The sequence below is a fragment of the Thalassophryne amazonica genome, chromosome 11 (genome assembly GCF_902500255.1).
Source record: "Thalassophryne amazonica chromosome 11, fThaAma1.1, whole genome shotgun sequence".
In the NCBI taxonomy this organism is placed as follows: domain Eukaryota; kingdom Metazoa; phylum Chordata; class Actinopteri; order Batrachoidiformes; family Batrachoididae; genus Thalassophryne; species Thalassophryne amazonica.
Genome location: NC_047113.1, coordinates 74440337 through 74584515, shown reverse-complemented (window position 1 = coordinate 74584515; position 144179 = coordinate 74440337). Strand labels below are relative to the sequence as shown.

At 42.1% G+C, this 144179-nt stretch overlaps 1 protein-coding gene across 2 annotated transcripts; it reads left to right on the top strand.

The window, feature by feature from the left end:
- Positions 1-25689: 25689 nt before the first annotated feature.
- Positions 25690-123993, top strand: ankrd50 (ankyrin repeat domain 50). 2 transcript variants are annotated; one of them, XM_034182182.1, is made up of 6 exons: positions 25690-25884; positions 45519-45786; positions 45919-46708; positions 77800-78032; positions 118476-122019; positions 123558-123993. In XM_034182182.1, exons 3-5 carry the CDS (start codon positions 46197-46199, stop codon positions 122012-122014), a joined length of 4284 nt encoding a protein of 1427 aa, XP_034038073.1. In that variant the 5' UTR covers positions 25690-25884; positions 45519-45786; positions 45919-46196; the 3' UTR covers positions 122015-122019; positions 123558-123993. The 2 variants fall into 2 exon arrangements, with proteins under 2 accessions (XP_034038073.1, XP_034038072.1); XM_034182181.1 differs by having other exon boundaries at positions 25690-26006.
- The last annotated feature ends 20186 nt before the right edge of the window (positions 123994-144179 follow it).

Genomic DNA, 144179 nt, shown 5'->3' with positions numbered 1-144179 from the left:
TTTCATGTGTTCATTTTGTGTTTGTGATCACCTTTGAATGTACCCACCAGCCTTGGTGGCGCTAAAACTCAAAACTGGCTTATCAGTTGCCCACAGTGTACAGACTCAATACTAAAAGTTAGCGGTAACTTCTGATAATTTTTTTAGCGGTCCGTTAGTTGTGCCCACCACTGCAAAATCATCACAGAAAGTCCAGCAAGCATCTCCAGCCCGGCCCCTATTGGAGAAAATTTGACAAATCTGTTTTATTAAACCTGTGCCTCTTAACCTTTGGGATTCCGTCCCTTCTGACCACCATTATCCAAATTAGACCAAGGCTGTGGAAGAAAGAAAGAGAACAAAATTAAGAGCCCTGGCCCAGAGTGCATTGGCCTTTGAACTCTTTGACTCGTGCACACTTGACTGAGTGTGTGTGTGAGAGACTGCATATGACAGCCAGAGGTTAAGCAAAGAATGCATGAAGTCTGCTGGTCAGCCAGATAATTGAGCCATTTGTTGCGAGGTCACAGCAGAGCAACTCACCCCCCCCCCCACCCCCCTCCAAAAAAAGACCCCTCACGTTATTGACAGCCCAGTTCAGAATGGCACAGTGAGGCTTTTGTCACATCGATAAATGTGCATGAAAGTGGAAAAATATGACCTGTGTGATGTGTGAATTCCTTTGCACCTGTCATCAACCCGCCATCTGCTCGGCCACCATTCGTTATCCCGTCTGACAACCCAGTGTCAGCTGATGTTTGATAAATGTTGAGTTTACTAAACTACATCAACTCCAACTGTGCTAACTCAAAATTTAAACTGCAAAAAACCTTTAGAAGTGAGACGTGTCTGAGGGCTGATGCATATTCTGCACACCCAGCACACCACAATATAAGTGTACACACTGCAAAAATTGTCGCTCTCAAAAAAGCCAAATAATCTGAAATCTAGTCAAATTATCTCGTATTAAGCAAAAAAAAAAAAAAAAAAAAAAAAAAAATCTGCCAATGGGGTAAGAAAAATTTACTTGGTTAAAATTCTCAAAACTAGCAAAATGTCTAGGCACTGTAAATAAATCCCTTCGGCAGCTCCCTTGTTTGCACTCAGGGTCACCACAGCAAATCCAAGGTGGATCTGCATGTTGAATTGGCACAAGTTTTACGCCGGATGCCCTTCCTGACACAGCTCCACATTACATGGAGAAATGTGGCAGGGGTGGGACTTGAACCGGGAACCTTCCGCACTGAAACCAAGTGTATTAACCACTTGGCCACTGAATAATCAAAATGTGCCTTAAAACTAGACAGAATTCTTATTTTAAGATTAGCCTCTGTCTTAAAATAAGGAAAACAATCTTGTTCCTATGCTTGGATGATTTGAAATGCATTGCCTTTCCCTGTTACTGGTTAAATACAGCAGCTGAAAAAAGTTAAGAAAAAGTGTGATGCACTTTCTCAAAATAAGACATTCTTTTCTCATGTAAACATGCTTGACAAGATTATTTTTCTATTTAGTCAAAAATAAGTCAAATTTTCTTTAAACAAGCTTTTTTTTTTTTAAACTTGCAAGTAACTACATGTTTGTTTGTTTTTTACATGTTTTTAACTATATATGACTTTGTTATTAAATCATTTATACTAATCAAATACTTGAATATCAATATAAGCTTTAGATCACCCATCTAGGCTTCTTAGTTGTTGAGATTTACAAAAAAAAAGATGTTTTTCAGATCATGTTTCCTTTACCTTTGACCAAACTACTCCAAAGTTTAGTCACCTCTAGATATCTTTCCAAGTAATATTTCCACCAAGTTGAAGGAAATCCATCCAGCTGTTTTTAATATACCTTGTATACACACACACACACACACACACACACACACACACACACACACACACACACACACACACACACACACACACACACACACACACACACACACACACACACCAGTGAAAACACCCTACTGTCTCCTCTTCACCCAAATACAGGGTGATGCGGACATATTTTCTAAAAACAAGCCAAATATTGCATGACATCATTACTATACTGTCACCATGGAGATTTAATGTACATTTGTTTGCAAGAACATGCAAACTAATATTTTCTACTTGTTTTGTTAAAAACATTCTGTGCAATTTGGAATAAATACTTGCAGTTTAATCATCATTTCAGCACAGACTCACACAAAGGGAACAATCCAGGAAATTGATCACAATCCAGCCTCGGGTGACCTGTGAGGGTTTGGGTGTAATTATTAATCTCTCCCAGAAAAAAAAAACCTTTGGTACCTCTGGTTAAGAGGTGTGTTTACGTTTCAGCAGGAATATTCAACTAGTACAAAACATTTTTTTAAACGTGGTGGAAGACTGGAGTCAGTAACTAGAGACATTCATCACGAAATGCCCCGTGCGCAGTACTACGAGGTCTGTCAATAAAGTATCATACCTTTTTATTTTTTTCAAAAACTGTATGGATTTCATTCATATGTTTTTACGTCAGACAAGCTTGAACCCTTGTGCGCATGCGTGAGTTTTTCCACGCCTGTCGGTGACGTCATTCGCCTGTGAGCACGCCTTGTGGAAGGAGTGGTCCCGTCCCCTCGTCGGATTTTCATTCTCAGCAAACAGCTGAGCTACTGCCGCTTTGTTCCATGAAATTTTTTTCAGGAGCTCTGCCAGACAACCAGCTGGAAACCATTTCGAAGATTCGGTTTTTCGGTTAAAATTTTACGGGCTTCACAGAGATTAAGGACTGTTACTACAGCTTTAAGGATGGCTTTAAGGACGCTCGGCGCGCCTCACTCCGAGCTGCGACGACGAGGCAGAAAACGCCAGATCATTTCTAAGCTGATGGCTCTGTGGATACGAGACCGTCGTGTGCACTTTCTCTGGTTATCACAAGAGCTGGACATCAGCCATTTTCCGGCAGATTTCACTTTTAACAAGAGATTTTGTCATGGAAAGCCGCGCGGAGGCTTCGTGCGTAACGACCGATTCGCTGTTTGAGCGAGACAAAGAACACCTCCGTTTCGGCATGTCATGGGACAATTTAGGACAAGCCAAGCTCTCCACAATTTCTCTGATACTTACTGGACTGGTAAGCATTGAAAGCCGAGATAGGCATGTCCCAACTTGTCCCATGACACGCCGAAATGGAGGTGTTCTTTGTCTCGCTCAAACAGCGAATCGGTCGTTACGCACGAAGCCTCCGCGCGGCTTTCCATGACAAAATCTCTTGTTAAAAGTGAAATCTGCCGGAAAATGGCTGATGTCCAGCTCTTGTGATAACCAGAGAAAGTGCACACGACGGTCTCGTATCCACAGAGCCATCAGCTTAGAAATGATCTGGCGTTTTCTGCCTCGTCGTCGCAGCTCGGAGTGAGGCGCGCCAAGCGTCCTTAAAGCCATCCTTAAAGTTGTAGTAACAGTCCTTATTCTCTGTGAAGCCCGTAAAATTTTCACCGAAAGCCAGATAAATTTTTCAAATGGTTTCCAGGTGCCAGTCTCTAACAGCTTCTGAAAAAATTCTGATGGAAAAAAAGTCCAAATCATTCCGCCATTTCCAGACAATGAAAATCCGACGAGGGGGCGGGACCACTCCTTCCACAAGGCGTGCTCACAGGTGAATGACGTCACCGACAGGCGTGGAAAAACTCACGCATGCGCATGAGGGTTCAAGCTTGTCTGATGTAAAAACATATGAATGAAATCCATACAGTTTTTGAAAAAAATAAAAAGGTACGATACTTTATTGACAGACCTCGTATTTTCCATGTAAAGTGCAGTAATATGTACATGTGTGGGGTAGGTATTTGTTTGAACCCTTATGTGTTTGATGTAAACTGGGATACACAGTGGAAAAATTGGAGATTGACATTTATTTAGAGGAAGTGGCCAACAGTGACCATAAAAAGTCGGTCGCCTTTGAACAAATGCAACTATTGGTAATTTTTTAAAAGTAGGTCAAGATCAATGGACTTTGAACCCATGTGAAGTACTCCTCCACGGCATGTACCCACCAAATATGAAGTTTCTGCGAGCAATAGGTGCCGAGGTACATTGCGGTGAACAAATTTCAGGTGAAGGATTTGACACTTGTGACCACTTGTGACCTTGAAAAGTAGGTCAAGGTCACCGGCCTTTGAACCCATGAGAAGTACTCCTCCAAGGCATGTACCCACCAAATATGAAGTTTCTGCGAGCAATAGGTGCCGAGGCACATGACGGCAAAATAAATTTCAGGTGAAGGATTTGACAGTCGTGACCACTGGTGACCTTGAAAAGTAGGTCAAGGTCACCGGCCTTCAAACCCATGTGAAGTACTCCTCCAAGGCAAATACCCACCCAATATGAGGTTTCTGTGAGCAAAAGGTGCCGATCTACATTGCAGCAAAGGATATGACAGTTGTGACCATTGGTGACCTTCAAAAGTAAGTCAAGATGCCGAGCTACGTTGCGGCGAACGAACTGCAGCTGGACAGACGGACGGACGGACAGACAGGCGGAAGGGCGGACGAATGGATGGACAACCCGGATGCTACATGCCCTGCCTCATAAAACTATTACAATTCCAACTTTATACAGTTATTTGTCTTGAAATTGTCATTTTGGGGTTAGAATTTTGGTGTTCTTGTTCTGAGCTCTGCACATGGTGAAGTATACTTGGAGAAGTCATCCTTGAGAAGGTTGATGTCTATTCTGGATGGTGTTTTGGAATGCAGTTCATTGGCAGACATTCTGAGACACATTCTGATTGGGTGATAATCTCACTTATGACCTCAATGACCTTGACCCTCACCCAAATGATTGACATTTGGCTGATCTTGCCAGGACAATGTTGTAATCTACTCACATACATGTGCAACATTTGGTCCAAATCTGGTTGAAAATCAAAGTCCTTGACTTTGCCCCCAATGACCTTGACTAAGGTAAACCCTTTAAGGTCAGACCTTCATCCACAAAGCAAACTTGGCAGAAATCAATCAAATGACCTGGGAGGACCCAGACATGACTTCTTCTCCACTCCTCAGCTGGGCAATTCCAGAACCAAATGTCATGTGTGCCAAGTGTGGTGTGAACTTTGACCCCTATGACCATGACCTTTAGCAAAAGGAGCGTTTTAAGGGCAATTCCAAGGCCAGCCTTCACAGAAACGTGGCTGACATGATAGTATGATGTATAAAGTATGACGTATAAACACGTCAGTATTTCCATTTCACTCACATGCTTGATGGGTCAAAGTTCAGAGCTACCAGGTCAGAAGCATTTCAAGCAAAAGCTGCTTCTAAAATGAAGCCTGACGATTGAGAAGAGAAATGAGTGTGAAATGACACCCGCAGCTCAGTCTGTGTGGGTTATATAAGAGAAACACAGCAGAGTGATATTTTTAAACTGTGCATAGGTAGACGAGCGCTCCACACCTGACTCACCTCTGTCATCTCCTTCAGCACACGTTTGTCATTACTCATGCACCAGCTGCAGGAACTCTTTCACAGTGCTCATGACTCCATGTCCCAGATTTCAGAGTTGAAGAGTATCTGGAAAGCCATTTTTTCCACCCCGTCGTTTCAAAAATTAATAATTCAGTCGGATTATAAATTTACAATGAGAATTTTATGTTGAATTGAAGAATTTAAAAAAAGAAGAAAGATATCAACCTCTGACAGATGTGATGTGAGTTTTTTTTTTTTTTTTTGTATGGATAGATGTGTGCTTTAATGCTGTTTATTTACAAGGTTTAATTTTTCTACACTCTATATGTATATGTGCATTTGTTAGCTGATGTGCACAGAAAACAAATCAAACCAAAGTCATTGGCATTTATTAGTTATTATTTCTAGTTTGTGACAGATTAGAGATTGGAGTTGTTTGGTGTCAAAAATGCAGGAACAAATCACACAGCAGGATACAGCAGTTAATTTATTTTTTCCTAACCAGATGAAATGTTGAATAATCCAAAACCTGGCAACTGATTGACAGTAATTGGGGGCGGGGCTAAAGATGACCGAAGAATGATATTTTCTGAGTGAAACTCAAGTCAGGTGTGTGATTGAAAACAAGACACAGGTGTGAAGTAAAACTAAATGGCTGCTCCCAGAGGAAGGGAAACCAAACAATGCTCACAACTGTAAAAAACAAACAGGTACATGAAACAAAACCAGAACTTTAACAGTGGCAAAAGTATACTACACTGAAGTAACATTTACATTCTCAGTGTTAAGACCCAGTCATGTCAGTAGCCATCATCGTGGTTACGCATCCGCCTTCTGATAATCACAGAGAAAGGGGTGTTTTTGGAGAGATTTTGCAGGTCCATGAAAACAGAATAAAGGAGTATTTTTCTCGACATGCCTTCAAGGAAATAAAAAGGAGTGTTATATTTAGGTCCAATATTTTTTGGCAGCTGTCTGCTGTGTGGACTGGTTGTTGTGCAGTCCAGGTGTTGTTCGGTCTGGGTGTTCAGAGGTCCGGGTGTTGTGCGGTCTGGGTGTTCAGAGGTCCGGGTATTGAGCGGCCCGGGTGTTGAGTGGTGCGGGTGTTGTGCTGTCCGGGTGTTGTGCAGTCCGGGTGTTGAGTGGTGCGGTTGTTGAGCGGTCTGGGCGTTGAGTGGTCCGGGTGTTGAGTGGTCTGGGTGTTGAGCAGTGTGGGTGTTGTGCTGTCCGGGTGTTGAGTGGTCTGTGTGTTGAGTGGGATGGGTGTTGAGCGGTGCGGGTGTTGAGTGGTGTAGGTGTTGTGCCGTCTGGGTGTTGAGTGGTGCGGGTGTTGTGCTGTCCGGGTGTTGTGCAGTCCGGGTGTTGAGTGGTGCGGTTGTTGAGCGGTCTGGGCGTTGAGTGGTCCGGGTGTTGAGTGGTCTGGGTGTTGAGCAGTGTGGGTGTTGTGCTGTCCGGGTGTTGAGTGGTCTGTGTGTTGAGTGGGATGGGTGTTGAGCGGTGCGGGTGTTGAGTGGTGTAGGTGTTGTGCCGTCTGGGTGTTGAGTGGTGCGGGTGTTAAACAGTCTGGCTGTTGAGTGATGCAGGTGTTGAGCAGTCCGGGTGTTGAATGATGCGGGTGTTGTGCTGTCTGGGTGTAGTGCAGTCCAGGTGTTGAGTGGTCCGGGTGTTGAGCGGTCCGGGTGTTGTGCCGTCTGGGTGTTGTGTGGTCTGGGTGTTGAGACATCTGGGTGTTGTGCTGTCCCGGTGTTGTGCAGTCCAGATGTTGAGCGGTCTGGGTGTTGTGCGGTCCAGGTGTTGAGTGGTCTGGGTGTTGTGCAGTCTGGATGTTGAGTGGTGCGGGTGTTGAGGGGTCTGGGTGTTGAGTGGTGCGGGTGTTGAGGGGTCCGGGTGTTGAGCGGTCTGGGTGTTGAGCGGTGGGGGTGTTGTGCTGTCCGAATGTTGAGTGGTATGTGTGTTGAGCGGTCTGGGTGTTGAGCGGTCCAGGTGTTGAGCGGTGCGGGTGTTGAGCGGTCTGGGTGTTGAGCGGTGCAGGTGTTGTGCCATCTGGGTGTTGAGTTGTCCGGGTGTTGTGCGGTCCGGGTGTTGAGCGGTCTGGGTGTTGAGCGGTGCAGGTGTTGTGCCATCTGGGTGTTGAGTTGTCTGGGTGTTGTGCGGTCCGGGTGTTGAGTGGTCTGGGTGTTGTGCAGTCTGGATGTTGAGTGGTGTGGGTGTTGAGTGGTCTGGGTGTTGTGCAGTCTGGATGTTGAGTGGTGTGGGTGTTGAGTGGTCTGGGTGTTGTGTGGTCCGGATGTTGAGTGGTGCGGGTGTTGAGTGGTCTGGGTGTTGTGCAGTCTGGATGTTGAGTGATGCGGGTGTTGAGTGGTCTGTGTGTTGTGCAGTCTGGATGTTGAGTGGTGCGGGTGTTGAGTGGTCTGGGTGTTGTGCAGTCTGGATGTTGAGTGGTGCGGGTGTTGAGTGGTCTGGGTGTTGTGCAGTCTGGATGTTGAGTGGTGCGGGTGTTGAGTGGTCTGGGTGTTGAGTGGTCTGGATGTTGTGCGGTCCGGGTGTTGAGCAGTTGGGCTTCTGAGTCCTAATACTGTGATATTTCGTACAATTAGAATCAAAAGTACAAAAGTAAATCAAAGTTCTTTTAAAGCAACATTTAGACTCACGTTTGTCATTTAAAAGTTCAGTTTTTGGAAAAAAAAAAAAAAAAGGGGGGGTGTTTTTAGGCCCCAAAATCTCACTGATGAGAGAAAGGGGGGGGGGGTGAAGGGGTAGTGTTATTTCAGGAAAATCTCCTTGAAAAATAGGTACTTTTCATTTACCAGAACAAACATGTGCTGCAACATGTCATGCCACTGACACAACCAGGAGTCAAGGTTTCATTAACACCGAAAGAGAAGAAAACAGCCGAAGGCACCGGGCGGAATCTGTCCTTTAAAACTCTACACACATCGTGTCGGATGTTGTGTCGTGTCACTTTCTGTACACACACACACACACACACACTAACCCAACACAGTCCCATAAGCACACACACACACACACACACACACACACACACACACACACACACACACACACACACACACACACACACACACACACACACACACTGTCTCTCCAGAGACATAAATATTTCAGAGACGTGTTGTTAGTTCCAGTCTGCTGGGTCAGACAAGCCCGTAGCAAAAGAGCAGACACCGGTGTCTAACACAGACAAGCACACAGACATGAAATTAAGTCAATGAGAATAATCGGCTCAAAAGATTTTTACAGTTTGTTGTGATGGTGCCTTTTGGGAAGAAATTTAAAAATATAAAATAAATTACTGTTATAAGCTCATATCTATTAGACTCCTTTATTTGTTTGTCGTAAAAAGCTGAGACGGGCCTCAGTGAACCCACTGATCTCCCTCAAATTAATTAGTTTCATTAACTTAATGAAGTCGTCTCGTCCCTGTTTTTTTTTTTTGTGGTGGTACTAAAAAGTTTGAGGCAAAGTCATAACAGCGGATAAAATTGAGTATCAAACTAAAAAGTAACCATGCTACGAGCTGTTTGAAAGTTCCTGACTACAGAGTCGGACACTAAAGTTGTCTACAAACAACTTTAGTGTCCAGAGAATTCAGTCTGTTTGCATGACAGCAAACAGACTGAATTCTCTGGTCCTTTCCTCAAGGAAGGTCTGTAGGACAGAAACTCATTATCTTTGCTGTGGTTTGGATTTTACATTCATCAGCACATATTCTGTGGATGTGGAATTTATGCTAAAAGCAAAAGACGTAAAAAAAAATGTAATGCCGAAAATAGTACACTCTGCTTGAGGAAATGTGACTTAAAAGAAACTTTAAAGTTCTGCTATTAACCGATAAAATTATTCACGGACTAGCGCCTCCCTACTTAGCTGACCTACTTAAACCCTATGTACTGACCCGGGCTCTGCGTTCTCAGGATGCAGGACTACTTTGTGTCCCGAGGGTGAATAAAAAGTCTACTGGTCACAGAGCTTTTGCTTATCGTGAACCTGTTCTGTGGAATGATCTCCCTGGTCTATAAAACAATCAGATTCTGCAGAAACATTCAAGTGTAGACTTATGCATTTTTTCTCCCTTTGTATGGCAAGCATACTGGCATAGTATGTTACTATGCTTTTTACCCTTTTAAATTCATTTTATTTGTGATGAACAGGTCTTGGCCTCAACTTTATCGAAATTCTGGGTCTGTTCGTGAAGCTTAAGGCTCGTGGTCAGCGATCACCTTAGTATTTTCCCTGCTTTCCTGTTGATTTAATGCTGATGAATTATACCTTAGGTGTGGTTTTTTGGCTGACTGATTCTGCTCTTTTTCTATCTGTCTGAGATGCGGAGGGGAATACGCAAGAGTGGCATCTGTGGACATTGGGATGCTGGACTGATGGCAGGATCCCATGCCTGAAATTGTTGCAGCAGATGTTTTGTTTTTTCCAAACTTTATAAACCCCTTTGAGTCTGGTCTGCTTGAGGTTTCTTCCTCAATATCATCAGAGGGAGTTTTTCCTTACCACTGTCACCTGTGTGCTTGCTCTGGGGGTTGGTAAGGTTAGATCTTACTTGTGTGAAGCGCCTTGAGGCAGCTTTGTTGTGGTTTGGCACTGTATAAATGTAATGAATTGAATTAAATTGAAGAGTAGGCTGCAATGGACTGGTGTCCCATCCAGTGGGACTCGTAGACTCTCGTCCACTTCTTCCATTGCTGTACATATAATTCATGTAGGATAATTCAGTTTGAATTGAAATTTTTCACAACTGTAAGTTGTGCTTACCAGGACAAATTTTGTCCTTCTGGCAAAAGTTTGTATTTTAAAACTCAAGAACTGTAAAATTCTCAAAATCAAAATTTTTACACACTAATACTAAGCGATCAAAGCTACGCATACCAAATAAATAAATAAATCATGCATTTCTGACATTTATGCTTTGTTACTGCATTTTTGGGTTTCAAGTAGGAAATATATCAGAAACCCCAAAATGGTTACATCACCCACTAGATGGAGCAAAAAACCACTCAAATGTGCAGCAACGTCAAAAATTAAGATGCGCTGACCTGTCAAAAATCAACTTACAGTTGTGTCACTGACCTGATCACAAAAGATGTACTGTGAAACAAAGCATCATTTTCTGCCTTGAAATGCTCACGTTCAGCCTTCAAACTGCCAAATGTGTTCCCTGATTTTCTGAGGGGTAATCTGTATCTTGCTGTTTGTCTGTCAGCCGGTTCTGTTTGGTCCTGAAGGTACTAAACCAAAGACAACTTGTCTTGTTTGATGAGGACAAAGACAATCTCTATGAATGAAAGCACTTCAGGCTGAACAGCAGCCTTAGCAAGGCAGCAGGTTGGAAAACTGACATGAACAAGCACAGTGTGGGGGGGGAGTGATCAATTCATACTTTCTCTCTGGGTCAAAGCCATTATATAAAAACACAATATTGTACTGATGTAATGAAAACAACTGAGCAGAGCAGCAACAATCCCCTGAACCATCTCAAACCTTTCATTTCATTTCATTCACTATCAACCTACACTAGTCTTTTTCTGCCATTTGGACATACAAAAGCCCGCAGAAGTTATTAAAGTAAAACAATGACGGTTATTTGTGTGTGACATTAAGTTGAGTCATAGGGGGGTGCAAACCGGTGGACATGATTTCCAGATTTACGTATGCTTGCTATCATGCTGTATCTCATTACTGCGTATATCACAAATCAAGTTTGCTTTTCAGGACAACCGGGTATCTCATATCAGCTGCATATAAATGAGCCTGGAAGGCCGTCTGGCATAAAATATTTGCTAAATCAACATGCAGATTTGTTGTGGTGACGCAACTGATACAGGGAAGGGCAGAAAGGACTGACTATGTTTAAAGTACTGCTAATCCTAAAACTATCCCTCGCCAGTGGCAGCTTATCCTCCTGAAAAGCAAAGATTTGTACATGTCCCACATATTTGCCAGCTGGACAGCTGGTGATGATATCAGGGATATCTAATTTGTAATTAATTGATATTTCTCATTCTTGCAGAGGTGGATTTTCAAGTTAGAGTGACTGCTGTACTTAAACTTCATGTAAGGTGAAGAAAAATACTCAGATTAAGACCATGTTTCTGACATTTTTTAAACTGCACTCAAAAAACTGATGCATTGGATGAACTCCGTTCAGTTATGTGCAGGATTTCCATTTAATGTAGCCCCAACTCAAATAAAGCACATCCATGCAAGATACACATACACACACTCATCTTCAACTGCTTAGTCCAATTAAGACTCGCGGGGCCATGGAAGATAATTTAATTTAACTTAGTTGGGACTACATATATTTATTAGATGGAAATCCTGCCCATAATTGAATTGAGTTTATCCAATGAGTCATGTGTTTCTGTGATCACTCAGAAAACTGACTCATTGGATTAGATTTCCATCTAATAAATATATGTAGCCTGAACTAAATTAAATTACATTATCTTGCATGGATGTGTTTTATTTGAGTTGGGGCTACATATATTTATTAGATGGAAATCCTGCACATAATTGAACTGAGTTCATCCAATGAGTCATTTGTTTGTGTGATCACTCAGAAAACTGACTCATTGGATTAGATTTCCATCTAATAAATATATGTAGCCTGAACTAAATTAAATTACATTACCTTGCATGAAAGTGGTTTATGTGAGTTGGGGCTACATATATTTATTAGATGGAAATCCTGCACATAATTGAATTGAGTTCATCCAATGAGCCATTTTTAAAGTGTTCATGTTTGATAAAAAATATGCCTGTCTGTTACCAGTTGAAAATGTAGCAATATCACATTGTATATTATTGTGTTGTACAGAGTAATGGAAGATATGGTTTACAATAAAAATTAATATTTTACTTTTTATGTTAGTATTCATAATGAAAAGAGTTGCTTGCTACTAGTATAAAAATTCTAATTGTTTTGAATATTATGGACTAAATGAATTAGACCACCACCACCACCACACACACACACACCAAAAGTTTCTGGATCCACTCCTGGCTACCATTCGACATACTGCAGCACAACACTGGTTGTTGCAGGAGCAGCTTTCAAAACGCACCTTGATGAAATATTATTTTGTAAATAAATGGACACACTAATCAGTTGTGAACGCTACCTAGGTCTGCACCAAGTCTCAATTCTTTTCACACAGCTTCTCATCATCCACAGTAAGAGAAATTGATCGTGCCCCTAAATTATGTCTGTACTTTTTAATGCTCACACACAAAACTGTTGGCGTGCACCATCCTGTGATTGCAAATTAGAGCTTACAGGCCTGTGGCTTTGGGTTTCATGATTGTCAATTATGTTATACTTAGCGTCTGTTCAGAGAATGAGTGAATTGCTGATGCTGGACTTATCAGGGTCAGCATCCTCATTGTTCATTATTACCACATTATCATTCCGGGCAGTGAAATATTGATTCTTCTTGCCATTGCACAAAAGTCATTGCCATAATATGATGCAGAATGTGGTCTGCAGAGACGTGCACAGATATATATATGTGTGTGTGTGTGTGTGTGTGTGTGTGTGTGTGTGTGTGTGTGTGTGTGTGTGTGTGTGTGTGTGTGTGTGTGTTCCTAGAAGTAGCTCAACTGCCAACCCATATATGGACAAAGAGGTGGAGCATGGGCACGACCCAGTGTGACCTGGTTGGGACAAACAACATAGGAGCTGACACTCAAAGCAACCACACCGCAAATTCAGCATAACTTTATGGCTTAAAATGTCAAACTAAAGGGTTAAGAAAAAGTTCACACCCCTGTACAGATGTCAAGGCGGAGGAAAACCTATTACACAGTTTATATATGAAGCAGGCTGTAAACATGTTTGTTTCTGCTCTAAAGTTGAACATTTTTACATGGGCTTCTAGGAGAACTTGCTCCCTTGTGGAATCAGACACTGTATATATATCTACTACTATAAGCAACAGGTTTTTCATGTCCCACAACAGTCTGTGCTCAAGGTTCTTGGAATTGAGCAATATTTCCATTTTCTCAGAGGGCCCAGAGTATCAGCCCACCCCCTTTTTTGAATTGAGCTGGTTAAATGCCAGCCGAAATTTGATTAAATTAAAAGGAACACATTTAATGAATGACTGACTGACTGACTGACTCACTCACTCATCTTCAACTGCTTACTCCAATTAAGGGTCACGGGGGCTGGAACCTATTCCGGCAGTCATAGGGCGTGAGGCGGGGTTCACCCTGGACAGGATGCCAGTTTATCACAGGGTCACAAACAATCACAGTCACACCTGCATGCACACCTACAGACATTTTAAAGTTTCCAGTCCACCTAACCTGCACATCTCTGGATGTGGGAGGAAGCCGGAGCACCCGGAGGGAATGCAGGAAAACAGAGGCAGAACATGCAAACTCCACACAGAAAGGCCGCAGGCGGGAATAGATCCTATGACCTTCTTGCTGTGAGGCAACAGTGCTAAAAACTGAGCCACCGTGCAAGAACACATTTAATGACTGAGAAAAGGACCAAAAAAGGACACAAACAGGTGAGTTATTTGTGATATATGTTTTATTTCTGATGAAATCAGACATTTTATGGAAATGGGTGTTCCAGCAAACATAGTATTAGCCATGCTCATGCATTGGCCCACCCCGTCTTCAGGCAGAATTTCATGTAATACCAAGGGCAATAAAGGGCACGCACACACACACAAGCATTTTCACTGCATCCATCTATTGTCATTAGTAATTATACCACAGTGGGGGATCAGTCAAACTAGAAAAGAAACCAGTCCAACGTAATTTCCAAAAAAAGCCAATTTTCTCAATCCAAACCCTCATCACCAGATGTGCGTCATAATTGCAGTTAATGTCAAGGCGGAGAACATTTCTAAAAATTCACGAAAGAAACAATCACGGGGCCTCATACGGATCCAGTCTCAGGAGGACTATAACTTGGCCCAAGTGTAGTTTAGGCAACACAACATCACAAACAGATTGCTGTAATTACCTGAATGTGGCAGATTGGTTGGTGTAGCTGGGACTGGATGCACACAATGAGCACGGTGTAAAAATGGAATGAATAGCACCATGTGGCAAAGCAGTTTTCTTGTGGGGGAGGAACGAGCTTGGAACTTGGCCCCTGCTGATAATGTAACGGCAGGCTGGCAGATTGGAGAGTAGTTGCATTTTTCTGAGTACTCTAAAAATTGCTACTAGAATGTGTGTTTGGAAATCCATTTCATGCAAAAAAAAAAAAAAAAAGTGGCTTTAATGTGCTGCTGGACTTGACTCATGCGTTTCTCAGCAAACATGGACTTCAAAAGTTGCTTGGAGGTCATGGTGTGGTTGCACTTGACAAAATGTGGTGTCCAAGGTCTGGCAACATTCTCCTGCAGTGTTCACCTGTTAGAATCCTTAACATTTGCAAGAAAAAAAAAGTTGTTCTGCTTCTTTGTGTTGAGAGAAGCCAACTGAGGTGGTTCAGGACCCTGGGCACCACCTTAGGGAGGTGATCCACGCACCTCCAGCTGGGAGGAGACTCTGGGGAAGACCCAGGACTAAGTACAGAGATTTTATCTCCACACTAGCCTGGGAACTGTTAGGTTATTTGATCACGGTGAGTGATCCCCAAAAGAACTGGACTGGAAATGGACTTCAAAGAGTTCTCATCTCAGTGCTGGGATCGCACCAGGTCACATGCAAACACCTGGGACAAAGACCCCCATTTCCTTTGTCCTCTAACTTTTATGGGGGATTTTCATACAACTACGGCTAACTGCAGCTAACAGAGTTTACTGTGCATCGAGACTTCCGGTCCAACGGCGAGTTGAAGCTCCATAGAAAGTTCACTCTTTTTACAGAATCTTTCAAGAGTGACGTTTCAAGATATGTACGGATTAACAGAGACACCCTCCCACAGCCCGCTCCAAAATGGATTAAGGATACAGTTTATTTTTGAGTGCTTCATCTACTACAGACCTGGGCAAACCACGGCCCGGGGGCCACATGCGGCCCTTTGCATGTCTCTGTCCAGCCCTCACGAGGTCTGTAATTATTATTACATATATTAAAAATGTCAAGCTTGTGTGTTGCAAATCATTAGAGAGGTTTATTTAGGTATATTTAAATATTTACATATTATTACAATAATAAAAATTACCTCTAAAAGCTATTAAATAGGTAATTTTTTGTAAAATTTGTAATGGGCGACAGCCACGTTATCGATGGTGTGGCCCTCGGACATAATTCAGGTTCCCTATGTGGCCCCTTGTAAAAATTAATTGCCCACCGCTGATCTACTACAATTATGAAAGTTAGTAACTTAGCCATCTTAGCATCAGCTCCGATATAAACACTGTCAATGTTATAATGTGTGCAGTCAAGGGTAACGTTAAACATAACTAAACCGTTTATCCGCGTTTTAAAAATAAGAATGAGTTGACTTATTTTGTAGCCTGTTCTGTAATGAACTACGTTAGCCAATGTTAGCAAGTTAGTGCTAGTTAGTGGCGAGTTAAGATGGTCTTGTTTACCTGAATAGACAATCCATAGTACATGACAAGTGTTTCTACAGTACATGCACATCTCTGTGTTTGATGCATTAATTACTCGTTTGTTTAGGTTTTTTTTTATCAGTATCCAACATCATTGACATGGAGGTTAAAAAATTCGCAAATTAATCAATAAATGCTTTATAATCAATTTGTGTGCAGGCCCAGGCAAATAAAATTAGACTTTGGGCTGTTAGATTTTTTTACAAACTTGATGTTGACTTCTTCCAATGAAGCAGGACACTATTCCACTCATGGCTGCTTGTTAATATCTTTCCCAGGTTCAGGACGTGGCTTTGAGGAGACCAAAGCCATCAGCCAGGAGTGTCTGCAAATCAACACTCCATCAAATGCACACAGGTGTTGATACTGTGAAACTGGTAGTCTATAATAATGTGGATTGCTTACTGTTCACATTGATGTAGCAAAATAAAACATTGAAGTCAGCAGTTTTCCTGAATGACTGTTGATGTCAGAATCGAAAATCAAAACAAGTTGCAAGAGATGTGTGGAAGATCAATGAATTTAACACTTATTAATTTATTTTGCTTAATTTATTTCAGGACCCCATCCTGACACCAGTGTCGGTGCAGAAGTGCAGAAAGCTACATGATGACTACAAACCAGAAAACATCGGTCTCCACTTCTCAGTTGTACATTTAGGAGCTTACCAATTGTAAATAATAATAATAATAATAATAATAATAAACCCTCAGACATGCTATCAAGTTATTAAATGTTTACTAAATGTTAGTGTCATTCACAAATATTAAATACAATTTTTACATCTCAAATGAGTGACTCTAATCGTATTCATTATGGACTAAAGCTATGTGATTCATGTACAGAGTTGTTGTGCAAGAGGACGGAGGTTTCATTCTGGGGTGAAATCACACTGTAATATTTGGATGAAGACAAAAAGTGAAGCTTTCAGCAGGAATAGAGCCTTTAAAATCAAGTCATGCCTGGAAGTCGTCATCACACAGCAGTTGGTCCAAAGCTGGTTGACTTTCCCAGACAAGATGAGGTCAGAGGAAGTGTGTTCCCAGACAAGATGAGGTCAGAGGAAGAGTGTGTTCCCAGACAAGATGAGGTCAGAGGAAGAGTGTGTTCCCAGACAAGACGAGGTCAGAGGAAGAGTGTGTTCCCGGACAAGACGAGGTCAGAGGACGAGTGTGTTCCCGGACAAGACGAGGTCAGAGGACGAGTGTGTTCCCGGACAAGACGAGGTCAGAGGACGAGTGTGTTCCCGGACAAGATGAGGTCAGAGGACGAGTGTGTTCCCAGACAAGACGAGGTCAGAAGAAGAGTGCGTTCCCGGACAAGACGAGGTCAGAGGAAGAGTGCATTCCCAAAGAAGACGAGGTCAGAGGAAGAGTGCGTTCCCGGACAAGACGAGGTCAGAGGAAGAGTGCGTTCCCAGACAAGACGAGGTCAGAAGAAGAGTGCGTTCCCAGACAAGATGAGGTCAGAGGAAGAGTGCGTTCCCAGACAAGACGAGGTCAGAAGAAGAGTGCGTTCCCAGACAAGACGAGGTCAGAGGAAGAGTGCATTCCCAGACAAGATGAGGTCAGAAGAAGAGTGTGTTCCCAGACAAGACGAGGTCAGAAGAAGAGTGCGTTCCCAGACAAGACGAGGTCAGAAGAAGAGTGCGTTCCCAGACAAGATGAGGTCAGAAGAAGAGTGCATTCCCAGACAAGATGAGGTCAGAAGAAGAGTGCGTTCCCAGACAAGATGAGGTCAGAAGAAGAGTGCGTTCCCAGACAAGACGAGGTCAGAGGAAGAGTGCGTTCCCAGACAAGATGAGGTCAGACGAAGAGTGTGTTCCCAGACAAGATGAGGTCAGAGGAAGAGTGCATTCCCAGACAAGATGAGGTCAGAAGAAGAGTGTGTTCCCAGACAAGACGAGGTCAGAAGAAGAGTGCGTTCCCAGACAAGACGAGGTCAGAAGAAGAGTGCGTTCCCAGACAAGATGAGGTCAGAAGAAGAGTGCATTCCCAGACAAGATGAGGTCAGAAGAAGAGTGCGTTCCCAGACAAGATGAGGTCAGAAGAAGAGTGCGTTCCCAGACAAGACGAGGTCAGAGGAAGAGTGCGTTCCCAGAGAAGACGAGGTCAGACGAAGAGTGTGTTCCCAGATGTGATAACTCCTTCAGTCTGTGAATGGATCCTTCCACAAGGATTCGAAGGCAGGCGATTGCTCGGGTTTTCAGAGCATCTTCTTTGCTGAGCTGTGCTATGGTTAGGAGTGAAATGAATTAATTTATATTATTTCAGTAACAATTGTCTGCTCATTTTAAAAACCTTAATATTAACAGTCACAATTTTTATTTGAAATGTTGGTATTGTGTTATGGCCACCTGTCATCTTGAAGGGTGGTTTAATCTTTGTCCAGCTCCTTTACTTCAGCCTCCAGCTGCAGCATCCAGTGCACCTGTACGAGACAAAAGAAAATCATGAAAATGAGAAAGCTTTGTAAACCTCAATATTTACCTTTACGTGCTATTGTTAAACTATTACTGTTAATATTACTTTTAATTGAGCAGATTTTACTATTTATTACTTCATAATTACTTTTTCTTATTACTACTATTCACTAATATTACTTTTCATTGAGCAGAATTTCACACTGTGGTCAAACTAACAAAGTTGGTCAAATGCTAAGACGTCAATTAAATTAAGTTTTGCTCATCAGATTCTAGATCTGAACTTAATATGGTGTTAATTTATATTAACTCCACACACTCAAAAAAGTACAGAATAGTCATGCATTTAACTGTTTTTATGATGGCATTTTAGTAACTGTACCTGTATTCCATGCTGGCTAGACGTTGTGATTTTTATTTTATTTATTGAAACGTGTGTATTTGTGTATACATATATTTACATTTTGTATATTTGTTGTGTAGGTTATGTGTCTGTGTTCATGTTCTGCTGCCTTCTTGAGCAGGTCACGCTTGAAAAATAGATTTTTAATCTCAATGCAGCTTTTACCTGGTTAAATAAAGGATATAATACATATATGTACATATATTTAAATATAACATACCGGGCTGAGTCGTCGAAAGGTAGCCATGTTGTGTCATCGCAGCTGAAGCTGCCGTGTTCTCCACTTCGTCCTCACACAGCAAGCTGCTCCACAGTCAGAGCAGAGCGATCGTCATGCTCTAAGCTCTCACCCATTTCTTTTGGAGACTTTTGTCACTCGGAAGGAGTGAAAGGTGAGGTACAGCTGTGTTTTTTTCATTGGAATTGCAAAGCGGCACGAAGCAGCAACATCGTGAAGGGGCTTCTGCCGTTGTTGACAATGGACCGGAAGTTCGGATGCACAGCTTTCTTTTACTTCCGCATTAGTAACCCAGAAACGTGAAAATCCCCTATGCCTGAGTCAAGGCTGGCCCCATATGGGTGAGGGTCCTTAGCCTGTCGTGATTCAGTGTCTATATGATTGGCTGCAAAAGTGAAGTAGGCGGGCATCTGTTCACGTTGCGTTCAAGGTTGTTATGTAAAAATCTTATAGTGTGTGTTTATGTCTGTAATATAGTGTAGTGTCAAGCAATAAAAACAGAGTGTTTCATCATGCTGATTGAGTTTATCAATTTGACAGCTGTAAAAGATCAGATAGTTTTACCAAATACAAGGACATTTTGTGAGTCAGCCATTTTGAAAAGCAGTTAGGTTTGGACATTTTGGATGTGCGTCAGCCATTTTGTGCCATGTTGTGTTATGCATCATGGAACACTTACAGAACGCCTCGGTATCTCCCAGTCAGAGGTGGTTATTGTGGCCTGGGAAAGGGAGGTTTGGGGTCCCCTGCTGGAGCCGTTGCCCCCACAAGCAGATCAAGTGGTTGAAGATATAAGTATGTATGTTTGCATGTATATACCTCTAATAATAAGATGCATGAAAATCCAGCATCCAGTCTAGTTCAGTCTGTGGTTTTTTCTTGTATAGAGTAACTTTAGTTCATCATAGGCCTGGATTATCACGTCTCTAGACTTTGACAACCTTTATTTCTTCATTACTTACTTTTGTCATATTCACTCACATTGTTTTTGTTTTGTTTTGTTTTTTGTTTGTTTTTTTGGTGTGGGGGAGTAACATTCAAATGGGATTATATGAGCATTACACAATGTCATCAAGCCTTCTTGGTCTATTGGTTGGCAACCCAGCAAACTTCTGGGAAGTCTACAAAGAAATGTTCCTACAAGATTGCGATGCCCGTCCCATTCATTTGCCTCATGTTTGGGCTTCATCACTGTCATGCATCAGTTGCCATCATCCAAAGACAAGACTGTCGGTAGTCTCTTGTTGCTCTTGCTGTCCTCAGATGGAAGGCGGCAGCAGAGTTACTCCAATGGAGTGTAGAAACCAGAGTTTTTCGTTGTGAGTGTTGTGCTTTGCAAAACATATTGTGGTGGCTGAACTGCTAATCCTGGCACCAACCTTCCAAAAGAGTAACCTATAGACTGGAGGACAACCTGTAATCACTGGCTGCAGAGCAACACCATGTCCAAGACATACATACATAAAATACAGAGCAAACAGAAAACTTTTAAATGAAAGAAAACTGTACATTTCAATAAATTCACATTTTGTTAGGGTCCTCAGCATTGCTGATGGAAGCATGCCACATGGCTGTAGTGTCTGATAGCTGATGTTCCTTCATAATGGAAGCACTGTATTTCCCAGAATATAAGATAGACTGGAGTACAACAGAGTTCTGTATATGGAATCCACTTTTGAACACAGTATTTCCCTGTGGCTGATCTTGGGAATGGACAGATGCACAGTGTAGCACATGTGCACACCACAGCATGTGCTGTTACTTAAAATAAGGACTTTTAAATTGCAAAAATAACCAAGATGGACAAATAAATGTGTGTGATTGACAACATATTACATGTAATTTGATGAAGTCTGGACTGCAGACCACATCAGATGGACAGGCGTGGAGAAATGAACAGTGGAAATGAATAGTGTGTTATATAAATATAACACACAGCAAACTTCTGTTACTTTGTTGTGTGTTATATTTATATTTATGCAGTGTGTTTACATTGGGTGTGTTTTTTATTGTTTTTATTGTGCATTTTATGCAGCACATGAGTCCAAGAGGAATTTCCCTTTGGGACAGTAAAGTATATTGTATCATATTGCATTTAACTGTATGCAGGAAGCCCTCAGTTTGTGGTGTGTGCCAAAAGGACTTCCAAAAATAAGCAATATGGACAAATATCCATGCATTGGCAAACATATTGGATGCTATTTTATGCAGATGAACATGGATTGCTGACCCAGAGCACTGGAAACACTGCAGTTAAAATATGAGTCCATTTGATTTAATTTTTCTATCAGCTCTTTAATTAATTTGGGATTTTTGTGTATTGTTTTAGTGTAGTTTTGCTGTTGTGATTTTTTTTTTTTTTTTAATTTCTCTTGTTTAGTCGATTGATTGCTGGGAAAGCCCTATAAAATAGTTATTATTATCATTATCAGCAATAATAACAAATGTGTCATTTCTTGGTGTATAAGTCACAGGACCACTGGAACTCATTAACAAAAAGAAAAAAAAACTGCAACTTATATACGATACAACAGTAACTGACTTGTTTAACCCTTTATACAGCAACAATAATTTCTGGTTCAATTTTCAAATGTGAAAATTTTCTGCTTTTTTTCATGTAAAATAAATCTTTTCAGTTTCACCATATTTTCAGGTAACACTACCCGGTTGATTGATCATAGTCAGACTGCTGATTGGTTGAATGTGGAGTGAGAGCTATGCAGTCTTCATATCTTATTTCTTTCTTATTTGGTGGGCAGCCGGCTTTATAGCATGTGAGCTCGATCAGTGCTTGTGATGACTCTGGAGGCCAATTCGATAAATTGATTTGTTTATCTCCTCAGCGATCACCTCCACACTCCACACTCAGACTGACAGCAGGTTAGGCCTCGGATGCAGCACAAACTGAATGACTGTCGACCTCCAGATATTCCGAATAAATGAAGATCAATAACTTCACTCCTCAGTGTAATCTTTACGCTTTTCAGCTCAGCAGGCAATCAAGTGTGATTTGTGATGGAACTGAGAGTCAACAGCTGGTGAGTATGAAGGGTTTTCTTCCAATCAGCCGGCTTCCTGAACTTATGTTTCTGCTCCCATGGAATATTTTTTCTTGTTTTATAAATGTTAAAGAAAAGAAAACCTCACTTTTCCAAAATGCATTTGTGGTGGGTGTGATTCTTTTGCTTGATCCCCTTTGCTCTCAGTGTCTAGTATGGAACCATGTGTTGATTTGGCACAAGTTTTACACTGCTTTGTCACAGAACTTGTGTGCAGAGAGTTCAAGGCAGGGCTGTGAACCTTTTTGCTGTAGAACCACAGCACTGCCAATGTGCTTGTGCTGCACAATAATAAAAATACAACAGATTCTATGAAATTTTCAATAATTTGCCATTTTGTTTTCAGAAGGTTAACTTTGAACTTATGTTAGTGTTGTGATATTAGTCTTTCTACACTACATCTTACTATCTCTCATAAATGGGTGATTCTTAGACTACGGGCACTTATTATGTCCTTTGATCATATTGTATGAAAAACAGAAAAAAGGGGAAATTTCACACTTTTATAGTTATCTTTACAATGAAAGTGTGTTAAGAAATTTGTTCTAGTAGTCTATGATGACTTTTTCACTTTTCAGCATCATTATATGCAAATATTGCCGTTTTGTGCTTGTCCCACACCCAGACTTTTGATCTTCAATGATAAAAATGAATGGTAAAGAAATGTTTTTTTCTAATGTTTTAAAATATCTCTGAATAAAATATCAGTAAAATAATCAAAACATAATTGGGGTATTCAATGTCATACAACTGTTGTGATTTTTTTTTTAAACAAAATGTAGTTGTCCCACACTATTGACGTAATTTCCACCACAACACTGTAATGTCCCTAAACAGTTTGTATGAAAGATTGTTTGGGTAGTTTCTATGGAGATAAACAGTGACATCAGAGCACATGTACATAGCGCCAAATCACAACAAACAGTTGCCCAAAGGCGCTTTATATTGTAAGGCAATGGTGTGGTGGAAATTACATTTAGAAGGCCAATAGTGCCCGTAGTTAAAGAATCACCCAAACACGAAATTAAATGAGCCAACATTTCAACTGCAATTTGTTTATCTTTTTTGAACATTATTATTATTTTTAATTTTTTTTTCATTTTTATATGTTTACTTAAAGGCTGTATTTTCAGGGTTTTTAATGTTAAAATTTTAAAAATTTATGTAAATGCAATGATTTTTATGATGTTAACATGCTTTGATATTTGTGACTGTGTTAACGTAAATAATTTCCTTTCATTATATTACCTTTTTTTAAAAACTGCATTTACTTAAACAGGGTAATGATGTCAACAGTTACAGTACCCAGGTACTGTGAGCACTGTGCAGAAAGGTGACTAAGCCTCCGACATCTTCATAGTGAATTCTGGCATTCATCAGGGAAGTGTTCTGGGTCATTTTTGGGGTTATTTTTGCTCAGACCCGTTTCGGAAAGCCAGTCTAGTCTGCTTTATTGTAACTGTACATCTGTACTTCAGTCACCTGTTTTTTGCACAGTCCCATTCCGTTATATTTAACAGTGAATATAGTTTTGCCTGTTTCACTCTTTTACTTCTTACAGAAGTGTTTTTCTTTATTCTTTTTGTTTATATACCAGTAAAGCCAGATCAAATTCCTTGTATGTGCGAGCTTACTTAGCAATAAATTTGATTGCGTTTCTCTCTTCTAGCCAGTGTTTTTAGTTTTAGTTTTTAATCATAATTTATTTTATTATTTTATTGTTTATTTTATTCTTTCATTGTTTATTTCTTGTAATCTATTTATAAATGGTAAATAGACTACATTTATATAGCGCTTGTCCATCTGCATCAGATGCCCAAAAGGCTTTACAACAATAATGCCTCACATTCACCCCAGTGTCAGGCTGCTGCCATGCAAAGTGCTCACTACACACCAGGAGCAACTAGGGGATTAAGGACCTTGACCAAGGACCCTTAGTGATTTTCCAATCAGGCTGGGATTTGAACCGAGGATCCTTTGGTCTCAAGCCCAACACTTAACCAGTAGACCATCACCTATTTAGATTTTTATCAATCTTTGCTGCCTATTCCTCAATTTCTCTTAGACAGTCTTCCCAAAGGATCAATAAAGTTCTATCTAATCTAATCTAGTCTAAGCTTGTATTTGTTTTAGGGCCCGGCCCCACTGGGGAAAGGATTAATTGCGCATGAATTATGGACATTCGTTGTCGTCCGCAACAAAATTGGCCAAAAATGACAAATGTCCCAGTATGAATTACGGATATATTAATAATATATGGCGTATATATGACGAACAATCATGGATTTATGATGCATGTATTGAGGAAACGGATTGGACGCATTGCGATTATCACGGCAGTACTACGAATGTATTGTGAATGCATCACGCACATGTTGCGCGTGCGCGGCATCTGCATTGCGGTCATAAAAGAAGTGCACTCGGGCCTTCGGCATCACGATTCACACCAACACCACCGCCTCTGGAGCAATTGCTGGACTCGGACAAGTTGATTGGTATTGTAATGATCATAGAGTTGATGCTCATGTTGTCATGCAAGGGTTAACTGTTCATGAGTTTGGGGAGCGGGAGGGGGGAAGCCGCTCCAGGTTCGGAGATGGTGTTTTTTTGAGAGTGTCATGAAAAGAGAGAGTTCAGAGTGAGTTGCGGCTGTAACAGCAACTCTTCCTTTTGTTGGAGTTAAATAAACATTCTGAAAGACAACCGAGGTCCACAGCTGACTTCTCTGCTGCTGGGGATTTACAGTATGTTGTTGGATGGCAGCAGCTATTACATCTTTGGGGATCCATAACTACATCTGTGCATCTCCACAGCTGGACTGTCACTGACTGGCATGTATGTCGATTTCTGCCACATAGAACTTTGGGTTTGCGTGACGTGTTTGTTATGCATTCGCAGATTGTCCGCAAATCAGATGCAAGGCAGACGTAATACAAACACTTTATTCGTGGCCAATATGTATGCATTCGCTACAACTTATTTTAGTCCGTGACGTGAACATGATAGGCATGCTATATATCCATTTTACACACTGTCCCAGTCCGCTGCCAAGCTGCAAATCCCTGTCACTTGCGGATAATGGCGGATATACAGCGCATAGCTTGAGTATGTATTGAGTATGTAAGGCGGATGTCATCCGCAACCAAAATTTTGTGCAGCTCAAAAATCCTGGCAACAGAAAAAAGAGAAGAAAAATTTCGGACGTCGGCCGACTCATACAAGCATGTTTCATGGATATTACGGATGTTTAATGAATATGAGCCAATTCTGTGGGCAATTCATACGCAAATCTTCCTAAATGCCAGTGGGACTGGGCCCTTATGTAAAGACCACAATGGAAATAAGTCAACTTTTTGTGTTATCCTTGAAATGCCATTATAAATGTATTAAATATGCATATGTTTTAACACATTTTATTTTATTGTGCATCTTATGTGGAATTTCTAAATCAATCAATCAAAAGTCCTACTTTGTAGCATCACTCGACCTGCCACAGTGCTATTGCTAGCCACTCATAGTGAGACTACAGCTCCCACTAGGCTTTGCGGCGCTGCTTGGTGTGCGCTGTGCATGCGGCGGAGCGGACTGTGGAGCGCTCGGAGGCGGAGAGTCAGTCGGCTCTCTGTTGAGCTGTTCGGGCAGCAGGAGGAGTCGACATCGACAGAAAAGAACGATCCACGGATGTCGTCCAGATCCACACATTTGTCTCGCGGGTCATCGGTCGGTTTGTGTGAGATATTTGGATTTTTGTGAGGACGGACCCGGACGCGGCGAAAGGAAGCGAAAAGAGGTGAGAAGAAGAAGAAGAAGAAGCAGCAGCAGAAGAAAAACCGTGAAAACGCTTCATATCTGGATTCATTGAAGTTGAAAGGCGAGTTGTGGATAAACACAGCGGCTCGTGTTCGAAGTTTGGTGAGAATTGTGTGTTTTTTTGTTTTTTTTTAGTAGTCCCGGTGTTTTTGTTGTTGGTGTTTAAAGATCTGAAATAGAGATGTGGATGGGTGAGGTTTGTGTGGCCATACGAAGACGGAGCTCCTCAATCTGCTGCTCCTGCTTCTTATTGTGGGCATTTATTGAGTCGGAACGCCTCTGAAAAGCAAGAAAAAAAAAAGATTTGAATGCAACCAGATCGAGTAGAATTGTGTCATCTGGCAGCGCAACAAAGTGTGTGTTTGATCGGCTGCAGAATATTAGTATTTACTCAGCAATAAATAAGAAGGTTCACCAACACTTGGAAATCAAAGTACTTCATCAGCATTTATTCAAACTCGGTTCGAGTGTTTGTGTCCGATAAGTCGTTTTTAGCTCACCAGCTTGTGATGGTTATCGTTATTTGTAATAGATTTATCAAGCTGAAACGATGATTTGTTGGTTAACAGAAACATCAACAAACGCTCAGAGGGCAGTCCTGGTCTGTGCAGGTGGGGGGCGCTGTTTCACCAAACTACCACTAACTGAAATTAATTAAACGCATTACATAACAAAATTATACATCCTGGATGAATCTGATCGGCCTCCAGATATGATCAGCTGTTCCTCAATCCAAGATACACTGAGCAGCCAGATTGAAATAAAATCCACCTGTGATTTTTTTTTTTTATTATTATTTTGTGCACACCAGATAATCAAACCGCGCCCAAGTCAAATACAGCTCCCTTCGTGGAGTCAACTAGTTTGAACCCAATCAGGTGATTTATCAAAGCAAATGCCAAATTGTGACCATCTCCATCTTCTCAAAAGTAATGTCCAACTTTATATATGTTTGAAAATAAAAGAAAACAAACCAGTTTTGTTTTTTTGTTTTTTTATAGAGAGTGGCTATTCGCCCAACCGTTGGGTCAATAAAGTAAATACGCGAGCAGATACGCTGTAAAGAATAAACACAAAACCTTTTATTCAGTTTGGTAAGTTTTAGCATTGTTAGCATGCAAAGCTAACAATGCTAAAACTTACCAAACTGAATAAAAGGTTTTGTGTTTATTATTTTCAAAAAGTAACAAATATTTAGAAGTATGTACACCATGCAGGTTTAAATGAACTAGATATTGTATAATTGTAAAGAATAAACACAAAACCTTTTATTCAGTTTGGTAAGTTTTAGCATTGTTAGCATGCAAAGCTAATTATGAGTAAAATAGCATATATTTTCATTTATTCATTCATTTACAACGCCCAACCACAACCGACCAGTGAGGGCACTTGTAAGCTTACTTCCAGTTTCAACGCGGGAGGGAAAAAATGCGGATATTTTCTCATCGGCTGTGGGAGGGTTTGCAGCTCGCGGAGGAGCTGTGATCTAAAGCGGTTCTGTTTGGGTCATCACACCCAGGGAACTGTGTCAAACTAACACCATCTTACAGCCAACAAGCAGCATTTAGTTCAAAAACTGTTTCGTCTTTGTTAACAGGCTTCCGTTCAAAATACTTATGAAAATTGTCTGTTTTCATTCATTGCGGTGTTTTCGTAGTAATTAAAGACGGCGCCGTTAAATGTGTCAAACATACGCCGCAATAGAGCCTTAAAAAGTGGTGTAAAAACCGTACTTTAGATGCACAAAACATGTCAAATACATGATCACGATTGGGCAAATAAGATAAGACATATTTATCTGCCCAACGGTTGTGCATGTAACATTCAATGTATGACTTATCTGCCCAACGGTTGGGCGAATAAGATAAGACATTATATTTATCTGCCCATCGGTTGTGCATGTAACATTCAATTTATGACTTATCTGCCCAACGGTTGGGCGAATAAGGTAAGACATTATATTTATTTGCCCAACGGTTGGGCGTATAGCCTTTGCCTTTATATATATATATATATATATATATATATATATATATATATATATATATATATATATATATATATATGCTTTCTTGAGCTGACATAAGGAATATAGATATGCAATATACACTGGAACATTGTTATTAATGAATGTATAGTAAATCATCACTTTTACAGCCAGCTTTTTTTTAATCAGAAAATGGACACATGAACATTTCCAACCATTTACAAATACTGTGATAGTCTTTGGTAAAGCTGTGTGGAGTAGGCAGTTCTTAAAAAGTAAGTGATTGTGGAAGAAGGAGATGAGTGAGGGAAGCCACCAAAACACCTTTGACAAAGAGTTATGGGCTTCTGTGGCTGTGATTGGAGAAACTGCAGTCTTTTGTCTGTTGCATCAGCAGTCATAACTTCATGTTGGAGTGGGACAGAGGAGGGTTTTCATACAAGAAACCAGATCAGGCTGAGGCTTCAGTTTCCCATGTGCCTTCTGGCAAACTGTAGTTGATATGTCCTATTTGCTACTCCACCACTGTAGGGGTGTCAGTCATTCTAAGCATGACTGCATCATAATTAAGTTACACACAAGTAAATGCATGCTTAAAATGTACACTTTTTTAATATATACTATACTATATAATCAGTGGAATCTAGTATTTTGACCATCAATTAATTGGCTAATATTTCAACGAAAAATACATGCTGGAACTGGTTACAATTCTCAGATATGAAAATTGCCAAATTTTCACTGGCTTTCACTGTAATTTAACTAAATTCACTGTCTGTGGGAAATATCAGTCCGCACATTTTTAATAAAAAAACTGATAGAGAAGACGTCCTGTGCAGGCCCTGAGGCCTAGCGGTGCCAGTGCTGATCTACAGAGTCCATAGATAACTGTGAAACTGACTGGATGGGATGCCAGTCCAACTCAGCTTACTTGTTACTTCCCCAGCAATATACTATTATAAACTAATAAAATGTTAGTGGAGTTAGGTATTTAATTGTAAATTAATTAAATAATCTGTGAAAGAAAATGCAAATTGCAATTGGTTGTGTCTTTTCAAATGTGAGAATTTTCAACTTTACATCAGTTCATTCATTCATTCAATCATTCATTTTCTAAGCCTGTTTACTCCAGTTAAGGGTCACATGGGGCTGGAGCCTATCCCAGCGTGAGGCGGGGTACACCCTGGACAGGACTCCAGGCTATCACAGGGCTTTTCACTGATTTATATCATCGTAGTTACAATACAAGTAAATTTTGTGGGATACTTTAAATATATATTATATTAAACTACTAAACTGTTACACCTTTACTGCTGAAATGTTACATCCTCAGTGGGAAGAAGTATCAAAGAAAAATGAAAATTTGAAGTGGTTCATCATCTCAAGTACATTCCAATGAAGTTGGGACGTTGTGTGAAATGTAAATAAAAACAAAAAGAGTGCGGGTACTAGACTGGCCTGCCTGCAGTCCAGACCTGTCGCCCATTGAAAATGTGTGGCACATTATGAAGTGGAAAATACGAAAATGGAGACCCCGGACTGTTGAACAACTGAAGTCGTACATCAAGCAAGAATGGGAAAGAATTCCACCTACAAAGCATCAACAACTAGTGTCCTCAGTTCCCAAACGCTTATTAAGTGTTGTTAGAAGGAAAGCTGATGTAACACAGTGGTAAACATACTACTGTCCCAGCTTTTTTGAAATGTGTTGCAGGCATCCATTTCAAAATGAGCAAATATTTGCACAAAAACAGTAAAGTTTATCAGTTTGAACATTAAATATATTCTTTGTGGTGTATTCAATTGAACATAGGTTGAAGAGGATTTGCAAATCATTGTATTGTGTTTTTATTCACATTTCACACAACATTCCAACTTCACTGGAATTGGGGTTGTATGAAAGTTTTCTCCTTTTCACTGATTTATGTCTTTGTAATTACTTATATTTTTACTGTACAAAATAAATAAATAAATTTGGGGTCTGCGGGAAAATGAACTGTATACATTTCATCCAGTATTTCTTTGACCATTTATAGACTAATCAATCAATCATTAATGACAATAACATTTAAAGCTGGTTGTAATTCATTGTTTCTTCTGTAAAATTTTAGATACAAATAAGTACCAGATGTCCCAGACACATCCTCAGATTTATTTGAAAAATTATAAAGAAAGTACTTGGATTGAAATACAAGTCAACAACAGGTTGTCAGATGTATCCAAAGATAGTGTAAACCTGTTTAATTGATTTATAGTTGCATTAAAACCAGGTAATAGCAGCCTGTTTGGGTTCATCTGGACTGCTTAAAAAAGCCTTCGACCCTTTATTTTCAATGTCAAACAGTTTTGAACAAGTGGAAAAAAATCTTTTGGTAGAAATCTAGCTAGAATAAATCCATTTTAAAATCATTTTACCTTTTATTTTGATGCTGTGTCAACCAAAATAACATCTTGTTTAAAGCGATTCAAAGCATGTTTTAGGCATTTTAAAACCAGTACCTCTGGTACATGACTGTTTAATGTGAATCAAAATCAGAAGGAGCAGATCCTCATCTTGTAGAAACCAGAAGTCCCAATCTTATTAAAAATGACAATTAATTGACAATAAAAATGGTGCCTTTTTTCTATCCATCACTTAGTTGCACGACAACTCAACATTTCAACTGTAGATTGAAGTTTTTGTCAGCTTGATTGGGGAGTTGACCAATTTTTTGCCTTGTTAAACTTTTGCTTGCATTGATGTACGTTTACGTGATGGAAGTGGGTTTACACATTTGGACTTTCCCTTCTCAGTTCAGGACAGATGTAAACTTTTGTCTGGATAGGAATAGGGATGGGTATTGATAAGATTTTATCGATATCAATGCCATTATCGATTCTGCTTATCGATCCCATTCCTTATCGATACCTCGTGAATTTTGTACTAAAAGTAGGCTTTACAGGTTTTCTATGTATTTCATTGAGTCTTAAAGTAAATAAATATGAAATTGGTCACTGTATCCTTGATCTCTGGACATAAATAAAAATAAACAAAACGGGGTTTCACTTTGAAGTTAATTCCGACTGGACATCATTCTAACTTGACTCGGCAGAGAACTGCGCAGCATTTGGAGCTATGTTTCTTTGTCGCAAGAAGACAGGAGTCCCAGTTAGTAACTTTAATCCACACAAAAGTGACTCATTCAGGGATGAAAGTGGTGAAAAACAAAAAAAAGCTGAAACCCAAAATTACCCCCCAACACCACCTGTATGAAAATGTTCTAGAAGCTGTGAAATGCAATCTGGGACTATTCCAGACGATAAACTGGAGTGAGTGCAGCATCCATTTAGGTGAGAAAAAAAAACAACTTTCCTTATTCAGATTCATTCCAGTAGTATTCTGCTCTTACTAGGATGCAGCAGTTTTCTAGCTTGGCAGATAGTTCTGGATGAAATCACTGAAGAAATTAACATGTTGAAAATATGGTTTGACCGAAACAAACTGTCATTAAATTTAAATAAGACCGGGATGAGGTGGAGACATATTCTCACAGACATATGCTTTTTAAGGTTTTAACGGGGGAAAATTAAGATAAAGCGAAAGAAAAAATGTATCAACGAAGCAGTAGATCGAAGCACTGCTTCAATCTGTGAATCGCCTTCGATTGGTTCAAGGTTCAAAGCAAAGCTGCGCTGTGGAAAAGTTGATTACAGACCCGCTGCAGGGTCTGTAATCAATGTAGTGAAATTATCATTTCCCTGACAAACACCCCCAAAAACAACAGCCACTCTGAAGGACCGATAAAGAAATCATTAAGCAAAAAGGTTATTGATGTCGGTGGATCGAATCATTTCTTAACGATACCCGAAAGGAACCGGTTCTCGATACCCATCCCTAGATAGGAAGGAAGGAGGATCCATGGATTGACTGGACAAAAACTGAAAAAAAATTAGTTGCAGATAATAGTGTGAATCCTACTTTCCAAAAATGACTATGCATCTGAAGGTAGTGCACAATTGTTGGTTTTTCTGTGAGGTACAAGTGAAATGAGTTATTTATTAATGGCAGTCTTTGGAATAATACAAAAAGTTATTGGGACAACTTTTCGTTTGATCATTTGATCCCTGTAACTTTTGTACAGGGGAGTAGTATTCACTGACAAAGCTGCTGCCCCCGCGACCCAACTCTGGATAAAGCGGAAGAAAATGGATGGATGGATGGATGGATGGATGGATACCTTGGTGTTTATGTTAACCTTTGAAGGAACCTGTGCTGTATAACCATCTAATCTGCTGTTCACCTGCAAAAATATTTTGGCTCAAGGGCAATACTGACTAAACTCACTTGCTGAGCCCAACCTGAAACTTGTGCAAGGTATCATCTATAGTAGCAAGTTTCATCTACAGTATCAGGTTTCTTTACCATCCATGAAATCCTTGTGACATTCTTGCATAGAGTATTTTTCAGCGTCTTGTCCCCCTAGTGGCCACATGTAAAATTGAAATGCTGCCAATGACAATCTTGTCTGAGGACTTTGTTGGTTAACATTAGGTGCTTTTCCACTTCACAAAAGTAGCACTACTCGGCTCGACTCTACTTGTTTTTTTTGCTTTTCCATTAGGGTAGTATCTGGTACCGGGTCCTTTTTTTTTAGTACCTGCTTGGGAGCGGTTCCAAGCGAGCTGAGCCGATACTAAAATGTGACGTCAACAGGCTGCCGGCCACTGATTGGTCAGAGAACGTCGTCACTGGACGAGTCATGAGTGCGCCGTCCGAGAGGAAAATCAAAACCCGCCATTTTTAAATAGTCAAAGCGGCGTTACAGCGACCGTTGTTGTCTTTCGTTTCACAGCGAGTTTTTGTTTTTTTTAACTCGCACAAAACCACACCGTGGTCTGTGGATGAGCTGCGGACGTTTATGTTTGGTGGTGGAGGAGAGAATACGGAGAGGTGGATGAAGCGATCCGAAATGAGGACGCACTCGGCTCACCGGACATTACAGCAACTCAGAGAACAGCTGAAAAAGCTTAAAAGTGATTAAAGGACCACAATGACCGGAGTAGGTGGGACCGCAAGGGCTGGAAACGGTTCGACCGCAGGAACGCTATTTACGGACACCGACTGACGAGCACCCGGAGGCAGGATGACCGCGACTGGGCCACGGCTTTGTTGGAAGTGACAGATGGTAAGTGTTTTTGTGACTGTAGTCTTCTTGAAAGCACCGTTTAACGTTCCTTATCCCATTGGTGGTGGGAAGCGCACTTTAACAAACTAAGATTGAGTCTAAACTTGTGTTAAAGTAACATCGTTGTCTCATGTACGCGGACACAGTGAGCTAGCTGACTGCTAACTAGCGAGCTAGCTAACTCCGTGCTCCGCTTTAAAGTATTAACTTCTGACAGAAAAACACCTCAAGTCAGCAAGACAACAAACGTGTACATTTGACTCATTTAGTGCCATTACGGTGATGTTTTTTTTTTTTTACATGTCGCCATTTTGTGTTTTTGTTGAAGAATCCAGTTCCATAAGCGAGGAGGGTTCGAACACCAGTTTCTGTATCAACGTCCAGCACCACACAGCAACGTGTCATCACAGGTAAGAATAACGTGTCTCACATCACCTTAACTTTCCCAAATACGATATATATACAGGGTGACCCCCCTCACCAAAAAACAAAAAAAATTAAAAATCCAGAACCCATAAATATTGTCATAAATCCCACAAAGGTCCTGCAAATTTTGCTGGACCTTCCCAAAGTTTCAGTTATCTTGATCGCTTTGCATAAAAGTCATGTTCTTTCAAAATGATGCTCCAAATGATCTGATTTGTTGGAGGATAATTTTGAAAGAACATAATTTTTATGTAAAGTGACCAAGATAACTGAAACTCTGGGGAATGATCATACAGAGACTAAAGGTTTTTTTTTAATTTTTTTTTTTATTTTAAACTTTCTTTCCCATTTCTATCTTCATTATTGTCCAGGCAAGAGATAAAGGGAGCCTGTTTCAGCAGGAGAATCTCACCATCTTGAGTGACGTTGAGGCTGAAGCTGAACTGGGTTCAGTGTGATCGACACATCCGGCTGATCCTTGAGGAAGCAACGGTGGTGGAAGCTGCATTTAATCAGGCATATCTTGGCGTGCTGGGTGACCTTGTGCACGCGATGCATGACCGAGGCATGTGACCTGTGCCCCCAACCCAGACTACAGACACATGAAACTTTTGTATAGTTTGTGTTGCTTTTTTTGTGTGTGTGTATTTGCTCTTTTTTGTTGCAGTAAACAATTTGACTCATGTGACTGTATCATAATTTGTCATTTCATTCTGAGTCAACAGCAAAAAACATTTTGGTTCATTTCTAAGAATTTTTAATTTGGGTTTTTGCCACTCCAGAAGACACTGCACACTACACCTGGCTGAATCTTTACACAGATGCTGGAATAATCATGTCTAAACTGAGATTTTACCAAATGGTATTTAACATAAACAAAAAGGTTTAGTCACTTCAGTGAAGGCACCATTACATCAAGGAATTTTGAACAACCAGTTTTACTGTCTGTCACATTTACATTTATGACCCCATTAAATGTAAAGCTTATTTTACTACTGGATTATGCTTAAACAGCTTTTCAAACTGTTAGCCTTTAAATCAGTAAACCTTGGTAACTTTTACAAATCAAAATGATGTTACACAAAAGTGGAGACATTTTAGCAAAAAGTACAAAAATTTATTAAAAATTCACAGTGAAACATAGCTGGTGTATAACATGATGATGACAAAGGTGTCCCATTCTGTGGCATGAACCTCTGCAGCGGTGACTCTGAGAAAACCATCTGAAACACACACAAACACAGCATACATATAATTAGTGCTGTCAGGTTATTAAAAAGTAATGTAAGTGATTACAGGGTTTGTGATTAGTTAATCTAAATGAATCATTTAATTGCAGGTATATTTAAAAAAAACTCAGATCTGTGTGTGTTTGGGGCACTTAATAATCAGGTAAAAAAGGATCAGGGTTATTTTTGTTACATATCAAGGAGGTATTAAGCTGTAAATTGGTGTTAAATTGGGAGAACTGTCTAAGTGTAATTTGGATGGGTTAAATGCAGACAAATTTCATTGTATTTATGTGTACAATGACAAAAGGATATAAAGAATGTCTATAAAAACAGAATTGTGGGAGTTTGGAGGCTGATTCTTTCTGCACAATATGACTCCTTTAATAATTATCTTATTAGATTTCATATTTTAAATTTGTCCATTGAACATTAAAATCCGGATGAAAATCAAACTTTGAATGTGTTTTAAGCCTGTTCGACTTCAGTGATGACGTTAATTAACGGTCATTAAAACCGAATCAACATTTTGTGCGTGAACGTCAGTAAATGCACAAACTCCCACATTTGAGATTTAACAATAAGTTATCCAAGCAAGTTACTTTGGTAAAAAAAAAAGACATTAACACGTTTATTGATCAGAAACGCGTCTTTATTTACAGACCAAGTCACTGACGTCAAAACAAAATGGAGCAAAGTGTGACTGAAGGCCTGATAGGTATTGTAATTAATCTAAATTAACGCTTTATTTTGACAGCCACAATTTTAATAGTTAATAGCGAGAGCCTGCAGTTATTAATTATTTACGAGCTTAGGAAGCTAACGATTAGCTCACCGTCATGCTTTGCCTCTTCATCTCTAGCAGCTTGTATCTTCTCGTCTTCATCTTCATATGAATTCCCAAAGTCTTCTGTACGTCTCAAGCGTGTTTTTCTCGCCGCCAGCAACTTTCTCTTAAAAACTCACAGCAGTAAACACACAGAGTTCGCCATTGTTTATGTTTGTGTCGCGTATAACACGACGTCTCTGCAGTTTGCTCTGCTGACCCTGCCCACGTTGAAGAGGTACTATTTGCAGTAGAAAAGCTCGCGCTTGGAACCAAACCGAGTAGAGCCGAGTAGAGTAGAGGCGAGTAGTGCTGGAGCTTTGTAGTGGAAAAGTGGCTATTGTGCGCCAAGTTTCACTTCCAAAGAGAAAACCCTTGTTGAGATATTTTTGGAATCCTTTTAACTATCACCAACCTGCCTTGTCATGGGGTGTGTAAGGCTTAAACCTTGCTCATGTGTAGCATCTTGGGTTGAGATAATGCACATATATTGATCACACAAACACACACTGAGTTAACACAGATTAGTAGAGTTAATCAATTTCTCAACATGTTCTGGCAAGTGTTTTTGTGAAAATATCATTAAATAAATGGTCCCTGTCATTGGGAGCTGGTGCTTGTGGCTTGCTATTGCAGGGGTTTCTAGGAAAATTTAGCAAGGGGGTGGCACCAGATGCCAGGAAGGGGAGTGGCCAAACTAGGGGGATGGTGCAGAAGTTCGGGAGCTTTTGAAAATTTGAGGTCAGACACCATCAGGTGTTTAAAGCTATTTTAAAAGGTGCTAGGTTAGAAATAGTGTGTAAGTCAGGAGATAACTTGTTCCACAGTCTGAGTTCAGCTACCACCAAAGCACAATTGCCCCAAAGTTTATATTGTAACCTCTGAACATCTAAGTAAAGTTTATCAGACGCCTGTAATGTCCTACTGTAAGTGTGGAGAATAAAATTTCAGACAAAACCTGTAGTGTGCTTACCCATCTGGAAGTTGATAACCTTAGGCAAAAATACCACGATACATGGTACTACATCACAATGATTCAGAATCATGACATATTTTGTTTAGCAGCTTGCTGACTTTGGCATTTTTGCTTTGAACTGCGATAAAAGCAAGTATTAGTGGAGAAAAAAATTCTGTTAGTTTGCCTATTAGCCACGTTAACTTTCTTGTTAGTTAGCTTAGAGTTCATTTCGCTAATGTAGAAGTTCCCTACACTACAGAGTTCTTAGTAAAAGTATGTCCCTTTGGCTGCTCCCTTTTTCACTCAGGGTCACCACAGCAGATCCAAGATGGATCTGCATGCTGATTTGGCACAAGTTTTACGACACCGGATGCCCTTCATGACGCAACTTTACATTACAGATACAGATCCTTTAATGTCGTAACCAGTACACCGAAAGGTAAAGTGCAAGCCTTTCAGTGCAAATACGAGGTCTGTTAGAAAAGTATCCAACCTTTTTATTTTTTGCAAAAACCTGATGGATTTGAATCACGTGTTCCTGCATGAGCCAACCTTGAACCGTTGCGCGCATGCGTGAATTTTTTCATGCCTGTCGATTGCGTCATTTGCTGGTAAGCAGCCTTTGTGTGCGAATGGGTGTAGTCTCTCATCGGATTTTCTTTGCAAGGAAAATGGCGGAAAGACTGGAGCAGCGCGACTGCATCAAATTTTGCCAGAAACTGGGCGACAGCCAGGTGGAAACTATTCGGATTATTCAGACGGCTTTCGGTGACGATCCTATGGGCATCACACAGATTAAGGAGCGGCCGGCCATCAGCATGCTGAAATGACCAGATCTTTTCCAAAGTGAATGCTGTGGTGATGCGGGACTGTCGTTTGACTATCCGAGAAATTGTGGAAGAGGTGGACATCAGCACTTTTTCTGCACATTCCACTGTGACAGAAGATTTGGCCATGAAAAGAATTTCAGCGAAATTCATGCCGATGGCTTCGCCACGAAGCTGCTGACGGAGCAAAAGCAACTCCGTGTTGAAGTCTCACAGGACATGCTGTGACATGCCCACCTCTTCCATCATTTCTCAGATAGTCACACGACTGAAAAGCCACTGAAAGCTGTCTGAATCTTCCAAATGGTGGAAGAGGTGGGCATCATTTTTCGGAGTCCAGTACGTCCTGTGAGACTTCAACACGGAGTTGCTTTTGCTCCGTCAGCAGCTTTGGCCGAAGCCATCGGCATGAATTTCGCTGAAACTCTTTTCATGGCCAAATCTTCTGTCACAGTGGAATGTGCCGAAAAAGTGCTGATGTCCACCTCTTCCGCAATTTCTCGGGCAGTCACACGGCGGTCCCACATCACCACAGTGTTCACTTTGGAAATGATCTGGTCATTTCAGCGTGTTGATGGCCGACGGGAGCGTGGCTTGCTCTCCACCATTGTGCGGACGTCTTTAAACCGGTTGTACCGCTCCTTAATCTGTGTGATGCCCATAGGATCGTCACCAAAAGCCGTCTGAATAATCCGAATGGTTTCCACCTGGCTGTCGCCCAGTTTCTGGCAAAATTTGATGCAGTCACGCTGCTCCAGTCGTTCCGCCATTTTCCTTGCAAAGAAAATCCGACGAGAGACTACACCACACAAGGATTCTCTTTATCTTATTTTTCTTGAGGAATCTCTGAAAGTGGAGTCGTGGGTGTGCCTTCTTTACCAAGTGTGTTCCAGGTCAGTTTCTCATCTACACTCAACAAAAATATAAACGCAACACTTTTGGTTTTGCTCCCATTTTGTATGAGATGAACTCAAAGATCTAAAACTTTTTCCACATACACAATATCACCATTTCCCTCAAATATTGTTCACAAACCAGTCTAAATCTGTGATAGTGAGCACTTCTCCTTTGCTGAGATAATCCATCCCACCTCACAGGTGTGCCATATCAAGATGCTGATTAGACACCATGATTAGTGCACAGGTGTGCCTTAGACTGTCCACAATAAAAGGCCACTCTGAAAGGTGCAGTTTTGTTATATTGGGGGGGGATACCAGTCAGTATCTGGTGTGACCACCATTTGCCTCATGCAGTGCAACACATCTCCTTCGCATAGAGTTGATCAGGTTGTCAATTGTGGCCTGTGGAAAGTTGGTCCACTCCTCTTCAATGGTTGTGCGAAGTTGCTGGATATTGGCAGGAACTGGTACACGCTGTCGTATACGCCGGTCCAGAGCATCCCAAACATGCTCAATGGGTGACATGTCCGGTGAGTATGCCGGCCATGCAAGAACTGGGACATTTTCAGCTTCCAAGAATTGTGTACAGATCCTTGCAACATGGGGCCGTGCATTATCCTGCTGCAACATGAGGTGATGTTCTTGGATGTATGGCACAACAATGGGCCTCAGGATCTCGTCACGGTATCTCTGTGCATTCAAAATGCCATCAATAAAATGCACCTGTGTTCTTCATCCATAACAGACGCCTGCCCATACCATAACCCCACCGCCACCATGGGCCACTCAATCCACAACATTAACATCAGAAAACCGCTCACCCACACGACGCCACACACGCTGTCTGCCATCTGCCCTGAACAGTGTGAACCGGGATTCATCCGTGAAGAGAACACCTCTCCAATGTGCCAAATGCCAGCGAATGTGAGCATTTTCCCACTCAAGTCGGTTACGACGACGAACTGGAGTCAGGTCGAGACCCCGATGAGGACGACGAGCATGCAGATGAGCTTCCCTGAGACGGTTTCTGACAGTTTGTGCAGAAATTCTTTGGTTATGCAAACCGATTGTTTCAGCAGCTGTCCGAGTGGCTGGTCTCAGACGATCTTGGAGGTGAACATGCTGGATGTGGAGGTCCTGGGCTGGTGTGGTTACACGTGGTCTGCGGTTGTGAAGCTGGTTGGATGTACTGCCAGATTCTCTGAAACGCCTTTGGAGACTGCTTATGGTAGAGAAATGAACATTCAATACACGAGCAACAGCTCTGGTTGACATTCCTACTGTCAGCATGCCAATTGCACGCTCTCTCAAATCTTGCGACATCTGTGGCATTGTGCTGTGTGATAAAACTGCACCTTTCAGAGTGGCCTTTTATTGTGGGCAGTCTAAGGCACACCTGTGCACTAATCATGGTGTCTAATCAGCATCTTGATATGGCACACCTGTGAGGTGGGATGGATTATCTCAGCAAAGGAGAAGTGCTCACTATCACAGATTTAGACTGGTTTGTGAACAATATTTGAGGGAAATGGTGATATTGTGTATGTGGAAAAAGTTTTAGATCTTTGAGTTCATCTCATACAAAATGGGAGCAAAACCAAAAGTGTTGCGTTTATATTTTTGTTGAGTGTATGTGGACTCCCAGAAAGCAGAAGTCCCTGACTGTTTCCACACAGGTAACCCCCCAATGATAATGGGCTGAATGTCTGTTTTGTATCTCCTGAAGTCTATGATTAGGAGCAGGTTATTTTGTCTACACCACACCGTCAGATGTTCCACCTCATCCCAGTAGATGGACTGATCTTCTCCAGTGATACAGCCTACCACTGTGGTGTCATCCGTATACTTAATGAAGGTGTTTCTGGTGTGGATAGTGGTACAGTCGAAGGGGTAGAGGGTGAAGAGCAGTGGGCTCAGCACGCAGCCTTGAGAGGAATTGGTGCTGAGTGTGAGAGCTGTGGCTATGTGGGGGGCCAATCCTGACTCTCTGTGAGCGATCTGACAGAAAGTCTGTAATCCAAAGACGTGGAATGAGGTAGACTGAGGTTCAGCAGTTTCCTCACAAGGCCATGGGGGAGGATGGTGTTGAATGCTGAACTATCCACGAAGAGAAGACAGGCGTAGGTACCCTGTTGCTCCAGGAGGGTCATCGTGGTGGAGGGCAGCGGTCACAGCATCCTCTGTTGATCTGTTGGCCTTGTAAGTGAATTGGTGTGGGTCTTGAGTGGGGGTTATGAAATACATAATGTGACTTCTAACCAGTCGCCCTGGCACCCTCCCTCCCGCCTTCCAGAAGGCGCCGGCCCCACCAGCCCCCCTCGTGGGTGGCTTCTCCTGCCATAGGGGGGAGGTTTGGACTGGGGACCTTCCACACTGACACCAAGTGCACCAACCACTTGGCCACCACCCTTTGATGAAGTTAATTTCAAAGTCATGGAAATCCCGCTGTTGCGAGGAAGATCATCTCTTGGTTGATTCCTGGACAGCATAGAAAATCTACCTCCAGGGACACCTGTTCGTGGGTTTGTTTAATGTGGGAATGCTGCTGAATATCAACAAACACATGGTCATTGACAGATCTTTAGCTTGGTCTGATGGCTGTGAAATCCCAGACAATCAGTGTCTGAGAAGCTGCTGCAGCCTTCATCTGCCTTCACAGCCGTTGGGTTAGAAGCCATCACCCCCTTCACTTGGTCCGCCATTGAGGACTTAAGATATAAGAAAAAATAAATTTCAGAGTAATGCTACCATAAATTCAAAGAATTGCGGGCAATGTGATGCTTTTCCTTTTTCACTCTTTAGAGACATGCTTTGCACATTAGTGGTCTTTTTGATGACTGAAATTTGATTATTTGTGTGTCAAGCTCCTTGCATCCCCTTCAGCTCAGCAAAGACGAAACAAAAACTTTAGTTCCTGCTGGCTGTTTTCCTTAAGTGGAATCACCCAGAGCTTTTGGGTAAATTAGGAGAAATGGCACGTAAGAAGTGCAAGTTTAACACTGCATCAACTTCTTACGACTGCAATAAGAACAATTCTACTATCTGAGGAACACCTGCAGCAGTGTGCACTTCAAAAAAGCACCTGGGGCCTCATGTACAAAGACTTGCCTGGACTTTGTGTACACCAAAACCCTGAATCAGGCGTAACCACAAATATATTCAGATGTATCAAAGTGTGTGTAGGCATGAATTCACGCATGTTCGGTTTCTACATCCCACTGAACGTGGAACTGAGCATGGAACCAAACTCCTCCCTGGCCACGCCCCATTTAAATATGCAATTTCATGTAAATAGGCTCTTTGAGCAGGGATTCCCCACGATGTCACATCAGACAACATGAACACAGGAAAGAAATTATACTATAGATGACTGGAAATGACGTGGAGACACACAGAGACAGTTTATTCAGTGTGCTGTTAAATGGATTAATCATGAAACTGGAAAAATGTTTGTGGGAGCGACGATGCGCGTGTGTGTGAGGCGGACACGCAAAACAGAGCACACACACTGACATTAAAAAGGTGAGGCGCACCTCCACTGCAGTGTGCCATTCCAAATTTACACACGTGTTTATTGACAAATATGGAACACAGGAAGCCTGCTAAGAAGCTCTGCAGCTCACCATCAAGCAAAAATGTAAAAAAAAAACCCTTAATAACAATAATAATCACTCACTCATCTTCAACCGCTTTTCCAGGTTCAGGTCACAGGGGCAACAGCTCCAGCAGGGGACCCCAGACTTCCCTTTCCCATGCCACATTGACCACCTCTGACTGGCGGATCCCGAGGCGTTCCCAGGCCAGTGTGGAGATATAATCTCTCCACCTAGTCCTGGGTCTTCCCCGGGGTCTCCAAGCAGATGGATGTCCCTGGAACACCTCCCTCGGGAGGCGCCCAGGAAGCATCCTTACCAGATGCCTGAACCACCTCATCTGGCTCCTTTCAACGCGAAGGAGCAGCGACTCTACTCCGAGCTCCCCACAGATGACCGAACTTCTCACCCTATCTTTAAGGGAGACACCAGCCACCGGCCAGTTGTACCCGCGATCTAGTTCTTTTGGTCATGACCCAGCACTCATGACCATAGGTGAGAGTAGGAACGAAGATTGACCAGTAGATCGAGAGCTTCGCCTTTTGGGTCAGCTCCCTTTTTGTCACAATAGTACAGTATAGCAAATGCAATACCAACCCTGCTGCGCCGATTCTCCAGCTAATCTCATGCTCCATCGTCCCCTCACTCGTGAACAAGACCCCGAGGTACTTGAACTCCTTCACTTGGAGCAAGGCCATATTCCCTACTCGGAGTAGGCAATCCATCATTTTCACAAAATGTGGCCACGCTGGTTTACGTTCAGATAAATTACACAAATACACTGTTTACATAGCAAGCAGCTACTTAATTGCCCCTTGTTGTTTGTTTGATTGATTGAGCAGCTGTCATCGTGCCAAACACCCGCCTGATGTGCATTTGCGCATCACATATGATGTGAACATGTGTGCAGTCAATAGCTCCGATTACATGGAAACTGGTTCTCGCTGCAAATGGTGCTTTAATATTGGAATGGGATGTATCTGGATGACTTTCAGATGATTTTGTTCCACACAGCTGGTGGGTGATCGGCCAGCTCACGCTGGAATGCCCCTGCTTCCAGGAAGTGCAGCATGGGCAGCACCTGTGTGGGCACAGACAGCCCCTGGCCCCTCGCCGTATTGTGCACTGGGCCTGCTGCAGTTCTGCGTGCAACTCCAGTATCAGTAGCCTTGGTAGTCAAAATCGGTTTATGAGCAAGTTATTGTCAATTGCAAGTAAATCCTTGCATTCCCTGAATACAGGCTAACGTTAGATTGCACCATTTGTAAGGTCCTCTGACGCTAACCCAGCAGCTATTGGTGCCATTTTACGCATCACTTTGTGCATGGTTTTATATCCATCCATATAATTGCAAACACGTGAGTGTGTTAATTGCTCATCACTGTGTCTCTGATGTGCACATCACTCTGATGACTTCATTTTTCACACTGTTAACGGTTCCCAGCATCACCTCTACATGTCCGCAGTGGAACAATAGCTGTAGAAATGTGCGTACCCCAGCCGGGATTTTTGCGTGACTCACCGCACATTTCCACGGTCATTACACCTTTGATACATCTGAACGTTGCCGTGGAGACGGACGTACGCCATGTTTTTCTGCATAAGCACTATTTGTAGATGAGGCCTCTGATTCAAAATCACTCCTGGTTCCTCGGGTGGAGATGTGCAGAGTTCCTCCAGAGATGAGGTGCCAGTTTCTCTGTACAGCACTGGTACCCATGGTAGGAAAGCCATCTGTTGGTTAGCAGAGTCGACTTCAGGGTGCAGATGTCAAAGTTCTCACTGCATCATGTGATATCATGAAGAAGATGATGATATCAAGAAGAATAGCACTTTTTATCATTTGTATCATTTAATGACAAAAGGTATAGATGCTCTACAGACATATTTTGACAAATCCGGCTTTGAAAACATATTTGACTTCAGTGTGGACAGCAGAGTGACAGCATGTGTAACTCACCGCAGGGGTTGTCTGAGATATTTCTATCTATTTAATTATTTCTGCTATGAAAAAAAATCTCACTGCAAAGACAATCAGCTGGAATAAAATGAATTACTTTTGTATTAATCTTTTTTAAATCAGGGACTCTTTTCATTTATAAAAATTTAAAATCAATTAATTGTGGACATATTTGGCATAATACAGCCCTGTTGTGTGTAGGGTTGGGTATCGAGAATCGGATCCTTTCAGGTATTGTTAAGAAATGATTCGATCCACTGACATCAATAGTCTTTTTGCTTAATGATTACCTTATCAGTCCTTCAGAGGAGCCGTTGTTTTTGAGGGTGTTTGTCGGGAAAATGATCATTTCTCCACGTTGTTTGCAGACCCTGCAGCGGCCCTGTAATCAGCCGCTTCTGCAGTGTGACTCCACTTCGAAGCGTGAACCAATCAAACAATGCTTCAATCCGCTGGCTTGTTGGTTCTTTGTTTTATTTTGCTTTGCCTTAATTTTTCCCTGCTAAAACCCTAAAGAGCACATGTCTGTGGGTAATATTTACCTTTTTTGTGTTAAACCAACCTGTTATGGTCTTCTGAAACAGTTGATTGATGTATTTTATGACTTAAAAACAGGACCGATGCTAACGCGTTAGCATGTCTATGGCGCTTTCAATGTTAAAGTTAGCGTTAGCTGTTCGCATCTCAGCACGTTTGTGTGCATTTGTTTTCTATGTAATAATTAATGGCTCAATGTTTGTTGTCATAAGAGTCAGATGTATTAAAACTTGTATTTTTTGTATTTATTTTTATTTATATATTAATAATGAAAGCAACAACAACAGCAATAATAGTAATAATAACTCTTCAGATGCGGTAAGTCTACTTCTTAACCCCTCTCAAAGCCATTAAAATATGTCAATTGTGAGTCACTTTTGTGTGGATTAAAGTCACTAACTGGGACTCTTGTCTCAAGAAATGAGAATCGTCCTCCGTTCCATTGGCACAGCTCCAAATTCTGCACAGAGTCCGGTGGGAATTAATAACTTCAAAACGAATTGCCGCTTTAAAAAAATGACACCTCTTTTTAAACGCTGTAGTACAGACAATAAACTACAATCGACTAAAATGTTTTTTTCCTCCCAAAATGAGATGTCCTGCATTCTTTATGAATTACATCCTCATGTGCAGCGCAGCCAGCTGCAAGAGCTCAGCTCAGATGTATGAAAAGACATTCATGCCAATAACGTCTGAAAGGAAATGCTTTTGACAAAAACTACAAATTTTGTTTATTTCTATTTATGTTCAGAGATCAAGGATCCACCATGTAGAGTTTATTTATGTCCAGAGTTTAAGGATCCAGTGACCAATTTCATATTTATTTACTTTAAGACTCAATAAAATGTTGTTGACATAGAAAACCTGTAAAGCCTACTTTTAGTACACAGAAAATTTACAAGGGGTATCACTAACGGAATCGATAAGGAATTGTATCAATAACGATAAAATCTTATCAGTACCCATCCCTAAATTATGTGTAGATGTTTTTAAAGTAAGACGTATCCGTTACTATGATGTTAATATTGCTGATAGCAAATCTTTCAATTCACTGGCTCCAGTTCAGTAAATGATGTGCCTTTGAGCTGTTTCCTTCACTAAATAAAGATGCTTAATTGTGCATTAGCACAGTGCATAAATTAGGATTTGATGCTTGTCTTAATTCCACCTTGTCTTTATTGTCTTTATTCCTTTCCTTATTTTCCAGGGAAGCTGCCAGGATTGGAATGTTTCTGGAGAAACTGACTCTGCAGTGGCAACCACGTTCACGCTAGTGTAATGGAAACGTGCTTTGGACACCTCCTGTAGCATCTGAAATGTATCAGCGGAAATATATCCGAAACTCCCATGGCTAATTGCATCAAGCAGGGGCATGAGTTTGTCAGTGGATGCACCCAGGAGCCGTGCACTCTGCCATGCCCAGCGCCATGCTAGAGCCAGCCGCTCATAACAACAAGGAGCACTCTGTTCAGCCGGTGGGAAAGCTGTGGAAAAAGTTGGTGGAAAATCTATGGTTTGAGCTTCAATTTTGATTGTCTTTTTTTTCTTTTCTCTCTCTCTTTTTTTTTTTTTTTTTTTTTTTTTTTTTTTTTTTAATTTTGACCTAGATATTCCATAAGGCTCTGTAGCTCAGCTGCTTTTCCTGCCATCTGCAGCTCTCTCTGTGTGTACTCTCACTGGAAACCTCGGTTGCATTTGTTTTTGGCTTCTTATCATAAATACCAAGGCCGGCCAAACTGCAGTCTGCTTTCTGCGAGGCACTTTCGCAGACGACATAATGGATGTTCAAATTTACAGCCAGCCTTTTTTGGAGTTGAAAACGTGAGGGGCAGCTTGAGGAGACGAGCCCTATGAAGAGGAATAGGTGCAAGAGCAGCAGCTTTAAATGAAAATGGCCCAAACTAGTTTGCTGCAGGGGAAGAGATTTTACTGCCGGGAGTGGGTTTTCCACAAGATCCAGCACTGTCTCCAGGAGAAAACCAGCAGCCTGACTGGAGTGACCAGCACTCCTTGCAAGCAGCCCCCGCTGCTTCCCGGCGGGGGTGCATCCAATCCTGGCAGCCTCACAGCAGGTTCTGCAAAGCCCGGTAGCTCCTGGGGGGTTTTGCTGGTGGGAGGGCCAGGCAGCGGGAAAACTGCGCTGTGCACGGAGCTCCTGTGGCCCACGTCAGCCCAGGGAAACCACCGCGGTCTGCACCACCAGAGCTTGGCTTTCCACTTCTGCCGGGCGGACGACTCAGATACGCTGTGTGTCGGCGGGTTTATCCGAGGTTTAGTGGGTCAGATCTGCCGCAGTGGGCTGGTGCCGGGGTATGAGGAGAAGGTGCGTGACCCGGCTGTGCAGAGCACTTTGCAGCCCGGTGAATGTGAGAGGAATCCCACGGAGGCTTTCAAAAGGTGAGAAAACACGCACACACACATATACACACGACAGGCACTTCTTAATTTGCAGATGGGAAAGTGTATGGTCACGGAATTACATTCAGGGCACATTTTTAATGCTAAGCTGAAATATGGCCTGATCATGCTAGTTTTGTAATTCCGTTACCATAGAATTGTATTGGCAGAATAAAATTTGCTAATTAAAAAAAAAAGATTCTTGTGATGAAACATACTTATTCCAAATAATTATATATTTAGGAAAATTCTGCATATGTATAATCAGTTTATTTCTGCTGGTTCTTTATAATGATGGATCTCTAGGAATTCAGGTTGCCTAGAAATGAAAAAGCTACATTGAAACATCCCCCCCCCCTTCCACTTTCTGATCCTTTCTGCTCCCCTCTTTTTTTTCTGCTCACACTCATGCCATAGCTCTGCCTCGGCCGCCTCTTAGTTTATTTGATGTCAAGGCTTTGTTTTGTGTGTGTGTGTGTGTGTGTGTGTCCCGCTGTGGCATGTTGGGTGGGACAGTCTGAGGTCGGATTATTTTTAAGTTGCAGCCACGCTCAGGTGGCTAGAGACGCACAAGGCCAGAACTTTGAACTGCGACTGACTCGTTGAACAATGAGCAGACAAAAATCCATTGTTGAATGTTGTCTACCTGTCAGAGTCGCTTACAAATTAAAGAGGTGGAAAGAAGATGTTGCATGCACAGACGGTAAATCTTTGATGTAACACTTTACTTTCACTTATCTATGTTGTGTATTCCGTTGCATGGAGTGAGCAGTATCTGACTGAGCTTGCAGCCATTCTGTAAAGAGCCACATACATGCTAGTGCACGTACAGACCATGCGCTGACTGTGGACCTCCAATATGAAATTCATATATTGATACACAGTATGGATGCATATTCATGAACCTTCCAGTAGGTGCCAGTGTTCAGCATGCGCTCCTTTTGATACAGACTCTGGAATGTTCCGAAAACACGGGTTGCTAAGGTTTTGAAACATTACTTATTGTTTTGAGTTTACATCAGTAATTTACAGTACCAATGAAAAGGCTTTTTTTTTGTCATTCACAGGCACACGTTCTGTTTTTTTTTTATTCTGGTTTTACTTTCCCGTTTTCCATGTATTGGGCAGTATGTTTCTCCCCACAGTTTCTAGCCTACCTTATTAGCTAACACTCACATGAAGGTGGGTGCTTCTCTGCTGGGCTTTTTTTTATTGTTCTGGTGCATCAGTTAATCATCATCTAATGACTTAATCCTTATTATATGTTCTTTAAATTTTGTTTGTTCACATAGCAAGTGACCAGATCTGATCTGTGTGGCTATCCTCATTTTCCCATCTTATCCACATTGATTGCTATAGTAATGGAGTCACACACATATAGAAACAGTCACACGAGTGCTGTACAGTATCACTTCTGCTGTGCACTTTTTTCTGAATGTTGTAACTAAACCCACATGGAGCTCTGTGACTAACAAGATCTGGATTATAAGAATAACCAAAGCCATTGAGTGTGATGCACATGTCTGATGCGATATGCAGTGTGTTTCAGACATGTGGTGTCACAGATGCTGTAGAACACACAAGAATCTGTCTGATCTGAGTATTCAGACCAAAAGAGATTTACAAGAAAGCAGTTTGAGTCGCATTTCAAACCATTTAGAAATGAGGCTTGAAACAGATTTTCTGAACAAAAAACAGATTTTTCTGACTCTTGATTGTTCAGACTTGCAGCATGATTTGGCATAGTGTAAATAAACTGAAGTGACATCACATGCAAATCAAATGTGCACATAAATTGGGCTTTTTTACTGCCCGTCTGTGGCCTTCTACGATGACAGCATTTATTGTCTTTGAGTTACTGCATATGCAGCGTGGTGAGGATGGACTAACTCTCCCCCCACAGTGGTCAAGACCCTGCTTTTTGTTGTGCTGTAAAGTGAGCATCATTATGATTTGGTCTTTGTATCAATATAATGCTGTTATCTGACATCTTAAGCACCACGTTGATCCTTGAAGAAACCAGAAATAGTGTAGCAGATGAATGCGTTGTATCATAAAAATCTTTCTTTTCATTATACAAGCACAGAGTTTGGCAAAATGGTACTTCTTGGTCTGGTTTTTGCAATAAAGCCATAAGCCACTTCAACATTCAAGATGGCGGCCATTTTTTTTTCAAGATTGCACCCAGAAATATGTATTTTCGTCTTATATTTGCACAATTTTAGTTTATTTCATTGTTGTACCTGTTGACTATTGTACTGTGAACTAGAGGAATTTAAATTAACTTCAGGCACTAATTTCATGTTTTTTTACATGGATTGTATATGGTTTTTGTCAGTGTACATGCATGCTGTAGAATGTGTGAGAGTGTTTGGGGTGTCAGGGTTTAGTAGTAGAGGTTATGGGTGGGCGATATAAACGATATATTCGGTTCACGGTATACATTTGGCTGACGGTAGAGATTTAGACTCCAGCGACCAATCGTGGTAATGCTTGTTGATGGTGTCATCGTATCTTCCTAAGTGACTCTGAATGACTTGAAAAGGCTGCAGTCAGTGCTTTGGTCACAGGCTCCATCTCCACCTCGGCAGATTAAAACTTCTTGTAAGAGTGTAAAATTATAAGTTATTTTATCCCTCTGGAGTCGCCTGACTGAATTCGGTCATGTAAAAGTCATATGACTGAATTAATTTTGTCGCATTAAAGTCACTAAACTCAGTCTTGTTTTAAAAGTGCATGCTTCAAGGTTTATACGAGTTTTTAAATTATGTTAATAGGCCTGCTATAACCTGAATTATGATTAATAATTTCTGCATGAATTGTTTCCGGTTTTTTTTTTTGTGAGTTTTATGGTCATATTTGGTGCACGTATTTGCAGAAAGCTGCAGTAAACAGTCTGACATTTCCTCATTCACCTGCGCTGCGCATTCCATCTCGGGACAGGAGAGCCGAGAAAAAAAAACACGCCTTCCAATCTATCATTGGTGGAAACCCACGACATGAGCCAATCAATAATACCAACCCACGTGGTGGCGTCTCTGAGGTCTTTCTGGATAAAACACCACCAAAAGCAGACAAACTAACACCGCCTCCTGCTGGACAGAAGCAGGAATGGCGAAATGAAATTATTCCAGTCCACAAAAATGTGTGTCTAGCAAGTCAAAGAATCAGGTGCTCAAAATTATTTATATCTGCTTTTGTTTTTTGTTGTTTTTTTATTTATTTATTTTAATCAATTTAGCTTTGCAAAGGGACTATATGACCCATTCAGAAACACTTCCATTGTAACTTGTACACTTAAGTTTATATCGTGATATATACCGTTACCGTGAAGGGTTTCAATTTATATCATGATATGAATTTTAAGGCATATCGCCCAGCCCTAGTAGAGGTAGTATTTTTACTTTTAAACTCAGCCATGTCCATTGGATGAATACTAGTCCTCACTGCTTGTCTAACTCTAATCTATGGGTCCAAGTAGTTGCTTGTGTGTGGTAATGGCCACACCTCAGTAGACCACACTGGCTTGTGAGCTAAAATAGGTAAGGCTAGCACACAGAGAAATTCTCCATGATGGAGTTTGTTTGCTCACATATCAGTGCATGAAGACTGAAAACTTCCAGAAAGGACTATTGAAAAGATTAAACAATGACTTCAACATTATACTCCCCAAAAAAGGAAAAATTAGCTTTGTTGCTTGTATCATCAAGTGAATGATTCTTACACTTATCTGATGCTCTCAAAGGCTGTTTTGACTGACAGCAGGGACTCTGGGAAACTCACCAAGGACATTTCCTCAGAGCGTCACATGACTGGAAAAGGCAGCTGACGACCTCCAAACATTGGAAATCTAAATTTTATGTCAGTGAAAACGTGACTGTCAGTGTCCAGCCAGCCGCAGCCACGGTGAACTTCTCATGACTTGCGACTTGCATGCATGAATTACCTTCATGTATGTGTTTGTGTGTATAATCACCCTGTCACCCCCCTGGGGTGGGTAGTATGTTTGTTCCTCAAGTTTGGGTCCTCTACCAGAGGCCTGGGAGTTTGAAGGTTCTGCACAGTTTCTTAGTTGTTCCTGCACTCTTCTGGACAGAGATGTCTGATGTTATGTTTGGAATCTGCTGTAGTCACTCTTCCAATATGGGGGTTACAGTTCCTAGTGCTCTTATTACCAATGGGACTTTACCTTCCACATCTACTCCAGTTGCTCCTTCTTCCCTCTATAGATCTCTGTCTTCTCGTGCTCCTTCTTTCTGATGTTGCTGTCAGCTGTGATTGCATCAATTACAACTGTGGTTTTCTTTCCTTGTCAACCACCACCACGTCTGGTTGGTTGGGTAGCAGCTGCCTGTCTGTCTGGAATTTGAAATCCCATGGGACCTTAGCCCAGTCGTTCTCAACCACCTTTGGTGGCGTCTCCCACTGGGACTGGGAGACTCCATATGCAGCACAGATGTTCCTGTACACAATTCCTGACACTTGGATGTGCCCCAAGCTGTCCCAGCTTGCATCTTGCATCTTCCTGTGCTGATGTGCTGTCTCTGGGGCACATTTTCACAGCCTGTAACTTGGGTCCTGTCTGGTGTGGTAGACTCCTGCCTCTATGGATCTGGTGCTTAGGGCTTGTTCTTGTGCTGCCCTGATCACAGCCTCTGTGCTGTCCATTAGGCTGGCCTTTTCTAGCCACTGGTAGGTCTTCTTGTACTTCTACCTGTCAATGGTACATCCCATGGAGGGGCTTGGTCGTCCATGATATCTCCTCCTCCTGTTCGTTATCACAGTCTTCAGCTGCCTGAAACATTCTTGTAGCAGCTAATCTCCTGGGGCCATCTTTCTGATGTATTCATGGATGCTATTCCTCTCATCCTGGATTGTGGCTCTGACACTCACTAATCCTTACCCTCCCCCCTTGTGTTGCTCATAGAGCCTCAGGGTGCTAGACTTTGGGTGGAAACCTCTGTGCATTGTGAGGAGTTTTCGTGTCTTGACATCATTGGCATCTATCATCTCCTGTAGCCAACTTATTATCCTAGCTGGGTATCTGAAGACTGGTAGAGCACCTGTCTTACCTTCTGGAGGTATTTGGTTGGGGCTGACCTTACATCTTCTTCATGGATCCTATTGGCTTGTGGGATTTGCAGGTGCTTGTAGCAGCCTTGTATGTCCCCTATGCAGCCTTCTGGCAACATCAACCCTCAGTCCGGATCACCTTCCCTCTCTACCGGTTTGGACATCACGCAGGTTAACAAGGTCCTTGTCAATTGTTGAGGAACCAGGACACACAAATGGGAAATAGGCTACTGGAACAAGACGTACATGGACAAAGACTGACAACATGGAACTGATGGAATATGTATGTGTGTGTGTTTTTTTTCCAGTTTTGTCTTTGTTATTGTGTCATAGTAACAACTTTCCCAACAATTCTAGAATTACAGTATTGAATTGTTCACTTTTCCCAAATTGAGCAAGTGAAAACATGTTGTGAAAATTAATGTATTTTTCCCCCAATATCATAATATACACTCTTCAGTCACTTTATTAGGTACACGTGTTAAATTGCTTGCTAATACAAATAGCTTATCAGCCAATCACATGGCAGCACTTCAGTGCATATAGGCATCTTGACGTAGTGAAGACGACTCGCTGAAGTTCAAACCGAGCATCAGACCAGCTCGTCTGGCACCAACAACCACGCCATGGTCAAGATCACTTAAATCCCCTTTCTTCCCTGTTCTGAGTATTTCAGAAACTGTTGATCTACTGGGATTTTCACTCACAACTATCTCTAGGGTTTACAGAGAATGGTCCAAAAAAGAGAAGACATCCAGTGAGCAGCAATTGTGTGGCTGAAAATGCTTTGTTGATGTCAGAAGTCAGAGGAGAATGGGCAGACTGGTTGAACGGGCAACTGCATGGTGTGTTATCATGTCAGTATGGACCAACATCTCTGAGGAATGTCTCCAACACCTTGTTGAATCTATGCCATGAAGAATTAAGGCAGTTCTCAGGGCAAAAGGTGGTTCAACTCGATACTAGCAAGGTGTACCTAATAAAGTGGCCGGTGAGTGGATATGACAGAAAAAGTTGCCATGTCAGTTTTTTTTCCAGTATCATGCAGCCCCAGTATGGCAGGTAGAAATATCTTTGCGTGTGCTGCATGCGACAGCTTGCGATCGATCTGACTGTGCTGCACAAACACGAAGTGCACATGTGAAACTGGAATACAGTGAGCGAATGGACTTCCAGCGCCCTGCCGGGCCCGTAACGCAATCAAGATGGACTGGTATTGTTACTTTAAAAAAAGAGCAGTGCAGGAGCACATTTACGTGCACGTGTGTATGTGGGCGACTTGCAGTGCTGGTCTGCACGGTGCAGGTCAGGAAGTCGACGCTGCACCGGCTGGAATGCAGCACTGAACACACATTTCGTGTCTGGCCATCTGGTGACGCTTATTGCACCATCTCGACATCACACATGGGAGGGGAAAAAGTAGGTCAAACGTTCAGAGAGGTAAATCATTTTTTAAATGCTCAGCAGAGTCAACAGCTCAGCCCACGCCCGTGTGGTTTTTTTTAAACCTGTTCCCATGGATGTGAGTGCTGCACTTGCCGTTGCTTGTCCCGCAGTCATGTTTCCTGTCCACATGGCAACAACTTCAGCTTGACTCGAAGATAAAAATCACTTTTTCACAGAGACATAAACAGTGCTTGAACCTAACACATTTCCTCTGCATGCTGAGGGTCCTTTTGCTGAATCTCGCTTCACAAAGAAAAGTTCCTTGTCGCCAACAAGTGTAAATATCTTAACCGCCACCGCTTGTTTTTGTTTGTGAGCCAAATAAGCACTTTGCTTTTTGCTTTATCACCATCAATGGTCTTGTACACAACTTACAGGTTCTATGTGGTTTCTTGAAGCCATGTTCTTGTGCCGTTTCTGTTGGTGACGTAAAAAAAAAATACAGCATTAATCTGGAAGGACACATAAAACATTATTATTGTTCTGACATTATGCCTCTTAATTTATACCAGTGCTAAAAAACAAAATCACAGAGGGGAGCAAAACTGCTTCTGATTGGGCCCATGGAAGCCCGGGCTTTTTTCTGGAACGGTTTTATGACTTTCATTTAGTTAAGGGTCGTGTTGAACACGGCTCTTTGTGTAGGTTTTGAACCCCTCGACCCGCTTACAGCTGTGATTTTAAACGTCAGCTAGTGAGCAAATGCAGAGGCCCCGCCAAATTCTTTGGCTTGGTCAAAGACAAACATGTCTGTTTGTTAGTAGTAATCACCAGGCGTGTGTTAATACAATGAACTTGCTTCAGACATGGGTTTACGTCCCTTCTGTTCAGCCTGTTCAGAACTTTTCACCTCAACAAAGAGCAAAGCTTCTAAGGGAACAACTGTTTTTATGTTTCTAGGCTTTCCTAGTTCTATACCCTGTAAAATGCAGTGCTGAATGAACAGTTGAAGCAAATTATCGCAGACAACAAATGTTTTTTTGTGCATTTTCAAATTAAAACTCGATAAAATCAGTAAGTTAAAAATTTTATGCACCAGATTAGTTAAAAAGAAAGTTTGTTTTGCTTATTAAATAGACTGCAAGCTGCCTGGTAATGTCTGACGGATTAACTGTGGCCAGCAGGTGGTGCTGTCCAGTAAGTGAACCTCGTTGTGCAGCAACATATGTGCACCTTGTCGTTACAGTGCTTACCTATCATGCCGATGAGCGAGGGCTTGAGTCCAGAGGGGCACCACACAAGTTATATGTATGTGTGGTTTTGAAGTTGCATGGAGCTTGAAATGAGCTTGTTTGTCATTTTCTTTCAATCTCACAGCCTTGCTCTGGTCACTGCCAAGGCCACAACTGGGACTGCAACAAGCGATTGTTTTCTGGATGAGTTGTTAGGTCAAAAAAATTGTGTAAAAATGTCAATCATTGTTATCCAGAGTCCATGAAGATGCTTTCACATGTATATTGGTCTGTACAGTGTTTAATGTTTGTGGAAGCTGACGTGCAGGAGCAAACATGCTCTCATTGACATTAACAAGGGTGGCGAGCGGTATCTTATCGATGTGTAACAGTGTTTTGAGGGTCAAATGTCTTCCAAATGTTGGATACCATCTGGCCAGAAGTCAGGGAGGCATCGGTATCTGCGGGACAGATTTGTTAAGGTCAAGAAGAAGCTCAGTGGAGGGAAAAAGTGCTGCAGCAAGCGAGAATGTTTGTGTTCTTCCTGTTGTGTCAACTGTCTGCTCAGTTGCTCTCTTGTCAGATAAAAAGGCTGCGGCATGGACTCCAGCTTCATGCACACACCAGATTACCGCCATATGAGTAAATAAATAAATAAAAACAATCGCCAAACAAGCACCAAAACGTGGCAGCAGTCGATGATGGTGTCATCGATTGGATTCATCACCATCACTGACACGTGAAGTGTTTGGTTTTGTGACGCTGCCGTGGGACGTGTATCATTTGAAGGCGAAGCCAAAACACATTCCTCTTCTTTATCGCTCCGTCTCAGGCGTATCAAAGGCCAGCGCCATATTTAGACTGAAGTGGAACAGTTTGGATACACTCTGCTCTTTGAAAGCGGCCTCTTGTCTCCAAACATTCTTCACCTTTTCCCTGTAGGACAAAAGCACTCGCTCCAAATCGGTGAAATTAATACCGCCACACGGGTCCAGATAAAGCCGACAGATTTTTGCTGATGGGGCAAGCCGACTTTTATTCCCGGTGTGACTTTAACACGATCTGCTGGCGACAGGTGTTGCAGTTTCTCTTTCTTTGTAAAGGCCACAGAAATGATGAATGGCCACGACTAGAGTTTGTGAACATGATTTGAAGTTTCTTGCCAGAGTTTTACTTCCTCAACCATCTGCAGGGAAAACCGGCACTGAAATGGTTGGTTTTTTTTTTTTTTTTTGCTGCTTTATCAAGTGTTTGTTCCCAAAGTCTTAATATTTTGTTTAAAGTCCTTGTTTATAGTTTGTTCATCCAATTTTAGACCTGTGTCTCATCTGCCATTTCTGTCTAAGGTTTTAGAAAAGGTTGTCTTTTTACAGTTACAATCATTTTTAGAAGACAATCTCATCCTTGAAAAATTCCAATCTGGTTTTAGATTGCGACACAGCACTGAGTCGGCACTTTTAAAGTTCATAATGACATCACTTTGTCAGTGGATGCAGGGAATCCTGCTGTGCTGGTTTTGTTGGACCTCACAGCAGCCTTTGATACTGTGGATCACATAGTACTTGTTTCCCGGTTAGAACATTTTATTGGCATTCATTGTACTGCACTTAAGTGGTTTAGATCATATTTGGCTGAAAGGAGCTTTTCTGTCATGATTGGGGACCTCTCCTCATCAACTGCTCATCTGTCTTGTGGTGTGCCGCAGGGTTCTGTCCTTGGGCCGATTCTATTTTCTTTGTACATTCTGCCATTGGGGGCAATTATAACCCAGCACAATCTGTCCTTTCATTGTTATGCAGATGATCTGCAAATCTATTTGCCTGTGAGGACTAATGGGAGTGATGCTTTGTCATCATTATTTAATTGTATTCGCGATGTAAAGCAGTGGCTGTCCCAAAACTTCCTTTACCTGAATGATGGTAAAACGGAGATCATGGTGTTTGAGCGCTCTGGCATACCAAATTTTGGTGCTTTGGCTAACTATGTAAAACCAGCTGTCAAGAATTTGGGGTGATATTTGACAGCTGTTTGAGGTTTGATCAACAGATAAACTCGTTTTTTCTAGTTTTTTCCAACTTCGCCTTTTGGCTAAAATAAAGCACTTTCTCAGTAGACGTGATCTTGAGACAGCCATTCATGTTTTCATCAGCTCCAGACTTGATTATTGTAATGCACTTTATTCGGGCATTAATCAGTTGTCTCTTGCACGTCTCCAATTGGTGAAGAATGCTGCTGCTCGTCTTTTAACAAACACTTTTAGACGTGAGCATATTACGCCCATCCTGTACTCACTCCACTGGCTTCCAGTTCATTTTAGAATTGATTTTAAAATTTTAATGTTTGTTTTTAAAGCTATTTAGGGCCTTGCACCTCCCTACTTGTCTGAAATTTTAACTTTGCGCACCTACAGTAGGACATTAAGGGCGTCTGGCCAGCTTTACTTAGAAGTTCCAAGGTCAAGATATAAATGCTGGGGTGACCATGCTTTCGTGGTAGCTGGCCCCAGACTGTGGAATGAGCTACCTCTTGAGTTACGTACTATTCCTGACCTAGCACTTTTTAAATCTAAGTTAAAGACATTTATTTAAACTGGCTTTTAACACTTAGTAGGGAGGTGACATGCTCTGTTTTTTTATGTGCTGTTTTAAAATTTTATTCTATATGTGTTTTATTTGTGTGAATTTGTGTTTTTATTGTTAAGCACTTTGGACATCAGTCGGTGCTGTAAAGCACTTTATAAATAAATGTTGATTGTTGATTGATTGATGTTCTTGTGCTAATTAAATAAAAAAACACAGGATTTAATGCAGTAATTGTCATCTTTAGTGTGATTGGATGTTCTAAATGTGTCATTTGGTGCATATTTTCAAATGTTATGTCCACATAATGTCATTTAATAATGTTGGGAAGATTGCAATAATGTCGACATACAAACTGAAATCAAAACCTGCATCATTGAAATAAGTAACTGAAGATAATATAAACAGGGAAAAAATAAAATCGTCACAAAAAAGTATGGAAAAAATCAAAAATCCATACATATCCCACATATTTATCAGCTGGGAGGCTGTGACCGTTTGACGTAAACGATGATGTCAGCTGTCATGACAAGGGGGAAGAACTCTGTTCGAAATTCATGTTATACTTACTGTTATTCCAGCCCGAATCTTAATCTGCATTTCTGAAGGTTAAATGTGGAACGTATGTTGCGCATATGTGTGGAAATCTGGAAGAATATGAACAGATTATCACGTTTAACTTTTTGCATGACATCATATCACACGCTTCTTGTGAATACGTTGTTCAATTAGTCATCATGTGGGATTTGTTGATGGCCGATGCTGGTTTTTAGAGACATCCTGGTAATATCATTAAATTAAAAAAAGAAGAACGATATGAATTGAACATAGACTGTATATGTACAGTGGACAGAGCCTGTGAGACGTCATCCATTGATTATTCTTCAGAGAGCCTGAACAGCCAAAACCACCCCCTTATCTGGACGTTGCTAGGTTGAGAGCACCGCCCACACCGATTCACGATGAACTCATTGATTCATAAATGGGCGAAGCATGGGTGGCTCCGTCTGTGATGAAAAATAGCCTGAACACATCCCTCTGTTTGAGTCCAAACCACCAGCTAACAGGCTAACCTGGGTTCAGGTGTTTATTAAATCATATTTTTGGGGCCTGCGTGGTGATTCTCCTAACGGTTTATTTTGGTGTGGACAGCAAACGTTATGCATCGCATATTTCCTCAGTAATTGTGCATTAAGTGGGCCTATGAGAGCTGCTAAAAGTGCTAACACCGATAGCATTACAACATTAAATAATACCACAGTTTCATTCAGCATCAATATTGCAACAGGGAGGCCTTAAGGTGCCCTGACACATGCATGACTTTGATTTGCGTACTTGCACGCACATCATTGTGATGATCCCACCTGCTGTGTTCCCAACAACGTTTTGTTCCACTGGCTGCCATGTGTTGTGCACTGGACGCTGCATATATAAAATCTTTATTTTGTGGCGGATTAATCATTTTCTGTCTGAGTTGGCTGTTGAAAACACCTCAAATCGTTTCTGGAATCACAGCGGACCGCTCCAGCTGCTGCTTTTCTCTCTCTCACGTGTGCTTAATAAGATGGAGAAAGCATTTGGAACCATCTAAAAAGGTAATTATTTATCATGTTTACTTTGTAATGGCTTGGCAAAACAGTTGCATGTTCTTTCCTTCTTGTGTACAGATGTAAAAGTATGTTAGTGATAGATTTAACATCTCGTTACAATTATTCAGATGAGCTGTGCTCTGATGCGGTGCACTGACAAAATCACTCACACGAAGTGTTTGTTTGCATAATGTTCACGTGAAGTTTGTGTAATTAATGAGTGATGGAGATTTTGAACATTTCAAAATTTTGTTTGCGCACTTTCATGAAGCTGTGCACAGTTTACAACGAGACTGAGACAAGTTTACTCTTGTCCACGGCAGAGTGTGTTCAGGTGGGAGGGTCAAAGTTGGACAAGTGTCAGAGGGCCTTAAGATGACATCCGTTAGGACGTTTCACCGCACGACAAGACAAATTATTCCAAGTGTTTGCAGTAAAATACTCCAGACAGAAATAAAACCAACACAATAGAGAGTGGCCACTGCCAGCAGACTCTGAGTTACTGTCTGAGGCAATGAGAGGAGGCGTCGCCACTGAACTCAGCAGCTGTCACTCAAAGCAACCACGCCCAAAATTATACAGAAATTTATGGCATAAAACATCTTAACCCTCTGGGGCCGATGCTGTCGTATACGACAGCTGAGACCAAGTTTTACTAAATTATAAATAAATTCTTAATGATATGAGATAGAAACTTAGAGATAGAAAGTTAACTCCGCGGACTTTCAAGAGAGCCATCCACCATCACTGTATTCCTCATAGAAGCTGTGTGATGACGTGCGCAATGTGAGTGTCCAATCGGAATTGGTTCACCGTCACATGGTTTACCAAAATCCAGTCGTAGGGCAGATTTACCTCACGTGATACACCAAAGATTGTTTTTAGGAGTGATGTGTTACTTGTTGGCCCATTTGAATAGCCCTCTGGCTGGTGACTCCAATGTGCCCTGCGCCATTACGCACAGTGATCAGAGAATGTGAGCACACAGAGAGCCTCTCACACAATCTCACGTGCTCAAACAAAGAGTGTATGAGTATCAAGATTGCTCCACTAGTTTGCCTGTGAATGTTATTGGATAAGCCTATAGCAATCTCTTTCGCTCTGACGTAAAGCGCTGTTTATCATATCAATGGAGTGAGGGGGAGGGGCTACTCCTCAGAGTGTAAATGGGCCTCAAAGTGTGAAAGCTGCTTTCAGAGCAGGAGAGAACAAACATACAGTCAACTTCATAGAAGTATAAGTTTGTGATGTGGCCTTTGTGTAATAGCAGACAGAAATTGTTTTGAGATGAAGACAAACAAAATGCATAGACCATTTTGTATATATTGTTCAAAATGTGCTTTTGTGTTTATTGTTTGAACCTTTTTGTTGTACAGTCTTTCACACAAGACCTCGAATTACCTTTATAAAGTGTCAAAACAGTTGTTTATTATAGTTTGCTGTGTGTTTTAAATAAATGTGTGTGAAAATTATTTTCAGCTTTATTTTTTCCTTTCTTATTTTTGATTGTAAACCTTTCTTACACTTCTAAAACATCAGTATAGCATATATATTCTGAAAGTACAGGTTGTCCTGAAAAAAAAAAAACATCAGTTCTGTTGAAATGTTCCACGTGAAACAGACCACAGACGGATTGGGGTAAAACTCGCATTTTTTAAAAACAAATTAGATGTTGAAATATGCTTTGATTCTTCCTGATACAGATTGAGACGTCTGCCTGTGGAGTGCAGACATTAGTTCAGGTTGATCGTGCACATCGTCTCGATTAGCCAGCCGAGCGATTAATCATCTGTCCTCAGTTTGGCTGGGTGCTATTTTGGTGTCGTCGTATTTTTGCCCTGCCTATTGGAGTTAATGAAAGTGCTGTGTGTCTTTGATGTGGTGCACGGCTTTGGAAAACCCACTGCAGATTAGGGCCACGTTTTTAGAAGGGCTCCCAGTGTGACGCGGCACTGTGGGTCCAACCATGACTCAGTATGAATGTGTGTGTGTGTGTGTACTCACATTGCATTCTTGTTACAGTTGTCACCTTTAATAAAGTAGAGTGGCACTGAGAACACACATTCCTTTGCCAATTCTGAGCAGTTTGGATTTCCATAATTTTATCATTCGTGCCTGTTGCTATTTTTTGTTTTTTTGTTTGTTTGTTTGCATTCATATTGGGGGGGAATTAAACATTAAATTCCCTGTTTGTGAGCTTTTGAACAGATGTTCGTTACGTCTGACATCACAAATATCCGTCACATCGTCTCAGAGCTCGCGATGACATCATCGCTGTGTTTTTCTGACCCACACAGACAAAAAGCAACAGTCTGACACGGCAGATGTTTGCCGTTTTTGTGGGACAAAGGTCTTTCTGATGGTTATTTTAGCGCTATTAGCATATCTGTTAAACAGCTGCTTTTTGTTATCTGGAGTCTGCCATCCTGTGGTGACGCGGTCCGATGTGAGCCGGTTAAAACCCAGGGCAGAGGAGCGTGTTCCAGAGACAAACTGCGGCAGCGAGCAAGCGAGCCAGGGGGGTGAACAGGATGAAATTTCAGATCTTGCTGACTTTATTGGAGGAATGTACACCTCATCTGACTTCGGAAAGGCTCGAGGGATTAGTCATAGTTATCTGACATGTGCTCCAAAAACAAAGAAATGGATAAAAGTTCAGGATGTTGACACTTAAAAGAATTAAACGGTTTTGTTACTGATGTAAATGGGTGTGTTTGCTCCAAATGCTGGTATCGTTTAAAGCAGCTATTCTGCTGACTTCAGTTGCTGTGGGAATATTTGCAGCGTGATGTGACATAGTTAAAGGCTGGAGGTCGGGCTTGACGTTTCACAGAGGTGCAAAATGAAAGTAATGTGATTAACTGTACGGCAGCAGACCTGAGACAGAACCATCATCACCCAAAACACCATGACATGCAGCAGATAACTTCATTTTGTTAAAGGATGTTAGTAGTAATTTAAAAAAAAATTTGGTAGAATACGGCAAAACAGCGCCAACCAGTTTGAATTATGCGCAGCACGAAAAATTGTACCGACGGGCAGGCGTGCACGATGTTGGTGCGATGGTTCGTGCACGCGGGAAGACAGTGCCACCAGCCTCACAATGTCTAACCACATTGTGCAGCTGATGTGAGGAAAACAACAAATAAAAACCAAGAAGAATATATGCTGCGACGGTTCAGCGCACGTGGGAACACGTCAGCTGTTCCCAGCAGCTTTTGCCAGCAGAAAATGAAAAATAAATACGTCACCCACGGGATTCGAACCCACGCCTTCCAAAAGCTCTGATTGCCAGTCGGAAACTTTACCAGTGAGCTACCATCGCTGTCCTGTGACAGGTGCTGGAATCTGCCTCATATCACGAAGCACATGGACGTGTTTAAAAAAAAATGATGCACCATATAAAAATATCGCATTGTGTTAAATCCCTTGTCACAGACCGAATGGTCCCCCTAAAAATCAGTCCCCTCTCATGACGCGGTTCACGGATTAACACCTCCTTTCTGATTCAAACTGCACTCTAGTCATCATCTATCTCAGCGACAGATATCTGAAGCTTTTGTACAACAATCAGTTCCACATATATTCAGCATTATTTCATCATAAAAGGCGGCGGAGGCGATCAGAGTGCCGCGGCTAAACGAGCTGCTAACTGATGCGTTCACTGCGCGTTGGACATTTCAGAGTGTCATGGAATTTCGCCTCATTTCTGCTTAAAACTGACTTTAGAATGATTGAAGAGGTTTTACGTTTATCATCTGATGGTTAATAATCCCATACATTCATTTGATTGCTTTGGGTGAAGAAACTCCGTCTCAGACGTGCTGCTGTGGTCCGAAATGATGCATGCGCAGATGCAAAAGGCGGATCGATTTTTTTTTTTTTTTTTTTTTTTTTTAGGGGCGGCCCATTTAGTCTGCGACACCCTCTCATCAAGCGGGCAATACTAATATGACCCGTCTGTTCTCTGGAGATGACCCATGGTCACTGATGCACAGTCACATGAATGAGAAGCAATTCGCTCATCTAATTCATGTCCACATCTGCCGGCGCATGTCCTGCCGGCATGCACGCGTCTTGTGGACTGCGTCATATGGAACAGAACTCACGTGGGTGACGTGACATTTAGATCGCCTGTTGCGTGTTATGATCCGATGGTCCGTTTCAACCTGGGGGCAGCCTATCCATGTGCGCACCGTGCGTGTGCGTGCTTGCTGCAGCCCATCGCAACAGTCATACTTTTATTTATGTCCACTTGATGACAGCAAATAACACATGCGCGTCACAGTGGTCAGTTGTTAATCCATGTCCGTCCAAACACAGTACTGTCCAGCTGGGATGTACAGAATGACAGATCTCCACAGCTACTTCAGTGGGCAGCCACACCTCCTGTCAGTTTTTAGCACACACACCAAAGCCACACTTGTGGTGTACTTAGACAAATTTCACTACGAGTATGACAATGATTGTCTACAGTCTGTTGTCATGCCAAAAGTGTGAATGGCCACACATTTTCTAAGTGTCATGCGAGCGGTGTTAGATGTTCATGCGTGTCACCTGGAATTTGGCCGACACCTGCTGCGAGAGGGTTCGATGGGCTCACACAGTGTACACTCTGTCAGCCACTGGTGTGCGCAAATAGTTGTAGCAACAGGTGTACAAGGTGTTGGAAACAGCTACGAAATTACATGGTTTACATATGTTTCCTGCTTCATGTGCACTTAATGCGCAGTTCGACAAAATTCGCACTATGTGTGAAGGGGCCCTAAGCATTGTAACACTGGCGCAGCACCATCATGCTATGATTTCATGGCCATTGTGCAGACTTACAAATTTAGCATGTTCCCTCACTTTTTGTCGGTAATTTTGCTTAAATTAATTGAAATTCCTCGGTTTGCAGCCATGCATCTTCACTTTCCTATGCGCCATTGTTTTCCTGTGAAATCTCATAAAGTGGCATCATCTTTCAGTGTTTCATCCTGTCAGTAGCTGTGATGACTGTGCTGTGACACTAATAAAATAATTGCAGAAAAACTTTCAGCTTTTAAAATGTTTTTTTATTTTTTCTTCTTGGTGGTGCAAGAAGCGGTGGCGGGCTGAGGCGGACTTCTTTCAAAACAGCTCCATGCCACGTATATTCACAGGCAATTTCTACGATAAAGAATTAACGCATTTCCGCATGTCATCTTCCAAAACAAGGGTGTCTTATGTAGATAACAGTTTTAGTCAGGTTGTGATGTTGGATCTGGCTGAAAGGACACAACAGGTCAGATTAAGACTTTTTATTTACTCAGTGTGCCGCTTTGTAAAGTTCTTGCTCCTGCTGCCATATTGATTAGCTCCTTGCACCGATTATGACCTGCGCCACGTCTTTTTCTCCAGTGGGTGTGGGAGCATTACAGCGCCACATACAGGCCTGGCATATTGGGTTTGTGTTTATGCAGATATGTCTTTGAATGATGCCATGTTTACAGAACACTCTCTGGAAGCAACAAAGCAAAAGATCATATCTGTTTCCGAGTGGACAAGGCCGGAGTTTGTAATTTTATAGAGATGTAAAGGTGAAGTTGCAGGAAATGGCTTCTGTTGATATTTGAAAAGTGAAAAAGGCAAAATGCTGGAGCTCTGGACCACCCCCACCTCAGCTCTAGCTCCTTCATGCTCTAAATCTCTATGGCGAGCTCTGATGCCCATCGTTCACCTGGCTGCAGCAGATAGATGGTTACTTTTAAGGGGTGGGGGTGGACTGGATATCTGCCTGGATGGTTGCCATCCAGGACCTAGGCCAGTTCCACACTGTGGAGGATGCATGGACAGTTGGACCTCAGGTGAGCCATTTGCTCTCTCCGATTTCCAAATGTGTCCAGGTTTTCTACTTTTGAGTAAATGATTTTAACAGCCATTTCTTCATTCATGTTAAAGTAGCTAAGCTGCTGCTGGCGGTTGTTGTCCCCACGGGCTCGTCTGTCTAATGAAAGGCTCTCAGTACTGATTAATTTAAACACACCGTCCATGTCTGGTGTAACTACAGTTTTGCTCCTTAGTAGCCTCTCAGCATCAGTGTTCCCTTTGGAATTTGGCAATTCCCTCCAATATATTGTGGAGGGTATTTTACGCCCACGTTAGGGTTTGAGAGGCAAATGGCTCATTTGCATGTATTTTCAAAAGTAAGCAGAATATTCATGTTTACCTAAATTCCTCTCACATTTGTTTAATTACTTTAAATGCAGATCAGAGTTAATCACTGTAATATGTGCTGGCAGTAATAACAAGTACTACAGTTACAGTAGTGTTCAGAATAATAGTAGTGCTATGTGACTAAAAAGATTAATCCAGGTTTTGAGTATATTTCTTATTGTTACATGGGAAACAAGGCACCAGTGGATTCTCACAAATACAACAAGACCAAGCATTCATGATATGCACACTCTTAAGGCTATGAAATTGGGCTATTAGTAAAAAAAAAAGTAGAAAAGGGGGTGTTCACAATAATAGTAGCATCTGCTGTTGACGCTACAAACTCAAAACTGTTATGTTCAAACTGCTTTTTTAGCAATCCTGTGAATCACTAAACTAGTATTTAGTTGTATAACCACAGTTTTTCATGATTTCTTCACATCTGCGAGGCATTAATTTTGTTGGTTTGGAACCAAGATTTTGCTCGTTTACTAGTGTGCTTGGGGTCATTGTCTTGTTGAAACACCCATTTCAAGGGCATGTCCTCTTCAGCATAAGGCAACATGACCTCTTCAACTATTTTGACATATCCAAACTGATCCATGATACCTGGTATGCGATATATAGGCCCAACACCATAGTAGGAGAAACATGCCCATATCATGATGCTTGCACCACCATGCTTCACTGTCTTCACTGTGAACTGTGGCTTGAATTCAGATTTGTGGGTCGTCTCACAAACTGTCTGCGGCCCTTGGACCCAAAAAGAACAATTTTACTCTCATCAGTCCACAAAATATTCCTCCATTTCTCTTTAGGCCAGTTGATGTGTTCTTTGGCAAATTGTAACCTCTTCTGCACGTCTTTTATTTAACAGAAGGACTTTGCGGGGGATTCTTACAAATAAATTAGCTTCACACAGGCGTCTTCTAACTGTCACAGCACTTACAGGTAACTCCAGACTGTCTTTGATCATCCTGGAGCTGATCAATGGGTGAGCCTTTGCCATTCTGGTTATTCTTCTATCCATTTTGATGGTTGTTGTCTGTTTTCTTCCACGTGTCTCTGGTTTTTTTGTCCATTTTAAAGCTACAATTATTGTGAACACCCCCTTTTCTACTTTTTTTTACTAATAGCCCAATTTCATAGCCTTAAGAGTGTGCATATCATGAATGCTTGGTCTTATTGGATTTGTGAGAATCTACTGAATCTACTGGTACCTTGTTTCCCATGTAAAAATAAGAAATATACTCAAAACCTGGATTCATCTTTTTAGTCACATAGCACTACTATTATTCTGAACACTACTGTACATTGTTTCCCCTAGAATTTTTTTCAGGCCCAGTGGTATTCTGGTATCCACCCCCCTGCAAAATAAAAAAAAATGTGAGGTGCATTACAGTGCTGCAAAATTTGATCACTGGTGGTTTAAAAAAACTTGCACAGAACAATACAGAAGTATTTTTCATATTAAGAAAATAACATCACTCAGTTTCAATTTCACCAACCACATCACCAACTGCATGGGTGCCAACAATATGTTTGGCAAAATTTAATGTGTATATTTGCCATCATCTCCCCCAGTTATCACCAAAAGATCTAAGGGTGTGTGTATACCCACTTTTTTCTTCAAACGGGTCCACACAAAAGGAGACGAGGCCAAATGTGGGCCATGGGGCACTAGTTAGTGGGAGACTTGCTGTTCAGGCATATATACGTACGTACATGCACACAAACGTGTGTGTGTGTGTGTATATATATATATATATATATATATATATATATATATATATATATACATAAATAATGGTATGTTGGCTGTAGCAGCGCAGATGTCTTGTGTGAAACAGGAGATTTTGAAGAATTTAATGGCATGAATGATGCGTTTTTAATGAAAAAAAATGGGCAGTGGACACATAGAGGAGGAGGAGGTTATGTTCCACTTTGTTTTTATGTCTTCCCACTGTTATTTTTTTTTTATTCAAAACCTGAGAAGTATACGAGGTCTATTAGAAAAGTATCCGACCTTATTATTTTTTTCAAAATCCATATGGATTTGAATCACGTGTGATTGCGTCAGCCAAGCTTGAACCTTCGTGCGCATTCGTGAGTTTTTTCACGCCTGTCGGTTGCGTCATTCACCTGTGAGCAGGCTTTGAGTGAGGAGTGGTCCACCCCTCTCGACCATTTCATTTCTAAACAGATGGCTGTATGGATCCGTGACCATTGTGTGCAATTTCTCTGGTTATCACAAGAGCTGGACATCAACCATTTTCCGGCAGATTTCACTTTTAGCAAGAGATTTTGTCATGGAAAGCCGAGCGGAGGCTTCGCGCGTCATGATGGATTTGCTACTGGAACGAGACAAAACCACCTCCGTTTTGGTCTCACAGGACGGCTTTGAGATGGCATTCAGATAGCTGTCGGTGGTTTTTCCATCGAGTGATTATCCGAGAAATTGTGGATGTGCCTGGACATGCCAGAACATGTCCTGTGAGGCTTCATCATGGCGTTGCTTTTGCTGGAATTCCTCTGCACGTCTGGCTCATTGTGCCGAAAAAGTGCTGATGTCCACGTCTTTTCATAATTCCTGTGCTAGCCAGATGACATCCCGGATAAAACACAGCGTCCAGTTTGGAAATGAACGGCACATTCCACTGTTACAGGAGTTTTTGTCATGGAAAGAGGAGCGGAGGCTTCGTGCGTCGTGGCGGTGCCGCATGGCGCAAAGCGGCAGTCTCTGAGCCATTCCTAAACAATGAAAAAAACGACGAGAGGGGTGGACCACTCCTCACTCAAAGCCTGCTCACAGGCGAATGACGCAACCGACAGGCATGAAAAAACTCACGCATGCGCACGAAGGTTCAAGCTTGGCTGATGCAATCACACGTGATTCAAATCCATATGGTTTTTGAAAAAAATAATAAGGTCGGATACTTTTCTAATAGACCTCGTATGTCAGATTCTGACACCTTCTATTGAATGCTGTGACTGTGTTGATGCAGACAGCAGTGGGAGTGTCTACACTGCACTGCTGTCAGTTGACCAACGGTAAGCTCAAGATGTGGTAATGAGTAAGGGGCTTGATGATCGAGCCAAATGGCATAAATTTTAGAGGGTTATTACACTTGCAGATCAGGATTGTAAAGAGTATTTTCACAAACAGTGGCATTTTAGAGGGTGTAAAATTAGTGTTATTGCATATATATTAGGGAACCGTGCAAAGCAAACTGCATTCACTGCATGTCATTTTTGCATAAACCGTAAATTGCTGTTTGTGTCCAGTGATGAAACTGTCGTATGGTGGTAGCAGATCAAGAAGGAGTGCGCACGGATGATGTCACCTGATGAATGCAGTTACAGTGCTTGAGATGTGCAGAACGTTAATCTCAACACAAGCCTCTGTTGTTGCCCTCAACAATACGTTTGCTCCCAAGCAGGTGATTGCAGTCATGTCATGCATTATGCATGAGTTGCATAAGAGAGTACGAGGAAAGAATCTGCAGGAAAGTTGTGTCTTTGTCTGTAGATGAGGCTGTGCATGAGTCAGCGGTTGTTCAACTCTGTGGCACTTCCTCCACTGCACAAGGAAAAGGCACGTGCTTTTCAACTGGACCGGTCACGTTGGAGGTTTTATCAGTATCACCATGTAGTGATTTGTCTAGAGTAAAGCTGCACTATGCTGGCAACAAAAACTGAAAGCAATACGAGGTCTGTGAGAAAAGTATTCGACCTTTTTATTTTATGCAAAAAATATATGGATTTGATTCATATGTTTTTACGTCAGCCAAGCTTGAACCTTCGTGCGCATGCGTGAGTTTTTTCACGCCTGTCAGTTGCATCATTCGCCTGTGGGCAGGCTTTGAGTGAGCACTGGTCCACCCCTCTCATCGTTTTTTCATTGCGAGGAAATGGCGGAATGATTTGGGCTTCGTTCCATCAGAATTTTTTCAGAAACTGTTAGAGACAGGCAGCTGGAAACCATTCGGAAAATTCACATGGCTTTCGGTGAAAATTTTATGGGCTTCACAGAGATTACTGAGTGTTACTACCGCTTTAAGGACGGCCCACAATGGCGCAGGGCGCGCCGCGCTCCGAGCCGCGATCGACAGGCAGAAACCACCATTTCATTTCTAAACGGATGGCTGTGTTGATCCGGGACCATCATGTGCAATTTCTCTGGTTATCACAAGAGCTGGACATCAGCCATTTTCCAGCAGATTTCACTTTTAACAAGAGATTTTGTCATGGAAAGCCGCGTGGAGGCTTCGCGCGTCACGACGGAGCCGCTGATGGAGCGAGACAAAGAACACCTCCGTTTTGGAGTGTCAGAGGACAAGTTGGGACATGCCCAGCTCTCCACAATTTCTCTTATACTCACTCGACTGGTAAGCCACTGAAAGCCGAGATAGGCATAGGAATTTTCCGAATGGTTTCCAGCTGCCTGTCTCTAACAGTTTCTGAAAAAATTCTGATGGAACAAAGCCCAAATCATTCCGCCATTTCCTCGCAATGAAAAAACGATGAGAGGGGTGGACCAGTGCTCACTCAAAGCATGCCCACAGGCGAATGACGCAACTGACAGGCGTGAAAAAACTCACGCATTCGCACGAAGGTTCAAGCTTGGCTGACGTAAAAACATATGAATCAAATCCATATATTTTTTGCATAAAATAAAAAGGTCGGATACTTTTCTCACAGACCTCGTATTATGTCTACGATATGAAAACTGCAGGAGGTTTCACCCCACAACTTGAACAGCTCAATTTGAAATGAATCAGTTATTCTAGAATCTGATTTTGCAGGGAATATGTTCAAATAAAAAACTCTGGTTTCGGAAAATAATGAATAAGTCCACCCTGTCCAGTTTGTGCCAATAAATCAAAATCAGTTAACGCTATCGTCTCCTTACTCACCAAGTTACAGAAGGCCACGTAATGAAGGTTTTTAAGTGGTGAATGTTTATGCAGCACGTGAATCGAAAATGTGACTTTTGTATGTAATATCTCATAGGCATGCCTGCCACCTGCTGTATGGTTAGTGGATATCATCTTGGTAATGGATTAGAAGGAGGTGGGACCAAGTTTCTGCAACTAAATCAGAGAAGAAACCATTTTATTTGGTTTCATGGCACTTGCGTTCTAAAACTCAACTAACCCGCACCTACACACGAGGCAACAGACAGGAGTTTGTATGAATTTAGCTGCAAAAGAAAAGGAGGAAGATAATCAAGCGAGGTGTGCAGTGAATGTGGTCTGTGAGAGAGAGAGCGTTTCCACATAGAAATGTGTTAAATCTGTGAAATGGACAGTGATTTCTGATTGTTTAACAGTGGTTATAATTGAAAACTAAAATAATACAGACAACTAAACAGTTATACAACCCCTGGCAAAAATTATGGAATCACCGGCCTCGGAGGATGTTCATTCAGTTGTTTAATTTTGTTTTAATTTTTAGAAAAAAAGCAGATCACAGACATGACACAAAACTAAAGTCATTTCAAATGGCAACTTTCTGGCTTTAAGAAACACTATAAGAAATCAGGAAAAAAAATTGTGGCAGTCAGTAACGGTTACTTCTTTAGACCAAGCAGAGGGAAAAAAATATGGAATCACTCAATTCTGAGGAATAAATTATGGAATCATGAAAAACAAAAGAACGCTCCAACACATCACTAGTATTTTGTTGCACCACCTCTGGCTTTTATAACAGCTTGCAGTCTCTGAGGCATGGACTTAATGAGTGACAGTACTTTTCATCAATCTGGCTCCAACTTTCTCTGATTGCTGTTGCCAGATCAGCTTTGCAGGTTGGAGCCTTGTCATGGACCATTTTCTTCAACTTCCACCAAAGATTTTCAATTGGATTAAGATCCGGACTATTTGCAGGCCATGATATTGACCCTATGTGTCTTTTTGCAAGGAATGTTTTCACAGTTTTTGCTCTGTGGTAAGATGCATTATCATCTTGAAAAATGATTTCATCATCCCCAAACATCCTTTCAATTGATGGGATAAGAAAAGTGTCTAAAATATCAACGTAAACTTGTGCATTTATTGATGATGTAATGACAGCCATCTCCCCAGTGCCTTTACCTGACATGCAGCCCCATATCATCAATGACTGTGGAAATTTACATGTTCTCTTCAGGCAGTCATCTTTATAAATCTCATTGGAACGGCAGCAAACAAAAGTTCCAGCATCATCACCTTGCCCAATGCAGATTCGAGATTCATCACTGAATATGACTTTCATCCAGTCATCCACAGTCCACGATTGCTTTTCCTTAGCCCATTGTAACCTTGTTTTTTTCTGTTTAGGTGTTAATGATGGCTTTCGTTTAGCTTTTCTGTATGTAAATTCCATTTCCTTTAGGCGGTTTCTTACAGTTCGGTCACAGACGTTGACTCCAGTTTCCTCCCATTCGTTCCTCATTTGTTTTGTTGTGCATTTTCGATTTTTGAGACATATTGCTTTAAGTTTTGTGTCTTGACGCTTTGATGTCTTCCTTGGTCTACCAGTATGTTTGCCTTTAACAACCTTTCCATGTTGTTTGTATTTGGTCCAGAGTTTAGACACAGCTGACTGTGAACAACCAACATCTTTTGCAACATTGCGTGATGATTTACCCTCTTTTAAGAGTGTGATAATCCTCTCCTTTGTTTCAATTGACATCGCTCGTGTTGGAACCATGATTCATGTCAGTCCACTTGGTGCAACAGCTCTCCAAGGTGTGATCACTCCTTTTTAGATGCAGACTAATGAGCAGATCTGATTTGATGCAGGTGTTAGTTTTGGGGATGAAAATTTACAGGGTGATTCCATAATTTATTCCTCAGAATTGAATGAGTCCATATTTTTTTCCCTCTACTTGGTCTAAAAAAGTAACCGTTAGTGACTGCCACAATTTTTTTTCTTGATTTCTTATAGTGTTTCTTAAATCCAGAAAGTTGCCATTTGAAATGACTTTAGTTTTGTGTCATGTCTGTGATCTGCTTTTTTTCTGCAAAATTAAACAACTGAATGAACATCCTCCGAGGCCGGCGATTCCATAATTTTTGCCAGGGGTTGTAGAATGGACAGGTTCACTTAATCAGAGTACATACACTTAGTAACCAACTTCACACCACTGCTAGTATTTGGAATGGTAAAAGAACACTGCTGTTATCTGTCCATGAGAACCAGGATAGCACTTTACACCTTCCAGTTATCCAGGAATTTTATATCTTAGCCTCTTCTGTCTTGACCTTGTGGTTTGAAGCTGTCAGTGTTTATGCTTCGGTGTGTGGCACGGATTCCAGGCTCGACAGAGGCTTCATAAAAATGAGTTGCTTAAATTTGTACGGCGCTGGCTGAGTGCCTGCTGCTGCCTCATCAGCTCAAACACATTGTCACAACCATCAACCGCCATCCTTCCCACCACAGAGACAACTGATGGCTGAGAAGGAGACAGATGGTGGGTGCTCCCACCACGCCCCCAAAAACACACATTTTCTATTCCTAAATACCAACTGACATCACTTTGGACATATGCGTATGGTTTCACAGCCGAAATTGTTGGTATTACACTCCGAGACGCTGGCTAATGTAGTTTTAATTTCCAGGGTCAGGTATACTGCAGGTTTGTTGACTTTGCTGGTTTTCACTCTTTGTTTCCACGGAGGACTTTTTTTTTGTCTGCACCTCTTTTCTCTGAGAGCCGCTGAATTGTGACACAAGAATGGCTCTTTGTTTTGACCACTTGCTGTCACTGTGGATTTGATTGTCTCAGCGGGCAGCGCGGCCTCATGGACATTCTTTTTGGCTCCCAGATGGCGCTGCAGGTTTTCGGTGGCCATCACAGTGATTCACAGTGCTTTTGAACATCGCTTTCCTTTCCAGAGATCACACTGTGGAGATGATGATGTTGAACATAAACTCAGGTTTGTGGAAAATTTGCAGAAAGAAGCTCAATAGGTGACTAGAGGGTAACAGTGAATTTCAGAATAGTAGACATACTGGAAAAATTGTACTACTTTTAAGCAAGATATTTGGAGTCTAGAATGAGACAATTTGTCCATTTGGAAAGGCAGGTTTAGCATTTTTCCTCATTGTTATGATCTGTTGACATTGTTCTATATCAACAGGAAAAATTAATTCTTCTTGGGCTTAAAATGCACCCAGCATATTGATGCCACATCACAGCTGTGCACTAAAGACTGTCAGAAAATGTGTTGACATCATCAGTGCTCATGTATTATTCCACCTCCACAATGTTTGGAAGATAAATTGATAGAGGATGCTTCATTTACTAAGTGACGTGTCGGTCGATGTGAGGCAGTTATTTTTCAGTGATAACTGCATGAACAATATACTAATTTACTTAATTGAAGCATTTTGTGGCAGCTCAGTGGCTTAGTGGTTAGCACTGTTGCCTCACAGCAAGAAGGTCATGGGATCAATTCCCACCTGTGGCTTTTCGGTGTGGGGTTTGCATGTTCTCCCCGTGTTTATGTGGGTTTCGTCCAGGTGCTCCGGGTTTCTCTTGCATCCAAAGACATGCAGGTTAGATGGATTGAAAACTTTAAATTGTCTGTGGGTGCGCATGCGAGTGTGAATGTGTGTGTTTGTCTATATGTGGCCCTGTGACAGACTGGCGTCCTGTTCAGGGCGTACCCTGCCTCACCCCCTATGACTGCTGCTATAGGCTCTACCACCGTGACCCTTAATTGTAGTGAGTGGTTGAAGATGAGTGAGTGGAGCGTTTTGCATAGCATTATACTGAAACAGACACCCAGGCTCAGATGGCAGCTTTAAAAAGTTCCTGTTTAACACCAGGAGACTCTCTGCACTTAAATAATCCGGTTCTTGTTGTCCAGTTTTTTTCTAATTAAAGATATATAAAAAATCTTTTTGTCACTTAAAGTGGAATTTTCCCATCAGCCTCACTGACTTCCAACATGTGAACCTTCATTGCCATTGTCACTGAACTCTTCCTGTTTCTTGCACAAGAGACTTTCAGAATAAGAGCACATGTCATCATAATATTACCAGTATAGACTGATAACGCTGAGAAAAACTTTGTGAAAACTCCTTATTTTTTGCTTTGTACAATGTGTTGACATCATGAAATTTTTATTTTAGGGTGAGCATTTAATAAACTTTAATAAAAAAAAATAAATTAACAGGTGGGTGTTTAAGCAACTTTCTTCAAAATAATGGTTGATGCTCAGCTAGGGGCAGTCCAGTGTGCAAATACAGTATTTTGTAGTGCAGGGCTTTTTCCAAAACTATTTTAGAATGTACATTGTTGTGATCAGACATCAGTACTACCCCTGTGGTTAAGGAAAGTATTGCAACTTGATGTGCAGAAGAAATGTTTGGTTATGTGGGATGTCCCACACTTAACATGCAATATGTACACGTTTATCTCATCCTCTTGGTGCAATATGGGCTGCGTTATTTTGCAAGCTGTCATTTCAGAAGGTTGGAGGACACACTGTAAACATTTTTGACTGTAAATACAAACTGGTTCTTTTGAATAACCAGTGGAGATTAAATTCAAAACAATCTTTTCATGTTGAAAAACAGGATTGGCTTCGGATCGAGGCGGTCCGTGCCGTACTGATGATCCAAAGAAAATCTCATTTATATCGGATTTTATTGTTTTATGACAAAGCTTACAAGCAGGGTCAGTTCCATTAAGGATAAGTGGCGGTTAAAGCAGCCGTTGTGGTTTTCGGAAAGGTGACCGGTTTTTATTTGAGGGATGCTAACCATGAAAGCTCACGTGCCGTGAAGGTTCAACACCTGCTGACTCAGGTTTACATAATGATTCATTGATTTTAATGGATTTTTTTTAACCTTTTGATATTTATTAAAATGGACAGATGATTTCAGTTAAATGTCAGTCATGAAATCATCAGGCCAAATGAACTGGGTATACAGTTTGATTTGGTAATTTTATTTTATGATGTGTAAAATGCAGTGGGTGAATGAACAGGAGTCCATTCCCTCCAGCTCATTATCAACCCAAAAACAAATAAATTTCTTCCTCAGAGGGAGTTTTTCCTTACCACTGTTGCTCTGGGGGTTGGTAAGGTTAGACCTTGCCTGTGTGAAGCACTTTGAGGCAACTCTGTTGTGATTTGGCGCTATATAAATGAAAATAAATTGAAAAAAATTGAAAATCTTGTGATTCTCCAAGTTTAAAGGGTGTATAATGAGGAACATTGAGTTGAAATTTGATGATGCACCAGGTCAAAGTGTCTTTTGCTTCCTTCTGTAAAGCTCACGTTTGTGGATCTGCATCTGTGAAGCTCATTGTTTGCAACCTTGTCCATGCCTTGGAAAACCTTAGAAGATCTGAAATGGTGTCTTTGACAAAAATCGATATTTTACACTCCCTGTGGAACTGACACTGCTTGTAAGCTTTGTCATAATAGATGTGTCACAGTCCCTTTTTACAGTGGCAGAATTTTTAAGATGTAAAAAAAATTAATAATATTTTTTTACAAAATTTATATTAAAACATTTTCTTCAGAACGTTTGACATACTTTTTTAAATCCCCTGCATTTCCGTGAAGCTTGTATTGACGTAGATGCTGTAAGTTTTTCCCATAGTGCCACGTTTGCGCTACATGGTGTTTACGCTTATGCTATGGTTGTTTTTGCTTGTGCCCAGGGTGTTATGTCATCACACTGTGCATTTAATTTGTGCGATACGTCATCAAACCACGTGTTCGGTCACATTCCTGAGCAGTACTGATCTTCACACTCCAGGGGAAAAAACATTATCGTCACGTGATGATGGAAAGTATGAGCAGGTGTGGTTGATGTGACATGTAACTTGCAATAACCTTGTTTTTTTTTTTATTTCCATAGCTTTGGTCCGCTGCTTGTATCACAGTTCTGACTTGAATTGGTGTTTGCATGCAGACACGGATATTAATTCAATTTCAGAAGTATTACATCTTTAGTTGTCACGATGACTGCAAGACATTTTTATCACATCTTTCAAGTCATCTTGAAGCTGAACATTTAGCTCTTAGGCAAAGTTTTCTGTTGAACCAAAAGGCCAACTGAATTATAAATGACATTTCAGCACTCGACGTGTCTGCAAGCCCAAATCATGTGGAATGGGCCCGTTAATGGATGCAATTTGGGTTGGAGTGAGACATATTAAAAACACCTACGCATTCTCCCAATAGAGACTGATGATCTGAGATGGGTACGCCTCAACCAAATTTCATCTTTGCCTTATCTGTGTCACTTTAGCATGACTGTTGCACCACACTTGGAGCAACAACTCTGCTGACAGAGAAGGAGGTAATAAATGGATTATCGTCTGCAATTTATTCAAAACAGACATAAGTTTGTTTCATTGGAACTTTAAAATCTGGTTGATTCAGGTTTATCAAAAAAGATACTGATAAATACATATGATCTTTTAAATTATTTAAAACGATTTGAAATATTTGAAATGAAATACATTAAATGTAGTGATTTAAGTGTTTTTGACATTTTAATGTGAGAATACAGTGAACATCACAGCATTCTTCGGGTTTCCTGCAGAAATCTGCTTCTCCTTAATAACTGTAGATTTTATTCAGTGACATACTGAACCTTATGTTTAACTGTTACCACGGTTATTGAATAAGGTAATCTGATTGCCCTCAAATTAATGGTGTAACACTGAGCCAAGCGTAGATGAGAGTGCTGTCTAAATAAAGGTGTTATTATTACTTCATCATCAGACAATGCAGACATCCTCATCTTTATGGTAAAGAATTTGAAGTTGTAATCTTTTTTTTTAATTACCATATTTCCCAGAGTATACATGGGACCTGTTAAAAAATGCCCCATAAATAATTCGCACGAGGGTGTAAGTCACACCTTTTTTCTGTATTATCAGCTCTGTAAATTGAGTTTGTTGTGTACTGTTGTCGAATTCTTTTTAATATTGTCATTTATTCTTTCATTATTGGGGTTTATTTTATTTAATGCTTTGATTCCTGGAAAAGCCGTAAATAAATAGTCATTGCAATAATTAATAAGTTGCAGGACCTCTCAAACTACTAAAAACCAAAACAAAAAACAACCAAACACCACTTATACTCCAGAAAATATGGTACTTTTTGTGACCTTCAATGCTGCTTTTATAACATAATATAAAATATAATAAAGTATTTTAAATGTAATACTTTATTTTCATTCATGACCATGGGCAGAAATTTGTTTTATTTTTAAAATAAAAAACAAAGTTAGATTTAAATGGTCGGATCAAAGTTATTCTGGTAGAAATGTTTTGTCAGCCGTTACGCCGCTAACTGAAATGATCCACAATATCTCACTGGCAAACACAGAAAGTGGATTCAGTTTGGTCTTTTAAACATTTGGGAGGAAATTGCTGATGTTTCTATTATGTTCATGACTGCTGTTTTTTATCCCCTGCTGGCTGAAGGCCCGAAGGGGGATTATGTTATGGCGATTTCTCTGTCTGTCTGTCTGTCTCTCTGTCTGACCAGTCATACATCCTACAAAGGGTGTAAGTGTTATGAAATCAACTCCTCTCACACTTTTAGAAACTTTTTTGAAGTCCTTGTTATAGGTTGGTAATACATATATTATCATATCATTAGAGTTAGGCACATTTTACCACACCTGTGTCCCTTGATTAACATATGTAGACTCCATCAGTTTCATGAGTGGGTGCCTGCATTCTGAAATCAGCTTTTCTCACATTTTTTATGAGGAAATTTGGGAAACTTGGTACAATTCCTTGTTATACATTGTTAATGCGCATCTTGTAATATTGTACAAGACTGACACATTTTGGCAGATTTATGGCCCTTGATTAACAAACCTAGACAGTGCCAGTTACATGAGTTGGTGTTTGCATTCTGAAATCAACTATCACATGTCTTGAAATGTTATCAGAATGTAGGAAGCACTTGTACCAGAGCAACATTTGCCAGTGCTGAATATTGTGCTCTCAGGGCACTGTTTTTTTTTTTTTTTGGTGGCACAGTTACAAAAAACTCAAACCTTTTTTTGCATTCATCTTTTTTCCTCAGATGTGTCCTCCTGCCTCTTCTGAGCGTGAAACCTCCTCAGCAGGCTCTCTTCCTGCTGGTGGACTCAGTGGATGAGGGCTGTCATTTGGCTGAGACGGAGCAGAGGTCCTCCTCCGGTTCCCCCAGAACCATCGCTGAGCTCCTGGCCAGTCATCATGAGTTCCTGCCTCCCTGGCTGCTGCTGATCTGCTCCGCACGCAGACAGAATAAAACCATTACCAAACTCTTCACAGGTAAATACAACTGATGTGGTGATGAAGGTCATCATTCTCCTTCTGCAAAGTCGTCATCAACATCAGCATCATGCCTTTATCCCAGCTGAACCTTATGGATGTTTGTGATCTATGAGACAATTTTTGCACCTGTCACTGGGCCGTCTCTGCTCAGTGAAAGTCATTTGTCTGTCTTACTATGATAAATTTCACCTGAAGTTGCACTTAGAAACAAAGCTTGCAACATGCAGCATTGCCATGTTAACACTGCAGGTGCAAAACACCTCCTAAGATCATGACACACAAATTAGCTTCACCCCTGCAGACTGCTTGCAGATCTCGCAGGGACTCCTTGATGTACTGTAACACTGTGCTAGCTGCTGTGATCGTCCTCTGTGTTGATGAGCTGGCAAAGTATTAATCAGAATCCTGATTGTGTGGGAGGAAGGTTTGCTCTGCTGTTTGTACGATCTTTACTCTTCCGAATGAGGGTGTGTCTTGTGCCATCTGTTTGAGCTTTGTAAAACATTAAGCCAGAGCTTATTGTGCACATTTTTGGTGCAAAAAAAAAAAAAAAAAAAAAAAAAAGGACCCTTAATCCTGAAGATGGGCTTGATTTGTGGTAAAAGTAGCATGGTGCAACATTATGACTAAGCTGGAGAGTTTTTAAAAAATTTGTCACATTGGGACACATCAATATCCACAAAATGTGAATAATCTGATGTAATTTGTGCAAATGGGGGTAATATTTCACAAAAGCCAGGGCATGTGTGCAGAGCAAGTGTGGAGCATAGTGTAGAATACCGATTTGGCCGGAGCGTGAGGCAGTATTATGAGAACAGGTTTTGCATACCGGAGTGGCATTGGACCTGCTCACACCATATGTCGTACTTGTATTTGACAGATGGATTTGTTTTATTTTATTTCATTAATGCATCTTGAAATTCATCATTTCTGCTTGAATGTTGTTTTATTTTTATGTTCAAAATAAATCTTCTTCAATTCAATTCAGTGGTAGCACAGTGACTTAGTGGTTATCACTGTTGGCTTAGTGGTTAGCACTGTTGCCTTACAGCAAGAAGGTTGTGGGATCACTTCCCACCTGTGGCCTTTCTGTGTGGTGTTTGCATGTTCTTCCCGTGTTTGAGTGGGTTCCCTCTGGGTGTTTCAGCTTCCTCCCACATCCAAAGACATACAGGTTAGGTCAATTGGCAACTTTAAATTGACCGCTGGTGTGCATGCGGGTGTGAATGTGTTGGTCTGTCTATAAGTGGTCCTGCGATAGACTGGCATCCTATCCAGGTTGTACCCTGCCTCATGCCCAGTGATTGCTGGGATAAGCTCCAGCAGTCCCCCGTGACCCTTAAATGGAGTACGCGGGTATAGAGGGTGGATGCGACTGCTCAGTTATTTTGATGCCAGATTACAGTTTAAGATAAAAGTAAAATATAATACAGATTGATCAATTTTCAGCTTGCTCCAATTAAATCGCTCACCGCTCCTTTCAAAACAGAAACCAGAGTGGGAAATGATCATATATCCTTTCCAGATTTGTAGCGAGCAGCTTTATTGTGGTAAAACATATTTTTGCTTTTGTATCCTCTTATGTTGTGTATGTCACATATTGCATCAGTCTTGCACTCACGGTGCGTCGAATTGAAAATGTAAATCTGTTGATATCTGACCTCATACAGTGCAGCCAAGGTGGGGACTTTACTAACAGTGGAGGAGACGCTGATGCCAGTGTCATGCATCCTCTTGAGACATTTAAAAAACAAACCAGTGTCAGCTTTCAAATGCAGGTGTCCAGTTTAGTATGAACATAGTTCAGAGCTTAAAATAAGCACAGAGAGTGTATTCAAGCTAATAACATGGCTAAAGCTAACGAGTGTTTCACCACCATAAGTTCTGAGGCAGACTGAGTGCAAGGCCACATTGACAAGAGGAATGTTTCAAAACAGGTGCACATTTTCATTAGAGGCTCTGCATACAGTAGTGTTCAGAATAATAGTAGTGCTATGTGACTAAAAAGATTAATCCAGGTTTTGAGTATATTTCTTATTGTTACATGGGAAACAAGGTACCAGTAGATTCAGTAGATTCTCACAAATCCAACAAGACCAAGCATTCATGATATGCACACTCTTAAGGCTATGAAATTGGGCTATTAGTAAAAGAAAAGTAGAAAAGGGGGTGTGCACAATAATAGTAGTGTGGCATTCAGTCAGTGAGTTCGTCAATTTTGTGGAACAAACAGGTGTGAATCAGGTGTCCCCTATTTAAGGATGAAGCCAGCACCTGTTGAACATGCTTTTCTCTTTGAAAGCCTGAGGAAAATGGGACGTTCAAGACATTGTTCAGACGAACAACGTAGTTTGATTAAAAAGTTGATTGGAGAGGGGAAAACTTATAACAAAAATAATGCCTCGCAGATGTGAAGAAATCATGAAAAACTGTGGTTATACAACTAAATACTAGTTTTAAAAAAACAGAGACGCGTGGAAAAAAAACAGAAAACAACCATCAAAATGGATAGAAGAATAACCAGAATGGCAAACGCTCACCCATTGATCAGCTCCAGGATGATCAAAGACAGTCTGGAGTTACCTGTAAGTGCTGTGACAGTTAGAAGACGCCTGTGTGAAGCTAATTTATTTGCAAGAATCCCCCGCAAAGTCCTTCTATTAAATAAAAGACATGTGCAGAAGAGGTTACAATTTGCCAAAGAACACATCAACTGGTCTAAAGAGAAATGGAGGAATATTTTGTGGACTGATGAGAGTAAAACTGTTCTTTTTGGGTCCAAGGGCCGTAGACAGTTTGTGAGATGGCCCCCAAACTCTGAATTCAAGCCACAGTTCACAGTGAAGACAGTGAAGCATGGTGGTGCAAGCATCATGATATGGGCATGTTTCTCCTACTATGGTGTTGGGCCTATATATCACATACCAGGTATCATGGATCAGTTTGGATATGTCACAATACTTGAAGAGGTCATGTTGCCTTATGCTGAAGAGGACATGCCCTTGAAATGGGTGTTTCAACAAGACAATGACCCCAAGTACACTAGTAAACAAGCAAAATGTTTGTTCCAAAGCAACAAATTTGAACATAATAGTTTTGAGTTTGTAGTGTGTTATGTTCAAACTGCTTTTTCAGTAATCCTGTGAATCACTAAACTAGTATTTAGTTGTATAACCACAGTTTTTCATGATTTCTTCACATCTGCGAGGCATTATTTTTGTTATAAGTTTTCCCCTCTCCAATCAACTTTTTAATCAAACTACGTTGTTCGTCTGAACAATGTCTTGAACGTCCCATTTTCCTCAGGCTTTCAAAGAGAAAAGCATGTTCAACAGGTGCTGGCTTCATCCTTAAATAGGGGACACCTGATTCACACCTGTTTGTTCCACAAAATTGACGAACTCACTGACTGAATGCCACACTACTATTATTGTGAACACCCCCTTTTCTACTTTTCATTTACTAATAGCCCAATTTCATAGCCTTAAGAGTGTGCATATCATGAATGCTTGGTCTTGTTGGATTTGTGAGAATCTACTGAATCTACTGGTACCTTGTTTCCCATGTAACAATAAGAAATATACTCAAAACCTGGATTAATCTTTTTAGTCACATAGCACTACTATTATTCTGAACACTACTGTATGTACCATTTATGTGTGCACGGCTGATAATATAGTAATGTTCGTTGTAATCACATGTGAGTGTAACAGTTTCATCTCATGCACTGACTCAGACACTTTGGGAACTTGATACTGATGCACAATAAACCTTTAATCTTTTACATGCTGTGCATCATGCTGTCTTAGATGAATGGTGGATTTCTTCTTATTTAGGAAGCTGGTATGTCGTGTCAGCTGAATAATTTACTCTGTAATGAGCATCCAGTCCCGAGTCTGTTTGATACACGCAAGCCGGGTTTGATTTGCCTGCCTTTCAACAAGCATTTGAAGTTCAAGGAAAAATTCTGTTATAATACGGTCCAAACACATCTAATATCATCGAATCACAAATGACCCAATTTTCTTTGTTTTAGTAATAATTATATTTAAAGTAAACGAGAACACTAACAAGTTGGCAACATTCAGGACCCTATCTTGACAATGTATAGCATAGCACAATTGCATTCATGGCCTTGGTCAACTACACTTTGCTATTTGGGCAATTCTATAGTAATGGAATTACAACAGCAGCAAAATCTGGACATATGGCATCTAACCATGACAGATTAGCTCAGATTGTAATTTTACTGTAGAATTGCCCATTTACAGTATGTTGCACAAAATCCACAGCATGCAAAGAGTCTCACAATTTTTCATGAATTTAACCAGTCAGATGGTCAACTGTCAGCCTTAAGAGCTGGAGTGTGCTGCAACCCGGTGCTTTGCTGTTCAGACTGGGGGACTGACAGGTCTTTCTGGCGGTTTTTTTGTGTATATCATCCTGGCAGTCACCGATACTCCCTGAGGTGAAGCAGTCAATCAGTAAAGGAAAGTTTGGTATTTTTCCTATTAGCGCTTACACAGTGCTCAACACCACCACATGATCTGGTCTTAAAACACGCCATGGCTTCAGGGATGAGTGTGATCTTATTAGGACTTAATAAACATGACTGTTGGCTATGAAAGTGACATCTACATTTGTAAAAACCATCAGTGAAACTTGCACTGTGTGCTAATTTATTCTGAGTGGAAGATAGGGCCCTTTAATGTAAAACATTATATACGAGGTCTGTTAGGAAACTATCCGACCTTTTTATTTTTTTTTAAAAACTATATGGATTTGAATCATGTGCGCTTGCATCAGCCAAGCTTGAACCTTCGTGCACATGCGTGAGTTTTTTCACGCCTGTCGGTTGCGTCATTCGCCTGTGGGCAGGCTTTGAGTGAGCACTGGTCCACCCGTCTTGTCGGATTTTCATTGTCAGGCAAATGGCTGAGCGATTGGAGCAGCACTGAATCAGATTTTTCCAGAAACTGTGAGAGACAGCCAGGTGGAAACCATTCGGAAGATTCAGATGGCTTTCGGTGAGGATACTCTGGGCGTCACACATATTAAGGAGCATTACAACCGGATTAAAGACGGCCCACAGCGGCAGGCTGAAACGACCAGATCATTTCCAGAGTGAAGGCTGTGTTGATCCGGGACGTCATCTGACTACCAGAGAAATTGCAGAAGAGTTGGACATCAGCACTTTTGCGGCACATTCCACTGTTACAGGAGATTTTGTAATGAAAGACGTGCGGAGGAATTTGCGCGTCGGGACAGAGCCGCAATGGCGCACAACAAAAAGCACATCCGTGTTGGAAGTCTCACAGGACAAGTTGTGACATGCCCAGCTGTTACACAATTTCTCGGATACTCACTCGACTGAAAAGCCACCTAAAGCCGTCTGAATCTTCCGAATGGTTTCCAACACGGACGTGCTTTTTGTTGCGCGCCATTGCGGGGCTCCAATCTGGTCTGGGCTCTGATCTGGTCGTTTCAGCCTGTCGATGGCCGCTCGGAGCGCGGCGCGCCCTCCGCCGCTGTGGACCATCTTTAATCCAGTTGTAACGCTCCTTAATCTGTGTGACGCCCAGAGTATCCTCACCGAAAGCCATCTGAATCTTCCGAATGGTTTCCACCTGACTGTCTCTCACAGTTTCTGGAAAAATTTGATTCAGCGCTGCTCCAATCGCTCAGCCATTTCCCTGACAATGAAAATCCGACGAGAGGGGTGTACCAGTGCTCACTCAAAGCCTGCCCACAGGCGAATGACGCATCCGACAAGCGTGAAAAAACTCATGCATGCGCACGAAGGTTCAAGCTTGGCTGATGCAAGCGCACATGATTCAAATCCATATACTTTTTAAAAAAAATAAAGAGGTCGGATAGTTTTCTAACAGATCTCGTGTATATATATATATATATATATATATATATATATATATATATATATATATATATATATATATATATATATAATTTGAACTCTCAACTGTAGGTTTGATTGATGTTGACAATTGCACAGGTGCAGCAAGGGTGGTTTCAAAACATTTACCTTAATTTTCTTTTTTTGGGGGGGGGGCGTCACACAGCAAATTCAGTAATCTAAACAAGACCCAAACCTCATCCTTTATATTCACAGAGACGTGCATGTCCACTTTTCCCCTTTTTTCTCCAACCTCAAAGCAACCATGTAGGTGCTTTAGCCTGATTTGTTTGAAGAGTGCAGCAGAAAGAAACTTAATATCTTATTTCTGTTCAACATTCATTTCGATTCAATCATATTTTCTGGTTTAAAGGTATATTCCATTATAGATTTTTACAGATGACAGGAAGCAGTTATCTATAAGCCGCTTGTGAATGTTTCTGGGATTTTTGTGACTGGTTACTTTCTTTGCCGATGATGTCTCCTGTTTTTTTTTTTTTTTGCTTTGTGTGTGTGATTGGGGTTTTGCAGGGAGTGTAATCTTGGCACAATCTGATAAACAGCAGTTATCTCCTTTTTGACTCCCTTTCATCTCACTCCCTTCTGACTCTTTGATGATGGCCGGGCTTTTGCAGAGCTCCTTTTCCATTTGGCCGACGGTTGAAAAACATCCATCCTTTTGAACATTCAAAGAAGACAAGCTTGTGAATTCGAGTGGCGGGCACATATGTCACGTGTTTATCTTTGTGTGAAAATGTCTGGACTTCTTGTGTTTGTTCAAAGTGCATTGCACCCATTGGGGTCAAATGTTAAACCCGCTTCAATGTCCTGCAACACAGTCAGCCCAGTTCCTGCTCTGAGCAGTTTGAGCTTCATTGTTTTGGTCAGAAATGCTTCAATACTTTCCTGCAATCAGGGGTCATACCGACACCCATCGTGTTACTTTTGGTAAAATATTTCAAAAAGTGTCTGTGGTCAAAACAAAACTTTGTGGTAAGGTGATTATTGCGCCAGAGGACAGTGAATTATATTCTGGTGGTGATCCACATGCGTCTCAAAATACTTGATTTTCTCTCTTTAAAGTTATGAGGAAGCTGTAACATTTTTCTTTTTGATTACAGACTTGCTTTACATCATCACAGAAATTCCTACCAGTTGGTAAAAGTAATAAAGGCTCTAATCAGTCAGTCTTATTAAATGTATGGAGAAAATGACTGCATGTATCACAGGTCTAAGACCTGTCTGAGATTTTATTTGTCTTAGAATTTTAAACATAGATAGATCAACTTTATGTATGTCTTCGTTCATGTTTTTGGTGTTTAGGTTCGCTCTCCATGTTATTCTGTTTCTGGTGATATTCTCTGTGCTTTCTGGCTGATTCTTGCCTGCAGTAAATATTCTCTGGTGCTTTTACTTTGATGTTTCTTCAGTGTTTGTTGCATTTTAACTTCCTGTTCCTGGCCTTCCGGTTTCATGTGTAACTGCACCTCAGTGTTTGATTGTCTATGTAACTGCTTTTAGAGCGTTCCCTCTGCACCAGATTGTATTTTTGCTTCCCAATAAGGCAACAGCGGTCTGTTATGGAGTTCCTGAGTGTGTGCCTGTCATTTTGGCTTTGATAACTTGGAATGAAAATGGTCTGTGTACTGACTTATGGCCTGTTTTTTGGATAACCCTGTGCTGTCTCCTTTTGAAACACTGTTTGCCCATTGGACTGATGGCCTGTGTGCCTGATTTCTGCCTGTTGGACTGATCACCCATGTGCCCGACCATAGCCTGTTGGACTGATTGCCCATGGTCCTGAGCTCAGCCTGTTGGACTGATCACCCATGTGCCTGATCTTTGCCTGTTGGACTGATGGCCTGTGTGCCTGTTCTCTGCCTGTTGGACTGATGGCCTGTGTGCCTGATCTCTGCCTGTTGGACTGATGGCCTGTGTTCCTGATCGCTGCCTCTTGGACAGATCGCTTGTGTGCCTGACCTCCACCTGTTAGACTGATGGCCTGTGTGCCTGATCTCTGCCTGTTAGACTGATGGCCTGTGTGCCTGTTCTCTGCCTGTTAGACTGATGGCCTGTGTGCCTGTTCTCTGCCTGTTAGACTGATGGCCTGTGTGCCTGTTCTCCGCCTGTTAGACTGATGGCCTGTGTGCCTGATCTCCACCTGTTGGACTGATGGCTTGTGTGCCTGATCTCTGCCTGTTTTTCACCAAGCCTTTTTCGCCAGCTACTGGAACTGTACGTTAGAACTTGTTTTTAACCTCTCTTCTGTTGTGGTCCTCTGTATGGCCTGTGTGCCTGTTCTCTGCCTGTTGGACTGATGGCCTGTGTGCCTGATCTCTGCCTCTTGGACTGAGTTGTAATTCTGCTTGCCGTTGACCTCAGTCCAGCTGCGTTGGGTCGTGTTCACTTTGTGTATTGAGACGGTCTGATTAACCTACAATAACCTTTGCTGTGACGTTTCTTCCATCTCCTGGCGCTTTTAGCGGCGCCTTTGTTTTGTCTGGGTTTACTGTCCCACTTTTTTCTGCAAGGCTGGCTCTTTCCTTCCTTTCTTTTTTTTTTTGTTGCTCTGACTCACTAATCGTGTCCCTCCATTACCTCGTGCAACTTATTATGATGACAGCAGTGTGAATACTCCTTATTCATCTCACACTGGACCTAAAATAACCCAAAGAGCTTTGGAGTATCAAATTGAGGCCAAGTGTCCCCTAAAATACCCGCAGCATTGTTAGAGATGGCAGTGACGTGCCAAAAGACACCACTTTTACGCCGCGTGTGAGGCTAGCTCCTGTTTTATTCCAGCGGCCTGTTTTCTCTGGGGCGGAGGCCGTGTGGGTTTCCCAGCATACGCTGGTCTGCTGCCATGTCAGCTTTGTGGTTCTGTGAATACAGTGGTGATAAAGTTGGATGGTGTCCCCCCCCCACACACACACACACACACATGCATGCCTTTGAGACTTCATAAAGAAGATATCTTTTGGAAACACAAATTTCTCCTCTTCTATTTGTGCCTGAAGTAACTCACAACGTGTTCAGTTCAGTTCACATCTCTTCATCAGATTTTATTAACACCCCACCCCCCCACTCACCAAAGTGAGATGACTGATCCCGTCGGAGAAAAGCTGGTGAATTACTCTTGGCTTGCTCAACCGTTATTCCTTGTGTGTCTGAGAGAGGAATGTGCTTTGGGAAGTTTTCAGCACCTCTGAGACCAAGCAGGAAGAAGGAAGCATTCCGACTTGTGCAGCAGAATCCAGCCTTCCTCACATCCGCCCGGCTCATGTCCAACAAACAAAGAGCGTTTTGTTTGTGAGGAGCACAACCAGAATGTTCCAGAGGATCCCACTGCCTCCATCACATGGTGTCATTACTCCGTATTGATTACGTCTCAGCCTCTGCCTTTCGTCTTGGACCTTAAAATTAGTCTTGAGATGGACGGTTGGTGGTAATGAGATGATTTGGTTATCTCTAGTCATGCTTCCACTCCTCTGTTTGTTGGTTTGTTAGCAGTAAAATAATGATGGTCAATAAAGTTGGTAAACAAGTTGGTTTTTGTCTTGAATAAAAATAAAAAATTAAGGGTTGTGATATGACCTACATTTAATCTCATGGTATTTTTCACTTTTTGGACAGGGACAGGATTACAGTATCATGGTATTCAGAGTATTGCACATAGTGGACAAGCAGTTAGTGCGCATGCTTTTGCAGTCAGAAGGTTCCCGGTTTAAGATCACCCGTGGCCATTCTCCACGTAATGTGGAGTTATATCAGGAAGGGCACCTGGTATAAGTTTGTGCCAAAACAACATTCAGATCCATATCGGATCTGCAGTGGAACTGGACCTAAAGGAACTGACCATTTGCACAATGTGACCCCTTTAATTGTTTTATTTTATTTGAGCAAAAGTTGAATCTGGGCTGTTTTCATAGTTCAAATCTGGGTCAAAACTTTTTTTTTTTTTTTTTTTACACTTTAATATGTTTAAAAGTTCTTTTAATTAATGATTGTTGACTTAAACTGACCCAGTAGACTTTTTTCACCGCCGAATCATTTGACCATTTCCATGGCTACGTGTTATTGTGAAAATGACTTTGTAATGAGTTATTCCCAGAGATAAAGTATTTCTACAGGTGCTTGGACTCACCACAATATGGAATGGCAGCACAGACCACCTCCACATGTGGGTCTGATCACAGCAGCGCTGCACTGGAATGTTTATAGATCTCAAAATTAATGAACATTTGGCATTTCATTATTTTATCTGTTAATATTCCTTGGCGGATTAAAGTAATAAAAAGCCCCGATGTGCGTTCTGTGTTATCACAGTGCTGCACAATCAATATCATGGTGCACCATCATGAGGCTGCTACTAACAATTATTTTCATAATCAATTAGTTAATTTATTTTTTTTCTTTTGATTAGTCAATTAGTTGTCTGGTCCATAAAATGCCTCCAAAAAAGGAAAAAAGGTGCAAAAATGTTCATATTATGTAGAGCTGAAGATGATGCCTTCAAATGCCTTGTTTTGTCCACAGTCCAACAATATTCATTTTATCGCCTGATATGGTGAAAGCAGCTGGTAAAATAACCCAGTAAAGAAGCAGAAATCAAAGAATTGCATTATTTGACAACTGTTAATTATCGATTAATTTTCCTGAGCTGTTAAAAAAAAAAAAACAGATGACAAAGTTGATTAATTGCATAGTGTTGATCTGTAAAAACATTGCTGAGGAAGGAAAAACAAAATGTGTTTGTAAATCATTACAAGAGGACCAGATAATAAAATCGATTTTCTTAACTTGCCCCAAAACTTTGACCGTATCCTGCAACAAATTTGCAGCAGCTTTACCTCTTGTTAACCTTCATCAAATAATTTTTTTCTTAAACTGATGTCAATTGACAGAAAATAAACTATTACATTAAAATTGTTAAACTTTAAAAAAAACGGTGGTTCTCATATTAATAATCACTTATATTCTATCAAATAATGCCAATTTTATTTGATTTGGGGTGTTTTGTTTTGTTTTTACATTTTCAACTTGTCTAATCTATTAGCATTTTTTAACGTAAAAAATACAATGCAATGCTAAAATACCCTATGAGCATTGTCCTCTTTATAATTTGTAGTTGTTTAATTAGTAACCCATTCTAAACTTTATACATTTATTGTTATTTCCATTAATTAATAAGATCCTATTGTCTTATGTACAGTTTGTACATGTTCAGTAAAGCCCCTCTATCAATCAGTCAGTCATTCAATCATAAACAATATTTATGTTTTAACTGCGTCTGCAGGAGGGCGTGCGTGTGTGCATAGAGAGCAGAAGAGCAGAAGTTAGCTTTGAGTTAGCGTAGTTAGCGTGTACGCTGACATACGTGGAATTTCTTATAAATCTCTCCAGAGGTGTTATCAGGTTACAGAAAACAGCATTTTCAATTTTAGAAGTATTTATTTCTCACTAGCATTTACATAACGTGAGAAAGATGTTATATTTACACACAAACAAAACAGAGTTTGCAGCTCGCTGGACCAGCTGCTGATGTCATGGTGCCGATCTTGACTGTCACCCCGGCCCCTCAAAAAAAAAAAAAGAAACAGAATGTGACATTTTAACCTCTTAAAATACCTCTTAAAATAGGTCAAGGTTAGCCATCTTTGAACTTGTCCAAGGTCTGTGTCCCAAGAATGTTGCATGTGAATTTGAAGACTCTGAAAGTAACAGGACTGGAGTTATGCTGGACACAGACAGATGGACAGACAGACGGACGCAAAGACAGACGGACCCGATGACCATATTTGATGGCCTCGGGTAAAAATGATTAAAAGGTTTAAAACTGCTGTCCAGTGACAGAGCTGCTGTGCGATGCTCCGTAACCAAAGGGATGTTGCTTTGATTCCGGGCTCCTACTCTTAAATATATGGAAGTGTTGTTCCCGTTGTGCAGTTGAATGTTGGTGTGCGCGAGAATGGGTGAATTTGAGAGAAAGCACAGTGAGCATAGACTCCAATAAAAGGATTATATAAGGTAGGAATGAACCCAAATGCACTGAGACAATCCTCAGGACCCCCCCCCCAGCACAGCTTTGGGCTTTGGGTCCTGACATCAAGGGTCATACCGTCTTTAACCTTCGCTGTCGGCATGTGGAGGAAAAGTCGTCTTTTCTGTGTTTACCTCTGTGTGCGCTCTGCTCCTGTACAGCCATAACGGGGGTAGCGGAGTGGAAACTGGAGGCGGTGAATTTGGTTTGGAGCCGAATAGAATCTGTGCCAATTTAAAAAAAAAAAAAAAAACTCCAGCTGAAAGCAGAGAGGAAAGAGGAAAAGGGAGAATGGCCATTTAAATAGAAACAGTCAGACATGTATGATGGCAGCGGCTCGTTCTTCAAGGTTTTCAAATGATCAGGAAGCAGAGATGTTTCCTTTAGAAGTCACATGCTTCTTGGCTCTTTTAAATCTGATTAATTCAAGGTCTCATTAAAATGATGGAATAATGATGTTCATAATGCCCTCATAACATCTGATCCAGCCTCGTGTGTGATCTTCGTACCGCGTGGAAGCATCACTGAACTCTAATGATTCCCATCTGCCCATTATTGCTTGTCAGAATTACTGTTTTTCCAAGTATTCCAAACGTGAAGGCTTTTCCTGGGGTGGCACAGACTATCTTATGGAGTATGGCAGAGTGCGGGTGGGGGTGGGTGGAATTTGAATTTCTCAACATCACAAATTCAGGAATAATTTACCAATAAGGATGATGGAGTTTTCTTCAAGGATGCGGCTCCAGGTGCAAAAACCATGTGGGAGTGGCCGCAGATACGAGACTGTTCCAGGCAGTGGCGCTCCAACGTGGAGCAACTTCATCAGAACCCAACAGCACCATCTGCTGATTAACAATGTGTTGCCAATACGACTACAGGTACTTTGTGAGAGGTTTGGTAAAAATAATCTAATATTCTTGATCTTTTAGGTGGAACTTGTGTGACCATTTTGAATATTGGAGGAAATCAAGCATGATATGGTGGAAATCCCACAAAACCTGTGTCATAGCCACAGGATTAAAAACAGATACAGTACTCAAAGTCATCACGTGGCACACCAGGGGTGGTAATAGTAGTAGTAGTAGTAGTAGTAGTAGTAGTAGTCATGGCAGTCCCTTGGTGGCAAGGAAGATTGTCTTTTGATTGATTCCGAGACAGGAGATATCCAGGGTCGCTCCAGAGATGACTGGGCTTGGGTCTGCGTAACACACGACAGATGACAGATCCTTAGTCTGGTCCGATGGCTGGGGAATACCAGATGATTGTGGTCAGAGGACACCACAGCAGACTTGTTTCACCAGAGCACCGCTACCTGTCTTGTGTTCAGGGTTCCTGTTGGACTTCATGGTTACTGTACCGGCTACAGGACACACAAGGTCCCCACCATATTTCCCCTAACAGGACATCCCCTACTTGATCCGTTATCCAGGTGACACAGTGTGGACAAGGGGTTGGATTTTCACACCCAGTAGTAGTAGTAGTGGTGTTGCAATACATTCTTCAAACATTAAGCCACTGTGTTCTGTTTAATGAGTGCTAGTGCATGGAAATGTCTTGTACCTGCAACAACTTTGGCTTGGGATATGGCTCTCGTACCTGCAGCCACTCCCACTTAAAATACGGCTCTTGTACCGGTGGCTGTTCCTTGCTCAGGATAGTTCTCACGTACCCGCGGCCGTTCCCACTCAGGATAGTTCTCACTAGGCATGGGCCAGTATGAGATTTGGACGGTATGATAACTGTGGGCAAAAATACCGCGGTTTCACAGTATTATGTATAGCTTTAAAATGTGCTTTAATAACATTTTATTATATGGTATGGGATTTTGCCAACTTCTGATTGGCCCATTTGCCACTTTCTGAGCTGTACCACATGCCAGATTGACCGCTGGTGGAGCAGAGTAGACCGCGCGTGCTAAACGAGTACACCTCGTGTGCAGCGTAGCGCTAGCTAATCGAGCGACACCTTCTATTGATAATGACTAATCAGATAATGCGATACAACACTTACTTTGGCTGTCAGTTTGTTGACAAGATGGCAGAAGACAGGTTTGCGTCTGTTAGAGATGCTGACAAAACGAATTTTACACAAAAAAGATTTGAAGAACACCTGCAGAAATACACAGTCAGCAGCCAACCTGTTTCGCAAGTACGTCACTGAAAAGGGACATGTGCCCAACTTTGAAACTTATGACAGACGGATGCTTGACGGAGTACTCGGTCGATTTTACGTGGAAGCTAGACAGGCGAATGGCGAACTTTATAAGAAAACAAGGACTTAACAGGCATCTCCAGTCGATCGATGGGATGTCAGTTGGTGCAGTATGACAGTAATAATAAAGAGAAGAAACTTGAGATTGATTTTTCAGTTTTAGTATGTTTGACAAACTCCCAATTTTCTTGTTTACCATATAATAAAGCACTTTATACCGAGGCCTCGGTGAAACCCCATCCTAACCAGGTCCTCCTAATCACAGGTACATCCAAATCAAAAGTCTATAATTGTATAATGGCTATTTGCATATGAAGCCCGCGTGATTCAGGTGCACTAATTGATACGATGTCTACCGCTACGAGCACTATACCACTGATAAATTTATAGAAAATACCAAAATAATACTCACTCTTTTAGACATGTAGCGTCTGCCCCGTGGGTAATATCACTTACTTGCTTAGGGAGAAACGTGGCTGGAATAACGTCCGGAACTCCGGATGCTCAATACTTGGCCCAGCTTCACCAACAAAGTGCTTGGAATAGATGTATTTGTTCTTCTTGACATGTTTGTGGGTGAAATTTCATCGACCACAAGCACGACTCGAGTCCACCGCTTGTACTTCTCAGTGGTTTCAAAGATGGGATAAAGTTTACTCCTTCCATGTAATCCTTTGCGGGTATCTTCAATCGCTCCGTGTCCGACACAGGCCATAGCTACGGTGCTTTGTTGCCACAGTTTTTGGCTTGAAGGGCTATTCCACAGAAAATAAAACAAAAAAGCTGACTTGGTCCTTTTAGACGGAGGGAAAAGTTCAGTGCAGGCTTCGCCTCCTTCAGCCATGATGCAGAGCTAGCTAACATTAGCTGTCTGTTTGTAAATAGAGACAGAGATGCACGCCAGGGGGAAGGGCGGCAGTGGCTGCCTCCGCTCTGCCTGTCAAGAATTCTCATAACCCGCTCATACCATAGGGACGGTATAACGGAAAATTTTAGTGGTTTTGATACCGTGGCTTTTTGATACCGCGGTATACCGTGAAACCGGTTATCAGTCCATGTCTAGTTCTCATGTACCCGTGGCCGTTCCTGCTCAGGGTACTTCTGTCGCACCCTTGGCCATTCCCGCTCAGGGTACTTCTTTTGTACCCATGGCCGTTCCCGCTTAGGGTGCTTCTCTTGTACCCACGGCCGTTCCCACTCAGGGTACTGCTCTCGTCCCTGCAGATGTTCCTGCTCAGCATATGGCCCTCGCACTTACGGCTGTTCTCTTTCAGCATATGGCCCTCACACCCACAGTGTCCTTCTGTAAAACACAGCAGTAAAGACTTTTATTGGTGGAAGCATTCAGTCTCTGCAGTAAAAACTCAAATTCTGAGATCAACATTAAGGTTGATAGCTGATGAGTCACACGGAAGCCAGGTGCCCTGAGAGAACTTTGACAACAGTGATGATCATCTTTGTGCCGTGATGGTTTTCTTTGTAGTCGGCCACCTCAGCAGGTGAGCTCACTGATGAATCATTCTGAGTTGAGGGCAGGAACCCATGAGTAATCTCACCTGCTAAGAATAGTAGTTGCAACAAGGATTCAGAGACTGTTGGTCCATCTTGTTCTGGTATTTTGCAGCTTGGAACGACGTCCAAAACAGAGCCAGAAGCCGACAGTGCAGCCAGGTCGAAGGAGTTTGTTCACTGCAGAGATGCTCAGACTCTTGGCCTCTGCTGGTGAAGCATTTTGCACTAATCCTCGAATGCAGGAGGAGGTTAACGAAAACCATACAGCCACGTCTAAACGAAACACAACGCGTGCAAGCTGTACTTAGGATTCGTAGAGAAAATCCAACATGAGCGAGGGCGAGGAAGCCGACAGAAGGCACGGATTTGTCGGCTACAGTGCCAGTAGTTATAATAATATAGTATCATTGTGCTGCTGGAGCCTGGAGAGATAATCGCTCTCTTAAACACCACATTCCTGCACCGCAGTGTTTCAGCAGGTTGTTAGATTGAGTTACATTGTGATAAAACATTTTATTTGTGTTCTTTTGCAGAACTGTTTTCTCAGTTCTTTGCCTCGGCTGCAGTTGTGCAGCAGGACTTGAGGAGCAAAGGGGGAATTTACCCACCAAGAACGTTTCACTTTAAGACTCAGATTCCTGATCAGGTCTCAGGAATGTCGAGTGAGAACGTGGATCCTGTGACACAGACTGTGCAAGGTGGGCATGTTGAGCCGTCATTCTGGTATTCTGTTCTGTATTCATCATACGAACCCGGAATGGGGAACTGTTCCGACGTTAATCACCGAGCGGAATTGGAGGTCTTTGTAAAAGATGACACGTTTTATGCACAACCACAACCTGCCACCAGTGGGTTTAGAACAAACAGCAGCTAACCTTCAGGAACCAGGACACTGTGGTCAAAGTGTTTGCCAACTGGCCATTGAGGTCCAACTGCATTCCCACCTCTGATTACGGACTACCAGCACGCTATCCCAAATCAAACTCTGTGGTTTAAACAGAACCAGACAAAGTCGACATGAAGAGGGATCGATCATCTTAACGAGTGAGATCTCAGAGTCATTTCCTTCTGAACTTGATACATTTACTCACCTTCTGGGGTTTTCGCCAAAGTGAATCATTCTGTTTTACTTGCAAACTCCACGGTTGATAAGTCATCCATGATTCCAGAGCTACTACAAATAATAATACAGCAAAGAATACCGGATGCCCAGTTCTGTGAGAACTAAGAGTGTGTAATAATGTACTGGAGATCATTATGAAGGTGTATTTGTTTTTTAAGGCCTTGTCAATATGCAAATAATATGGAAGATATTGTCATACTGCATGTGTCAGTTTGTGTGGACACATTCTTGGGAACATGATATCAACGTGCTGTATGTACATGATAGACACCTGATACCTTCACCAAAGGTTCACAGTAGACTGGAAGGCTTGATTAAAGTTTGTTTGGTGCATATATTTTGCATATTAATAAAGATGGTGTGATTTATTTGTTTTTTTTTTCTTGGGAAGACTAGTTCAGTAATAATACCTGGGAGACACTTGATACTTACACCATAGGTACCCCAAGTACAAGAAGACCTGACAGTTGGCGTTCCAGTTTGTGTGTTGTATATATTTGCATATTAATGAAGATGATGCCATTTGTTTGTGTTTTGTTTTGTTTTTTTGTAGAAGACTAGTTCAATAATAATAACTCAGAGACACTACGGTAGCCTAGATGGCCTGATTAGGATTCAGATTTGTTTGGTGCATGTATTTGTGTATTAATATCGTGATTTTTTTTTTAACCTTTGTGAATATTAATTCCCTAACAATACCTGGTAGACATGTGATACTTATACCATCTGTACCCCTGCAAGGAGATGACCTGATTAGATATTAAGTTTGTTTGGTACATATATTTCCATATGAATAAATATAAAGTGACTGCTTTTCCTCACAAACACTAATTCAGTGACAATACCTTGGAGAATCTTGATACTTACATCATAGATAACCCCTGGGGAGTTGGTGAGTTTGATTTTAGAGTTGTTTGGTGGATGTATTTGCATTTTAATGAGGAGGAAGTGATCCCCCCTTGTAAATATAACATTCTAACCTCATGCCAGTTTGCTACCAAGTGGTTTTACAAAATATTAATCCTGAAATATTAATCCTTGTGATCATCAGTACTTAGTGCAGGACCCATTGGGCTTCTAGTTCCTCCCATTTTGAAGGTATCTTTGCGTTGCCAAGCCATAATGTTACTGCAGCATTTCTTTACCATCCCACGATGAGATAGAACCGGTTTACCACCCACAGTCACAGGTGAAAAGTGCAGCTCTATTCAAAGTTCTTCCACCTCTCAGACAGGTGCGTTGTCAGCAGGCGTGTGGGCGACTCCAACACCAGGAAGTACCGGCCCGCTTCCAAAAGGTCAACACAACTCTCAGCTCCCTCTGTCTTTTTAACATGGTTCATTTTGGTAAAAAAAAAAAACAAAACAAGAAAGACCTCAGCGGCGAGACCACAACATTTTCTGGCCGTCTGACAACACAAACATCGTCGTAAAGCTTCAAAAAAAGGCTTGTTTCTCCTGAGTTTGCACCCACAAGAGAGACAGATGTGACTGACATCATTTAACAGATTGGATATACTGTGTGTGTGTGTGTGTGTGTGTGTGTGTACACACACACATATATATATAATATGATGGTACAAACAAAACAGAGATGTTAGAAAAGTCACAGTTTTACTTCACAGTTGCCATATTTTCCAGAGTATATTTTTTACTAGTTTGGGCAGCCTGCACATTGTACTCCTGTGCAACATAGATGTGAAAGACAAAATCATGTCCTTATTATTTGTAACAACTATTTCTTACAGGGATTTCCCAGGAATCTATGCTCTAAACAAAATAAATACCAATAGTACACTTCAGTTGTGCACAAAATCCAAAATTATAGGAGCTCAGTTAAAAATAAACTAAAAACAAATGTACTCATGTTTTTGACGTGTTTGGGGCATTGAGGTGTTTCCAACGTTGTGGACCAGCAGTCCATGTTTATCTGCATCAAATAACATCCTCTGTGTTGTCCATATGTCTTTGGAATTTAACAGTCCTTACAGTACACACCACAAACTGAGGGTGTCCTGCATAAATCCACCACTTACTTCTCCTTCTGCATCCATCTGACAATTGCGTTTGTTCAAATTGCATCAAATAACATCCAGCATGTTATCCATCACAAACTTATTGGTCCATCTTGCTAATTTTTGAAATTTAAAAGTCCTTGTGTTAAATAACTGCACATGCTGTGGTGTGCGCCTGTGCTTCTGAGTTCTTAAACTTGTTCCCAGGAAAATACTGCATTAAAAAAATTGAGTTCTACATACCCACATACACACACACACACACACACACACACACACACACACACACACACACACACACACACACACACAAAATGACATATTCTAGTGCAACTCGTCTTTTTTCCACTTCAAGAGGCATTTATTGATGGGTGCAACTTTTACCCCGATGTGATTAACTCTCTAAATGATGTTCGCTACCAGCAAGTGTTTTTCAGTACTGCAAAGCAAAGGCACTCTGCAGTTATCTGCAATCACAAAATTAAAATGCATTCATGTCATAGTTTAAAAGAATCTTAGAAGCCACTCTGACACAGTTTGAATGTGATGTGGCCTTCATCCACGAGAAGCAGATAAAATATTTGTGAAATTCCCCTCTGGTATCGCAACACAAAAACAGCGCCGTCGCCTCTTCTTGACTTTTTGTTGTTAATTGTACTGAATGACAAGGACAACACGTTTAATTAGCTTAGCCCTCCTTGAAACAGGCTTACGGAGACAAGCTGATTTCTATCCATATTCATGTGCGGGATGTGTGTGAGGCTGCATGTAGCGCTTCACTTTGGATGAAGTGAAGACCGTAATCCCGACTGAATACTGTAATTTAGCACCATGCAAGCTGATAGTCGGGGAAATTACAGGTCGTCTGTGTCTGTTGCTCGAACACCTTCAGTGCAGCACTGCAGTAGCGCGATGCTGGAATCGGCTGGCGTGTTTCCTCCTCAGATGATGCCTTTTGGTATGCAGCGCGCCCCTGCCAAAACGTTTCACGCTTGTATTTAAGGCTGCCATACAGAGCGAGGCATGTCAGGTTTAACTTTAATTGAAGGCTGTTTTAACAAAGTCATAATTTGAGTTTAGTTGAAATAATTGCAGTGGAATCCCTGGCTGGTTTTCCTGTAAGTGTCAGAGTCAGGTTTTAAAGTATTCCACCTTGCCTTCTTGACCTGCATGCCAAGGATGACTTTGCAAGTACTTGATACTTGCTTTTTTTTATCTCCTGTCTGGATACTTCCTGTTGAAGCCAAAATGCTACCAGATCTGGCTGCTGCTGAATGTTGATGGTAGATAACGGGTTGGTTGACTCAGCAGCTAATAAAACTTGACTGACACGTCAGACTGAGACGGTACTCGTGCGGGTGAATGGAAACATGTGGTGACACGGATTAATGAGGTCACTAGGAGGCCAGCCAGTGGAAAGATGAACATAAACATGGAAAGAAAATGAGGACATTTGATCCACATTATGGCAGGAAGTTTGAGTTTTTGGAAACACGAAGCTCGAGCTCTTGTGTCTCCATGAATTAAATGGTTCGTTAAAAGTGTACGCCCTTTAGGTTTTTTAAGATATAAGTCATAAAAAGAATATTCTTTGGCACAATTGTAATTTTATTTCATAGGCTTTAAATAGGGGATTCATAATATGACATTGCCAACATCACTAAAATTTGTGTTTTCTAGAAAGAATTATTAAAATAGTTCCCCTGAAATGAAAAATTTCAAAAGGACAAATGGCCTTGAACTACTTAAGCTAGCGACCCATGTGATAGCAACATCATAGATCATGTGGGGTACTGGTCACATTTGAACTGGTACCAGTACTTAAGGGTACTTTTTCAGTACTTTACAGGTTCTGGAATAATACTGTATTTTCAGAAGTATAAGTTGCAATTTTTGTTACTAGTTTGAGAGGTCCTGCGACTTATACAGTGACTTATCCCATATGGAAAAGAAATAGAAAAATCTTAAAAGAAGTTACATCAATTCCAGTAATAAACTTTATGTTTGAGATGTGTTGTGCTTGTAAGTTTCAGTGTGATATTACACATATCTACTAAGGATTCTGTATGTGGAATTACTGTCATATGTTGTTCTTTTAAGTTTCCATACATATTGTACAAATTTACTAAAGATCTTATATCTGGTTTGACTGCCACATGCATTACTTACAAGTTCCAGATAGAACAGATACAAACTTTATAAAATTTATGTATATCTTTTCCAGATGGGATATACTGAAAATTCACACATTCATTCCTAAGGCCAAGGCCCTACGCTTAATTTGTTGTATTTGCATTTGTGTTTACATTTTATATATACATCCTCTGTAGGTAGGTATTTTCTTTCTTTTTTTACATTGATTGCAGAGAGCTTCCGAAAGGAATTTCATTATGTGTAAGCATAATGACAATAAAGAAGTCTATCTAATAATGATAATTATGACCTTTTCTACAGGACTTCATCAGGAATCAAAACACTGAACAAAATCAACTCCAATAATACAAGAATAAATGTAAGTAATAAAAAGTGCACTACAGCAATGCATAAAAATCCTAAATTAAAGAGCTGATAATACAGAAAAAGGTGCGAGTTAGTCTCCGGGGTGACTTGTATATGAAATTTTCCTCTTTTAAAGGTATTTTTTAACAGATGTGACTAGTACTCCAGTGTGATTTGTATTCCAGAAGATACGGCAGATTCAAAATTTTATCTTGTCATACAATAAAATGTTTGACACAAGATAAAGAAAATCTACAGCAGTTCATTAAACTGTTAGTTGGTGTGGAGGTGTTCTATATCTTGCCAATGATGTCTGTAATATCACTTGCTGGAGGAGCCAAAAGAAAAATGAGTTTTAATCTCATAGTATTGTGCTACAGATTATTTAACCAGTAGAGCTCAGGGTGACTTAGAATTCCGTGGAGACACCAAATAGTAATGAGATTTTCGCAAAGCTGGGTGTCACGACTTCAAGGCCAAACAACACTGAAATGAGACAGTTTCATCTTGTCCTATCTAATGCTGCTCAATGACTTTTTTCTTTGGGCAGCATTCATTTTTATTACCAGCGATAATGATATGTTGCAGATACACAGTCACAGTTCTGGAAGCTCAACCTGTGGTGAGGACGCAGGACAAAGGCCTTTGGCAGTTGTAATACCTGGACTCGCACCAGAGTCCGAAGGCAACAGTTGGACGCCTTTGGTACAAGGTCTTTCTGGAAAGTACTTCGGTACACTTAGAATGACTTTGCATAAAAGCGATGATTCATTTGGAAGATGAGGAGAAGGATGATGTTTTGGGCATGTGGGGTTTTTCGGTACGCTTAGGTACCGTTGCCTGATGCATCTTACTATATTAGCCTACGGTCACATTAGCTACAAGTGACAGATGCAAATCGACAACTTGTCATTCGTTTTGAATCATAGTAGGTGTTTTGCAGCGGCACAAAACAGTGGTCCCTCAGCCACCACCTAGGGGGGGCCAAAATATACCAGAAGTCTGTTTTATGCAAATGCTGAGCAACATAACACAGCGACTGCCAATTCAACTGAATAGACAGCGTGACATCAGCTGGTTGTTCACGCAAACAAAATAATCCAAGATGGCGGACAGAATAAGGTCCAAAAAGGCTGCGTTTCTGTGAAATGTTTTTGAGAAATAAACACACTTATTTGTAACCAGATAACACCTCTGAAGTGATTTACAGAACATTTTATGGAGATGTTAGCGTGCGCGCCCCGGGAACGCCCATCTAGAGACAAAACCAGCCGTGTGTCACTGTCATTTGTACCTAATGTGACTGTAGGGTTACTATGTATGTGGCAAACACCCCCCCCCCCCCCCCACACACACACACACCACGCCCATACGGCAGGTTTTTGTTCTTTAATATAAACATAGACTAACTGATAAACAAAAGTTGTAGCTGCAACCCTGGTTTGAAGTTCAAACGGTTTTAGTTCTTGGAGAGGTTGAAAAAGTTGTTGCACTCTGTTGGAATTTTTCCCACTTGGAAGGAATTTCCACTCATCTGTACAGCTGCACTGTATCAAAAGCTCTGTAATGTGTCATGACGACTCACCTCGAGTGGATATGAGAGCTATCGAGTGAAGACACACGAGGTGTTCTGTTTTCTGAGTCTTTTGTCTCTAACTTTGTGAAACATTATTCATTGAAAAACACGAGTTATGATCTTTATTAATTGATTTTTATTGGTTATAAGCATCTGTGTGTGTACCAGTTTGATTTTTAAACCTGCGGCGGTTTGTGGATGTGTTGCCTGTATTCCTGTGTGCGCACCCCCCACCACCACCACCACCTTCACCTCATCTGCCCCCATCACTTTGCACCACAACAGGTTTGACTGGAAAAAAAAAATCTTTCACATTTTGTTTGAAATTCAACAAGTGGCATGCTTGGACAAGCGTGTGTTCATACACTTGGCCTCTAGTGTAACGTAAATTAATTTTAAACAGTGATAACTCTACCGTCTGCTCCGGCGGGTGGTTCGACAAAGAAAACAAGACTGATAAATGAGGGGTTTTTTTAGCACAAGACGTCTCTTTGCACTCTTGGATCGGTGCCGTCCTCTGGGGTTTGTCTCGTCTTGCTTGAAGATAAGCCGCATTTATCCAGGATGAGTTTTATCCTCATTCATCTGATATCCTCATTCCTCATTTTATCCTCATTCATCCGCTAGAGTAGAAGTTAGAGGATTGCTGTTGTTGTTGTTGTTTTGTCTTAATATAAAATGGCACCGGACGTTTCACACAGCGGTTGTTTGGTGACCGTTGGAGCTGAGTCCTCTCCACATGCTCGCGTTGGTGGGGTTGGCGCTCTGGCGTTTAGGAGGTGGGAACGCTGCAGCTGTCAAACAGACATTTGTGGAGTGAAGGTTTACATGAGGGCAGCGGCGGTTGGGTTTCTGTTTTCTTTACTGATCCTATAACTTAAGAACCTGCTCAACCCCAAACCAAGTCTCGGTCGATGAGCTCGGCCTTCTAGTTTTTCAACGCGCACGCCTGCGCATACACGCTACCTCGTTTGTCATGTGAAAAATTTATCAAGATGTCAGTCTTTCTTTTGTATGTGAGTCTGTGTCTTATGGCTGATATCTGGTTTCATTACGAGTGGCAGCTGGTCGAGAGGCCCAAACTCAGGAGCCGCATCCCTTGATGAGTGTCTCATCTCTTGCTTCGTTAGTAGTCGTTTTGTTCACATTTTGACGTGTGCCATCATACTCGCGTAAATGACCTGCAGAGTACATCAACCCTCAATTTTTTTTTATTTATTGTTATGTATCTATTTTACTAGTGTGTGTGTGTGGGGGGGGGGTCCGTGACTTATTCTTCAGACAATCATGCATTCATTATTAATAAATATAATACACATTTTTTAGGGCTTTTCCAGGAATCAAAACATTCAACTCAATAAACTACAATAATAAAAGAATAAATGCCAATAATATACAATATACTACCATACACAAAAATCTCAAAATAAATATCTGATAATACAGAAAAAAAGGTCCAACTTACACGTTTTTTCCCTCCTCATGCATTTTTTTATGTAAAATTTTACCTGTTTAAAATGTTCAAAAATTAAGTTTTAGGATGTCTGTTTTTGTGTTTTTGTTTGTTTTTTGCGTCCTGGCAGCGAGCCCCTGTCTGTTGCAAAACAACAAACAATTACACTGAGAGCAAAGACCAGACTACAGAATTACAAACAGATTTTTAAACTTTTATTTTCTTTCAAACTCTGTGCCGCTCTGTGTGTGTCCTCACTGTAGTTAAACTAAAAACGCAGCTGCAGATGCGCGATGTGTTACAACAAATACTAAGGCTTTTTTCCAAAATAAGCATAAAATGTCTTTCTGACGATGACATAATGTAAAATGCGCTAAAAAAAAACCTTACCTCTTAATCAGGCCGTGCTTTCCACATAAATACACAAATTCTTCTTGTTCCTGCTCAGACTGCAAACTAGGGCGCATCCAGACGAAAGAGGGTGTTGTGGGAGGATGTGCCCTCCACAATGCCGCTTGATTAAAGGTCCACTTATGAAGACATTTTTATACTACTACTACTTAATAATAATTTTCACAACAAAAATATTTAAATCAGTATTTGTCTGGACCTACGTTTTAATATAGTTCTGGGTCTGAATTCACAAAGCATCTCAGAGTCCTCTCAGAGAGCTCTCAATTTAGCCTAAAGATTACTAGCAAGGAATCTTAACCTAAGAGTGATCTAGGAAGGTCTTTGAGCAACTCTGAGCAAAGAGTGGACAGAAACTTTTATCTTTGTGAGGAGGTGAGGTTGACCCCGTTGCTCAGTATGGCACAGTCTTCTAAGAGCTGTGATTGGTTGTCACAAAAAGGGAAAAAGAAGAAACAAATGCGCTCTGTGGCCCTAGTTATGACAGTAAAATCAACCGATCATGTAATCTTAACTGTATTAAGAAATATGTAATTGTGAAATTAATTTGTCATGATGATGAAACACTCAAAATTAAATGAATTGTTACGCAGCTTGAAAATGTTTAAACGTACCTCATTCACTTGCTGATTATTATATTGATTAGCTTACTGTTATGTTTACTGTCCATGCTGAGTGATTGCAGGCAGACAAGACAGCTCATGGAAGGACCTAACCTAAAGTTTTCCAGGGAGCTAGTTGGCCTGCCCAGAAGTATAGTAAGTACAGTGGTTGGGACTGGTAATGAGACTCCAACAGGTCAGTACATGGGCCAGTGTTCAGCATGGGGTCGACTGAGGCAAATGTTTTTGGGTTCCTTCATTTTGGAACCTGACCAGATTAGGAAACTACAGTTAAGAAACATGGTATCCTTTATCAAGAGTACCAAAAAGTTGAACTACTTAGGTTAATTCTGGGGGGAGTAATGGGCCTTTTTGTGTCCTACACTCTGATGGACTTATAGTGCACCCCCTCTTCCCTAACCTAACCTAAAGCCAAAAATATGAAAATCATTATGGTTCTTGTGGTTAGTAATCTTAACAAAGAAACATGTCGGTTGTGATATCAGTTTTGGTTAAAGTCAAAGAAAAGTTGAAAATGGGCAAAAGAAAATACAAATACACACATTAAGCAGAATAACTAAATTGGGGGAGGGGGGATTGGGGTTAGAAAAGAGTCATCAAAAAAAAAGCCCTCCAGAATGCATCACTGGACATCAAAACCCAAAAGATTCTGGGGCCCTCAAGTGGCCTCCAATTTCAGATCCTGGTTACAGGCTTGAGATTTTAACTGGTGTTGAATAAAGTAAGAGTTGTAGAAAATCTGTCACCTTAAAATGTGCTCATCCTGAAGCAGGGCCGGCCCAAGCCTTTATGGGGCCTTAAGCAGAATTTCATTTTGGGGCCCCCCTACCATCATCTCAGCACCAGATGCCTCATTATTATTGATGCCTCATTATTTCTTTGCTAGCAAAATTTTAACTATTAGAGAAAAAATTACTCATAACCATCCCAAAGACGTATCGTTATCTTTGGCTGCTTTCAGTGATGCCGGTATTTGGTTAGACTCTTTCTCTCCGATTGTTCTGTCTGAGTTATTTTCATTAGTTACTTCATCCAAACCATCAACATGTTTATTAGACCCCATTCCTACCAGGCTGCTCAACGAAGCCCTACCATTATTTAATGCTTCGATCTTAAATATGATCAATCTATCTTTGTTAGTTGGCTATGTACCACAGGCTTTTAAGGTGGCAGTAATTAAACCATTACTTAAAAAGCCATCACTTGACCCAGCTATCTTAGCTAATTATAGGCCAATCTCCAACCTTCCTTTTCTCTCAAAAATTCTTGAAAGGGTAGTTGTAAAACAGCTAACTGATCATCTGCAGAGGAATGGTCTATTTGAAGAGTTTCAGTCAGGTTTTAGAATTCATCATAGTACAGAAACAGCATTAGTGAAGGTTACAAATGATCTTCTTATGGCCTCAGACAGTGGACTCATCTCTGTGCTTGTCCTGCTAGACCTCAGTGCTGCTTTTGATACTGTTGACCATAAAATTTTATTACAGAGATTAGAGCATGCCATAGGTATTAAAGGCACTGCATTGCGGTGGTTTGAATCATATTTGTCTAATAGATTACAATTTGTTCATGTAAATGGGGAATCTTCTTCACAGACTAAAGTTAATTATGGAGTTCCACAAGGTTCTGTGCTAGGACCAATTTTATTCACTTTATACATGCTTCCCTTAGGCAGTATTATTAGACGGTATTGCTTAAATTTTCATTGTTACGCAGATGATACCCAGCTTTATCTATCCATGAAGCCAGAGGACAAACACCAATTAGCTAAACTGCAGGATTGTCTTACAGACATAAAGAGATGGATGACCTCTAATTTCCTGCTTTTAAACTCAGATAAAACTGAAGTTATTGTACTTGGCCCCACAAATCTTAGAAACATGGTGTCTAACCAGATCCTTACTCTGGATGGCATTACCCTGACCTCTAGTAATACTGTGAGAAATCTTGGAGTCATTTTTGATCAGGATATGTTATTCAAAGCGCATATTAAACAAATATGTAGGACTGCTTTTTTGCATTTACGCAATATCTCTAAAAATCAGAAAGGTCTTGTCTCAGAGTGATGCTGAAAAACTAATTCATGCATTTATTTCCTCTAGACTGGACTATTGTAATTCATTATTATCAGGTTGTCCTAAAAGTTCCCTAAAAAGCCTTCAGTTAATTCAAAATGCTGCAGCTAGAGTACTGATGGGGACTAGAAGGAGAGAGCATATCTCACCCATATTGGCCTCTCTTCATTGGCTTCCTGTTAATTCTAGAATAGAATTTAAAATTCTTCTTCTTACTTATAAGGTTTTGAATAATCAGGTCCCATCTTATCTTAGGGACCTCGTAGTACCATATCACCCCAATAGAGCGCTTCGCTCTCAGACTGCAGGCTTACTTGTAGTTCCTAGGGTTTGTAAGAGTAGAATGGGAGGCAGAGCCTTCAGCTTTCAGGCTCCTCTCCTGTGGAACCAGCTCCCAATTCAGATCAGGGAGACAGACACCCTCTCTACTTTTAAGATTAGGCTTAAAACTTTCCTTTTTGCTAAAGCTTATAGTTAGGGCTGGATCAGGTGACCCTGAACCATCCCTTAGTTATGCTGCTATAGACGTAGACTGCTGGGGGGTTCCCATGATGCACTGTTTCTTTCTCTTTTTGCTCTGTATGCACCACTCTGCATTAATCATTAGTGATCGATCTCTGCTCCCCTCCACAGCATGTCTTTTTCCTGGTTCTCTCCATCAGCCCCAACCAGTCCCAGCAGAAGACTGCCCCTCCCTGAGCCTGGTTCTGCTGGAGGTTTCTTCCTGTTAAAAGGGAGTTTTTCCTTCCCACTGTAGCCAAGTGCTTGCTCACAGGGGGTCGTTTTGACCGTTGGGGTTTTACATAATTATTGTATGGCCTTGCCTTACAATATAAAGCGCCTTGGGGCAACTGTTTGTTGTGATTTGGCGCTATATAAAAAAATTGATTGATTGATTATTCCATAGGCTGCACTGTTATGTGTGTAACGTACCCACAATCATTGGCATTATTTGTAATTATCTTACATCATACAGGTGTCATTCTTGTTTTTAACCTTAAAGGGGTAGCAAACTCATAAATATGTTTTAATTAACTTCTACATACAGAGTGATGTATAAGTATGGCTCATTAATTTAACTATTTGAAAGTAACATCAGCAGGCAGGAGACTGCATTTATAGTAAACACGTTAAATAGTTTAATTTCTTTCAGATGTGCAATGGTGTGCAAAATGTTCAATATCCAAATACAAAATAGAATCAAATGATATTCATATTATCTTACAGAAAAATAAAGTTGTAATCAAAATTAAATACTTAAATAATAACTACAATACTTAAATAATCTCCAAAATGAACATAGAAATCCACAACATAACAGCAATGTGTGTGCATAGCAATACACAAACATTGCACTGGGGGCTATTGCTTTAACTTTGGCCTGCAAACCATTGAGAGCTGAGCTACTTTTCCCCACCTTTTGCACCAAATTAATCTGAGGAGTTGATCTGCCCTGCTGTTTAAGTTTTTCTTCGTAAGGAAGACTATCAAATGGCTTCGCCAAAATCCGGTCCACAACATTCAAATTGTCTGCCATTATGTGCAGCTTGCTACCTAGCTAGCTCGCTAGCTGGGATTGGCGCGAGGCTAATGTGAAGTGTGTCCGCCTGTGAGTGCGTTGTGACGGTGGAGATGCTCAGCAGCAACCGCTGCTCGGTAGGGACAGAAACTGCGATAGAAGTCAGAAAGAGTGATAGAAGTCAGTCTCCAAACACAAGCAGCTACAAAAAAAAAAACCCAGAAATAGAAGCTCGATTTGTCGCTAGTCGTTTTTAACAAAGAAAATGCCGCTAAGAGGATTAGGAAAGTCTCTGTTTCAACTCAGAACAGAATGAAAATGCTCCCACGGATGTTTACACCAAAAGATCGCTGATTTGCTCATTTCGCTGTCAATCAAAAAGGGATTCAGCCTCAGACAGATCATCCAATCATCATGCAGAAGCTGAGCGTTCGGGCCAGCCGAGGCCAGCCCACTGCCCCATAGACCCCCAGACACGCTGAGCGTCCGATGGGCGGGACAAAGCCCAGCATTTATCCAATGACTCGTCTCGTTTCGCTGCATGCTTTGTGTCGCTATTGAACTCTCTGTGGACGCTCAGCGTCCACACTGTTTAAAGCACTGTGAAGCTGCGGGTTTGAGTGAGAGGAAAGCCGCGTCGTTACCTGTGATAAGAAGCTGATTCTGAACAAAAGTTGAGCGCGTTGTAGCGCATATTTAGTCAATGACATGTACACACAACAGTATATATTTGATCACTTATTTTTTGACATTTTAAGGGAAGCTGAGCTTCCCTTGCAGTCTTAGAGCAATCGCCTCTGACTTTAAGACACCTAAAGCACTTTACACTAAACGAGCAAATAATGACCACAAAAATTGTAATATTGGACATGCAAACCTACCTTTGTCTTGTTGTTTTTTTTCGTCTTCCAACTTCTTTTTTCTTTTCTCCGCTCCAGAGGGATAATTTCTTTTCTGAGACATGACTTGCACTCACTTCTTTCCTCACGATTAGTCATCGACCACCTGACCCAAGCGATGCATCTAAATTTGCCCAACGGTGGCAGCAGCCAACAGGAGGCATCAATTAACCTAGTATTGGTATTTTGTCAAAATGAATTTATTTTTTTCGGGTGTAATACAATTTTGTTTAAATTATTCAATATTATTTTAATTTCAGGTATATATTTACTTTTTTATAAATACGTCTCAGTGCTCTCAGGGCCCCCTGGTGGCGTGGAGGCCCTAAGCGACCGCGTAGTTGGCGTATGCCTTGGGCCGGCTCTGTCCTGAAGTATTTAAATAATGTGGAGGTTAAAGCCTTTCTATAATATGATGCTGCATTAGAAAAGAGCAGCAATGGAAATATCATCTGTTCAGCACGAGAACAATTTGCTGTTTTCTTCATTGTCTCCACTTTATTTTACCTTAAACTCTTGGACCTAATCGCAAAGGGTTTCTAGAAAAGGTCAATGGTGAACATGTATGTGCAGCAGTAGTGCTGTGATGATGCCACTAACTTCACGGTTGTCATGCAGACTTGATGAACCGACATCTGCTGATGACTCAAGAGCAAGTTTGAGGCCATCATGCACCATTTGTCGTAATTTAAAGACAAGGACTTTTTGGCTTGTTCAGACTGGAGTTGGCTGCATGTATAATCCTTTGTATTTTCCCCTCTAGTCTGTAAAAATAGATTTTTCTTAAAAAGACCTCTTTTAAAATGCTAGTGAGGTTCTTATCCCAGTCAAACGTCTGTTATGGCTTCACCCCTTCAGCTTTTTCATTACTCTCTTTATAATTGCAGTGCCTGTGGAATGCAGAAGAAACTGTTTATCAAACTACAGCACAGAAACATTTTCTTTTATTCCCTCCAGAAAATACTTAAGATAAAATCACATCTCCCAGACACCGTCCTTTATAGTCCCCTGTTGAATACCACAAATTCAACTCAACAAGAGCAAAACATCATGTTTGGAGTCACATGCTGAGCAAGAAGAGTTTTTCTTTGAGGTTCCCTGAAGTCTTCTTGTCCTTATTTTCCCTTTTAATGACCTCTTTCCCCTTCACAGTTAGTGTGTATCCTGTCCCAGCTGGACCGGTCCCAGAATGCCCAAAGAAGGATCAGGACCAGAAGGAACAGGAAGAGTTCATGACGTCAGGACTGAAGAATGTCACACATGGGCAAGGGATCACACATTTTTAAACAAGAATTAAAGACCATCAAACATGTGTTGACGGACTTTTGATTGTGCAGTAGCCGAAAGTTGGTGTGCAACAAATCATTAAAAGGAAATAGAACAGGCCAGTAAGTTAAACCGTCAAGCTAAAACAAATTTTTTTTTTTTTTTTTTTTTTTGGAAGATAATAAAGCATTTGGGCATGGCCACCAGAGTGCAAAGTAAGAACCTCTTCACACTGTGATGATTAGTCTGGCGTTTGGGAGCGAACATTTGATTTAAACGTTGACTAGTGCCGAGGTATGCCCAAATCCACAGGAGCTTAGTCAGCAATCAGTTGGGCAACGCTGATGTTCGTTGTGGTCTTGGAAAAATTTCCAACATGCTTAAATCTTGACCATTCAAGCTGGAACTTGTGCCATTACTGCTCCATTCTCCTCCGCTGGTCAAGATTGAAGGCTTGACTGGATGCACCATCTCCTCTGGATCCATTATGTTATAAATATGAAGAAATGTCAATTAATACGTAGAACCTGTCTTGACGATGCACCAGTAACAAGTGACAGATTCGCAGAGACATGTCAAGTTCATATGGGTTACGTCACTTAACGTCTCCAATGTCAAGTTGACAATCAGCTCTGCCAACCTCCACTACTGCTCCACGGAGAGCACTACAAATGCGCTTGGTCTCAGACTGGGAAAGTTGAACTACACCCTGTAGTAAGTCAGTGGACCATTGCTAGACACCAAACACCGCCAGTGTAACATCACCCTCTGCTGAGCTACATTGACCTGCGTTGAAGATGGGAAATTTGGACCCATGAAGAGAGCCGTCTCTGGCGTTGCAGAGCAAGGTGCTGGGTGCAAAGGGGTGGTGTTTAGTCACCTTAGTCCTGCACTTATTTGAAGCCTAAAATGAAATAAGCCCATCACATTGGCGCTTGTCATACATTGGATGGATAGATGAGATTTATTGTCATTACACGAGTGCAACAACAACGAGATTACATCCACACTCCAATTACCACAGACAGGATAAAGCAATTAATCCACAATTATTACTTGTTTACCGTAATAATGCCACACGTCAGAATTAAAGACAACACATATACATTTGACCAGTGGTGGGCACAGCTAACCAAAAAGTTAGCTTCAATAACAGATAATCAGCTAACTGAAAAGTTATCTTTTATAAAGCTAAACCGATAAACCGCCCAAAAATTTATTGGAAGCTACAGCTAACGATAACTTTCAGTATTGTCTCCACTACACTTGGACCTACTAACAAGCTGATTTTGATTTTTAACACCACAATCGCTTCTGTTAGTATCAAAGGCAACCACGGAGCCAAACAATGAGTCAGCACTTCTGTCTTTGTGCGCCCTGCCCACTGCTGGAAGCTGCTGTTTATTACATAGCTTCTAGCAGCAAAGCAGTTGAGAGGAGCAGCGAAGCTCAACTCTCTACTCAATAACAGCATCGCCGTGAGGCGGAGGTCTTGAAAAATAAAGCAGTGCTGACTTATGGTTTGGTTTATCAATAAAATTCATACTGGTAGAATAACTCCATTATTGTCAATTCTGTCATTTGTACAAAGTTAAAATATAACACATATCTTTTAATTTTAAATAATGCACTAATTCTGAAGTTTTATAACAAACACAGACAGATGCCAAAGGGATTATGGGAAAATGAGCCTCCACTAACACTGATTGATTGACTCATTCATTCTATGTAAAAGCCAACACGTTTATGGGACGTAACGTGTGTGTTGGTATTAATTGTGCTTTTGTAAAATATGCCATTTTAATTATATGTGGGAAAAAAAAGCAATTTGTTAAAGCCAGAACTAAGTCAAGTTGTGATTTGACAACCATCTGATGTAACTGGGGTTAAAATGCATAGAACACTGCCATCTACTGGCGCCCAGACGCTCAGACCCATACCCATATTCCTTTGCATACAGGTTTTTTTTTTTGTTTTTTTGTTTTTTTGGTGCCAGAGAGTTCTGCGGTTTAAACAACAGAATCCATGACGACAGTTGTAAATTAACATTATACAACCAGAATGTATATTTTTTTTCTGTAGCTACAGCAAGAGGCTACAACAAATATCAGGCATGCAAAGAATTATAGCTTATGGGATATCTCAATACTTAGGGCGAATACTGCCATGAACACTACTGGCCAGTAGGTGGCAGTAGAGACCATAGAGCAAACAGGAAAATATTCGATAAGCAACCTGAGCTGCTTCTGACGTTTAAAACAAACACAGTAACAAGTAACAACATCTATAAACCCAGAGAATATATTCATGAGAGTTTTAGACACAATATACAGAGTTTAATGCTGTTGTCCATGTGGCGCCTGATCAGAGTGTCTCAAATGCATTTCTCCTGTCGTGACTGTACAAGGATTACCCATAATGCACCACCTGCACACAGCATGTCCACACTAAAACCTTCAAAATTAGTGCAGTACTTTAAAAATAAAACATATAGCTGATATTTTCATTTTATAAAACTTCAGAAGTGATGTTAGTTTTAATAACATGTCCAAAATTAGTTTTATTAAAATTTTAACCATAAGTTAAAACTATATGCCTCTGGATGACTTGGGTGATATTGCCAGTGAGTTGGTATGGTGTCAAGAGGAATTATCTTGTGACCAGCTCTTTTCTAACTGCAGAGGATAGAGCGGTTTCTCCTGAAACCAGCTGTCCTCTGTTTACAGAGAACAGTGTTTTTTTTTTACTACAAAACCTTTAACAGGTAAGTGCTGAAATCTTTTGGTATCAGACTTAATAAAGGTCTTTAGCTGTTAATGCTTGATTCACTTCGTCTGCAAAAACATATTAGCGATCTAAAAATTATTGGGCCAAAATTTATCGGAAGATAATTGGTACGATGATGCTTTTCAGAGTTATCTGAAAAGCTAATCCAATAATGAAAACATCAGCTTCGAGTGGTTAGCGGATTAGCGGAACTGTGCCCACCACTGCATTTGACATTGTTTATGCGCACTAAACTTTGAAACAGTCCATTTTCCGAATTGAGGCGATGTGTGTGGGGGGCAGGGGGGCAGCAACATGTAGTCATGCTGCCACCAGCTTGGGGGGGAATGGGGAGCTACAGCAGTTAAAACTGCACGGCACCCCAGAGGGGGAAGGGAGTGGCGTGAGTGAGGGCTGGGATGGGGTGGTGCATGGGGACTCAAGGAGGGGTGGGAGCATGCTTTCAGTCTCTGTCCATGTGTGAGTGGCAAATGAGTCAGTTTCTGTCCGTGTGTGCTGGAGTTACAGAAGATAAGAAAGAAGGCAGCCGAATAGTTCACCAAGGCCATAAAATTCTTCTGGAGGAAAACAATGGGGCATTTTGTCCTTCAGAGGCTAATAAGCCTGCCATGTTTATGGTTGAGCAGTGAAAACACCTTTACAGCTCACATGAACAACCAGAGCCAATTATAAATATTCCCTGGTCTCCGACATCTTCCTTTGCAAGGCTTGCATTTGCTCCGAGATGTTATCCAATTTGCATCTCAGTTCAAGGGTTAATGCAGTCTGAGAATGTATCATCTTGCCCAACTCATTAATCATGACGGACAGGTGAGGGTTCGTGGTTCTGGTAGCAGCCGTCTTGCCAGTTCTCTGGTAGGTCAGGGCAGCACATAAACCAATAAGTACCAGCCCTCCTACAATAAAACCGAATATAAATAAATCCTCGATGTCCTCCACAGAGAATGGCACAAAGCATGTGACACGCCATGTCTCCCAAGAGTCAAGAACATAGCCCGCAGGGGAGGTTCCATCTGGGGACGCAGGGTTCCCCGGCCCTGATTTCCTTGTTGAAAAAATGGTGTCAATAGCGTTCAGAGACCAGCTGATCAATTCCATGGTTAATCCAGTATAGTTTGAAGAATTCACAGTCAGGTGAAGTAGGGGACTTGAAGGTTGGAGCAGAGATAGAGGAGAGAGGAGGAGATGCGACCACCCTCACCGGAGTCCCAAGCTGTTAAGCAGTCGCCGGAGCCACATTGCAGTGAAACCCAATATTGAGACAGTGGATTCATGCAAGATGTTTTCGAGCAAGGCAACATATTGTGATTTAAAGAACGTGGACACTAGGTTTGAAAATTACAGCTGCATCAGTATCAACTTGCGCCACGCTGTGTGCAGCACCAGGTAGAATAATCAGGCACTACAGACATGCAACGTCTGTTTATTTCACACTATTGACTGAAACTAGTGTTGAAGATGTATGAGTTGTCACCATGGAGTCCAAAGAACACAGTTCCATGCCCAGATCCATCTTGATTTTAAACATAGGTAGTACGGTGTTAAATGTATGCTTGCCACTTTCTCGAGACATTCCTCTAAACAGTTCTTGGTCATGAGCTCAAAGTTTGTGAACATTTTTCTGTCATTCTTGAGCAAGTAAAAGTAAAATCACCTCTATGTTATTCCAAAATGTAACTGTAATCTTTGTGTGTTAATATCTGTGTTTTGAGTTTTGTCTAGCAGTCCTCTGTGTTTATAACCAGTGGACGTCTCAAATATACAGTATGCAAGACATCACTGTGCATTAAATGTTTTGTGTTTTGTGGAGAAGCGGAGATTAACCCTACATAGTTAAGATTTAAGAGCAAAAGCATTTTTCCCCTTTAGACTGAGAAGTAGAGCAGGTAGCTCAATGGGATAAGGAGCTGGCTACCCCTTATGTAGACCTGGGTTTGACTCCCAGTCACACTGCCTGTCTGTGTCCTTTGACAAGGCACATCATTGGCCTCTCTGCTAGGTACTGGCCTTTGCTGGGGAACTATCCTGTGTTGGACTGGTTTCTCATACAAGGGAAGTTATAGACTCCAATTCACACTATGGAATCTGTAGATAAGCACCAGTGTCCATCAGGACCTCTGTGGGACTGACTTTATCTTCTGCTATAACATCAAAGTCACCATTCTCTTAAACTTCCCCCTTATGTTCTGGGTTTGGCAACTTTGAGCCATAAAATAATTCAGAGGGTAATTTGTTGCTTCAACAAAAATTAGGTTTCACGTACCAAAGTAATCAATTATATCTGACTTTCTGTATTTTCCATAGTATAAGTCACACCAAAGTATCAATCACACCTTTTTTCATCACAATGGAAGTCAATTTTAAGTTCAGCGTTTCACTGGGGCGAGTTTAACAACAGACAGGAACTTAGTGTAGCACATGTGCACACCACAGCCTGTGCTGTTGCTTAACGTCAGGACTTTGAAATTCCAACAGTATGCAAGATGGACAAATAAATGTCTAATGGGCAACATTTTGGATGTTATTTGACTCAGCTAGGACATAGATTGATGACCCACAGCAACATGGAAATGTGAACAGTGGATTTATGCAGGAAGCCCGCCACATGTGATGTGTAACATAAGAACTGTTAATTACCAAAAATAAGCAAGATGGAAAACAAAACATGATGGACAATATGTTGGATGTTATTTAACTTGGTTTGTACAAAAGAAATCAATAATAATTACTATAATTACACTATGTAACAAATTTTTATTTTTGTTTTGTTCCTGGGTACACAGTGTGTTTTCCTAACCTGTTATGCCTTAAATAAATAGAAAATAGCTGTTATTCCACAGAAACTTTGCTTCTGTGATCAGGACAATATTTTGAAATTTGTCTGTTTTCAAGAATATTCTCCATTCACCTTCACTACTACTGAGTAGTCTTCTAGAATATTCGTTAACTGCTAGAACTGTCCAGAATTTTCTAGAAGTTTCCAGAATTATCTAGAAATTTCAAGAAACTTTTAGAACTTTCTAGAACGTTAAAAAAAAAAAAAAATCAAAGTTTGTGCTGAATGTAGTCATTTTTCCATAGACGTTAGACATAAGCAGTTGAAATATAACACTTAGAAGCCAGGAACAAAAACTGTGTTTAAAATTGCACTGGAGTATGAGTTGAAGGCCCTCCCAAACTTGTAAAAATACTCTGGAAATACAGTATGTTTGACCCATCAAGGACCACAGATAAATAATGTATGATGATGTTTTCAAACATTTTGACACATTTTTTTTTTCTTCAAAAATTTGAATCAGTCTGGGATGTGGCTAAAAAATAAGAAATGCGATTATCATGACTCCCTCTGAGTAGAGTTGCAGTGTGTTGAAAAGCCAGAATTCCTTCTGTTTACCAGAATCTGTTATCCAAACTGTCAGCGCCTACATTGCAGCTCCTGTTAAACTCATCAGGTCTGTTATCTCTCTGCCAGGTGTTGTTACCGCCGGCCCCACATGGAATATGATTTCACGGCGTTTTCAAACCCACACAATAGCAGTCGGATGAACAGAGTGTTGCCTCGGGCTTTGTGATGGAGTGTGATTCATATGATGTACAGGGAAAAGTTGGATTATATCATCAAGCCAACACCGTTTGCTGTAGAAGTGGAAATAAACAAAGATTTTCTGGAATCCGTAAGAATTATTTTCAACTTTACCATCTGATCTTTTAATTTAACATTAATTAAAGCCTGTGTTTTGTCTCACTTTTTGATGGAAGAAACTGGAGCGGTGCTGCAAGTTATTGAGATATTTAAAGAACAATCATCCCCCTCCCCGTGAGACTGGAGCTGAAAGCCATGGGAACTGTAAATAAAAGTATGCAAAAATGTCTCAGTGCCCTTTGGCAGCAGGCTTTTCAGACCATGAACAGATTGCTTTATCACGGAGGAAAGTTCACTTTGTGCCCATTAACTCAGGCCATTAAGGAGCTATTTTCCACATCTTGGAGAGTAATTCCCATTAAAGATAATTCTTTTCTCTGATTATTTTTTTTTCCTTCATCTCCTTTCAAAAAGTTTCTGAAGATCTATGCTGGAAGCATGTAGCATGATAATAAGACACTGGAGGGATGTTTGACAGGTGACTGATGCGCCACAGGTGGAGCAATTGGCTTTCCTTCCTTTGTTACCTCCCCCCCACCCCCCGGCATGTGCATCCGTGACCACAACATGCAGCCCTGCAATTTGCAAAAAGGTTTAACAACGAACCTGATAGGCCTGTCTGTATGTATTTTCGGTTATAGTCATTGTGCATACGATGTTGAGTGGTCCTCACCTGTATCAGAACCCAAAATTTCAGGGCTGAATACACCGTCGTTGAGGAAATGTTGCAGACCCACTGGCCCACTGACTGACTTCATTAATCCTATGCATGCCCTGCAAATCACTGTTTCATTCTGTAACTAACATTGATGCTCACTGAGTCGGTTGAGTTACAAATCTCTGCGACATAGTAAGTTTTTTTAGGCTGCTCACTTTTTCACTCAGGTTTACTGCAGTAAATCTGATATAATCTGAATTTTGATTTGGCACAAGTTTGATTTTGTTTTTTACACTGGATATAGGGTTGTCACTATCACTGAGGGTGGCAAAACCTTTTATATGACATTTTTGTCACCTATCTATAGGGGCTTGAAAAAAGATTGATAGCCATTCCAGGGTGGTAGCTGTTGCCAGGTAGCAGTCAATGAAGGATTACACGGGGATCAAAATTTAAAAATGCTCCCATCATCTTGACAAATATTCAGTGTTTTGCAGTTGTGAATTTCGCGCCTTCTCGTGGCCCGTGACTCACGTGAGAGGTGGGTTTCAGCAGAGTTCCGGTTTAGAGCACAATGTAGACACACCTCGTGAAGTATGGACCACAAGACAATTTCGAGGCAAGGAAAAAGTTCATCACAGGTGCTACACCTCCTCTAGATAACCCTCTCAACTTGAGAGAATGTGTCATCATCATAATCGCTCGTGAACTTGCTGAATCGGCACCATCCACATTGTGACTAGCCATTGTTTACATGACTTTGAAATGCTAGAACTCTGTTGGTGCCGCGGTGCATTCTGGGAACTGCAGGGGGATTTGTCTGATCATAGGGATTCCAAGAAGTTACAGTTTGGATTATCTTTGATTGAATGTTATGGAGTTTTGAGGTAAAAACAGCAAAAATAATGACTAATTAGTTTCAGTTTGCACAGGGATCAAAAGTTAAAGTTGCTTAAATTTTGGTAAAAAGTGTTCAATTTAGTTCCATTTATTTTATTCATATAGTACCAAATCACAACGACACTACATCAAGACGCTTCAGACAAGTAAAATCTAACCGTTCCAACCCCCAGAACAAGCACACAGGTGACAGTGGTAAGCCCTCTGCTCATTGTCTCCACTCCCTGTGGAGGCAATGGGGAAGAAACCTCAAGCAGACCAGACTCAGAAAGGTGACCCACTGCTTAGGCCATTCCAACAGTTACAGGGATTTTACAAATGTTATAAGTATGTCCTTGCAAACAGAAGAAACAGAGGAGCAACAAAAACAGTCTCTTTAAAGGCCATTAAAGGTCTCGTCAGTGCCTCAGGCAGAGAAGAAAAAGAGCAGAATCAGTCGGACAGAAATAACTGCACCTGAGGCATTAGGTCACCATCAGTAAATCAACAGAGAAGCAGAGAGATTATGAAGGTGGTTACCGGCAGCTAGCCCTGTGCTCCACTAACAGACCTAAAATTTACATCTAGTGAGGATGAGACCTGTTCTGCTGCTAATAATGTGAATTGAAAGAAGAAGCATAGTTCCATACTACACCAGGATGCTAGTCATACAAGAGGGAGAATAGATGTCTTTAGTCTGGACTTGAATGTCTATGGCATCTGTTTTATCCCTGCAGGGAGATCATACCATTTGATATCGTCCTATAATATTTCTTTAAGTATTGGTTTAATCACTGCAGATTTAAAACATTTATTAACAGATCCTGAGGTTAGTGACAGGCTAACAATTTGCAGTACAGTAGGCTCAATTGTAGGCCACAGGCCCTTAAACAGATTTGTTGGTATAAGGTTGAAAAGACAGGTTGTGCATTTAGCAGAAGGTTGTGCCTGATGTGGTTCATTTTTTGTGTGTTCTGGTAATTTGTGTTGAAGATTATCTTCTAACAACATAGTTTGCTGATAATCATCCTACACCCCAGGAAATTAAAGGTCATCTTGACCTAATTATCAAATGAAAAGATGAGTAGATCAGTGCTGGGTATGAGGCAAAGGTTAGAATTGAGATTTTGACTCTTGAGTAATCAGAGTCACCATCAGATGTTCTTTATTCTCAGCCGTTCATCAAGTTATACTTACTCTGACTCTTAACTGCATACTTGTCTAACATCCATCCTTTTTCTATACCTGCTTACTCCAATTAAGGGTCATGGAGGTGGGGTGGTGGAGCCTATCTCAGCAGTACTTGTCTAACATCTTTTTTTATCTTTTTTTCTACAGGATTTCGCAAAATCAGTCTTGATGATCTGCGCAAGGCTTACATCGTCAAGGATGTCCAACAGTACATCCTCCACAGGCTAGACCAGGAAGAAGCCCTCAGGCAGCACCTGACCAAGGAGACTGCCGAAATGCTCAACCAGCTCCACATCAAAAGCAGTGGCTGCTTCCTCTATCTGGAACGCGTGTTGGATGGTGTGGTGGAGAATTTCATCATGCTCCGTGAGATCCGTGACATCCCTGGCACTCTCAATGGCCTCTACTTATGGCTGTGCCAGAGATTATTTGTACGAAAACAGTTTGCAAAAGTGCAGCCAATCCTTAATGTAATCCTTGGAACCTGCAGGCCGCTCACAGTCAAAGAACTATACCATGCAGTCTGGACCAAAAACATGACCCTGACCATGGAAGAGTTTCAGAAGAAGATGGACATTCTCACCACATTGTTGATCGATGGCCTTGGGGGGACTAAAATCCTTTTTCACTATAGTTTTGCTGAATGGCTCCTGGATGTGAAGCATTGCACACAGAAGTACTTGTGCAATGCAGCAGAAGGGCACAGGATGCTGGCGATGAGTTACACCTGCAGGGCAAAGCAGCTTAAACCACTTGAAGTGCAGGAATTTGCACTACACCTTGTTAATTCCAATCTGCAAATTGAGCCATTTAATCTGGCTCTTTGGATGGTTTGGAATGGAACTCCTGCCAAAGACTCACTAACCACATCCATACCAAGAGAACAGGAAGTTCTGCAACTTCTCGTTAAAGCTGGTGCTCACGTCAACAATGAGGATGACCATGCCTCGTGTATTGTACAACAGGCCTTGGAAAGAGAGGACTCAATTCGTACATTACTTGACAACGGCGCGTCTGTGAACCAATGTGATTCAAGTGGAAGAACTCTGCTGGCCAGTGCTGCATACAGTGGAAACCTTGATGTGGTGAACTTACTCATATCTAGAGGGGCAAACATGGAGCTCGAGGACAACCACGGACAAACGGCACTTACCCTTGCGGCAAGGCAGGGGCACACCAAAGTGGTGAACTGCCTAATTGGCTTTGAGGCCAACATAAACCACACAGATCATGACGGATGGACTGCTCTCCGTTCAGCAGCATGGGGTGGCCATTCAGAAGTTGTATCTGCTCTGCTTTATGCTGGCGCTAAGGTGGATTGTGCTGACGCTGATGGTAGGACTGCGTTGAGAGCTGCTGCTTGGGGAGGTCATGAAGATATTGTGTTGAACCTTCTTCAGCATGGGGCTGAGGTTAACAAGGCAGATAATGAAGGAAGAACAGCTCTCATTGCTGCAGCATATATGGGCCACAGAGAGATTGTGGAGCACCTCTTGGACCATGGGGCCGAAGTTAATCATGAAGATGTAGATGGGAGGACTGCCCTTTCGGTTGCAGCTCTCTGTGTTCCTGCTAGTAAAGGTCATGCTTCTGTTGTGAGCCTTCTCATCGACAGGGGAGCAGAGGTTGACCACTGTGACAAAGACTGCATGACCCCTCTCCTTGTGGCCGGCTATGAAGGACATGTAGATGTGGTCGATCTGCTTCTGGAAGGTGGAGCTGATGTGGATCATACGGACAACAATGGTCGCACCCCTCTTCTTGCAGCTGCATCAATGGGCCATGCCTCGGTTGTCAACACCTTACTGTTCTGGGGCGCTGCTGTGGACAGCATTGACAGCGAGGGGAGGACTGTGCTGAGCATTGCTTCTGCTCAGGGTAACGTGGAAGTTGTTCGAACTCTGCTGGACAGAGGTCTGGATGAGAATCACAGGGATGATGCAGGCTGGACCCCACTGCACATGGCTTCATTTGAGGGCCACCGCCAAGTGTGTGATGCTCTTATTGAGCAAGGTGCACGTTGCACAGAGGTCGATAACGATGGCAGAATACCTCTGATATTAGCTGCACAAGAGGGACATTATGACTGTGTGCAAATTCTTCTGGAAAACAAGTCATGCATTGACCAGAGGGGGTATGATGGAAGGAATGCTCTCAGGGTGGCTGCACTTGAAGGCCACAGGGACATTGTTGAACTGCTGCTGAGCCATGGTGCCGACATAGACTACAAGGATGCAGATGGACGTCCGACACTCTACATCTTGGCACTTGAGAATCAGCTGGCCATGACGGAGTATTTTCTCGACAATGGAGCAAATGTGGAAGCTTGTGACATTGAGGGTAGAACGGCCCTCCACGTGTCCTGCTGGCAAGGGCATGTTGAGATGGTGAGGCTGCTGATTAGCTGTCATGCTGACGTGAATGCCTGTGACAATGAGAAGAGATCTGCCCTTCAGTCTGCTGCTTGGCAAGGCCACACAAAGGTGGTTCAGTTTTTGATAGAGAGTGGCACACATGTGGATCACACCTGTAACCAGGGTGCAACGGCACTCGGCATAGCAGCCCAGGAGGGCCATATAGATGTTGTGCAGATTCTTCTTGAGAACGGTGCCGATCCCAACCATGCTGACCAGTTTGGACGCACAGCAATGAGAGTGGCAGGAAAAGGTGGACATACAATGATCATAAAACTTCTGGAAAAGTATGGGGCAACAACTCTAAATGGTTGTAACCCCTCCCCTGTACACACCATGGAAGAAAAAACTCCATTGGCTGTGACCGGTAAAATGCAGTCCCTCACGATCAAATCAAGTAGCTCTGGTAGCACTGGAGCTGGAGATTTACAGTCATCCGGACGTGGTCTTAATAATGGACCCGTCCATGCCTTCAGTTCGCCGTCAGAATCCCCTGATTCCACCGTAGATAGGCAGAAATCTTCCCTTTCAAATAATTCTCTCAAGAGTTCAAAGAATTCCTCCCTGAGAACCACATCGTCCACTGCCACAGCACAGACTGTGCCCATCGACAGCTTTCACGGACTAACATTTACAGAACAAATCCAACAGCACTCGCTTCCCCGCAGTCGAAGTAGACAGTCTATTGTGTCCCCTTCCTCAACAACAAAATCCACTGGTCAGCAACCATCCTCTCCATCCACTGATTTTGACTGGTCTCAGTTAAAACCTGGTCTTAAATCAACAAAGGGGAGTAAGACTGGAAAAGGGACATCAAATAGTAAAGGAGGATTGGGGGACAAGAAAAAAGTCAAGAACAGTTCAACCCAAGGTCAGATTAGAGAGTATGAGATGACCCAGTTTGATAAGCGAATTGCCTTCAACAAAGCAGTAGCAAACATTGCAGTGAAGGATCCCCAGTGCAAGATCATGGTTGGTGGGTCAAATCAGCAGGAAAGGGGGCAAAGCCAAGATCACTTGTTCATCCAGCAGCAGAGTGGTTCTGAGAAGAAGCGGAATGGCATAATGACCAACCCCAACTATCACCTACAGGGCAATCAGGTTTTCCTGGGTAGGGTGTCAGTTCCTCGGACTGTACAGAACAGAGGCCGCCAGGATGTTCTCGATGCCTATCCCATAGGGGAAACTGAGCTAAGCCTTAAACAAGCTCTGAAGTTGCAGATCGATGGATCAGACCCTGGGTTTAACTACAAAAAGGAGACTCCATTATAGCTGGTGAGTATCAGTAAGGGTTCTAAAATATAATGGAAACATTTGGTTCATTATTTAAGCAATGTCAAGGAGATATTACATTAAATTGTTCACTTTTGGTGCAAAATGTAGAGAATAATAGAGTTTATCATGTTCACACGTTAGAGTAAAATGGTGCGTAGGATCAGTAGATTGATTGGGGCTGATGCTGTTGCCTGTTCTTCTGTGGATGCTGCAGTGGACCTTCGTGGTAAAGAAAGAGCCAACTGGTATGAGGCCCCGGGGAAGACCCAAGACATGCTGCAGGGATTATATCTCCCAGCTGGCTAGGGAATCCCCCAGGAAGAATTAGACAGTGGTGGGCACAGCTAACCAAAAGGTTAGCTTCAATAACATAACTATGCCTGCAAAAGTATTTTAGCGGTCTAAAAGTTATCAGAAGCTAATTGATCCACTGATGGTTTTCAGAGTTATCTAGAAAGCTAATCCATTAATGAAAATGTTAGCTTTGATAATTAGCAGTTAGCGGATTAGTGGAACTGTGCCCACCACTGGAATTAGAGGACTTGGCAGAAGATGGATAAGTGTGAGAAAGTTTCCTGGTCTGCTGCCACTGTGACCCGAACAGACAAGCAGCAGAAAATGAATGGATTTTGTCAGAAATCCCACGATTACACTCGGCAATGGCGAAACAGTACCACCCCCACAATGCATGGTGGCAAGAAATGCAAAGACATAGAGATTCCTTGCAGATAAGGAGGTAGTACTGTGTTTAATGTGGGAATTAATTATCATAAATATCTGAATGGGGGTAAACCAGTGTTGTCTGTCCTGTACCTAAAAAAAAAAAAATATTTGGTAGAAAACTTTGATCTGCTAATTTCATTGAGATGTAGCTGTTCACTACCATCTGAGCAACCCCTTACATTGTTGCAAAACCATTTTGAACATCGGTACACATCATTTATGAGCACAAAAACTCAACTTTCAAAACGGTCAATTCTGACATGGCCATTTACTGCCCCCCTACTGGGTTATATGAAGACAGTGACATTTAGTTACCCTTGCTGGTTTCATGATGTGTACACTTGGGGATTTGAGTCACGTCTGATTCAACACGTTTACCACCCACCCTATTCGGGCATTAGCCAAGCATAGGTTAGTGAGCACAGGAGCTCAAATACAAGCTCCACAGATCAATCAATCACTTGAACATAATCCATTTGTACCGTGCAGTATGGTCTTATAGTTGAGAGAAAACCATATCCACTCTGTTTTTAGAACAGTTTATACTTCAGTAGGTACAAATTTGATCATATTGTCTCCAGTGGCCCTGCCAGCTAATAAGAACGCCACCTCTATTGAGGAACCTCTTTTGTTTTGGTTGCCTCACAGTTCAGCAGCATCAAGACAGCTTTTGATTGGACAGCAGTTTTAACTGACCAGTGTTTTACTTGATGTAAATTATTTGGTGCCATTACACTTGCGTCAGAATATTGCACCTTGTGTGGATGAATCTGCAGTCATTTACTGTCATTAATGCTAAATATCACATCTTTTCAGATGCCATGAATGCCACTTGTCATGCAGATGTTGGAGGGAATGTGCCAAAGCAACTGTTTTCATCTGCATAAAAACCTCTGATCACGTGGAGACCTCAGTCTGATCCCAGCGGTCGAGACGATTGTTGATTCCTGCCGAAGGCTTGCAGTATGTGAACCGATTATTCAGTGTGCCTACATCTGTTACAGCCTTCTTCATGCATTCTTGCAAACTATGATTTTAATTTAAGGTGATGCTATTTAAGAAACAGTGTTTGCACTTTGAAAAGTGACAGACGTGCATTTGTTTTATTCACTCTGTAGCTCATCTATGTTTCAAAGTAACTGTTTCTGAAAACCACACAGATGCTTGTTTGTTTGTTTGTATGTTTGTATTACCTTGACAGCAGTGTATCACTGAGTACACTGTCCCAAACCATACAAAACAGTAACACTGCACCCTCCGTGGTAACACTTCACAGTAAGAGTTCATTAATTAACATTAGTTAATGCAGTAATAAGTATTAACTAACAGTTACTCAAGAGTTGACATATGTAGTAATCATTTATTAATTATGTTCAGCAGTTTTACAAATTATTAAATAATGTATAAATCAATAACATGAACACCATTAATAAATGATGCCGAAACACCCAATATGGATTACATCACGCTACTTCACTTAGATTGGTAGTCACCGTGTTGCATCACTGAGCACTTGCATAAAATCGATTTCACGTGGTGTCACTGTAAAATGCCCAGTGTGACTGAAAACAAATGGTAGCTGGTCACTTTGCCTGTGTCTTCTGTAGTTAATGTAGTTAAGGGGTGACCCTACGGGTGCATTCTACAAGCAACAAAGGCAAAGCAAAGACTTGCCATTCATTTTCAATCATAGTGGGTCTTTTGCAGCTGCAAGACACAACGATTGCTGTGCTGCCAGCTAGGTGCAGCCAGACCGGGTCTATTTTATGCAAATGCTGAGAAATGCGAACACCTGTTTCTGTATAAATCTGCTTCTCATATTTTCTAAAAGTTAGCTAGAAATAAACACCTCTAAATCTGAAAACACTGTAACCAGAAAACACATCTGAAGTGATGTGAGAGCGCACACCCTGGGAGAGAGGTCCAACAGCATTGTTAACAATGCTGTCAAGCATGGCTGGGACCCCATCACCCCCTGGGAACACCCATCTAGCGAAAAAGCCAACTTCTTGTTGCTAGCATTTGTAGCTAATGTGACCAGGGGGTGATGGGGTCCCAGCCATGCTTGACAACATAGTTAACAATGCTGTTGAACCACCCTCTGCTGGACAAACTATGTAATGACAATTTCCAACAGAAAATGTTTTCTATATTGTTTATTCCATAAAGTAAAATTTTTCACATTTGGCGAAAAATAACGCTGATACTAATATGTTCTTGAAAGGCTCATATCAGTCGATATTGCTGGCCAAACAATATATTGGTCGGGTTCCATTAAACACATTAATTAGCTCTTAATTGTGGTTACTTAATGGTTTTAACTGCATTAATTAATGTTTATTACTATAGCCTTATTGCAATGTTATGAACTCTGTGTGCAAAATCTTTGTTGTGTGGAATACGAGGTCTGTCAATAAAGCAACGGTCCTTTTTATTTTTTTCAAAAACTATATGGATTTCATTCATATGTTTTTACGTCAGACATGCTTGAACCCTCGTGCGCATGCGTGAGTTTTTCCACGCCTGTCGGTGACGTCATTAGCCTGTGAGCACTCCTTGTGGGAGGAGTCGTCCAGCCCCTCATCGGAATTCCTTTGTCTGAGAAGTTGCTGAGAGACTGGCGTGTTGTTTGATCAAAATTTTTTCTAAACCTGTGAGACACATCGAAGTGGACACGGTTCGAAAAATTAAGCTGGTTTTCAGTGAAAATTTTAATGGCTGATGAGAGATTTTGAGGTGATTCTGTCGCTTTAAGGACTTCCCACGGTGCGAGACGTCGCTCAGCGCTCTCAGCCGCCGTCGTCAGCCTGTTCAAGCTGAAAACCTCCACATTTCAGGCTCTATTGATCCAGGACGTCGTGAGAGAACAGAGAAGTTTCAGAAGAAGTCGGTTTCAGCATTTTATCCGGATATTCCACTGTTAAAGGAGTTTTTTTAATGAAAGACGTGCGGACGGGTCCGCGCGTCGGGACGCAGCCGACGCGGTGCGGCGGCACAGGAAAAACACCTCCGTGTTGATAACCATTTGTAAAATCCAGGCGGCTTTTGATGGCTTTCAGTGGAGTGAGTATATGAGAAATTGTTTAACAGCAGGACATGTTCCAACTTGTCCTTAAGGCTTTCAACAGAGGTGTTTTTCCTGTGGCGGAGTGTCGCGGCCAGCTGCGTCCCGACGCGCGGACCCGTCCGCACATCTTTCATTAAAAAAATCTCCTTTAACAGTGGAATATCCGGATAAAATGCTGAAACCGACTTCTTCTGAAACTTCTCTGTTCTCTCACGACGTCCTGGATCAATAGACCCTGAAATGTGGAGGTTTTCAGCTTGAACAGGCTGACGACGGCGGCTGAGAGCGCTGAGCGACGTCTCGCTCCGTGGTAAGTCCTTAAAGCGACAGAATCATCGTAAAATCTCTCATCAGCCGTTAAAATTTTCACTGAAAACCAGCTTAATTTTTCGAACCATGTCCACTTCGATGTGTCTCACAGGTTTAGAAAAAATTTTGATCAAACAACGCGCCAGTCTCTCAGCAACTTCTCAGACAAAGGAATTCCGACGAGGGGCTGGACGACTCCTCCCACAAGGAGTGCTCACAGGCGAATGACGTCACCGACAGGTGTGGAAAAACTCACGCATGCGCACGAGGGTTCAAGCATGTCTGACGTAAAAACATATGAGTGAAATCCATATAGTTTTTGAAAAAAATAAAAAGGACCGTTACTTTATTGACAGCCCTCGTATGTTAATAGTTATGGGAATTTAATTCACAAGTATATACACAAGCATATTTATTTTTGGAAAAAAAGCCACTTTTGCTGCATTTTGTGTTTTCTGATGCTCTACCATGGTGCTGTGTTCAGAAGTTTTTCTTCATTTATTTTTGGACTTTTTTAAGCTTTGCGCTTTGTGTATTTTCATAAATATCACAAAAAGAGGACAGTTGCTTGGAAAATGTAAAAAAAAAAAAAAAAATCATTTTGTCCCTATGGGATTTTTCAGTTGTTTGTCTGTCACATTTTTGTGTGCATTAGAAATATTTAACTCATTGTGTACCATCTGCAAGAGCTCGGTGCTAAACACGGCAGTTTCACAGGAAAATGCATTTGTCTGCTCCTGCAATGCAAGAAACAAAACGTGGGCTTTGTTCTCCTTCCTGTCACGTGGTTCATTTCAGTATTTCCCGCTGGATTTTTCAGGGGCATGACACACACACACACACACACAAAACAGCTTCGGGTGACCAAGTTTTATCTGTCAGTGTTTAAAATTGAGACTTGTGAAGCCAAAGTGGGTCGATCGGGACTGGAGCCCTGCTGAGTGGAGGAGGTGCTCGACGGTGACGCCGAGGGAACTGAAACATCTGTTTCTGATGGACCGCGCGGAGCTGTGTTGGTGTTTACAGGCTGTCATATTTTTGCAGGCCTTTCATAAGTTGAACACGATGGACGGAAGTGGAAAGCTATCGCATGCACAAACACGCCTTTGGTGAACGCTCTCCCAACTAAAAGGAGCTCAAACATAAGTCATGAAGGGTCAAAAAGAAGGATTTAAGGCACAAGCAGGTCTAGAACCCGCGTTGGAAAACATACTGTATAGTCTTAATATCTTCATCATCTAGACGGTGTTTTGTCGCTCATCTTTGATTTGACTGTCAGTGATCAGATTGTAAATAGCTTAATGTGTACATTCAACTTTCAGTTCAAAAGAATCCCTGTATTATATGAAGTGGAATTTTCTGATGTATATTAAAGTGCTTAATAAACCATATTTGCTTTACTGCTGCAAATGACATCTTTTGCTTTTATTTTCTGAACAGACAGACTGGAATTGTCAACAGAATGCAGCAAACCGCTCGGCTAATGTTAAGTATGTGAATGATTAATGAAGAGTGACTTAAATCAGGGCTGGATCTAGCTTCAGGTGAGGGGGGGCAGTGTAAATGGTAAATGGACTGCATTTATATAGCGCTTTTCCATCTGCATCAGACACTCAAAGCGCTTTACAATTATGCCTTACATTCACCCCGATGTCAGGGTGCTGCCATACAAGGCGCTCACTACACACTGGGAGCAATAGGGGATTAAAGGCCTTGCCCAAGGGCCCTTAGTGATTTTCCAGTCAGGCGGGGATTTGAACCCATGATCTTCTGGACTCAAGCCCAACACCTTAACCACTAGACCATCACCTCTCCTCCAGTGTCTTGGGGTTCCAGGGACTTACTCCCTGGAGGGTTTTAGAAAACTCTATAGCCTTGTTCCTGCATTCTAACGTAATCTGAGGAGCTAAATTCTGACTCTAGTCATCATTTTTAAACAGTTTTGATTTGAAACACTAAATCTTTAAGTCTGCACATGGCAGCATTCCTCAATCAGTATTTGTTTATGCAAGACTTCTCCCATATTTCATCAAACCACTGGTCAATGGCTCAAGGTCAGAGAAGGAGGATGGTGCAACACCCCCCCCCACCCTTTAGATCCACCACTGCCATTGGTCTTCACCACAGCCTGTGTCACTGGCTGCTTTTGACATGGAAATCAGTATTTCAAAATCAAACCTGGTTAAGAGAATAATGTGTTTAAGACACTGGTCCGTAAACGATATTTGAATACCTGAACCCGAACAAGGTTGTCGTCAGAATAAGTCATCTCACACTTGGAGTATTTTGACCTTAGGTTATTGATCAGACTGTGGCATCCTGTCGGAGTTTTCACAGCATTTTGTTCCACATGGCTGTGAGTCATTACATGTAAACAGATGTAACGTGTAAATGAAAATTATGACTGGAATATTCGTGAATGTGACAGTGTAAAATATGGTCTTGTTTTAAAAATAGGTCAGTAATCGGATTATTGCTGTATCATCAATCAGACAGCTGGGAAGTATGGAGCCATCAGGTGGAGCCATCAGGTCACTGGACTGAGGTGACACCTCTGATGGCAAGATCTTTTAGCAGATCAAAAGTCCACATCTTTAGTGCCCTGGTGCTTCCTGTCTGGGTTGTAAGACTTTTGGCAAAAAAGTCCTTTAAAGATCCTTTAAAGAGACCTGGTACCAAGTTGTCACCTTTGGTCACTGCTTAAACAAATCGTTACTTAGGGAGACTCAGATGAGGAGTTATCATGTGCATTGTGAGACATTTTGGCCATGTGACGTGTTTTTCTATGGGTGATCCAGCACACAGGTACTTTGGCTACAGAAGGCCAATGGCATCAGATACATAGTTACTTTAGAAAAGTGAAGATGGACCAGTTGTCTACCTGTGTGGTTGCTATTCAGGACCCAGTCCTCTCCCTTAGACTGGCAGATGCAGCGATGTACAGTACCAGCACAGGCTCCCAGCCCTGACGTTGCAGCACCAAATATTTTGGCATTCAGGACCCAACAATCGAAGGCTTTAGTATACGAGAGCTCGTGTTGCCCCTAAGTCTCACTAATGCTGCATTTGTGAAAGTGGATCTGCAAACGGTAAAAAAGAAGACTAAGTGGAAACAGTCACCAGATATTGACGGATCTCCTGCAACGGTGGACACATGTTGTCCATTTATCCTCAGCGGTATTGAATTCCCATCTCAAATTCCTGACATTTTCCATTTCATTCCCCCGGCCTTTTCTTCCCCTGTGACAACAGCAGACTGTGCTCTTAATGCCGCTGTTGGACGGTTGATGGTTAAGGACCAAACCAGGACACTGCAGGCATTAAAACATTTGGATCAGGCTGAAGTGGAACAGAAGACTGCCGAGTGTTGTCACTCCCTCGTCCACATTCCTCCAGTTCATTCAGTTCATCTCAGTAGTCACAGATGAGCGTTACAGATGTAAAAAAAACAGATTATTGCACAAACATGCATTTGATGAAGGAAGTCAAAACTACATCCACATTTACATATGTAACAGTACTTGAGAGCTGCAGTGTTCCACATGATTCTGCACTACAGATCCTTCATAACATGAGGCTTTCAGATTTCTAACGGTTCTTTCTCCATGTTTTCAGAGGGTGGGCGTTAATGACTAAACCATCTGGAACTGATGTCATTTTATACACAGCGTCCAGCCTTGCAGGAACTCACATGAACCATCTGCCAGTGGCCACATCTGGTTCTTCTCCACCCATGTCCTTGTTTTGGATACAGCGCTAACAAGCTCCCGCGTATTATACACAACATGGTGACACTTGTGGTCCATTTGTTCCAGAGACAAACTTTTAAACCCAGATGGCTTCAGATGACCTGTCGATGACGGCAGGGTGTTTAGTTGTTTTTCTGGAAGGAAAAACTGTAGCTGATCTCACTCAGTGGGTGTTAATTCCATTAGCTAGCAACAGCAACGTAATGCACAGTATATGCCCCCGCTCATATGTTAGGTTGGTGTATGGTTTTATAGTCGAGGCGATGATGAAGTCTGGAATTTATTTCTGTAGCAAAGGACTGGTGCTTTAAAAATGGGATATGGTCTGTTCGTGCCGTTTTGTTATGTGGTGTGTCGTGTCTTCACCCTTATTTTCAAGAGGATCATTCATCTGGCCTCCCCAGTGCAATCAAATACACAAATACATAGTTTTTATCAGGCGTTCTTTAGTTATTGTGTGGAAACAAAAATCAAGATGGTGGTCATATATCTTCCTCTAGCTTCCCCCAACTGTCTACCAAGAAATGATTTCAATCTTTAATTACTGTGCAGAAATTAAATTCAAGATGGCGTCTGTAAACGTCATGTTGGATGATGGCCATTTTTGAAAGTAACATTCATTTAAACTTCAACACAACACCTTGAAATGGTTTTAATCAGACGAGGTGTTCTTTAGTTATTTTGCAGAAATGAAAAGTTTATACATGGACACCTGAGCAGACAGGGTGAAAACGTAAACCCAAACTTTGTTGAGCGGCGGCATAAAAATGCTATCCAGAGAAACAGTTTGTCATTTATAGACAGCATATGTTAATGGCTCCAGGTGACTCAAGTTGGTTTTTACTTTGTGTGGACACGTACTGACACACCGAGGAGAGTGATGACTGACCAGCAGGAAGACAACACTTCTCCAAAATTAACATTTTCATGAAATGTCACATGACCACCAATGTTTTCCAAACATACCACGATACATAAATGTCTAATCAGAGAGACCACACTGACATGACCTGCTAACTTCAAACTAACGCAGAACCTTTAACATACTAGGTGACTTCCCTTCAGCCACTGCCGTCCACTGTCTTTCCATGAAACACCAGACCTATGTTGATTCTAGGCTGAACATGTTCTTACACAAAGGCCTTCTTAGACTCTGAAGATAATTTCAGGATTCAGTACTTGCTGCTCAGTAACCAGAAAAATCTGGAGACACACCCAAAGCCAACCATTGACCACCATTGCTCTCTGGGACATCCTGACAATTTGCTGCATCCCCAAGAAATTCCTGGACATCACAACCAGTTCATATGCAGGTACTGTGAGTGCTGTGCAGAGCAAGGGCACAGTCTCTCAACTTTTCATAGTTTATACTGGCAACCATCAGGATTGGGTCCTGGCTGCAACACAGGTCCATTCTTGAATGGCCGGGATGTTGGGTAGGGTTGTGGATTTTAAGTCAAGGGCATTCACATCTCTAGGTCCTTGACCTTTGATATTGAGAGACACCTGGGATTAGCTTGTGGAGTCATGAGGTCGTGTTGCAGGAGAACGAAGGTCCAAGTCTTTAAGATACTGGTACTTCCTGTCTTACTGATGCTAACCAGTGACCAAAGGGGATGCCTAGATGTCTTTGGTACTCTGTCTCCTCTGAGGATCTTGGATACACCTGGAATGATTTTGTGTCAAACAAATGCCTATTTACAGAGACTGAGAGGAGGTCTACCACTTGCATCAAGAGCAAACACCAACTCAGACATTTTAGGCTTGTAGAGCATTTATCTGGGCATGATCTAGTGTGCAAGTGCCTCAGTGTTGATGACCCCAGTGGCTGGAAAAGGTCAAATAGACAGCCACATTTTCACCTGGTTATCGCAGATAAACTGTTACTTTCGAGAGGTAAAAAGTGACTATTTGTTTGCATGGCGGTTGCCATCCAGGACACCAGGCAGTTCCGTGGTGCGGTGGATGCAGTGGCATATGGCACCAGGATATGCTCCCAAACCAGAGGCTTGGTTTGATTGAATACTACAAAGATTTCCTGACTGAATGCAAAGTGAAGCATTGCTTAAAATACATCAATAAAATAAAAATCTCCATCGGCACATCGTGAAACACGTATAAATGTTTCAGGTTTGGTTGTGAGGAGGCGAGAGTCACTTTTTGTTGATTACATCCCCACATACCGTATTATCGTGGCAGACTGAAATATCACCACAGACGCAGTAATCCATTACCGTGGATGGAGATACACTCCAAGTGTTTGTGACATCTGTTTTCATGATTGATTGGATATTCCAAATATATTACAGAGTACAATTTTTAAAACCTAGACCTTCCCCGTCTCCCACAGTTAATGAGACCTTTATTTTTTATAGTAGCACAATAAAACCATGCAGAACCCTTCAGGTTTAAAATGTGATTGGCTGAACTTGCCAATGTATGAGTCCTCTTCCAACGATGGTAAAACAAAATTTTAAAAATCTTCCAAATGCAACAACTGGATAAAAACCTATTTGAGAAAATAACAAGATCAACAAGTTATTGGAGTTCCAACCACAACTTGTGGTTGGAACTCCAATAAGACCTCCCAAAATCTCATTTATTCACAGTCCTGTTGCGCATTTGCGTTATATGTTGGAGAGCACAGAATATTAGTCAAGTCTAGGAACATGCGCTGGTACCACGCTTGGTTGCATCCACAAGAGCATGGAGGCGCCTTGAATCTTAGATGGCAACCACTCAGATGGTTACTTTCAAGAGCTGAGGATAAAGTGCTTATCTGCCTATCTGACACAGTCAGGTGAAGCATGGGTATGTCCTTCACCTACTCCAGCCACTGGGAACCTCAGCACTCAGGCACCTATGTAGTGGATCATTCAAAGAGAAATAGCCACATGGCAAAAACGTCTGAGCTGACGCTCCCTCACAATGGAAGTGATGCGTCTCATCTTGGTCTTCCAAGTAACTCTTCGTATGATACAACGTTATTCCAGTGGTACGAAGAGACCTGGTACCAAAGACATGCAGTCTTTGCCTTAGGTCAGTGGTCAGCATCCAAGTCTCAGAACCATAAAGCAAGACAAGAAGCACCAGCACCTAAAGACCTGGACCTTCTTTCTCCTGCAAAGACGGCATCACCAATAACCTCTGTCCAGTGACCTCATGACTCCATAAGGTTGTCCCAGGCACCTCTTGATCTCATAGGCTGAGGACCCAGAAACATGAATTTGTACAGACATTCACTTATCTCTGCATTGATATGCTACACTTTCACAACATACAGACATACTTCTGATGACTGGGTCCAGGAGGGCATTAAAAGCCTGAATCTTTGTCATGATCCTGGAACATTGCAAACCCAGACACTCAAATTCTTCATTGAGTTTCTCAAGTGCTGTAATCAGGGTATCACATGATCTCACAAAGATCATAGCATCGTCCATAATGTCAAGGTCTGTAAACCGCCAACAAAAACCATTTAAGTCACTGGTTTACACAACCCTTCCCAGCACCCAGTCCATGAAAACATTGAGTAGTGTAGGAGCCAGAACACATCCCTGAGGAACGCCAGTTTTCAGTGGGAATAATTCAGAGTCTCTGTCTCCACTCCATACTGCACTCGCAGTACCTGTGTATAAGCTGGCAGTGATGTCCTGAAACCACTTGGAGATCCCACAAATTCTCAGGATGTCCCAGAGAGCAGTACGATCAACTGAATCTAATACTTTGTGAAACTCAACAAAGGCTGCAAAGCAGCACTGCTGATATTCACGATTGCAGAAGCAGTGCCAATATTCATACTGGCATTGAGTGCTCACAGAGCTAGAATGCGTTCAACAGTTGGCTTCTTGGGCATGAAGCCAAACTGTTTCAGTCACTGAGCAGCAAGTAGCTGGAACTGAATCATATTAAGAATAATACATACAAGAGCCTTCTTTGTCACAGACATCAAATAACGCTAGAGGTGTCACAGTTCATGCAATCGCCCTTTCCCTTCTAGGACAGGTCCTTCCAGTCTCAAAGACTGAAACAAAGGTGGTTTGAAATGCCAGCATCGGGCTGACATACAAGTGATACTCTTCATCCCAATTCACAAAACGGTTCATATCCAGTGGGTACCAAAGGATCTCCCAAAGAGACCTAGTACCAAAGAATCCAACATCTGCTTTGTCACGGGTTGGTTGTCCAAGTCTCACAACCGTACAGTAGGACAGGCTGGTGTGTTGTGATTCTGAAGTGAACAGGCACTTCAAATGCTTTGGTATGTTGTGGCAATTCTTCCGTGGCAAGAAAGATAGTCTCTTGATCGATTCCCGGACTGGCTAGTAAATGCACGTCCATGGATGTTCAAGTAATGCCTGTGCATGAGTTTGTTTAACACTGGAATGCTGTTGCACAGCGACAAACACACGGCCTTGACAGATCCTTAGCCTGGTCCGTTGGATGGGGAAATCCCAGAAGATCAGGGTCTGAGGACCTGCTGCAGCCTTCATCTACCTTCAACCAGCCATTACCTCCTCAGCCTGATCCAACATTGAGAACTTCTTGTTTCACCAGAGCCTGATTAGCGTTTCATGTGTGGGGCTCCTGTTGGGCTTGATGGTTACAGTAGTGGCCATAGAGGCACACAAGGTCCACACTGTGTTTCACCCCAGCAGGCAATCCCCTAATTGAATCCACTGCCAAGGTGTAATGATGCAGATGAGGGGTTGGATCTTGACACCCAGGTTTGTATGTAAAAACCAAATCCTTAATTATCATTCTTCACATCATACATCGATGGTGAAGTGGATGTACCATATTTTAAAGGACTCTCAGGATCTATTATTGTTACTGTGATGCTCCTGTTATTTTTCAAGTTATTTCGATTTTTATGCTAGAAAACATCAACAAGAAATAAACAATGTGGACTGATTTAGTGTCTTGTCACCTTTATGGGAACACAATTCTGAACCAGCCGTACAATTACAGCATGGTCGGCTGGCACGTGCTGACTGATAGGATTATAATACGGCGTGCGTGGTTGGGGCTTTTGTCAGGATTTAAGACTACCTGTTAGTGCTATCAAAAAGAATAAATACAGATTCATGAATGCACATTTCTAACCAAAGAAAGCCTTTCTAAGACCTTTGTGTTCTGCCGTGCAGCTGTAAACGTTGTATTCAATTCTGATGGAAGTCGCCTCTCGCCAACAATGCAATTCTTCCACGCCAACAAAGCCGGAGAATTACAGACAATGTGGTCACCATTCGTCTTGTTGCTTGTTTACATAATACCGAGTCGCTCCTCAAGGAGCGTGAATGAAACGCTTTCATCAGCTCTCTGTAGAATCTTTGATTTGTTTCTTTGAATCTTTCACGATATGATGAGGATTGAAAAAAAAAAAGCCACCTGACAGTAAATGTAAAAGTCAAAAAAGCAGACGAAAGACTGGAGCCCCAACCTTCAGAGCGTGGGTGAGTTGCTGTCATGCACCGTCATGTTACGCGCCATTAATCGTTACGGCTGAGGCCAAGGACAATAAATGGACCAGAGCTGCACACAATGAACGACTTGTAAGTCCACAGACACCGAGACGTATTCTGCTGCAAGACAAAAGCTGGAAAACCAGCTTGGTGTTTCACAGCTTGTTTTCCATTCCACCAAAACCTCATGTCTCAAAAATACCACACATTGAAGGTCTTAAAAAAAAAAAAAAGAAGCTTTTTATTGCTGAGAGACGGTTTACTTTTGATACAGGTCACCAATTTCTGATCTGTAAACACGAGGTCAGAGAATAAGTCTGGCAGCACATAGTTTTTCTTAAAACCTGAGTGAAGGCGATTTATTTATTTATTTATTTGCATTGTGTACAGTGATGAGCAAACATCATTCACCGCAGTTCAGATTCAAGGAAAAAAAAAAAAACAGCAGACTGGAATATTTGTTTTACAACATGCTCCCATATTGGCCTGAATCCAAGATGACCCTGATTATAAGACCGCCCTCATTTTTCAAAACATGTTTTTGAAAAACAGTTTCTGAAGAACAATCTTTTCATTCATTCATTCATCTTCTATCGCTTAGTCCAATTAAGGGTCGCGGGGAGCTGGAGCCTATCCCAGCAGTCATAGTGCGTGAGGCGGGGTACACCCAGGACAGGACGCCAGTCTGTCGCAGGGCCACAAACAGATAAACAAACACAGACACACCCACATGCACACCTATGGACAATTTAAAGATTCCAATCCACGTAACCCGCATGTCTTTGGATGTGGGAGGAAACCGGAGCACCCGGAGGAAACCCACGCAAACACGGGGAGAACATGCAAACTCCACACAGAAAGGCCATGGGAATTGAACCCACGACCTTCTTGCTGTGAGGCAACAGTGCTAATCACTAAGCCACTGTGCCACCCAAGAACAAATCTTGTTTTTGAAAATGAAAATGTTTCAGTTTATTTCAGTTTTCAATTTATTTTCATTTATATAGCACCAAATCACAACAGAGTTGCCTCAAGGCGCTTCACACAAGTAAGGTCTGACCTTACTAACAGAGCAGTAGTGGTAAGGAAAAACTCCCTCTGAGGAAGAAACCTCAAGCAGACCAGACTCAAGAGGTGACCCTCTGATTGGGCCATGCTACAGACACAAATTACAGAACAATTCACAAAACGAACATACAGGAAATGCTGTTGATGCACAGGACAGGAGGGTCTCCAGCACAAATACCACACTTATCTCTGGATGTAACTGCACCTTAAACAGAGAGAAAAAACAATCAGGCATCACAAAGACAAGAAATACAGTATAATTTGTCAGCATTAAAAAACAAGAAAAACAGGAAATACAAAGGTGATCGCCGGCCACGAGCCCTAAGCTTCACTAAAAGACCCAGAATTTAGGTAAAGTTGAGGCTGTGACACGGTCCGTTTCCTAATAAAATGAATTAAAAGAGTAAAAAGTGTAACGCGGAAAACAAAACTATACCAGCATAGAACTATACTATACCAGTATGCTAGCCATACGAAAGGGAAAATAAGTGCGTCTTAAGTCTGGACTTGAAGGTCTCCACAGAATCTGACTGTTTTATTGACGCAGGGAGATCATTCCACAGAACAGGGGCACGTTAACAGAAAGCTCTATGACCCGCAGACTTTTTATTCACCCTAGGGACACAAAGTAGTCCTGCACCCTGAGAATGCAGAGCCCGGGCTGGTACGTAAAGTTTAATTAGGTCAGCTAAGTAGGGAGGTGCCAGTCCGTGAACAATTTTATAGACTAGTAGCAGAAACTTAAAATTTGATCTCACAGGGACAGGAAGCCAGTGAAGGGATGCCAAAATGGGTGTAATGTGGTCAAACTTTATGCTTTGTGTCTAAAGTCTGTCTGCAGCATTTTAGACCAGTTGGAGAGCCCTAATGCTGGACTGCGGTAAACCAGAAAATAGAACATTGCAGTAGTCCAATCTAGATGAGATAAACGCATGGATCAGGGTCTCAGCATCAGCCATAGACAGGATGGGACGAATCTTCACGATATTTCGCAGGTGGAAGAAAGCAGTCCTCGTAATATTTCTAATGTGGAGGCCAAAGGACAATGTAGGATCAAAAATTACCCCAAGGTTCCTCACTTTGTCAGTGTGATGTATGACACACAAGCCTAGGCTAAGCGTTAGCTGGTCAAATTGATACTGATGTCTCAGTGGACCAAGAACCATCATTTCAGTTTATTGTTTATTGTTTGTTTGGATCCCCATTAGCTGCAGCTTTGCTGCAGCTACTCTTCCTGGGGTCCAACAGATTTACAAATATAGTAAATCAAAAATGCATTCAAAAAATATATTAAAAAATAAATGAAAATAAGAATCACATATCAGAACTAAAAACATATCAAATCAAATTAATCATCTATGCATGGTGAAAGGGTTGACTCAGTTTACTCCTTATACCGATAAATACTGTTTCAGAAGTTTTTTAAAGAAACATTCATTTGCAATAAGTTTGATGTGATCCGGTAATAAATTCCATTCATGCATACCCCTAAATGTGACAGTGTTCTTAATGGCATTGGTTCTAGCTACAGGTAACGTAAAATTTCTGGTTCTATAAGTATGATTTTCTGAACTAAAAGAAAAATTCCTGAACAAATATAAGGTACTTAGTGACAGTAATCTTTCTAACAAAAATGATCAGCGCATATAAAAGTCTATCTTTGACTAACAACCAATTTAATTTTTTACGCATTGTGATATTTGTCCTATAACTGCATCTAAGTGCCACATGAGCAGCCCTATTCTGAATAATCTGTAATCTGTTTATCATTTCTCCAGTAGCATTCGACCAAACTACTGGGCAATAGTCCAGATATACTAATAATAGTGTGTTAATAGCATACTTCCTACTGGGAAAGTGTAGTGACACGGACCCACAACAGGGGGCGTAAATTAATGGACAATGGATGAGCCAATATACAATACAGACAATCACAGAATTTGAAGTCAGTCAATATACAAAGGTGACGTGTGGGCAGGCTCGAGGATAGAAGACATCTGTCCAGAGAAGAGCCGGGTCCCACACGATTTCCACTGCCAATGGGTCTGAAGTACGCCGGAGCCGCCAAGTCCTGAGTCCCCAGGTGGCCACCGTCTCCAGCTGTCAGACCTGGTACTGCTGGCAGGAGGCAGAAACAGTTAACGGTGGGTGTGTGTGCACACACCCAGCAAACAGTCAGCAAGTACGGTTCCTTAGGTGGGAATAACACCTCCACCTCAAACACAGTACAATTACGTGCAGCGCCTGATAACTTATCCCAATTTGGCGTGAGGAGCGAAGTCCGTCGTCTTCCTCACGATCCCCAAATCCCAGCCTCCAGCTGCAGATATTAATCAGGAACACCTGCAAAGAATCTAGACAATTGTGCGTTTGGCACCAGAAAACGGCTGAGAGTTTTACGTTGTCGGTAGTCGATATCTTGGCAGTGAGGTGGAGATGCTGCCGGGCTTTTATGGAAGTAGGTGATGAGTAGATGATGGGTGACAGCTGTCACTCCAGGCTGCTTCTGTGAGGCGGCTGCGCCCTCTCGTGCCTGAAGCCCGCCATTCAGGCAGGACGCCCTCTGGTGGTGGACCAGCAGTACCTCCTTTTCAGCGGCCCACACAACAGGACCCCCCCCCCTCAACGGGCGCCTCCTGGCGCCCGACCAGGCTTGTCGGGGTGTCGGGTGTAGAAGTCGGCCAGGAGGGCCGGGTCCAGGATGAAGCTCCGCTTCACCCAGGAGCGTTCTTCAGGTCCATACCCCTCCCAGTCCACCAGATACTGGAACCCCCGGCCCTTATGACGGACGTCCAGGAGCCTGCGAACAGTCCAGGCAGGCTCCCCATCGATGATCTGGGCAGGAGGCAGCGCCGGTCCGGGGGTGCAGAGGGGTGAGGTGTGGCGTGGTTTGATACGTGAAACATGGAAAACCGGTGGATCCGCAGTGAAGCTGGGAGCTGGAGCTTCACTGCAGCCGGGCTGAGGATCTTGAGGATCTTGAATGGTCCAATGTATCGGGCTTTCAACTTAGGGGAGTCCACTTGGAGGGGGATGTCCTTTGTCGAAAGCCACACCTCCTGCCCAGGCTGGTATGCAGGGGCCGGGGAATGCCGGCGGTCTGTATGGGCCTTAGCCCTCGTCTGGGCCTTCAGCAGGGCAGAATGGGCGGTGCGCCACACCCGACGGCATCTGCGAAGGTGGGCCTGGACCGAGGGGACACCGACCTCTCCCTCCACCATAGGGAACAGTGGGGGCTGGTACCCAAACACACTTCAAATGGGGAGAGGTTCCCTGCAGAAACTCCTCCAGACCTGAGAGGAGAACTGAGGACCACGATCCAAGACAATGTCAGTTGGTATCCCATGCAGATGCACGACATGGTGGACCAGGAGGTCTGCAGTCTCCTGGGCCGTTGGGAGCTTCGGGAGGGCCACGAAGTGGGCCGCCTTGGAGAACCGGTCCACTATCGTGAGGATGGTCGTCATGCCCTGGGACGGCAGGAGACCCGTGACGAAGTCCAGGCCGATGTGGGACCAGGGGCGATGAGGCACAGGTAATGGTTGTACGAGGCCCTGTGCTCTATGATGGTCTGCCTTGCCCCTGGCGCAGGTGGTACAGGCCTGGACATACTCCCGGACGTCGGCTTCCATAGACGCCCACCAGAAGCGCTGCCGGACCACTGCCATGGTTCTTCGCACCCCTGGATGGCAGGAGAGCTTAGAACCGTGACAGAAGTCCAGGACCGCAGCTCTGGCTTCTGGTGGGACGTACAATTGTCCTTTGGGCCAGTCCCTGGGTCCGGGTTCCGTGCCAGGGCCTCCCGGTACGGTCTTCTCCCACGTCCCAGGTGAGGGTGGCCATGATAGTGGACTCGGGGATGATGGTTTCTGTTGGGCCTGACAGCTCGGTTTTGACTTCTTCTTCATGAACCCGGGACAAGGCGTCGGATCTCTGGTTCTTAGTCCCAGGGCGGTAGGTGATCCGGAAGTCAAAACGCCCGAAGAACAATGACCAGCGGGCTTGCCTGGGGTTCAGACGCTTGGTGGTCCGGATGTACTCCAGGTTCCGATGGTCCGTGAAAACCATGAATGGCACTGCAGCTCCCTCCAACAGGTGTCTCCACTCCTCAAGAGCCTCTTTCACCGCAAGGAGTTCTCGGGGTCAACCTGCGGGAGAAATAGGCACAGGGGTGGAGGACCTTCTCGGACTCCCTGCTCTGGGACAGCACGGCACCTACCCTGAGTCAGAGGCATCCACTTCAACTATAAACTGGCGGCTAGGATCGGGCTGCACCAGAACTGGTGCAGTCGAAAACCGGCGTTTCAACTCCCTAAACGCGGCCTCGCACCGATCCGACCAGGTGAAGGGGACCTTAGGGGAGGTCAGGGCTGTCAGGGGACTGACCACCTGACTGTAGCCGTTGATGAACCTCCTGTAGAAATTTGCAAAGCCGAGGAACTGTTGCAGCTTCCTGTGGCTTGTTGGTTGGGGCCAATCTCTCACCGCCACTACCTTGGCCGGATCAGGGGCGACGGAGTTGGAGGAGATTATGAACCCCAGGAAGGACAAAGAAGTGTGGTGGAACTCGCACTTCTCGCCCTTCACAAACAGCCGGTTCTCCAACAACCGCTGCAGGACCTGACGTACATGCTTGACATGAGTCTCAGGATCCGGGGAAAAGATGAGTATATCGTCCAGGTATACGAAGATGAATCGGTGCAGGAAGTCCCGCAAGATGTCGTTTACCAAAGCTTGGAACGTCGTGGGGGCGTTAGTGAGGCTGAACGGCATGACCAGGTACTCAAAGTGACCTAATGGGGTGTTAAATGCCGTCTTCCATTCATCTCCCTTCCGGATCCGAACCAGGTGATAAGCATTCCTAAGATCCAGTTTTGTAAAGATTTTGGCTCGATGCAGGGGCATGAACACTGAATCCAACAGGGGTGACGGGTATTGGTTGCGAACCGTAATTTCGTTCAGCCCCCTGTAATCAATGCATGGACGGAGTCCGCCGTCCTTCTTGCCCACAAAAAAGAAACCAGCACCCATCGGGGAGGTGGAGTTCCGGATCAGCCCGGCAGCCAACGAGTCCCGGATGTAGGTCTCCATTGATTCACGCTCTGGACGTGAGAGGTTGTCCAGCCTGCTGGACGGGTACTCAATGCCCGGGATCAAATCAATGTCGCAATCGTACGGCCGGTGCAGGGGAAGAGTGAGTGCCAGATCTTTGCTGAAGACGTCCGCAAGATCATGGTACTCCTCAGGCACCGCCGTCAGATTGGGGGGGACTTTGACCTCCTCGTTAACAGTCAAACCGAGGGGAACCAAGGATCCTAAACACTCCCGGTGGCAGGTTTCGCTCCACTGAGCCACAACCCCAGACGGCCATTCAATCCGGGGATTGTGTTTAATCATCCATGGGAAGCCCAAAATCACACAGGAGGTAGAAGGAGTTACATAGAACTCAATCTCCTCCCGATGATTCCCAGACACAACCAGAGTTACTGGCTGTGTCTTGTATGTGATTAAGGGAAGAAGGGTGCCATCTAGTGCTCGTACCTTCAATGGTGAAGGGAGCACCACCAGAGGGAGCCTACTTCCCTAGCCCATCTGCTGTCTAGCAGATTCCCTTCTGACCCCGTGTCCACCAGTGCTGGGGCTTGAAGGGTTAAATCCCCACTCAGGATTGTAACTGGGAGATGTGCAGATATGCGTGTGTGTCCCACGTGAATTTCTTGACCCACCCTTAGCCCAGTCTCTAAAGGCGAGTGTTGTCGTTTTGGCCATTTTGGGCAGTTTTTCTGTAGGTGCTCTTTTGAGCTGCAGAGACAACACTCCCGGCGGGCCAGCCTCCTCATTCTGTCATCTGATCTCATTTTGGCCCTGCTCGTTTCCTTAGCAACGTCAGCAGGGGGAGCTGTTGTCACACGGAGCCCTGAGGCTGTGGAGCGTGGGGAGGACGGAACCTTTTCAGACCCGGAAGGGAGAGGGACAGCGCGTGCCCGGCCACGTCCTTCGTCTCGCTCCCGAACGGCGTTCTTCTACCGATTGTCTAATCGTATAACCAGGTCGATAAGCCCGTCTAAATCCCGCGGCTCGTCCTTAGCCACCAGATGCTCCTTTAGGACCAGAGACAGTCCGTTTACAAAGGCGGCGCAGAGTGCAACAGTATTCCAGCCGGCTCTCGCAGCCGCGATGCGGAAGTCGACTGCATACTCGGCTGCACTCCGATGCACCTGTCTCATAGACATCAGCACCGTTGAAGCGGTCTCGCCTCTATGTTGGTGATCGAACACCAGTCTGAACTCCCTCACGAACTCAGTATATATTGTTAGGAGCCGTGATTTCTTTTTTATTGTTAGGAGCCGTGACTTCACTGCTCGGAGTCCATCCGAGCAGTGAAGGCGGTTAAGATGTGCTGCAACTCACCTAAACGCCGCCTGCTGGTGCCTGTGCACCCTGCTCTTCCATTGGTTGTTCGACTGATGGTTGACACCCCTCGGAATCCATGACGTTGGCCGAGATATCCTGTTGGGAAAGTGTAGTGACACAGACCCACAACAGGGGGCGTAAATGAATGGACAATGGATGAGCCAAAAAACAACAATTTACTGTTGGGAATGTGCACAACAAAATACAGACAATCACAGAATTTGAAGTCAGTCAATATACAAAGGTGATGTGTGGGCAGGCTCGAGTATAGAAGACGTCTGTCCAGAGAAGAGCCAGGTCCCACACGATTTCCACTGCCAATGGGTCTGAAGTACGCCGGAGCCGCCAAGTCCCGAGTCCCCAGGTGGCCACCGTCTCCAGCTGTCAGACCTGGTACTGCTGGCAGGAGGCAGAAACAGTTAACGGTGGGTGTGTGTGCACACACCCAGCAAACAGTCAGCAAGTACGGTTCCTTAGGTGGGAATAACACCTCCACCTCAAACACAGTACAATTACGTGCAGCGCCTGATAACTTATCCCAATTTGGCGTGAGGAGCGAAGTCCGTCGTCTTCCTCACAATCCCCAAATCCCAGCCTCCAGCTGCAGATATTAATCAGGAACGCCTGCAAAGAATCTAGACAATTGTGCGTTTGGCACCAGAAAACGGTTGAGAGTTTTACCTTGTCGGTAGTCGATATCTCGGCAGTGAGGTGGAGATGCTGCCCGGGTTTTATGGAAGTAGGTGATGAGTGGATGATGGGTGACAGCTGTCACTCCAGGCTGCTCCTGTGAGGCGGCTGCGCCCTCCCGTGCCTGAAGCCCGCCATTCAGGCAGGACGCCCTCTGGTGGTGGGCCAGCAGTACCTCCTCTTCAGCGGCCCACACAACACTTGCTTGTAGTGCAACTTAGAAACCTTGCATGTCTTCTTATAATTGATATATTCCTGCCCATTTTTATAAAAATATTATTTATGTTTTTCCATGATATTATTAATATTATTTTTATTAATTAACCTCATATTAGACCTTAATGTCTAATATGTGGTTTTTCATAACAACACAGCTAGATCCAATAACCATACAGTTAGTCTTCTCTATATTTAACACTAACTTATTGGCTGTTACCAACTCAACCACATTATGCAATTCCATATTTAAAACAGTTTCAAGATCATTGTGTGAGCATGCTGATGTATAAATGGTCAAATCATCTGCATACTATACTAGCTTTATGTAAAATTTATGGTAAAACATTCGTGAAAACTGTGAACAATAATGGACTGAGGCAACTCCCTTGTGGCACTCCGCATAATACCCTCCTGGTGTTCAAAAACTGCCATTAAAAAACACTGTCTGTGCTCTGTTA

Excerpts from the sequence above, each read along its gene's own strand:
- ankrd50 (XM_034182182.1), top strand. The coding sequence starts at position 46,197 with ATGAAAATGGCCCAAACTAGTTTGCTGCAGGGGAAGAGATTTTACTGC. Across the intron at positions 46,709-77,799 it reads CCCACGGAGGCTTTCAAAAG|ATGTGTCCTCCTGCCTCTTC; the intron begins GTGAGAAAACAC and ends TTTTTTCCTCAG. Across the intron at positions 78,033-118,475 it reads CATTACCAAACTCTTCACAG|GATTTCGCAAAATCAGTCTT; the intron begins GTAAATACAACT and ends TTTTTTCTACAG.